Source organism: Rhinatrema bivittatum, chromosome 19, assembly GCF_901001135.1.
Source record: "Rhinatrema bivittatum chromosome 19, aRhiBiv1.1, whole genome shotgun sequence".
Classification (NCBI taxonomy): domain Eukaryota; kingdom Metazoa; phylum Chordata; class Amphibia; order Gymnophiona; family Rhinatrematidae; genus Rhinatrema; species Rhinatrema bivittatum.
In genome coordinates this window covers 1,425,112-1,569,290 of record NC_042633.1, presented here as the reverse complement: position 1 = coordinate 1,569,290, position 144,179 = coordinate 1,425,112, and the positions used below count along the sequence as shown (strand labels likewise).

At 46.6% G+C, this 144,179-nt stretch overlaps 4 protein-coding genes across 8 annotated transcripts in view; all 4 read right to left on the bottom strand.

The window, feature by feature from the left end:
• LOC115081045 (olfactory receptor 5V1-like) overlaps positions 1-549 on the bottom strand; it is a 955-nt gene extending 406 nt beyond the window's left edge. The window contains 2 exon segments of the mRNA XM_029585557.1: positions 1-24; positions 26-549. The exon segment at positions 1-24 is cut by the window's left edge and continues 406 nt beyond it. Of these exon segments, the coding sequence (XP_029441417.1) occupies positions 1-24; positions 26-549 (548 nt within the window).
• A 32,423-nt stretch (positions 550-32,972) lies between these two features.
• Positions 32,973-84,823, bottom strand: LOC115080207 (oocyte zinc finger protein XlCOF6-like). 3 transcript variants are annotated; one of them, XM_029584335.1, is made up of 7 exons: positions 84,449-84,823; positions 83,539-83,665; positions 70,610-70,723; positions 70,339-70,452; positions 69,445-69,594; positions 68,939-69,016; positions 32,973-37,922 (listed from the first exon to the last, which is right to left on the bottom strand). In XM_029584335.1, exons 1-7 carry the CDS (start codon positions 84,470-84,472, stop codon positions 36,238-36,240), a joined length of 2,292 nt encoding a protein of 763 aa, XP_029440195.1. In that variant the 5' UTR covers positions 84,473-84,823; the 3' UTR covers positions 32,973-36,237. The 3 variants fall into 3 exon arrangements, with proteins under 3 accessions (XP_029440195.1, XP_029440196.1, XP_029440197.1); XM_029584336.1 differs by having other exon boundaries at positions 68,939-69,013; XM_029584337.1 differs by lacking the exon at positions 69,445-69,594 and having other exon boundaries at positions 68,939-69,013.
• Positions 84,824-87,670: 2,847 nt separating this feature from the next.
• On the bottom strand, positions 87,671-90,700 carry LOC115080614 (oocyte zinc finger protein XlCOF6-like). Its single transcript, XM_029584892.1, is given in 3 exon segments — positions 87,671-89,799; positions 89,802-90,533; positions 90,536-90,700. Coding segments are annotated over 3 exon segments (1,020 nt in total). The 5' UTR covers positions 90,681-90,700; the 3' UTR covers positions 87,671-89,656.
• LOC115080609 (zinc finger protein 383-like) lies at positions 90,678-134,281 on the bottom strand. Of its 3 annotated transcripts, XM_029584879.1 has the most exons (10): positions 134,066-134,281; positions 133,510-133,636; positions 132,862-132,975; positions 132,587-132,704; positions 116,803-116,884; positions 116,218-116,344; positions 115,234-115,347; positions 114,963-115,076; positions 112,664-112,813; positions 90,678-91,480 (listed from the first exon to the last, which is right to left on the bottom strand). In XM_029584879.1, the coding sequence occupies exons 1-10, from the start codon at positions 134,087-134,089 to the stop codon at positions 90,705-90,707; spliced, it is 1,746 nt and encodes a 581-aa protein (XP_029440739.1). In that variant the 5' UTR covers positions 134,090-134,281; the 3' UTR covers positions 90,678-90,704. The 3 variants fall into 3 exon arrangements, with proteins under 3 accessions (XP_029440739.1, XP_029440740.1, XP_029440741.1); XM_029584880.1 differs by lacking the exon at positions 114,963-115,076; XM_029584881.1 differs by lacking the exon at positions 132,587-132,704 and having other exon boundaries at positions 116,803-116,888.
• Between the last annotated feature and the right edge of the window lie 9,898 nt (positions 134,282-144,179).

The window sequence follows — 144,179 nt, the reverse complement described above, 5'->3', positions numbered from 1 at the left end:
CAAGCCATCCTTAAGAGTGGATTAAAAGTGGTTGATTTTACGGACACCACAGAAGGGCAGGTTGGAGGTCATGAAGGTGTGCAACACTGAGTTCAGGAACCTGCTGACCCATGTACTGGCAGCCAGCTGCCAACAAACCCTCTGGTTCATAATGATCGAGTACCGCAGTGGGTTGCATATGGCGATGTAACGATCATAGGCCATGACTGCCAAAAGGAGACACTCCACTCCACCCAAGGACACAAAGAAATACAGTTGTGCAAGACATCTGCAAAACGAAATGGTGGTTTTCCCTGACAGACCGTTTCCCAGCTTGCTGGGGACCGTCGTGGAAGAGTAGCAAATGTCTACGAGGGATAAGTTGCTAAGGAAGAAATACATGGGCGTGTGGAGGTGAGCATCGGTCCTTACGATGGTAAATATGGTGAGGTTTCCCAGCAGAATCAGGAGATAAATGAGTAGAAAGAAGAAGGAAAGCATGATCTGTCTATCAGGAAACCCAAGCAGAATGAAATCTCTCCCAGCATTGGTCTGGTTGTCTTGTTCCATTTGCTCAGCCTAGGTCACCTGTAAGAAATGGGACAATGAGAAATGAATTCAGTTGCAAAGGATATTTTACTTCTATACAGTACTATTGTAACTCCACCTTTGGGTGGCTGCAAACCTCCAATGGGCTATAAAAAAAAGAATGTATTAGTCTCTTTTACTGTTTCACTCAGGCCTTCTCTTACACACAGTCTCTTTGCTTCTCAGGGCTTAGGAACTTTGTGTGAGGGGAAAGAAATTCTCTTTCAAAGCCCAGAGTGAAAAGAGTGCTAGGGCACTCTTTAACCTGGGGAAGTACACTGAATCTTCCCATGCCAAAAATCCACATGAGAGGCTCTGGTTTAATGTCCAAAAATGACGTCTTTACTGATGCGTAATCAGATGGAATAATTGTACAAATAAAGTCCCCAGCACCACAGCAGTTCTCAGAATACAACCATTTTGCCCCTCAATCTGTGCTGGAATCTGAAAGACACTCACTCTCCAGGGAGTGGAGCTAGCAAGGTTCCCAAGTGGGCTGGGTATCCTTTATTGGAACAGGTAAAACCCCTCCTATTTGGCAAGAAAATGGAAAGAAAATACACAGTCTCTGCACAGAGAGTCCAAATCCTCTCTCCCCAGAGGGGTCCTCAGACATAACTCATTAGAGATATTACTCACCTTTAGATGACCTTTCTCTTTCATTTATCTATTTGTACTTTTCTCGACTCCCGTGATGGAAGTATCCACTTGGAACATTCAGCTCTGGATGTTCCTCTGAAAGTGCAGGAAGAGGGTCAGCTAAACACATCCTCTCAGATCTTTTTACAACAAAAAATACTTTGCCCAAAAACCAATTTTGTAACACCAGAAGACTCTACAGCAGGTCACCACCATTCCTCTGCTTCCTGGGAAGGTCACAGCAGAGTAAGTCTTCCCTATACAGGGGAAGAAGAGGTTTCCTCAAGACGTCTCCCCAATCAAACACGCTGGGGTTTCACAGTCTTCTTACAAAGAAAAATCTTCAAATCCCCCAAACAACCCAGAACAAACCACCCTGCATCTAATGAGTGGGATACAGGAGTGGCGTCCCCGACCTGGCCCAAGGACCTCAGGCAAGATGGAGCCCAAGACCCCAGGTAGGGCAAAAATCCAACAAAGGAAAACTACCTCTACACTTCCTCCAAGCCTTAAAGCTCAACTCCACTGCCCCCAGGGTCTCAGGAGAGAGCTGCTTATAAATCCTCTCGAAGGGGATGGCCAGGAGCTGTGCAGAATGATGCCCCCTATACTGCACTAGCTGAATCAAGGGAGTACCCAGGGCCATGCTGTTAATGAGCCTGGGGGGCCATTACACTAGGGATATTATGGAACATTTTGATAATGGACTTGCTGATGGTCTACAACACTAATGGGTACATATTTTACCCAAGTTGAACAAACTTAGTCAGGAGGTACACACGACAAATAAAGAGCTATGAGGGTACTTTTGTAACATCACGGTAGCGCTGTGCATGTAAGTTGCACCAAATTTCGATGCAAATTTAATGCTAAATTTGCCTTTGGAAATAATGCAAATTAGCACACACAAACACGCCCACACAAGTTAATTTTGCTCTTTGTGCATTCGACTCTCCGTGCATACCCTTTAAAATCAAAATTATGCATGTAAATTCAAAGTCCACCCCAACTCCACCACCCAGAATGTCTCTTTTCTTTGGACACTTAAAAGCATGCATGGAACTGGGCTGCATGCATACTTTTTTTTTATGCATACAAACCCTGGGCAATTTTATATCATACCATATACTTGCACAAGCCCATGTTTTCTGCATGTCCATGGTTTAGAAAATGACCCCTGGGAGGTTTGTATAAAAATGTACATGAGATCACATACTTGCATGAGAACAGAGCCTTGAACTATTTTATAATAGGCATTTAAGTGTATGAAACTGGCTTTGAAAATCAGGCCCTAAATGTATGTTATCTATCTGAGCAGGTTGTGGATTTGCGGCTGTTCATTGCACATATAAAAGGTGCTCTGGGAGGCATTTGGGAGTTGAGAGGCGTTAAGGATTTCCTCACATGAAAGGAATTTCCATAAAGTTATGTGCAAAAAGAGCATGCTACCTATGAACTTTAAGGTGAATTTTTAAAGAGATGCACGGGCAAATAGTGTAATCTCGCAGAAGTGCTATTTCATAAACCTTGCACATACACATGTATGAGTAAAACCTTGCACATACAATTTGCATGAGTAAAAAAGGGTTGGACCAGGGGTGCTCTGGGGCAGAGCTAACACTTCCATGCATAGGTTGCTATTTTATAACCTGTGAAGGCAGCACACATAGAGCTATTACCTGTGCATAATTATAACTCTTTGTTGCTAAATACTGATAGGGTGAGGGGTCTGGGTAAACTGGGTAAAAAGGTGCTGAAGAACCTGAGAACCTAGCAATAAACAGGGCAAACTGGTGGACTAATGAATAAAACTCGTATGTACCTTTATTCCCATAGCAAACCAATATTCAATGTCAATGTGTGCGGGTATCTTTACTTGGGAAATTGCCTTGTTCGGTGCAGGCTTTCAGACATGCAGTTAGGTGTCTTGCTGAAAATGATTCCATGGAAAACATCAGATCAAGGTCAAGATCAAGGTAAGGTGCTTACTCAATTTACGTGTGTATGGATGTCATTTCATCCAAAATGATACACCGTAACAGGCTACATAAAAAAATTGGTAGGTCTTCCATTTGTCTTCCATCGAGCGAGAAGCTAGTTCTGAGCCATCACAAAAACATCAGACAGCTGCACCCTTGAAAGGATCCTTAGATGGCTTCAAAAGCACATGTATCAGAACATCTTGAAAAGATTCTTATATCGGTCCTGGTCACGTGCAATATGATTCATTCTTGCAGCATTTTAGAGTGCATAAAACAAATATGGCACTCCTGGGTGTACCTGGAAACATAGCAATCTACCTATTTCTAAATAAATAATAGGAATATTAGGCAAGGGCAGGTCAATGCTAGACAGAGTCATCTGTCCTACTGGCATGAAGGCTTGTACTGTGCCATTTCAAATCAATTTCAAAGATGATCAGACAACATACTATTGTTCTGCATGTCGTATTGACCTGTGGCACCCAAAACCACGCATCAAATCCATTATGGGCACTGCAATTGTGTTACCGTTGTCAGTGTCCGATGGCATAGATATGAATGAATGGTATATATGGGGCCACCTGCCTTTTGGGGGGTGCACAGAAGTGTGAAGTCTGCAGTACATTTTACCTACAGATTGTCAGGAAGTATTTCTTCACGGAGAGGGTGGTGGACGCCTGGAATGCCCTTCCGGAGGATGTGGTGAAGACCAGAACTGTGAAGGACTTCAAAGGGGCGTGGGATAAACACTGTGGATCCATAAAGTCAAGAGGCCGCCAATGAAGAGTGGGTGACTCGCCAGAATGACGGCTACTGCCTGGAGACAATACCCTTATTCAATAAACATACACATGCTTACTGTGACTCCAACATCGCTCTAAGCTTCAACAGCAAGAGGAAATGTGGAAAAATGGATTTACACTCACAAAGAGGGGAGTAGCTGGCTTGTTACGGCGGTTACTACCCCAAACCAAATAAGCCTGATGCTTCACCTTCAATGCATATACAGCATAGTTCTCTGCTTCCACGGCAGGGGAGAAGAAAAAAGGGTTCGCACTCACAAAGTGGGGAGTAGCTGGCTTGTTACGGCGGTTACTACCCCAAACCAATTGTGTCCGATACTTCACTTTCGATGCATATCCAGCATGGCTCTCTGCTTCAACGGCATGGGAGAAGACTGATACATCACGCATTTCCAGCATAGCTCCCTGCTTCAACAGCAGGGGAGAAGAAAAACAACCAATAAGGACTGTATAACATAGTCTGGGTAAAACAAATAAGCATGGGTATAGCTTGCTTATTGCGGCGGTTACTACCCCTACTACCCCTAACTAATCAAGCTAGATATTTCAATGGTGGGGGTGGAAGGGAAATAGAACCAAGAGCTAAGAGAAACAGATAAATATGAGAGAAAAAAAACGTGTGAAGCTTGCTGGGCAGACTGGATGGGCCGTTTGGTCTTCTTCTGCCGTCATTTCTATGTTTCTATGATTTTATGCCAGTTTTGAAAACTGACCCAGAAAAAGCATGTGCACAGACCTTCACCTGCTATTTGCATGGGTACTTTTTCCAGCGTAATACACGGGCATATTAATATATAAATATATATAATATTACTCCTTCCCAGCTCCTCCCATGGGAACACCATGCCTACTTACATTTAGCATTAGGCAGATAGTGGTGCTATGCATGTAACTTTTACATGCAAATAAGAGAGGCATTTTTCAAAGACCCCCAGTTCCGTGCATAAAACCACTGTTTTATGCTTGGAAATGCCATCTCACATTGTTATTTGTGTCATTCTTTGCTGCTACAGGCTAACACAACTGCCCCTCCAGATATTATCTAGAACAGAATCAAGTCTTGATCCCATAGCTGGCTCTATCTGGCAGACTATGCAGGAGACCTAAGTGGACAGATGTTCAGGCAAGCAGCCACACTAATAGGGGTAGCTATTTAGATTATTGCAACCTGTTTTGGTTACACATGAGAAGGGAGGGATATTGGATGTGAGCTAAGAAAGGGGATGAACTGGTGAAACTGGTCATGGCAAAAACTAACTTTCTTGGATAAGAAGAGAGATCTTACAACCAGTCATGCTCAACAGTTGGCAGATGGGAGGAATATATCCTTGCACTGTGGACTGAAATAAGTGGGCAGACTGGATAACCTGCTTGGTCTTTTTGTGCATCTTGTAGTAATAGAAGAAGAAGGTAGATATTCTTGCTGTTACAGACACATGATATAATTAAAAGGATTAAAAACTCACTGTACCTGAATATAACTCACTCTGAGCGACCAATGATAAGGTATGAGCTGTCTAAATACAATAAAATAAGTAACATAAAAAAATAATAATGACCCCCATGACTGGGATACAGCCACACTGGGCTATAATCTGCTCAGGAAGAATAGGGGAAGACGTAGGAATACAAAGAAAATAGCATTAAAGCAACTGAAATGCCAGGTGGTACAGAAGAGGGAGAAGCCACTGTCATTTATCTTAGAGAGAGGAAATTAACTTCCACGCAGACTGGTATGATCTATAGACCTCCAGCACAGACAGAAGATTTAATTGAAGATGTTCATAAGACTGCAGTGAAGGGGAGGTGTTTCTGGTGGGAGATCTTAATCTGCCAGATGTTGCTTGGAGCCATCCCTACTGCAGAAAGGCACATTAGAAACAGTTAGTACATGCCACGGATTACTTTAGTCTGTTGAACTTTATTATTTATTTATTTAGTTGGTTAATGTATTTATAGTTCACTAAATCCAATTACAAATTGATCAATTGATCAATCCTTCACGCTTACCCGTTATGGTTATTATACTCACGAATGGACTCTGACTCTCCCAGGTTAAAGGACCATTAAGCTTTAACCCGTACGCCCCTATGGTATCACTTCATATTTATTTCCTGCCTTATCTTCTTTCCAGCTTGTTGCAAGCTTCCAAGTTCTCTTCCCTGTTGATTGTAACTTTGACTCATTCCTACCTACTGTTTATCTTTCGTTTACTTGAATAGTTACCCCAGTTTTATTCTTGTTAATTGTAAACCGATCCGATATGGTTATTTACAATAAGGTCGGTATATAAAACTGTTAAATAAATAAATAATAAATCAATGCACATTATAATGCAACACACATAAGCACATCAAAATGTTACATATTTCCCAAAACATTACACAACAAAAATATATCACAAAGCAAACTGATAAACTCACTTAAACAAATTAGATTTAAGATGCTTTCTGAAAATGTTATAATCTTCATACACTCTTAAATTAGGAGGCAAATTATTCCAAAGTACTGGATCAATTTGGGAGAAAGCTCTCGATCTGGTTTACTGTATTGAACACTTGAAGGAGGCCGTATTCTAAGATAATTCTGACCTTTGGAGCATTAACGGCTGTGTTGAAACATAAAGATCAATAAGGTCTGCAAGAGGGAAGTTATCAAGATGCAATGACTTAAAGAGTAAAGTTATCAATTTAAATGAGTCTTTCTTCAGGGAGCCAATGCAAAGAACGTAATCCAGGTGAAATATGGTTGGAATGTTTAGCTCCTGTAATAGCCCTAGCTGCACCACTTTCTGTCAGCTCTAGAACATGAAGAGGTTTCTTAGGTAACCCACTGAAGAGAACATTAAAATCATCTATTTTTGACAGCACTAAGACTTGAACTAGCAAATGAAAATCTGCAGGTGAATGCTTGGCAATTTAAAAAAAGCAGCCCTTACCAAGGATTGGATATAAGGTTTCCTTGCCATCTTGGAATCCAACTGCATTCCCAGGTTTCTGGTCTCAGGCACAATAGGAATGGTTGTATCCCCAAATTTGATTTCCTGGAACTCCATCCCAGGCTTATGACTTATTTGTAGAACTGTAGTCTTCTTAGCATTTAGCACTAATTTGTGCTGAAATAGCCAAGACTGAATAGCTGACATGCAATCTCTAAACTTAAGCTCAGGTAAAGAATTATCTGGCGCAAAAGCCAAAGGCAGCATAAATTGCAGATCATCCGCATCGATCTAGAAAGAAACCCCAAGTGCTCAAAACAGAGCTCCTATTATTTGTAAACAAGCCATTAAGCCCGTCACAACGGGCTACATTACATTTTTGTTTTCGGTCCATTTTCGAAAACAGCACCCTCCTACACTTTTTCTTCTTCATTCCCCCTTCCCCTCAGTCACACACCCCCTTCCCACCCCTCAGTCTTACTCACTCTCTGTCTCCCACTGCCTCCTTCCCCTCACTCTCATCTCCCTCCCCTTCCCTCAGTCACTCCCACCTTTCTCCCCTTCCCTCAGTCACTCCCCACCCTGTCTCAATCCCATCCCCTCTCCCTCAGCCCTCCTCCACTCCCTTTTTCTCTGCTCCACAACTTCTTACCCTTCCACTTACTCACATCCCTGTCTCTCACCTCTCCCTCATTCTCCCTCTCCCCTCACTCTTCCCCACCCCCTCCCTCCCCCCTCTCAGTCCCTCCCTCCCTCCCTCTCACTCAGTCCCTCCCTCCCACTCAGTCCCTCCCTCTCACTCAGTCCCTCCCCCTCCCTCCCACTCAGTCCCTCCCCCTCACTCAGTCCCTCCCCCTCCCTCCCTCTCACTCAGTCCCTCCCCCTCCCTCAGTCCCTCCCTCCCACTCAGTCCCTCCCCCTCACTCAGTCCCTCCCACTCCCTCCCTCCCTCCCTCTCACTCAGTCCATCCCTCCCTCTCTCTCTCTCCTCCCTCCCTCGCTACTGGCTGCCGCTGCTCCTCGTCGTCGTTCGCTGCCGTCGCTGCCGCCGACGCTGCCACCCGACGCCGCCGCCGCCACCCGACGACGCCGCCGCTGCCGCTGCCACCCAATGCCGCCATCGCCGCTACCACCCGACGCTGCCATGTTTTTTTTTTTTTACGCTGGCTAAGACCGACGTCCTTGCCCGCACATGCGCAGTAGAGCTGCGCTCTACTGCGCATTTGCGGGCCGTCGGTCATGGCCCATTTATAAGGTAGACAAGCCGTTAAGCCCGTTAAAACGGGCTACATTACATTTTGTTTTCAGTCCATTTTCTAACACAGCACCCTTCTACACTTTTTCTCCCTCTCTCCCCCTTCCCCTCGTTCACTCCTCCCCTTTCCTCCACTCAGTCTTACTCACCCTCTGTCTCCCACTGCCTTCTTCCCCTCACTCTCACCTCTCTCCCCTTCCCTCAGTCACTCCCCACCCTCTCTCAATCCCATCCCCTCCCCCTCAGCCCTCCTCCACTCCCTTTTTCTCTGCTCCACAACTTCTTACCCTTCCACTTACTCACATCCCTGTCTCTCACCTCTCCCTCATTCTCCCTCTCCCCCTTCCACTTACTCACATCCCTGTCTCTCACCTCTCCCTCATTCTCCCTCTCCCCTACCTCCCTCCCACACTCTCACTCCCACACTCTCACTCAGTCCCTCCCTCACTCTCACTCAGTCCCTCCCTCCCAGTCCCTCACCCTCACTCAGTCCCTCCCTCCCAGTCCCTCCCCCTCTCCCTCTCACTCAGTCCCTCCCTTCCTCCCACTCAGTCCCTCCCTCTCACTCAGTCACTCCCTCCCACTCCCTCTCTCCGTCCCTCCCACTCCCTCCCTCTCTCTCACTCAGTCCATCCCTCCCTCTCTCTCTCTCCTCCCTCCCTCGCTACTGGCCGCCGCCCGCTGCCGCCACCGCTGCCACCCGCCGCTGCCATGTTTTTTTTTTCCTGACGTGTCTAAGACCGACGTGCTCGCCCGCACATGCGCAGTAGAGCTGCTCTCTACTGCGCATTTGCGGCACGTCGGTCAACCTTCATTTATTAGGTTGATAGACATTAAAGAGCACTGATGATAGTGAGGAGTTCTGTGGGAAGAAGGATTTCAATTTATAGTAATCTGTTGATGATAAAGATCATCAACAAAGTAATCTGTTGATGATAAAGAACTAAACCAGGCCAAAGTAATCTGTTGATGATAAAGAACTAAACCAGGCCAACACAACCAATTTAAGGCCAATGGTGCATTATTAATCCATCCACCACTTCCTAGGAGTCTGTACCTTCAAAAAAAAAAGCAGCTGTTATAAAATAAATGAAAAGGGAAGAGGAGAGAATCTAGGAATGGTAAAAAAACAAAAAACAAAGTTTCATTTTTGCTGCAGTAGGGGGTTCTGAATAGGGAAGCAGGTTACGGGACTTCTCTATCGTTGCAAGAAATACAGAAAGCTGTGAGGAAGAGCAGACAAGGTGGGGGTAATGGAGAAGGAAGGAACTTTGGAATATTAGGACAAAAGACATGACAATGTCTCATACACTCATCTACCTGGAATGCTAGAGGGCTAAAATGGAGAGATGACAAAGACAACTCACACAGAGTAGGGGGGGAATGTGATTGCAGTGAGCTCCAAAGAAAAGATAGCAAGGTCAGCAAATAGGCGGCACTCTCAGATTAAGGATAGGCATTCGTTTTCAAATGCAATGAAAAGCACAAGAAAATAAGCTATTTCATTTGAAAATGAAACAGAAAAAGTGAAACAAAAATTCAATTTCATTCCATTTCATTTTGTTTTCAGAAATAGTACATGCTGTTTGCAAACAGTGCATGCTATATGGCTTTAGTACATGCTATTTACATAGAAACATAGAAACATAGAAATGATGGCAGAAGAAGACCAAACGGCCCATCCAGTCTGCCCAGCAAGCTTCACACATTTTTTCTCTCATACTTATCTGTTTCTCTTGGCTCTTAGTTCTATTTCCCTTCCACCCCCACCCTTAATGTAGAGAGCGGTGATGGGGCTGCATCCAAGTGAAATATCTAGCTTGATTAGTTAGGGGTAGTAGGGGTAGTAACCGCCGCAATAAGCAAGCTACACCCATGCTTATTTGTTTTTACCCAGACTATGTTATACAGCCCTTATTGGTTGTTTTTCTTCTCCCCTGCCGTTGAAGCAGGGAGCTATGCTGGATATGCGTGAAGTATCAATTTTTCTTCTCCCCTGCCGTTGAAGCAGAGAGCTATGCTGGATATGCATCGAAAGTGAAGTATCAGGCACATTTGGTTTGGGGTAGTAACCGCCGTAACAAGCCAGCTACTCCCCGCTTTGTGAGTGTGAATCCTTTTTTCTTCTCCCCTGCCGTTGAAGCTATGCTGGATATGCGTGAAGTATCAGTTTTTCTTTTCCCCTGCCATTGAAGCAGAGAGCTATGCTGGAAATTCGTGATGTATCAGTCTTTCTCCCATGCCGTTGAAGCAGAGAGCCATGCTGGATATGCATCGAAAGTGAAGTATCAGGCACATTTGGTTTGGGGTAGTAACCGCCGTAACAAGCCAGCTACTCCCCGCTTTGTGAGTGCGAACCCTTTTTTCTTCTCCCCTGCTGTTGAAGCAGAGAGCTCTGCTGGATGTGTGAAGTAACAGTTTTTCTTCTCCCCAGCCGTTGAAGCAGAGAACTATGCTGGATATGCATTGAAAGTGAAGTATCAGGCTTATTTGGTTTGGGGTAGTAACCGCCGTAACAAGCATTGAAAGTGAAGTATCAGGCTTATTTGGTTTGGGGTAGTAACTGCCGTAACAAGCCAGCTACTCCCGTCTTTGTGAGTGTAAATCCTTTTTTCCACATTTCCTCTTGCTGTTGAAGCTTAGAGTGATGTTGGCGTCACAGTAACCATGTGTATGTTTATTGAATAAGGGTATTGTCTCCAGGCAGTAGCCATCGTTCTGGCGAGTCACCTACGCTTCATTAGCGGCCTCTTGACTTTATGGATCCACAGTGTTTATCCCACGCCCCTTTGAAGTCCTTCACAGTTCTGGTCTTCACCACTTCCTCCGGAAGGGCATTCCAGGCATCCACCACCCTCTCCGTGAAGAAATACTTCCTGACATTGGTTCTGAATCTTCCTCCCTGGAGCTTCAAATCGTGATCCCTGGTTCTGCTGATTTTTTTCTTATAGTAAAGGTTTGACGTTGCCTTTGGATCATTAAAACCTTTCAAGTATCTGAAAGTCTGTATCATATCACCTCTGCTCCTCCTTTCCTCCAGGGTGTACATATTTAGATTCTTCAATCTCTCCTCGTACGTCATCCGATGAAGATCTTTCACCTTCCTGGTCGCCCTTCTCTGTACCGCTTCCATCTTGTCTCTGTCTCTTTGTAGATACGGTCTCCAGAACTGAACACAGTACTCCAGGTGAGGCCTCACCAAGGACCTGTACAAGGGAATAATCACTTCCCTTTTCTTACTCGATATTCCTCTCTCTATGCAGCCCAGCATTCTTCTGGCTTTTGCTATCGCCTTGTCGCATTGTTTCGCAGACTTCATATCATTAGACACTATCACCCCAAGGTCCCTCTCCTGCTCCGTGCACATCAGCCTTTCCCTCCCCATCGAATACAGTTCATTCGGATTTCCACTCCCCATATGCATGACTTTGCACTTCTTGGCATTGAATCTCAGCTGCCATATCTTCGACCACTCTTCCAGTTTCCTTAGATCCCGTCTCATTCTCTCCACTCCTTCCGGCGTGTCCACTCTGTTGCAGATCTTAGTGTCATCCTCAAAAAGACAAACCTTACCTTCTATCCCGTCCGCAATGTCGCTCACAAAGATATTGAACAGGACCGGTCCCAACACCGATCCTTGCGGTACACCACTTAAAACCGCTCTCTCTTCAGAGAAGGTTCCATTTACCATCACACATTGTCTTCTGTCCGTCAACCAATTTGCAATCCAGGTCACCACCTCGGCACTCACTCCTAAGCTTCTCGTTTTATTCAACAGTCTCCTGTGCAGAACCGTATCAAAAGCTTTGCTGAAATCCAAGTATATGATATCGAGCGCTCTTCCTCAATCCAATTCCTTGGTTACCCAGTCAAAAAAGTCAATCAGATTTGTCTGACAGGATCTTCCCCTGGTGAATCCATGTTGCCTCTGGTCCATCAATTCTCCGGACTGTAGATAGTTCACTATTCTCTCTTTCAGCAGTGACTCCATTACTTTTTCCACCACCGAAGTGAGGCTAACCGGTCTGTAGTTGCCAGCCTCCTCCCTGTTCCCACTCTTGTGAAGCGGGACCACCACCGCTCTTCTCCAATCACTCGGCACCACTCCCGTTTCTAGGGATCTATTGAACAGGTCACACAGCGGACCCGCCAGAACATCTCTGAGCTCCCTCAATATCCTTGGATGAATCCCATCAGGCCCCATGGCTTTGTCCACATTCAGGTTCTTTAGCTCTTCCCACACATTTTCTACTGTAAAAGGATTTTCATCTATTCCACTTCCCTCCAGTTTCTTGTTGTGTAGAGATGGTCCTTCTCCAGGGTCTTCTTTAGTGAACACAGAGCTGAAGTATTCGTTTAATATTTCTGCCATTTCTTCGTCTCTCTCCACACATTGATCATTACCACCTTTCAATTTCACTATACCACTTTGGACCTTTCTCTTTTCGCTGATGTATCTGAAAAATGTTTTGTCACCATTTTTTATCTCTTTGGCAATCCTCTCTTCTGCTTGATTTTTTGCCAACTTGATTATTTTCTTCGTCTCCCTCAGTTGATACAAATATTCTTCTTTGTGCTCCTCCCTTTGGGATCCTTTATATTTCTTGAATGCTGTTCTTTTAGCTTTAATTTTGTCAGCCACCTCCTTTGAGAACCAGATAGGTTTCAATTTTCTTTTGCTTTTCTTTACGTTTCTAACATATAGAGCAGTTGCCTTGGTGATTGCTCCTTTTAGATTGGTCCACTGCTGATCCACATCTCTCTCGTTCTCCCATCCTTTAAGTTCTTCCTCCAGGTACTTCCCCATTTCCTCAAAGTCTGTGTTTTTGAACTGTAAAACTCGGGTCTTTGTGGTTCTTTTCCCTATTCTATTAGTGATATTAAACCATACTGTTTGATGATCACTGCTGCTGAGGTGGGCGCCCACCTGGACATCTGAGACATTATCTGCATTAGAGAGCAATAAGTCGAGTATAGCACCTTCTCTCGTGGGTTCCAACACCATTTGTTTGAACAAAGATACTTGCATGGCATCCATTATTGCTCTACTATTTTTAGTTTCTGCAGATGGGATTTTCCAGTCTACATCTGGCATATTAAAGTCACCCACGATCACTACTTCTCCCTTCCTACCTATCTTATGGATATCTTCAATCGGATTTCTGTCCAGCTCTTCCTTTTGGTTTGGAGGCCTGTAAACCACTCCAATATAAATGGACACTCCGTCATCTTTTTTTAGGGCGACCCATAGAGCTTCTTCTTTACCCCAACTTCCTTGTAGCTCAGATGCTTGGATGCTGTTTCTGACATAAAGATCCATGCTGTGAACGATTAGTATTTTGAATTGCCAGAGACTGAGGGTTCCCTTTGCAACGAGGGTTCAGTTGTTGGGCCAAAACAAGTGCTGACGTCATCTCCCACCCAAATCTACAATATCACCTATGTTGACGTTGTAGTTTACACAGTGCCTTTGTAAACTATGGGAAGACAGAGTACAACTATGGGTAGAGTACAACTACCACCAGTTTTATATAGTACTAGAAACATTACTTTTGGCACCTAAGAAAGATTTCAGGAACATGGCCCATATTATGAACATCATGAAAACTATTGAGCATATGAAATATTTAAGCTCCAAACATCTTGTAGGGACGTAAAACCTGGCTGTTCAGGCACAGCATTTGAGGATAGAGGTCAAGCCCTCGTAGGGACATAAAGCCTGGATGGACAGGCACAGCAATAGAGGTCAAGCCCTTGTAGGGACGTAAAACCTGGCTGTTCAGGCACAGCATTCGAGGATAGAGGTCAAGCCCTCGTAGGGACATAAAGCCTGGATGGACAGGCACAGCAATAGAGGTCAGGCCCTTGTAGAGTGGTGGTGAAGGTAGTCGTCCATAAACCACTTCAAATGGTGTTGATCCAGTGGATGACGCTGGATGTGAGTTAATGGCGATTTCTGCCCATGACAACAGTTCGGCCCAGTTATTCTGACGGCAACTCACATAGGCAAGAATTAACTGTTTTAGAGTCCTATTCATCCTCTCAGTTTGGCCATTTGATTGGGAATGATAGGCAGATGTATAATCCAGAGAGATGTCAAATAGCTTGCACAAAGCCTTCCAGAATATTGCCATGAATTGTGATCCTCTATCCGAGACAATGTGCTTTGGTAGGCCATGTAGGCGAAAGATGTGGACTATGAAGAGCTTAGCAAGCTCCAAGGCTGAGGGTAAGCCAGGCAGCACCTCGAAATGAACCATCTTACTGAAACTGTCAACAGTCACCCAGATAGTATTCATTCCTCCAGAAGGTGGCAGATAAACTACAATGTCTGTAGCGATGTGAGTCCATGGCTCCTCTGGAACTGGCAGCGGTTGCAGCAATCCCCAAGGCTAACCAGAAGTAGGCTTATGTTTGGCACAGTTGGAGCATGACACTTCATAGGAGTACATGTCCTCCTTGATAGTAGGCCACCAATAATACTTCTGTAATTTCAGCGGGGTACGGCATTGACCAGGATGGCCAGCCAGCTTGGAATCATGAGCCCAGTTAAGTAGTTTCCTTCTGAGGTTCTTCGGTACAATAGTTTTACCGGCAGGCACAGAGTGGGTAGCCGCCAAGATGTCTTTCTTCGGGTCAATGATATGCTGTGGTTCTTCAGGAGCATCTTCTCTGGTATTCTTGTCTCCAGGACTGTATTTGAGCACAAAGTCAAAGCGATTAAAAAACAAGGACCATCTGGCTTGTTTGTGGTTAAGACATTGCACATGATGGAGATACTCTAGATTCTTATGGTTCGAGAATACGGTAATTTGATGTTGGGCACCTTCGAGCCAAGGCCGCCATTCCTCGAATGCCATCTTAATAGCCAGGAGCTCTTTATCTCTGATCCCATAATTCTTCTCTGCAGGAGAAAAGCGCCACGAGAAAAAGGAGCAGGGATGTAAGGCTTTAGAATCTCCAGTTTGGCTCAACACAGCCCCTACTCCAACATCTGAAGTGTCAACCTCCATGATGAAGGGTTTGTTGGGGTCCGGGTGACGCAGACATGGCTTGGTGGAAAAGGCAGTCTTTAATTTCTCGAACGCGGAAATGGCCTCTGCAGGCCACTTTGAAGCATTGGCCCCTTTCCGTGTCATCGCAGTTAAGGGCACTGTTAAAGAAGAGTAGTTCTTGATAAAGCTTCTATAGTAATTTATGAACCCCAAAAATCATCTCAGGGCCTTCAGACTGGTAGGTTGAGACCAATTCTTGATACTCTCTAATTTTTGGGGATCCATCTGGAAACCTTGTTTCGATACGATGTAGCCAAGAAAAGGCACAGATTCCTTGTGAAACTCACATTTTGACAATTTGGCATAGAGACGGTGTTCTTGAAGTCTCAGTAATACTTGTTTGACATCTGCCAGATGAGTAGACATATCTTGTGAAAAGATCAAGATGTCATCTAGGTAGACAACGACACATTTGTACAGAATGTCCCGCAAGAGTCGTTCATCATGTTCTGAAACACAGCGGGTGCGTTGCACAGGCCGAAAGGCATCACCAAATATTCGAAATGGCCGTCTTGAGTGTTGAAAGCTGTTTTCCACTCATCGCCATCGCGAATGTGAACCAAGTTATAGGCTCCCTTCAGGTCAAGTTTTGAGAATATCTTGGCCCCTTGCAGTCGATCAAACAGCTCCTAGACCAGAGGTAGGGGGTATCGGTCTTTAATCGTGATCTCGTTCAGACCTCTATAATCGATACAAGGACGCAAGGTACCATCCTTCTTCCCCACGAAGGAGAAGCCTGCACCCGCAGGAGACTTAGATGGTCTAATGAACCCCTTTTGCAAATTCTCTTCAATATACTCTGACATGGCTTTATTTTCTACCACTGACAGGGGGTAGACACGTCCTTTAGGAGGTTCAGTATTAGGTTTCAGTCTTATGGCGCAGTCATAAGGTCTATGTGGCAGAAGGATGTCAGCAGTTTCTTTGGAGAACACATCACGAAATGATGCATACTGAGATGGCAGTCCTGGCATCACTGGGGTAGTAGGCATACAGAGAATAGAAGTAACCTCCTTTAGGCATTTGCCATGACATTCTGGGCCCCAACGGGAGAGTTCCAACATGGCCTAATTGAATTGCAGCATATGCAGCTGCAACCAGGGTAACCCCAGAACGATAGGGTGCATGGCCTTCTCCAACACAAAGAAGGAAATATGTTCGGTATGGAGAGCGCCGGTGCGGAGAGATACCAGTTTGGTACAACGGGTAACAGCACCCGGTAAAGGCTCCCCATGTATAGATGATAAGAGTAATAGAGTCTTCGTAGTGGTGAGGGGAATCTTCAAGTGTTCCACTAAACATTGAAGAATAAAATGACCTCCTGCCCCTGAGTCCACCAGGGCAAGAGTCTGAAACTCCAACGGTCCACAGATCAGAGAGACAGGGAGAGAGAGTGGAGGGGAGGGCGTAATGAGGCCTAAGAAGAGTCCTCCCGCAGGACTTAGGCCCATTCATTTCCCGGACATATCGGGCATGTTTGGACTGCATGACCAGCTTATCCACAGTACATGCACAATCCGTTCCTCTTCCGAAGTCTTCTCTCTTTGGATGTCAGGTGTCCGCGACCAAGTTGCATCGGTTCTTCCTTACTGGCAATGGGAGTCAATGGGACCATTCTGAGTGCAGGCTTAGCATGAACTTCCTTCTGAACAGGTTCTTTTCAAGGCTTGAGCTCTAGCACCTTATCACAAAGCCGGTGATACATTCCAGTAGCCAAGGCCACGAGCTCATCCAGCGAGTCAGGTGTTTCACGAGCAGCCAGCTCGTCCTTCAAGCGGGAATCCAAACCTTTGAAGAAGAGAGTTTTCAGGCATCTAGGGTCCCAATGTAGTTCAGTCACAAGAGCCTTGAATTCTATATCAGCCAGAGGTCAGTTGCCTTGCTTCAGGTCCACCAATGTAAAACCAGCAACAGTATACCGGGCAGGATCGTCAAAAACGGATTTAAACAAGTCCATAAATCCATCAATATCCTGAAGATTAGGGTCTTTGCGTTCACACAGCGCAGAAGCCTAAGTCAAAGCCCTTCCATCCAGGTAGGATAGAATATAAGTAGTCTTGGCGTAGGCTGTGGGGAAATGAGTAGGTTGCAATGCAAATTGCATACAACACTGGTTTAAGAAGCCTCTTGTTCTGTGAATCTCTCCAGAAAAATGTACTGGAGCAGCAAGAGGCACAATAGTCTTTATTGTTACTTCAGGTAACTGACCTTCATTGCTGGATATAGAACCTTGATTCTTCTGTGCGTGCAGCTGATGAAACACAGTAGTTAATTTCTCCAATGCGTCTTGTTGTTCAGCAATGCGCAAGGCCAGGCCTGGAATGACCTGCAGGGTGTTGAGCTGAGCCAGATCCATGGAGTTAGCAATCTGTTATGGTTATTGGTGTTTGGGTGGATCCTTGGACACTGTGGCAGCTGACCACGCCCATGGGGGCAGTCCCATGAAGGACCACTGTGTCAGGCTAAACTCTGGACAAACAAACACAGATTTGAATCTTTTATTAAACAGTATTTGGAACCACCAGAGGTGGCAGTAGTGAGTAGTAGTTGTAGAGACCGGCTGGGGGTGACTCTAACAGAACGCTGGAACGCTTTCCACTACAGCACTCTTTAAGCAGTGCTGTAGTGGAAAGAGACTGAGAGATATGAGCACAAAATAGAATTAGCATTCAGAGTCCCAAGTAGAATAGGAGAGCTCCATGACAGGGAGAGCATGCCCTCGAGGATTGAGTACCTGATCCCTTAGAGCAGAGAGACTCGGTAGTGTTGTACTCACTAGCAGTAGCCAAGATTCCACTAGACGAGAGGTCAGGTACCGGAGCAGAGAGCAGGCCCTTGAGGCACGAGTACCTGATTCTGGTGAAGTGGTATTGTAGAGAGAGATGTTTCTTGTACTCACAAATGATGACTGTAGTTAGTTCTTCCAAGTAGAAGGTAGAAGTTGCAGGCAGCGACACAAGGAACATGGGCCCTCGAGGAGCGAGTACCGGTTTCCTGATATCACCTGAAAGAAGCAGAGTGGCCCCCGAGGAGTGGGTACCCTGTTAGTGACCTCAAAGGGTAATAAGAGTTCCAGTAGGGCTGGAGTGGCAGAGTAGCTTAGGAACGGAGAGCGAATCCCATCCGTAGAGTTCCTGTTGCTAACTCGACGAGCTAGCAAATAAAGGAGGAGCTGTGACGTCAGAACAGGGGGACGCCACTGAGGTTCGCGCCAACCTGGAAATAAAGATGATGGCGGCATGCACACGCGCGCCCTAGAGGTACCTTGGAGGAGCATGGCAGGAGGCAGCACCAAAGCCGGTCCAGGAACACTGGAGAGGTCAGCAAACAGATGCCGTGGCGGCCATTAGTCCAAGATGAGTGGGAGGAACTGCAAGTAGAGAGAGATAGGCGGGGCGAAGCTATCGAAGACCGACGGACGCAACAAGTGTTGAATCAAGTAAAAGAGCACCTTTCTCAGGCTGCTAAATGCTCCAAGCAGACTTCGGATGCCCATAGACATCCTGCTCCACTCTTCCGTCCGGGCCAGAAGGTGTGGCTAAGCGCTCGACACATACAACTGAGACTTTCCTCTCATCGCTTGGCTCCTAAATACATTGGTCCATTTCCTGTAATTCAAAGTATAGGAGCTGTGTCGTATCAACTCCAGCTACCTCGTGCCATGGGTATCCATAACACATTTCATGTGTCCTTATTGAAGCTGTTGGTCCTCTCCTGGCCCTCATGTAGAGTTCCCTCTCCTCCACGGGTCTCTACGGAACCTGATTCATCCCTTCAGGTAAGCGAGGACCTCGACGTCAGTCGGCATCGAGGGAGATGGGAGTACCTCCTAATCTGGGAGGGTTATGGGGCCGAGGAGAATTTGTGGGAACCTTCCCACAACATCCTTGATAAGGAACTCCTGAAAACCTTTCATAGGAATCACCCTGACAAGCCACGGCTGCGTAGGGGGAGGCCTAGAAGGGGGGGTACTGTTGCACACCCCATCCATGTCCGACCCACGCACGGGCCTGCTCACCTCTCTGGTTCCACGGCGGGTCCCGGGTCAGCCTCCCTAGCGGCCGCTGTGAGCTTTCCAGGCCTCGGTGTTCCACGACGGCAGTCGCCGGGCCTTCCAATGCACACCAGGCCTCACGTCGGAGTTTGGCGCCTTCTATGGCATTGGTCATGCTCCTACGCGTGGACCGCCCAGCCTCTATTAGGGCCAGGGGCGTGTCTTAGTTCCGCAGCATGCCTTGATTGATTGCCCGATATAAGGAAGTCCCTGCCTGCACTTTCTTGCCTTGGCAATCGGGTTTGTACTGTGCTAGATTGTCACTGCGTTTGAGCCTTGTTCCAGTCTTTTTCCAGTCTCGTTCCAGGATCCTTCTGTCCAGCCTTGTTCCAGCCTTGTTCCTGCATCCTTCCGTTCCAATGTCCTCTTGTTCCTGTGTTTGTCTGTCGTCTCCCCTGGTACTGCCGTCGACTTGCTCCTTGACCCTCCTGCCTGCCTTCTGACCTCGGTTTTGCTCCTTGACCCTCCTGCCTGCTGCCTGCCTTCTGACCTCAGCTTGCTCCTTGATTACTCTGCCTTCTGACATCGGCCTGCCTGTGACCTCGTCTGACTTCCGGAACCTGACCTCTGCTTCGTTGACCACTCCTTGGACTGACTCCTAGATTCTGACCTCTGCCTGATTGACTACATCTCCTGATTCTGGCTCTGTCCCTAGCTTGTCATCGCCTATGCTGTTCTGGTCCTCCTTGCTCCATCTGACTTCTAGTCTCGAACCTGATCGCGCGCCTCTCCTGTCTGTGGTCACCCCTGTCTATCATCTCTCCAGGAGACCCTGCGAGGTCCACCTAAGTCCAAGCGGCCCGGGTCCGTACGGGGTCCTCCCGGGGGACCTCGGGCTTCTAGTGGTGAAGCTCATCCTAGCCTCTGTCTCCTCCAGTGCTCCACCCCCTGGGGGCAGGTGATTCCTGGTCCCTACCAGGGAGCCATTCTCCACTGCTTCAGGACAAGGGTCCACCCCCGAGCGCAATAGCTAGGTTGCACAAACAGTGACCACATTTTCACCAGCTAGATATAGGTATCTTTTCAGCCACATATTCTTGGCAGCTCCAGATGCACTTAAGACTACCGGCTAAGTTTTAGCCGGCGGTCTAATGAACTTGCTGGACTAATTTGAAAATTTAACTATCGTGATCATAAAAATCACGGAGACACACAAAGACTCCGATCTCCAGGTCAAGTGGGAGAAGATTTATTGCAGGTGGCTACTGTGATCTAATGCTACCAAATTTGCATTCCTTATTCGGGCAGCAGCGATAATGACACCCCCAGGGATTCCGAAGAACAGAACCTGCTTATTCCCTTAGCAGAAATGGAAAGGCAGTGTCACTTCTATAATAGTTCTCCCTTCCCGGCAGATGATTTGGAACACCAAAACGCCCAATGTGCCTCCTCTTTCCAAGGGATTTGATCCAAGCCTAGTAATACCCAAACGGGCAGATTTTAAAAGCCTTGCTCGCCGGTGCGCCTATTTTCCATAGGCCGCCGGCGCGCGCAGAGCCCCGGGACGCGCGTAGGTCCCGGGGTTTTTGGAAGGGGGCGTGTCGGGGGCGAGACCCGATGACGCTGCGTTTCGGGGGCGGGGCGTGGCATTTCGGGGGCGGGACCGGGGGCATGGTGCCGGCCCAGGGGCGTGGTCCAGGCCTCCGGACCAGCCCCCGGATCAGAGGACGGCGCGCCAGCAGTCCACTGGCGCGCGTAGATTTATGTCTGCTTCTCGCAGGCGTAAATCTACGGACAAAGGTAAGGGGGGGGGGTTTTAGATAGGGCCGGGGGGGTGGGTTAGGTAGAGGAAGGGAGGGGAAGGTGAGGGGAGGGCGAAAGAGAGTTCCCTCTGAGGCCGCTCCGATTTCGGAGCGGCCTCGAGGGAACGGAGGCAGGCTGCGCGGCTCGGCGCACGCCGGCTGCCCAAAATCGGCAGCCTTGCACGCGCCGATCAAGGATTTTAGAGGATACGCGTGGCTATGCACGTATCTTATAAAATCCAACGTACTTTTGTTTGCGCCTGCTGCGCAAACAAAAGTACGCGATCGCGCTGTTTTTAAAAATCTACACCAAAGAATCTTTACAGTCATCAGTCATTAAGGAAAACAAACAACTTAAGTGACTGCTTACTGCAGTCCCTCTCTTCCCATTGTGTTTTTGTATTTTATTACAATGTGTTGATCGCTTATGCCTAGGCCCTAAGCGGTATACATAGTCACATACATAATAAAACAAGAAATCAAACTTAAGACAGACTCGACAAAAGAAATAATCCTCATTCCCACCTTCTCCCCCCCCCCCCCCCCCCCCCCCGTACCACTGTGCATTAGCTTGCCATTACAGGATCATACTAAAAGAAAGGACTTCATACCACATGCCTTAGTTTGTGGAGGAAGATCAGGTTCTGAACAGTGTGGGTGGAGAACCCCCAGGGGCAGAGCGCCTGTCCTGCACGGCCACAGACTCTTCCAATCTGGAGTAAATAAGCACCAGTGCATCCAGTTACCCATGGGGTAAAAATCAGATTCCCAGAAAGGGTAACAAACACCTCCCCCCCACAGTTTCTTTCTTAGCAATGCTAAAGACAAGCAAAAAAACATTATTTGCGGCAAAGGCAGAAGTCCGGGTAAAATTCACAAAACTACCTGCCTTCCTGCAAATATTCAAATGGGGAAATATTTGCCAAACGGGTGAAAAATGGCAAAATTTGCATTGAATCCTTTTCTCTCCTATCTGCCAACATTCCGGTTGTCACAAATTTCCTAGGACTTGACACCCTTACCTGCTGCCTCTGACATGCCATGTGGATTTGGTGACCTCGGGTAGTTTGTAATGAATTCCTCTCATTTGGGGATCTTGTTATTTCTGCTTTCTGTCTGAATCCACAATGCTTTGCTTCCCCATCGACTTCACTGTACCATATTGGATTTCATGGTCCAACATTCCATTGGTGTCAGGAGGACCCAGGCTTGAACAGGGACCTGGGTTTTTGCACCACTGAGCACTTGCTGCATTTGATTTCTGTGTGTGTGTGTGTGTGTGTGTGTGTGTGTGCGCGCACGTGTGTGTTGGGTGGGGGGCAAAATGGAAGGCAAAAAAATTGATGTGCACCACCCAGGAAAGAGACCTCAGTGTGTAATAAAGTTGTGAACAGAGGGACGCAAAGGTGCCTAAGAAGAAGGATAACTAGGAGAAAAAAGGAGGGGAAAATTCCTCTGTACAGGCCATTGGTAAGACTTTATTTAAAATAATGTCCAATTCTGGATGCCAAAAGGATGTGGACAGGCTGGAGGTGGAACAGAGAAAGACTAACAAAATGGCCAACACCAAAAGTCATATGAGATGAGATATGTCTGTCCTAGAGGAGACAAGAAACAGGGGGATATGATAGAGAATTTCAAATACCTAATAGGTATGAATCATGCATAGGAAGCCATTTTTTTTCAAGGGAAATACTACTCTACATAAGAGCATAAGAAGTTCCATACTGGGTCAGACTGAGGGTCCATCAACCCAGCATCCTGTCTCCAATTCAGGTTACAAGTACCTGGCAAGTACCCAAACATTAAATAGATCCCATGCTACAAATGCCGGCAACAAACGGTAGCTATTCCCTATTGATTAATAGCAGTTTATAGACTTCTCCTCCAGGAACTTATCCAAACCATTTTTAAACCCAGCTACACTAACTGCCTTAACCACATCCTCTGGCAACAAATTCCAGAGCTTAATTGTCGGTTGAGTCTTCTATTTGTTTAAATGTGCTTCTTGCTACCTTCATGGAGTACCCCAGTGTGCCATGTCCAATTTCCGATTACTTAGAAGATCATAAAATACTGCATCCCACCCAATACGGGTTCCGCAAGGCATTAAATACCGAAACTCTTCTCATTTCGCTAACGGATCACATCATCATGGGCCTGGACAAAGGCCAATCCTTTTTACTAATTCTCCTCGACCTGTCTGCGGCCTTTGACACTGTCAACCATTCCATCCTCCTGAACCGTCTGGCAGACATCGGAATATCAGGAATGGCTTTTTCATGGTTCAAATCTTTCCTTAGCAACAGAGGTTACAAAGTCAAAATTAATAGGAAAGAATCCCTCCGCTACGACTCATCACTGGGAGTTCCACAAGGCTCCTCCCTCTCCCCTACCCTTTTCAACATATACCTCCTTCCACTCTGCCAGCTGCTAACTAACCTCAAACTAAAACACTACCTTTACGCAGACGACGTGCAAATACTGATCCCCATCAAAGAATCCATTACTAAAACACTTGAGCACTGGGAAACCTGTCGACGAGAGATTAACCTTCTTCTCTCTAATCTAAACCTGATACTAAACGCAGCTAAAACAGAACTCCTCCTCATCTCCCCGGAAAACATCAATATCACACAAAGCGCACCATCTAATATCTTTGTCACCCAAGCAAGAGACCTTGGAGTTTTAATTGACAACAGGCTGAATTTAAAATCATTCATTAACTGCACCACCAAGGACGGCTTCTACAAATTGCAAGTACTAAAAAGAGTCAAACCACTCCTCCACTTCCAGGACTTCAGAACAGTTCTCCAAGCAGTGATCTTCTCTAAGATAGATTACTGCAACTCTATCTTGCTAGGTATCCCTTCCTCCTACATTAAACCTCTTCAGATGCTCCAAAACTCGGTAGCTAGAATATTAACAAACACCAGAAGAAGAGATCACATTTCTCCTATTCTCAAAAATCTGCACTGGTTATCAATACATTTCAGAATCCTCCATAAGTCCATTACTATCATCCATAAAACCATCCATTCCCAAGCCCCTCTTAGCTTTCAAATCCCGCTCAAATTACACTCCTCATTCAGACCCATCAGAGAAGCCTACAGAGGATTATCATTACATGTCCCCCAATCCAAAGTGACACACCACCTCACCTACAGGGAATGAGCCTTCTCCACGGCAGGACCATCTATCTGGAACGCAATTCCCCCAGACCTCAGACAGGAACCTTGCTTATTAACATTTAGAAAAAGATTTAAGACTTGGCTATTTAGACAAGCCTTTCCCGAACCTCACTGACTCCTCAAATAGACCCAACAGATTGACTGCAACAACCACCAAGTTACATTCCAGTACTATGTAAATAGTTGTCCTTGTTGTTTTTTTGTTCTCATTCCTAAAAACCATTCAAGCCTCTTGTCTTCTCCCAGTTCCTTCTTCCCCTGTTTTATTGTAACTTTTTTTGCTTCTTGTCACTTGTTAAATGTTCTAGGTTATCACCCCCCTTGTTACTTGTAAACCGGCATGATGTGATTCTATCATGAATGCCGGTATAAAAAAGCTTTAAATAAATAAATAAATGTTGTGTCAGACCAAGCAACAAATCTCTATGTCAGATAGGTAAACAAAGGTGAAAGGGAAAAAAAACCCAAAACAATCTGGTTCTCAAAGGAATTGGCTGAAAAAATAAAGGCAAAAAGAACAGCATTCAAGAAGTAAAAAGAGTCCCAAAAAGAGGAACACAGAGAAGAATACCTGGTGAAAGTGAGGGAGACAAAGAAAGAAGTCAGGAAAACAAAAGGTTAAGCAGAAGAAGGGATAGTCAAAAAGGTAACGTGAGGTAACAAAACAATTTTCAGGATATAACAAAGAAAGGATGATGGCTCAAGGTGGTATAGTGAAATTGAAAGGTAACAAGGAGCAACATGTGAAGAAAGATGAATAAATAGCAGAAATATTAAACAAATACTTTGGTGGAAATTGAAGAGGACCTTGGAGAAGAACTGTTGCTGATAGACAAGATCGTAGATTAGGATGGAGTAGATGAAACTCCGTTTACAGAAGAGAATGTATGGGAAGAGCTAGGAAAACTGACATCTTAGTATGGGGCCTGATGAGGTACGTCCCAGGATATTGAGGGAGCTCAGAGATGTGCAGGAGGGTCCGCTGAAAGACCTGTTTAATAGATCTCTGGAAACTCAAGTGGTGCCAAGTGATTGGAGAAGAGCGGTGGTGTCCTGCTTCACAAGAGTTGTAGCAGACAGAAGACTGGAAACTACAGGTTGGTTAGTCTTACATCGGAGGTGGGAAAACTAATGGAGACTGCTGAAGGAAAGGATAGTGAACTACCTTTAATCTTGTGGATTGCTGGATCCAAAGCAGTTTGGATTCATCAGGGAAAGGTCCTGTCAGACAAATCTGATTAATTTTTTTGATTGGGTAGAGAGTTGGATCAAGGAAGAGCACTCAATGTAATCTACTTGGATTTCAGCAAAGCTTTTGATATGGTCCTGCATAGGAGGTTCATGAATAAAATGAGAAGCTTGGGAGTGGGTGCAAAGGTGGTAGCGTGAATCTAGTTGAATGACAGGAGACAGCATCTCTCTGAAGAGAGAACGATATTAAGTAGAGTGCCACAGGGTTCGGTGTTGGGACCGGTTCTGTGAGCAACATTGTGGAAGGGATAGATGGTAAAGTTTGTCTATTTGTGGATGATACTAAGATCTGCAACAGAGTGCACACATCTGAAGAAGTAGAGAAAATGAAAAGTAATTTAAGAAAGCTTAAAGAGTGGTTGACGATTTTGCATCTGGGATTCAATGACAAGAAGTGCAGAATCCTGCATCTGGGGTGCAGTAATCCAAAAGAGCTGTATGTGATGGAAGTTGAAAAACTAATGTTCATGGACAGGGAGAGAGAGCTTGGGGTAATTGTGTCTGGCAATTTGAAGGCGGTGAAGCAATGCATCATGGTGATAGCTAAAGCCAGAAAAAGGAGGTGCTAATGCCATTCTACAGGTTCTTGGTGAGGCTTCACTTGGAGAACTGTGTTCAGTTCTGGAGCCAATACCTCAAAAAGGAGAGGAGCAGGCCCGTAATGGCGGCCGCCACGTGGAAGGAGAGAGGCCACCGGGGCCCGGACCGGGCGGAATCCGGCAACTACTGGAGCGGAGGTAGGCGGGACTGAGCCCTATCAGGAGAGGGGCGATTGGGACCGCAACAGTACCCCCCCTTTACTGCCCCTCTTGAGAGGACCGGGCTTCTCTGGGTGGTCACGGTGGAACTGTTGCAAAAGGGATTTGTCCAGGATGTTACGGCTGGGCTCCCAGGTGTTGTCCTCGTCGCCGCAACCCTCCCAGGCGAGAAGATATTCCCACCTTCGGTTGTAGAAACGAACATCTAGGACTTCACGTACCTGATAAGTGGGATCATCATCGACGGAAGTGGGTGATGGCTCCGGAGGCTTTCGATGGTAGCGGAAAAGAACTACGGGCTTTAGCAGGGATACGTGAAAAACATTGTGAACTCGAAGAGAGGACGGCAATCTCAGCCGATACGAAACCAGGCCCACTCTCTCGGCGATCCAGAATGGCCCACAGAACCTGGGTGCAAATCTCTGTGAGGGAAGGCGGAGATGAATGTTTTTCGTACTGAGCCAAACCTGGTCTCCTGGCTGATAGATGGGAGCCGGGCGTCGGTGGCGATCAGTCATTCGTTTGGCTGCAGATGCTGAGAGGGTCAGCTTGTCTTGGGTTTTCTGCCAAAGGGTCTGCAATTGTTGGGCCATCAACTGGGCAGCCGGGGAGGCACTGGGCATAGCTATGGGAAGCGGAGGTCTCAGCTGTTTTCCGTACACTAGCTGGAAGGGCGAGAGTCCGGTGGCGGCATGTACTTGGTTGTTATAGGCAAATTCGGCCCAAGGCAGAAGTTTAGACCAGTTGTCCTGCCTTTCATTGATGAAGGCTCGCAGGTAGGTTTTCAGAGATCGATTCATCCTTTCGGACTGCCCATTACTTTGAGGGTGGAAAGCAGTAGAGAAGCTGAGCTGCACCTTGAAGCATTTGCAGAGAGCCCTCCAGTAGCGTGTGATGAACTGCGGCCCATGGTCGGAAACTATGTCTTGAGGAAGCCCATGCAGCCGGAATATATGCTGGGTCAAGAGAAGAGCCAGTTCGGGTGCAGAGGGTAACTTAGGCAATGGAACAAAGTGCACCATTTTGGAAAAACGGTCGACGGTGACCCAGATAACCGTCTGACCGCGAGACAGCGGCAGGTCAACCATAAAGTCTGTAGCGAGATGGGTCCAGGGTTCTGTGGGAACCGGCAGAGGCTGTAGAAAACCACACGGAGGTCCAGAACTGGGCTTTTGTTGAGCACAGGTGGGACAAGAGCTTACATAGGTGCGAACATGTTGGACCACCAGTAGTATCGATTGAGGAGTTCCAATGTTCTCTCTCTTCCGGCGTGCCCTCCAGTGAGGGAGTCATGGGCCCAGCGCAGGGACTTTAGACGGTCTCGTCGGGGAACCACGGTCCTATCTTGGGAGAGAACCGTCAGGGCGGATAGACGGACCTTGCTAGGGTCCAGGATGTACTGTGGAGGCTCTCAGTCCTCTTCGGACATGGAGGTCCGCGAGAGAGCATCAGCTCGAAGATTCAAATCACGGTGAACCTAGAAGATGTGGTAGGCCTGATTGACAAACTGAAGTGTAGTAAATCACCTGGACCGGATGGTATACACCCCAGAGTTCTGAAGGAACTAAAAAATGAAATTTCAGACCTATTAGTAAAAATTTGTAACTTATCATTAAAATCATCCATTGTACCTGAAGACTGGAGGATAGCAAATGTAACCCCAATATTTAAAAAGGGCTCCAGGGGCGATCCGGGAAACTACAGACCAGTTAGCCTGACTTCAGTGCCAGGAAAAATAGTGGAAAGTGTTCTAAACATCAAAAATCACAGAACATATAGAGAGACATGGTTTAATGGAACAAAGTCAGCATTTACCCAGGGCCTCACAAATCTGCTTCACTTTTTTGAAGGAGTTAATAAACATGTGGATAAAGGTGAACCGGTAGATATAGTATACTTGGATTTTCAGAAGGCGTTTGACAAAGTTCCTCATGAGAGGCTTCTAGGAAAAGTGAGAAGTCATGGGATAGGTGGCGATGTCCTTTCGTGGATTGCAAACTGGCTAAAAGACAGGAAACAGAGAGTAGGATTAAATGGGCAATTTTCTCAGTGGAAGGGAGTGGACAGTGGAGTGCCTCAGGGATCTGTATTGGGACCCTTACTTTTCAATATATTTATAAATGATCTGGAAAGAAATACGACGAGTGAGATAATCAAGTTTGCAGATGACACAAAATTGTTCAGAGTAGTTAAATCACAAGCAGATTGTGATAAATTGCAGGAAGACCTTGTGAGACTGGAAGATTGGGCATCCAAATGGCATTTTCTTATATTCTTATGTTCTTATTCTTGGTTGCAGGACGGTATTGTAGGGTAAAATCAAAGTGGCTAAAGAACAGGTCCCATCGGGCTTGGCGGGGGTTTAACCGTTGGGCCTGGGACAAAAACTCTAAATTCTTGTGGTCCGTGTACACGGTGGTTGTGTATCTTGCTCCCTCGAGCCATTGCCTCCATTCCTCGAATGCGAGCTTGATCGCTAACAGTTCTTTGTCGCCGATGGAGGAATTCGCCTCGGCAGGGGAAAACTTCCTGGAGAAGTATGAGCAAGGCAATAACTGTCCAGAGGCGGAGTGTTGGCTGAGGACCGCCCCCACGGCCACACTGGAGGCATCGACCTCGACGATGAAGGGTCTTGCCGGGTCTGGATGGTGAAGGCAGGTGTCCACCAGGAATGCCTCCTTCAAGTCAGTGAAGGCTTCGACCGCAGCATCAGACCAGTTCTTGGCGTCAGCTCCCTTGCGGGTCATGGCAGTAAGGGGAGCGAGCCGATGCGAGTATCGTGGAATAAAATGTCTATAAAAATTAGCAAATCCCAGAAATCTTTGGAGAGCCTTGAGGCCCCGGGGTTGAGGCCATTTGGTTATGGCCGAGACTTTTTCGGGGTCCATCCGGAAGCCCGTGGACGAAATGATGTACCCCAGAAAGGGCAAGGAATCGGCTTCAAAGACACACTTTTCTAGCTTGGCATAGAGATAATTGTCCCGGAGAGCCTGCAGAACTTGTGTGACTTGGTGGCGGTGAGTTTCCAAGTCCCTGGAAAAGATAAGCACGTCATCTAGATAGACAATAACGTGAGAGTGCAGCATCTCACGTAAGACCTTGTTCATGAGGTTCTGGAAGACGGCCGGGGCGTTGCAAATTCCAAAGGGCATTACTAAGTACTCGTAATGCCCGTCCCTGGTATTAAAGGCCGTCTTCCATTCGTCTCCTGGACGAATACGGACGAGGTTATAGGCCACTCGGAGGTCTAGCTTCGTGAAGACGCGTGCTCCCTGAAGGCGATCCAAAAGTTCAGGGATCAGAGGAAGCGGGTAACGATCCCGCTTGGTGATGGCGTTCAAGCCTCGATAGTCTATACAGGGACGGAGTGAGCCGTCCTTCTTGGCCACAAAGAAGAAGCCGGCTCCAGCGGGAGAACGAGAGGGGCGAATGAAGCCTTTGGCAAGGTTCTCAGTCACGTACTGAGACATGGCAGCAGTCTCTGGCAAGGACAAAGGATACACCCAGCCACGGGGAGGTGTGGTACCCGATCTATCGGGCAATCAAAAGGCCGGTGCTGAGGGAGAATCTCTGCCATCTCCTTGGAGAAGATGTCGGCGAACGCCTGATATGGCTCAGGCAAGAGGAGAGATGAGCACAGATGCAAGGACTTCGGTGGACATGGAAGCTGTAGACAATGATCAAAACAGAACGGACTCCATTGGGTTAGCTGAAAGGTATCCCATTGAATAACGGGCAAATGCCGTTGTAACCACGGAAGTCCAAGGACCAGAGGGTGCACGGCCCGTTCCAAAACCAGCAGGGAGATTTCTTCCGAATGGAACAGCCCGGTCTGGAGAGTCAAGGGAGCCGTGCAGCAGGTGATGGTTCCAGGGAGCAGCGTACCCCGGATGGAGGAAACACGCAGTGGAGGAACCTTGCGCTGTGTGGGGAGAGACAGCTGGTTCACCAGATCAGCAACAATGAAATTACCCTCGGCACCAGAGTCAATGAAAGCCCGGATCTGGAGTTCCCCACCGGGGTATTTAAGAGTCACTGGTAAAGTGCATTGAGGAGCTGAGCCTGCAAAGCCTAGGAGTAGCTCCTCGGTGTAACCTAGGCACGGTCGTTTCCCGGACGCTCTGGGCAGTTGGCGAGGAAGTGCCCCTTGCCTCTGCAGTAGAGGCAGAGACCCTGCAAGCGGCATCTCTTCCTTTCCTCGGGAGTTAGTGGAGATGTGCCCAGCTGCATGGGCTCTCCAATGTTGGCAGAAGCAGGAGAGCGAAGCGCACGTAGCATTGATTCAAGAAGCCACGGCATGTCTTGATATCCCCGGCATAGCGGGTCGGTGTGGGCAACTGAGTCACCGATGCCGGACTGGGTACTGGAGCAGGAGAAGGAGCTGGAGGCGGATCCGGAGGAGCGGCCTCCAGACGACTGACCAGCTGTTCCACGGTGGCAGCAAGAGTGTCGATACAGTGCTGTTGCTGCTGGAGATGTTGTGCCATCCCCGGGATGGCCTGTAGGCTTGGGGCCTCCGCCGAGTCCATGGCCTTGCAAACTGTTACGGTTTGATGCTGCTGGATAGGATAGTGGACCCTTGGGCCGACCTACCGAGGGAGACAGGGTAGGCTGGGGGGCGGAGACACAGCCTGGCAAGGCTTCACCCGGAGCCAGGGACCCCCCGGGAGGAGCCCGTAGGGACCCAGGCCCTTGGGACTTAGGTGCTGTATAGAATGTCCAGAAAGGCTGAGGCGAGAGAAGGCCAGAACCAGGGCAGGCAGAGAAATAAGAGTTCGAGATACCCGGGAAGGGTTGGGAGCCGGCTGCACTGAGCAGAAGCTTCAGCCCGCTGCCTGCCTCTGACTCCGGTTTGCTTCTGACTCCACTGTATAATAAATATTACAGTACAAGCTAATGTACAGGAAAACCTGCATGCAGGACTTAATAGCTGGTCCAAAATGACTCAAAAACACAATGATAATACAAAAAAAGTGATCTGTATACATAGCAGACGTTCTAAGCCATGAGATACCACAAGATGACAGTGAAAGATATTTAAATTTGTATTGGAAATAATTCTTGTTTTCTTTCATTTATAAACCCTAAAACACTAGTTGCATATTTTCATACAGGTGATGGTTCTAGAGAGTTTGCCACTCTCAGAGGTTTTAAGTACATTTTTAGATTTTACTGTACATGCACTATGTTTTGACTTTTGTTTATAATGATTTTATTGGTTATTGCATCTAGATTTATGATCGCTTGAAAAACATTAACTATCAACAAACCAAAACCCTACAAGGAGTTTTTAAGTGAATTATACTAAGCTCTGAAACGGAGAGGAGTATTGTTTCAGGCGTGGAATCTTGGGCAGAGGTGGACTTGATTCAACCTGCTGGGAGGAGCCCTGCAGGTTCCCACCGTTGGCAGGCAGATTCAGACGAGGCCCAGACCCAACTGGAGCTTCGCCTCCACCAGCTTACGTGCCCCTCGGGTTCAGCCTTCAGGTACCGGGGCCAGCAGCTTCTGCTGGTGGAAAGATCTGTTGGCATTACGGGATCAGAACAGGAGAAGACTTGGCGTATTTGGGGGCAAGCTATGGTCGGAGGCAGGCAGCAATTGAGAATGTCCGGAATCAAGCCAAGGTCAAGCACCGGGTATCTGTCCAATGGGAAGGAGGGACGAATGGGCAGTTCAGGGAGGCAAGGAGCAAGAGAGGAAGCAAGCCACACTGAAGAACCGAAGAGGCAGGATGCTGGGACTAAAGAGACTAAGGGCGCCGAAGGCTGAAGACAACTCAGACTACTTTAGGAAATAGAAGACCTGTTGCTGAGGCACTGGAGCCGTGTCAGAAGAGGCTTCTTATAGGACTCACTGTCGGACGTCATCAGCAAGGACCATGGGAGATTTCCCACCGTGGTCCCTTTAAATATTGAAGATAAGTGTGCGCCTGCGCGTGCCTAATCAAAAGTATAGGCAAGAGTGGTGGCATTTGCTGGGTGTCAGCGGTGATTCATCACGTTTAGGAAAACAGCTGACTAGGGAGAAATCGGTGGCAGTGGCCCACTGCATGTGCTGCCGAGAGTCGGGCCGGAGCTAAGAATGGCAATCTGTGAGAGCAGCCCGCAGACCAATGAGTACAACAGAGAAGAGAGAATGAAAAGTGATTTAAGAAATCTTGAAGAGTGATCAAAGATTTGGTAGCTGGGATTCAATGCCAAAAAGTGCAGTCGTGCATCTAGGGTGCAGCAATCCAAAAGAGCTGTGTGTGATGGGGGGTGAAAGACTAATTCGCATGGACTGGGAGTGGGACTTGTGTGATAGTATCTGATGATCTGAAAATGGTGAGGCAATATGACAAGGCGATAGCTAAAGCCAGGAGGGCTGCACAGAGAGAAGAATAACCAGTAGGAGAAAGGAAATGATGATCCCCTTGTACAGTCTTGGTGAGGCCTCACCTGGAGTACTGTGTTCAGTTCTGGAGCCCGTATCTCAAAGGAGACAGAGACAGGATGGAGGCGGTCCAGAGAAAGGCAGCCAAAATGGTGTGGGGTTGTCTCCAGTTCATATTCTGTCAGGTACTACTGGGTGAGAAAATCTTTAATAAGGAGTTCCCTTAAAATTCACTCTCTCTCCCCTGCACCCCATGACAAATAAGTGTAACACATCATTACTCCTTAGAGATAACGTATTAGGGTGAGAAAGATAATTATTTATTAAGACAGAGCAACTCAGTAAATCAGACAAAGAAAGTGTTCAGCACAAATATATGCTTGTTTATTATATATGAGACAATTTTATTTATTTAAAAGCATTTCTTTCCCACTCCCTCCAATTTTCAGGGGGAGGGGAAGGGAGCGAGTTACAAATAAAACATACATAGTTTAGTCTGAACATAAGTTTATCATTGTTTTTAGATTTTAAGTTAAGATAACTATTAAACTGTAACAGAAAACACAACATAAAATCATGGACTGAGAGAAAAGAAATAAACAAAGGAAAAGGATTGTCAGGATACAGATAAATCTGGGAAGCCTAGAGTAAAAAGATGTTGTTTAAGAGCTTTTTTGGAAATCTTTTGTGTTTGCAAGTGATCTTAAGTCGGGGGAGGAGTGCGTTCCATAAATGCAATTTCTTAAGGAGTCTTATCTCACCTATAGGTTGGATGCTGGGTCCTCAGAGGACTGCTATCTGATGATGCAGAATAGACTTCACAACATATTTATACCTTTTGTTTACAAAAAAGGAATTAGAAAATAAATTCATGTATTTGGAAAACAGTGCACATAACAAAGAATTTAAAAAACAGATGCACAGAGAAAGAGCACATAATGTCCTATTTCTTAGGAGTGTGAAAACAAAGTATAGATAGAGACACATAAAAGTCTACCTGATATCATATATTTATATCTAATGCCTTATAACATCTGTTCTACCTGCTTAGCTAGATTGGAGGTAAATGAGCTATATTTTAATTCACCTAGCATGAAGCATTGGCTTTCAATCAATAAAAAGATCACAGCATTTAGTGGCTAACATAAACCTTGAAATTCCCCTGCTTTCTGGGACATTTGCCAAGTTTCCCAGAGAGATAACATGTTGGGAAGGTAACAGTAAAGCTTTCGGCAGCGTCTCGTTAAGAAATTGCATTATCTGTGTACCAGTCATTTTTATGTGCCCGGGTGCAATACCGAGGACAGAGTAGTCTGATTGCAGTCCTGTTCCCTGAGAACTACCTGATTGCTTTTCTTTATTCTGAGCTGAATTTGCAGGTAGGGCCATTCGCTTTTTAACAGGAAATGAGGGACTTAATTTTGAACGTAGGGACCCCAGGGGTATTGATTGGGGTATATATTAGCTTCCATGTGACAGGATCAGTATTGGAAGACCTATGAGAAGTGGCTGAAGGATCTGTATATGTACAGCCTGGAAGAGAGGAGGTGCAGGGGAGATAGGATACAGACCTGAAATATTTTAAAGATGCATGAACTTCGAACCTCTTCCGTTGGAAAGAAATCAGAACTAGGGAAGATTCAGAACCAAAATCAGGAAATATTTCTTCATGGAGAGGGTGATGGAGGCCTGGAATGCCCTTCTGGAGGAGGTGGTTAAGAGAAAAACAATGAAAGATTTCAAAGGGGCATGGGATTAACACTGAGAATCCCTCAAGGCTAGAGGATGGAAATGAGGAAAAGGCTGCATGGAGTAATGTTCTCAGTGCGGCAGTTACTAGCCTTAACCAATAAGCCTTGATGCTTTTCATACAAATAAAACACAGATCTCCACTTCATCAGCAGGGGAAAAGAGAAATTGGATTCAGACCGCAACCAACAAGGGCCCAGACTTTTACATTCGGGGAACTGATAAGCATGGGGGTAACTTGCACGGAGCAGCAGTTGCTACCCTTAGCAGAAAGCATGGGGATTACTACCCTTAACCAATAAGCCTTGATGCTTTTAACACAACTGCAATAATCACTCTCTGCTTTGATAGTGACGGGGGAGTGTCAGGAAAGAGGAATTGGATCCAGAGACAATCAACATGATCCCTGACTTTTACAGTCTGGGGTACTGATGCACAGACATAAGGGAAAAAATACAGGACAAGTCCATAAGCAAAGCACATCAGGCAGCACTGTCTGAATTTTCAAGAAGGCTCATCACCCCATAAAAATGGTTCTAGCACTATTTTTATGGGTTATCCTAAGGCTTGGGGATAACTCCATGGAGTGGCAGTTGCTACCCTTAAAAGAAACTGGGGGCTAAGCTGCATGGCGCAGCAAATATTACCATAAGAAGCTTGCTGGGCAGACTGGATGGACCATTTGGTCCATTTCTACCGTCATTATTTTGTGACTATGTATATTGTCACATTCAGAGCATTTATATGGTCTCTGTTTCACATGGCTCATTTCATGCTGTTGTATGGGACAGTTTCTCTAAACTAGTTTATTTTGCAATGACCTCGACAGGAATCAACCTAATTCATAGCCAGGTTAAGTTAGAAATGATCTGTATCTCAAATTTATGGCTAATGCCCTTGTTAGCACTTGCATTGTGCCAAAGAGAGCCTCCTTCTGAAGTTCATCATGTGTAATTTTCACAGGTAACATATCAGGGAGTGTTTGGAAATTGCTCTGAATCAGACTAGTATGGATTCTTTTGTGCTTCCTTAGAGCAGATATCTGTCTGCAACATTTACCAAAATCCGAACATTTAAACCTTTTCGCAATGGTTATGGACTCTTGTGTTTTTTGAGGATCTAAGTTAGTTGTTAATTGCTGCTTTAAGAAAAAACTGCCCCATGTTGACTAGTAACTGAAATACAAGGTCATGGCCAGCCCAGAGACAGAGAAGCAGAAGCTGTGCAATAGTGTGGATAAGAATGAGTCTGCGATAAGAAAGTGTCTAAAGTGCCTGAGAAACTACAAGAACAATGAACTACTGAATAAGCATGATATGTAACATTTGAGGGGCACATGAAAGAAAATTACCAGCAAATGGGGGAGGGATGTGCAAGCCTTGTTACCAGTGCTTAAAAGACAAAGACAAATTTAAAACGACGAGTAGATTGGCATGGCTGGGTGAACAGTTAAATTCTGTGATACGTGGCTCCATCCACTCCCATAAGGAAACAAAAACTCTTGATTCTTTATCGTTTCCGCTGTCTTGACTTTGTATGCATGCATGAAATAAACAAATCCTGCCAGCTCTTATAGATCTCTAAGCTACTTAATAAATGTTATGTTTAGAAACTGAAAGTCATCACTGGCTATATCGGGGAAGGAAACCAGGCGGGGTAAGTTTCAAAGTTTTTAACATTATTAAGGTTAAATATTTGAGTGAAAGATTTACCACAGTCAAAACATTTAAATAGTTTCTCAGTGGTATGCATTCTTTTGTGTTTTTTAAGATCACATTTCTGCAAGAAACTTTTATCACATTTGAGAACATTTAAATGGTTTCTCACTTGTATGAACGGTTTTGTGGTATTTAAGATGGGATCTTTGAGCGAAGCATCTCATTCAGAACATGTAAATGGTTTCTCACCTGTATGGACACGTTTATGGTATTTAAGATTGCATCTATGAGCAAAACATTTATCACATTCAGAACATTTAAATGGTTTTTCACCTGTGTGGACGGTTTTGTGGCTTTTAAGATGAGATAGTTGAGCAAAACATTTATCACATTCAGAACATTTAAATGGTTTCTCACATATATGGACTGTTTTGTGGCTTTTAAGATGGGATTTTTTAGCAAAACATTTATCACATTCAGAACATGTAAAAGGTTTCTCACCTGCATGGACACGTTTATGGCATTTAAGATTGCATCTCTGGGCAAAACATTTATCACATTCAGAACATTTAAATGGTTTCTCACATGTATGGACGGTTTTGTGGCTTTTAAGATGGGATCTTTGAGCAAAACATTTATCACATTCAGAACATTTAAATGGTTTCTCGCCTGTATGGACACGTTTATGGTATTTAAGACTGCATCTATGGACAAAACATTTATCACATTCAGAACATGTAAATGGTTTCTCACCTGTATGGACGGGTTTGTGGCTTTTAAGATGGAATTTTCTAGCGAAACATTTATCACATTCAGAACACTTAAATGGTTTCTCACCTGTGTGGACACGTTTATGGTATTTAAGGTTGCATTTATGGGCAAAACATTTATCACATTCAGAACATTTAAATGGTTTCTCGCCTGTATGGACCATTTTGTGGCTTTTAAGATGGGATATTTGAGCAAACCATTTATCACATTCAGAACATTTAAATGGTTTCTCACCTGTATGAACTCTGATGTGGATTTTAAGCTTAGATCGCTGGGTGAAGCATTTATCACATTCAGAACATTTAAATGGTTTCGCACCTGTGTGAATATTTGTGTGTTTTCCTAAACTAAATTTCTGACATAAATCTTTATCACATTCAGACCATATAAATGACTTCTCTCCCTTGTGACTTCTCTGGTGACCTTTAAGCCAGGATCTATATCTGAAACATTTTTCACACTGAGAACACTTAAAAGGTTGGTCTTGTCTGTGAATTTGTTTCTGTTCTCTCAGGTTTGATTTCTCAGTAAACCTCTCCTCACATTCAGGGCACTGAAATGGTCTTTCTCCAGATTGAATTCTTACATGTCCTTCCATCTCAGCTTGGAAGAAAAAGCATTGTTCACACTGAGTGCATTTTAATGGTTTCTTTTTTAGATGATCTTTTCCATGTGCTGTAAGTTTTGTATTCGTAGGGGTCTTTATCTCTTCTTCAGAACCTGTAAATGTTGTTTTTTTCTTTCTGTGATATTGTTGGACAGATGTGTGACTTGTCCTCTCAGGGAACTTGTTCCCACATTCAATAATTTCTTGCTGTTCAACAGATTGTAAGTTTGTGGTGAAGTCTGCTGAAGTGTCAGCACTTTGAAATGGAGTTTCTCCTTCACTGAGTCTCTGAGTTTCTACAAGACTGGGGCAGAGGTTGAAATTTCTCCCTCGTTCAGAACATGCATTTGGTCTCTCTCCTTCCTGGACTTCTTCTTTCACCCTGGGTGATGTTATTCTACTGATTCCTCCTGCATACTCAGCCGAAGGCCCTGGGCTGTCTCTGGAGGGGTCTCTCTCTTTCCATTCCTCCGTCTGCTGCCCATCACACATTCTCTGCCTCTCATTATTATTCCTGAATCCATCTTCTGGTGGATAAAAGCGAGAGTATGATTACTAAATTTACAAAAATGGAGGGACACGTATATAGGGAGATAGCTTCATTTAATCACTGAACGGCATTAGGGTGGCTATGGATCCCTATCTAACTAGATAAACGACGCTTGACCGACGTGCCGCAAATGCGCAGTAGAGAGCAGCTCTACTGCGCATGTGCAGGCGAGCACGTCGGTCTTAGGCAGCGTCAAAAAAAACCAAAAAACATGGCGGCAGTGGTGGTAGCAGCGGCAGCGGGCAGCGTGCGGGCGGTAGCCGAGGCGGTAGCGGGCGGGCCAGCGGCGGCGGTAAAAGCGGGGCGGCGGCGGAACGGCAGCCGGGGGCGGGCGGCCGGCGGTAGCGGGGGAGCGGAGGCGGTAAGCGGCGGTGGTTAGCGGGCGGCAGGGGCGGCGGTAGCGGCCGGCGGTGGTGGGGGCGGCGGCGGTAGCGGCAGCGGGCAGCGGCAGCGGGCCGCGGCAAGCGGTAGCGGCAGCGGCCATGCGAGGGAGGGAGGAGAGAGAGAGAGGGAGGGAGGGACGGACTAAGTGGGAGGGACGAAGAGAGGAGAGTGGGGGGAGTGACTGAGTGAGGAGGGAGGATTGAGTGAGGGGGAGGGAGTGAGGGGGAGGGACTGAGTGAGGGGAGTGAGCGGGACTGGAGGGAGAGGGAGGGAGGGAGTGGGACCTGAGGGGAGGAGTGGATGAGGACTGAGGGAGAGGGAGGGAGGGAGTGGGACTGAGGGAGAGTGAGTGGGACTGAGTGTGAGTGAGAGGGAGAGAGGGGGAGGGAGTGAGTGAGACTGAGTGGGAGGGAGGGACTGAGTGAGAGGAGAGGGAGGCTGGGGAGGAGTGGGTGAGTGGGTGGGAGGGAGGTAGGGGAGAGAGAATGAGGGAGGTAGGGGAGAGAGAATGAGGGGGAGGTGAGAGACAGAGGGATGTAGCCCGTTTTAACGGGCTTAACGGCTTGTCATATATAATAGAGCCTGGTGCTGCTTGTAGACAGGCACAGGTGGGCAACACAGCACATGAACAGAGGGGAACAGACCTCGTCTGACCTCATCCTGCTGATTTTGTGCCTCTCATCCTCACCTCCAGTCTCTGCACTGATTCCCTTCACTCTGATTGCAGTCACTCACCAAAAACTCTGCCATGCCCTGCTGGAGACCTGGGATTCATTCAGGACCCGGGTCCCTGTACCTCAGATCTGTCAGCTTAAAGTAACTGAACTCTAATGACTTACAGCTCGATACAGTAAAGTGGGGCCGCGGTTACCCCGCTCCTAACCCGCTTTCTACTCACTTTCCAGCCGCGTTAGCCCTTCCTGCGATACATTATCCCCTTTAACCCATCCTTACCGCCTCTTTAAATCCCCGGGTAACCCCTTCCGCACGCGGCATGTATATCAGATGTAAACGATCGAATTAGCTATTCCCTCCCATACAGTAACGCGCGCCCCGACTACTGCTATTTTACCCTGCCTTTTTCCCCCTCGTTTAACCTGCTAACTTACCGCCTACCCTTACCCCTGCGTTAGAGGCAGGGGTAATGGTAGACGGCAAACTTTCCCCCAAAAGGAAACCTCTAAAAACCTAAAATCCCCACCTCCCCTCCTCCCGAAGCGACTCGACATTACTTTCTGTTGTTTTCTTACCTTTTGTTGCTTTTCAGCCCCTTCCCTTCTCTGCCGCCCTCCGGAGGGGGCAGCCAGCGGCGAAAGCGGCTCGCAGCGGTCCACCCCACGCAGGTCCCGGTTCTCCTGGCTCGGCAACAGCAACAGCAGTACAACAGCTAGGGCTCCATCTACCCCAATCCTTCCTTTCTTCCTGGCTCGGCCAAATTGTGAAGCGGCTTGCGGCGTTCCTTTCCCCCCCCGCACGCAGGTCCCAGTTCTCCTGGCTCGGCGTGAGCCCACTGTTCTGTGCCCTCTCCGGCACGAGCGGCGCGAAGCGTTCTTTCGTTGGCCGTCACGCGCACCCATCTATGTGCTTTCATTGGCCGGAGTGCCCGTCGATTTGGGCGCTCCGGCCAATGAAAGCACATAGACGGGCGCGCGTGACGCACGCCGTGACGTCACGCGCGCCCATCTATGTGCTTTCATTGGCCGGAGCGCCCAAATCGACGGGCGCTCCGGCCAACGAAAGAACGCTTCGCTCCGCTCGTGCCGGAGAGGGCACAGAACAGTGGGCTCTCACCTCACGTCGAGCCAGGAGAACCGGGACCTGCGTGGGGGGGGAAGGAACGCCGCAAGCCGCCTCACAATTTGGCCGAGCCAGGAAGGAAGGAAGGATTGGGGTGGATGGAGCCCTAGCTGTTGTACTGCTGTTGCCGAGCCAGGAGAACCGGGACCTGCGCGGGGGGGACCGCTGCGAGCCGCTTTCGCCGCCGGCTGCCCCCTCCGGAGGGCGGCAGAGAAGGGAAGGGGCTGAAAACCAACAAAAGGTAAGTTGACACATGTCGAGCCGCTTCGGGAGGAGGGGATTTTCGATTTTTAGGTTTTCCTGGGTTAAAGTTGGGATCCACTTCCTGGTGCCTGTCATTTCAAATGTCATTTGAAATGACAGGTACCAGCGCACCCAGGATACTGTATAGGCGCTGTATTAAGCGCCTATACAGTAAAATGGGTTGCGTGGGCCTAACGCTTCGCCTAACGCTTTGCAGACGCGGCTTGCATTTGCAAGCAATTTAAATAGAGTATCGAGCGGTATGTGATCAGAACAGTGCGTGGGGCAAACGAGGGTGCGCCCGGCACTGCCGCACTCTTTCTAACGCGGCCTTACTGTATCGACCCGTTAGTAATGAATATTTAACTGAGAGCCAGCATTAAAATTCACCTTCTATGTGGAACGTTTGAAATTCTCATAAGCCAAAGACTGAGTGTCAATTCCCATAGAATGACCAAACTAAAAAAGTGAATAAAGATTCAATCACAAATCCTACACAATTTACTGCAGTTTTTAGCGACCATCACAATAGGCTCTACCAGTCAATAGACCTTCATCTGCCTTATATTTATTGTTGAAATAATTTTTATTAATGTTACACATCTAAAGTACAAACATAAGAAATAACTTAGAATTACACGCATCAGGCAAATATTGCTAAACCATACGAAATGATGTACAATTCAAAAATAAACAAAAAAAAAAAAATTAAATAGGTAATATCAGAACCTTATATCTATAGGAGACAAAAAGAGTAGCATTCAATGTACCAAATATAATTATAAAGAAGCAATATAGTCATCCAATGGCTTCCACACTTGAGACCATTTACCTAAACGACCGGAGTTCCTTGCCATGGCTTTTTCATATTTAGAAAATAAACAGACAGTATTCCACCATAATGATTCTGATAAAAACTCACTATGCTTCCAATTCAACATAATATTATGCGGAGCTTAAGAGTGCTCAGAGGCAGCACATGCATGATTTGTCCCCATCGAGTAAAGCTCGGGTTGAGCAGGTCAGGGAGGCGTTGAATACCCACCTACATCAAAGGGCCTCCAAGTCTCTTCGCTACTATAAATACCAATTGTATAAGCAAGGGAATAGGCCTAGCAAAATGATGGCGCACTTGATACGGCCTCGAAATCAGAAGACAATTATTGTTAGGCTTAAGGCTCGTGGGGGGCATTATGTGACTTCTCAGGAGGAGATTGAGAGTAGGTTTCTGGAATACTACAAGGAACTCTATGGGCAAAAAGGTCAAAATGTCGAAACCACAGCTCAGTTTTTTCAGAATATACAGTGGCCCCGTCTGTCCTCCGCACAACAGCATTTGTTAAACCAATCCATTACAGACCAGGAAGTGTATTCGGTAATTCAAGGTTTGAAATTGGGGAAGGCCGCAGGACCAGATGGGCTGGGGGAGGAGTATTATAAGATGCTTACATTCCACTTTTTGACTCCGCTGTCCAAATTTTTTAATGAAGTGGTAAACACTCAGGTTCTGCCGGCGGGGATGACTCAGTCGGTCACTGTGGTTTTGCCCAAAAAAGGCAAAGACTTTGCTGAAGTGGGCTCGTATCGGCCCATTTCCCTGCTCAATGCAGACATAAAGATTTTGGCAGCAGTGCTCGCGGCACGGCTGAATCCCATCTTGCCCAAGTTGATAGGAGAGGATCAGACTGGATTTGTTAAGGGGCGCCAGGGCGTCCGTAATGTACGTCGTCTTATCGCAGCCCTGAGTTATCACCCTACGGAGGAGGCTATGGTTCTGAGTCTCGATGCTGAAAAGGCGTTTGACTCAGTGTCATGGCAATATCTGTTTTGGATGTTGGGTCAATATGGTTTCGACGGGGCCTTTGTTGCGTGGCTCCGGGCTTTATACAGTTCGCCTAGTGCCCGGCTTTTACTAAATGGGGTCCTTACCGAGCCTATTGGGTTAAAATGTGGGGTGAGGCAGGGATGCCCATTGTCCCCTCTTCTTTTTGTTCTAGCAGTTGAACCCTTAGCGCTACGGTTACGGGAGGAGAGGGGTTTTTGGGGGCTCAGTGTGGGTGGTCACCCGGTTAAGACGGCTTTATTTGCCGATGATATACTGCTGTTTGTTGGGCGACCACGCCACAGTGTGCCGGTAATTATTACAATTTTTGACCAATTTAGGGATATCGCGGGGCTCAAAATCAATTATTCCAAATCTGAAGCATTAGCCCTGACACCGGGGCTTCAAAGTGGGTGGCAGACCCCATTCCCTTTTACGTGGGCACCGGGGAAACTGCGGTATTTGGGGGTGTGGGTCCCGCGGGACCTGCGACTTCTGTATGATTTAAACATTGCGGAACGAATAAATGCCATTTTAATGCAGTTAATGGCATGGACCCTCCTCCCACTGAGTTTCTTCGGAAGGTGTGCACTGATTAAAATGATCTTGGTTCCTAAACTCTTATACCTGCTCCACATGCTCCCCTGTTGGATGATGGTGCGGGATGTGCGGCGGTTACATGGGGTTTTTATGGAAGGGAAAACGTGCGAGGATAAAATATACGGTTCTGCAACAGACTCGGGAGGCGGGGGGTATGGTGTGCCTGACTTTCGGCTTTACAATGCTGCTTGTTAGCTGAGGTTTGTGGGGGAATGGCTTACGGGGAAGTATTGTTATTGTGAAGAAGGTTTGCTGTCCAGTATGTCTGCTCCCTGGTTGCCTCTTTCCCTCATTCAGGTGGATGCGAAGAAACTGCAAGCTTTGCAATACCCGAGATATCTGCTGTCTCCATGTATTAAGGCCTGGCGCTGGTTGCGTCAATTGACTGGGTTGAAAGGTCTTTCCTCGCTCTTGACCCCGCTTCTGGGCAACCTGGATTTTCGCCCCGGGCGGGATTGCCGTGGCATTTTTCAGTACTGGGCCTCCAGGGGTGCGGAATACTTATATCACTTGTTTGATGCAGGCACTCATGAGCTCTTGGACTTCCAAACTTTGACCAGAACACATCACCTGTCTCCTAAACATTATTTTGGGTATCTACAGGCGCGCCATTACATTCAGACTTTTCGTTGGTCCCAGGACGACGTGGCTGCAGAATCCCTTTTTGCCACTACAGTATCGGACGCTATTAGTGTGACTAATTCGATTAAGTGCTGGAAACGCTTGTGCATGGATTATAAACGGCTGGATCACCTAACTGTCTTGGCTTCCCGATGGTCATCTGTCTTACACGACCCAGTGACTTCTGAGCAAATGAAACATTGGTTTCAGACCCTGCATAACCAAAATCCGGACCTGGGGCTGCGGGAGTTACAGTATCGTATACTGCATTTGTCCTATTACGACGATGTCAAGAGGTTCCAGATGGGGCTAACTGATACCCCACTCTGTATCAAATGTGGGGGGGAGGAGGGGGGCTTGATCCACAGGCTCCTCCTCTGCCCTACGGTTGCTCCCTTTTGGGCCCGGGTGCTGCAGACTATTTTTCAATGCACTGGACTTCCCGCCCGCTGCGAGGGGCGGGCACTGACTACCCACCCATTGTATGCTGTGAATCCTTGCCCACTTGGCAAAGCTAGGTTTGCAAGGCTGGCGATATTGTTGGCGTGCAGGACTATACTTTCGGTATGGGTGGAACCACAGGGTAAGCCTACTGAAGAGGCCTGGTTTGCCAGGATGACTTTTGAGCTGCAGATGGAGCGTTTGGATTGCATCTCGGGGCACCGTACACGGGACCAGACATATGAAGACTGTTGGCAGGCCTTCTTTCAAGGACTCCCCGGAGGGGCACAAGCTAACTTGCTTATCTCCGGCTATTCTAACGATTGGACTTAATCCATTCCATGGACCTTGGGTCGGGAAAGGGGGGGAGGGGGGGGAACGGGTGGGTGAATGTGTGTATGGGGTTGGGGATGGTGGGGTACGGGGGATAGGTGGGGGGTGTCGTGTAGGGAGCAGAGCAAGCTCTACACGGCGGGCTCTTGCTTAGGTGGGAGGGTGGGTCTAGATACTGTTGATTCGGGGTCTGTGGTGGGGGAAAAATAAGGGTAAAAGACAATATGGGTCACGGGTCAGCGGTCGGTACGTTACTGTTTGTGAAATTGGTTTCCCATGCATGGGAAAACGATGTTATGAGAGTGTTTGTTTATGCCTGTATTTTTTCCCATGTACCTCTGGGGCTGGTGGGGAGCTGTTTTGTTTTTTGTGGTCTGAACGTTGCTCTTGACTCAATAAAAAACTATTTTGAAAAAAAAAATATATATATTATATTGAGCTATAGTTAGGAGAAAATCTACTAATTTGCATTGTGAACGCCGGAGCTGTAAAGACGGGTCAGCACCCTTCAAAATTGTTAAAGGGTACGAAAGGGAGATAGTAGTCGGCAGTATACAGGCAACCGTACGCCAAACTTGACTCCAGAAAGCATGAACCAGGGGACAGTAAAAGAACAGATGGCTGAACGTAGCTTTAGGAGCCGAGCAGGACCAGCAGTCATGAGAGGAAGTTACACCAGCACGGTGTAACTTCCATGGGGTCCAAACTGCTCTGTGAATAATGAAAAATGAAGTCTGAATCAGACTGGCGGATAAGGAAATACGAATGGCTGAGGACCAAATGTATTTCCACATTGCGGACGTAACCTCTGTCCCTAAGTCGGAAGACCAAGTCAGAGTCAGAGGCCTTATACAAGAACGTTGTGAGAGACTTTTAATCAGTTTATATATTCCAGATGCTAAATGGCCTTTGGGACCTTGCAAATAATAAAATTCCAATAAAGGGGACACTTTATCCATAGTAAATTTACTTAACCTACTTGCTTGAAGCAGAGAACGCAATTGCAACCAAGCATAAAATTGGGTAGGTGGGATACCATATCTAGTTCGGAGTTGTTGGAATGTCATAAGCTTCCCAGAGACTAGTAGGGATGATAATAACCATATATTGCATTTCTGGCCAACTGAGCGTCTTCCCCCCTGCCAATAAATTATTATTTCGCCAAAGCGGAGCAAAACCTGAAGTACACCATTTAGAAGATGCATCAGGTATTTGAGAGTCAAATTCTGAAAAGGCTCTATGTAGGGATCTTAATATGGGATCATCAGCAGCATCCGATATAAGACTCATTCCCGGAAAACAAAACAGAGGGTAAGGAGCATTCCGGTGACGTTCAATTGAGACCCATCTAGGCGATTCGATAGAGAGCTGTTCAAAATCAAAAAAATTATAGCCTTGTTGCAATATATAGGCCTGGTGATAAATATAAAAATCAGGAAAGTTAACTCCCCCTTGGAGCTTGGGACACTTAAGCTTAGCGAGTGCAATGCGAGGCGTCTTATTTTTCCACAAAAATGATACTAACATTCTATCAATTTGTTTATAAAACTCCGCAGAGAAAAAAATGGGGAGCATGGACAGGGTATAAAGTATTTTTGGAGCAATAACCATTTTAATCGTGTCTAACCTGCCCCACCATGTTAAATGCAGAGGGGACCAGCGTAATATTAAATCTTGCACAGTTTGTAGGACATGGGTTTCCCCCTGACGTATCGTATCTAGAGGATTAGTAAAAAACTGTATGCCAAGGTATTTCAAACCCTTAGTTACTTTCTGAATAGAAAAATGCGTAAAATCTAATGAGGAAGCAGCATAATTTAGGGGAAGGAGCTCCGTTTTGTGTCAATTAATCTTGTATCCAGAGATAGATGAGTAGGAAGAAATGAGACAGAATAGATGAGGGAGAGAGTTCACAGGATCTTGCAGAAATAAAAGAACATCATCAGCATATGCTGACAGTTTAACTGTTTCACTACCAATACAGACTCCTGAAATTTGATCGGATTGACGAATATCAGAGAGTAATGGTTCCAAAGCCAGGTTAAACAAAAGTGGGGATAGAGGACACCCTTGACGTGTACCTCGAAACAGAGGAAAGGAAGAGGAACGTTGTTGATTAATATACAAAAAGGCAGAGGGATCTGTGTATAGGGAGCGTATCCACACTAGAAAATTGGGTCCAATGCCAAACCATTGAAGGACATGAAATAAAAAGGGCCATTCAACACGGTTGAAGGCTTTTTCCACGTCTAAGGACACTGCCACCATTGGAGATGGGTCAGAATAAGCCTCTTGTTGAATATGTAAGAGTAATCAGGTATTATTATTGATAAGGCGATGCCGTATAAAACCGGATTGGTCAGAATTGATCAATACGTTCATTATACGGGACAGCCGAATAGCTAGAATTTTTGTGAAAATTTTGTAATCCATATTTAATAGTGAGATAGGTCTATAATTAGCGGTACAGGTATCATCTCTGCCTGGCTTTGGAATGACAACAATACATGCCTGTGAAAAGGAAGGAGACATACCCTTAGAAGAAAGAAATGAAGAAAAGTAGGCATGTAATCTAGGAACAAGTAAAGTTTGAAAAGCGGAATAAAAATTGGAGGTAAATCCGTCAGGTCCAGGGGCTTTATTCGGCGCCAGTGAAGCAATAGCTAGCTCAATTTCTTTCAGGGTGATGGGTTCGTCCAGTTGTATCAGTTGTTCCGGGGAAAGAACAGGATGATCAATCGATGAGAGAAAGTCTGTAAAAGACGCAGTCGTCGGGGAGATTTCTGATTGATATAAAGTCGAGTAAAACTTCCGAAACTCTTGCAGGATAGTAGCCTCATCAGTTAAAGGATCATTGGTAGAAGACATGATGGTAACGATGCGTTTTTTGTCTGATTTTTTCGCCAAGTAAGAAGCCAATAAATGGCTAAACGTACTCTGGAACTGAGAAGTAGGTTGTATTGATATCTGGCTTTGATTAAGTTCGCTAGGGAGACTGGAGACGGGCGATGATAGTGTTCCTTCTCGAAGTCGGCAACCTGACGTTGAAGAAGAGACAATTCCTCTTTGCGTGTCTTGTTACGACAAGCCGTGTAGCTAAGAATCTCCCCACGTATGGTAACCTTAAACGCTTCCCATAAGGAAGAAGAAGAAATATCATCGGTGTCATTAAAGTGGAAATATTCGGTAATTTTTTGTTCAATTAGCGGTTTAAAATCAGATTCTTCAAGTAGAGTCGCATTGAAACGCCACTGCTGTTGAGCCATGATGGGTTGCAGCAAGGAACAAGAAATAGTAACTGCTGCATGATCAGAGATTAATATGGGATATATATGTGCAGAGATGATTCGAGAAATCAAGGAGTTAGAGGTCAAGAAAAAATCGATGCGGGAATATGATGAATGCGGTGAAGAATAAAAAGTGTAGTCTTTTTCAGTTGGATTGAGTAAGCGCCAGGGATCAGAAAAACCATAGGTATCATTAAGATATCAAAGCGTTTTAGTAGATTTAGAGATATTGAGACGTGCTGATGACTTCTTATCTAACAATGGGTCCAATACTTGATTAAATCTCTGCCTTATATTTAATCAGTGGTCGCAGTGACAATGCTAACTTTTTATATTTTGATCTAAAAATGCAAATAAGACACATCTACTTATCTCTTTTCTTCTTAAATATCACAAAAAAATCCAGACACAGGCTGTGTTTCAAAGCGGATTCTGCATCGGGGGAAATCACACAGGAAATTTCATAAGCAGTGATCCACGTCCTCATTCCTCCTTACATTCCGATACATTGGCTCTGCCGGCATTTTAAACTCTCGGTGCCAATTTTTAACTTATTGCAAATAGAGGAAGTTACAAAGAGACCACTGCTTAAATATAAGGCAGATGAAGGTCTACAGACTGGCAGAGCCTATTGTGATGGTCGCTAAAAACCACTTGCGGCCCCCATATGACCCATATGGCCCATATATATGACTGGCCAACTTTTTAAAAGTACGCAGAAGACCCTTTGGACTTTTTTATTAACACTGATATTCTGTGACCTTAAGCATTAGTACAAGAAGGATACTAATCCCCTTGATGCGCCACTGGGTGGCGCATCAAGGGTCTCCAGCGCCCGGGGGCTAATGCATTTGTGTGCCTCTCCAGCCCCCCCCCCCCCTTAATCCTTCTTGTACTAATGCTTAAGGTCACAGAATATCAGTGGCATCTCTAGACAGAAGAAATTTTTGGGGGGGAGCCAAAATGATATTTCTTCATCACACCCACCTCTATAGCATGGATCCTGCTTTAAAATTGGTTACAAAAAAAAAAAGTGTAATAAAAAAGTCCAAAGGGTCTTCTGCGTACTTTTAAAAAGCTGGCCAGTTTCACACTATAAAATTATTTGATAGCCCCATTCGTCTAATTCTATACGGCTATGAGAGTGAAGTCTGGAATATATAGGAAGGGACAGAATGTCAATATAAATCCTGCACCTCCAGTTCTGTAACTCTGTGCATCCACTGAAATTCCCCCAAACAATGGAGCTTGGATGTTTCCCTTACAGCTCATCATAGTAAAGGATATTTTCAAATTCTGGTGTCACCTCAGAGTAACAGCAGCACAAACACCTTCCACTGCCAGACACATTGTGAACTAACACAAAACCCCACAAAAAAAGACACTCAAAATCTATACTGCAATCCCATCGTAACATAACAGTAATAACACCAAGGACTCAAACAACAATAACCCTACCTGTGAAAAAGCAAGGGTAAATATTACACTGGGTCCTAGAATACCAATACACTACCTACTGTGGAAACAAAGCAAACCCGATTGCTATAGATCCCTATACAGATACTACATGCTAGCAGAATCTGTCATCATGGTCACACACACAGAGCAGAGACAGACCCTCACCAAATACAGAACACAAAATAAAGTAGCACAAATTAGACAAAAACTGAAATGGAAACCCCAAGAAGCCAGACTCTGTGTATTAACAATAGAAAGATAGAACCACCATTCCTCATAAAATAAATAAAATCAAGAAAAATAAAGCATCATTTATAATAGTAAAACCATAATAAAAGAATATTTTAAAACTACTGAAAAATAGAATTTCTATTAATTAAAATCATATACATTTTTTTACAATTTCCCAAACACCAATAAAATATTTCAAAACAGCACATTTATCAAATAACACCCAATAATTAAAACTAATAAGGATTTTTAAAAGCCCCTGTTGTCCGTACATGGGAGCTCTTGATTTCCAGTCACCCTGATATTGTCGAGGATTAGGAGGTTATCCTCTCTCTCTCACACATACTCACATGTCCATTCTCTCTCACACATACATACACAGTCATGCTCTTATACCCACCATAACCTCTCGCTCTCACAGACACTGACACACTCTCAGGCTGTAAGACACTCTCTCCCCCTCCACACACACACAAACTCTTACTCCCCTGGATTTTCTCATACACACTCATGCTCTCACACTCACTGGCTCCCTCACATACACACAAACACACACACACCCAGGCAAGCTCCCAATCATTCTCACACACAAACACTGACCCCCAGATAGGCTCCCATTCATTTTCACACCACTTCCTCCCCATCCCCCAGGCAGGCACCCATGCATTTACACACATACACATGCACACACTAAAGGCAGACCCCCCTCTCTTTCTTTTGCCAGCAACCTCGGAGCCTCTCTCATTCCTCTGCTGCCACTGTCACTGCTGCCACATGGCTATTGGGGAGGTGCCGATTGCTGCTACTGACACTGAAGCCCATTCTGCTGCCTCCTCTGTGCAGGCCCCGTGGGTTTCCACTTCCTCCATGTTGATCTCGTACATTGTGAGATCCGCATAGAGAACGTGCTACTCTTGCACATTCCCAAAGATTACATGTGCCAATCAGTAAAGAGTAATTTTTTTTTTTTTTTACCTTTACTGTCTGATCTTAGATTTATAATCGGGTGATCACAGGCTTTTTTTTTCCACAGTTCTTTTTTATCTTTTTCCACCTTCCCTTTCTTATTTTTTTGTCAATTCCTTTTATATTGTCTTATTTCTATTTCTTTTCTCCCCATCTTCTTCCCTCAAACACACAGTCAGGTTCTCATTCTCACATGCTTTCTCTCTCTCTCTCACACACACACAGGCTCTCACTGTCACATGCTCTCTCTCATACAATCATTCACACACAGTGTCTCTCACTGGCACATGCTGTCTGAGTCTCACAAACACAGGCTCTCTCTCACTCCCACATGCTGTCTTACTCAAGCACAGGCTGTCTGACTCACACACACAGGTTCTCTCTCACTCCCACATGCTGTCTTACTCAAGCACAGGCTGTCTGACTCACACACACAGGCTCTCTCTCACTCCCACATGCTGTCTTACTTAAGCACAGGCTGTCTGACTCACACACACAGGCTCTCGCTCACTCCCACATGCTGCCTTGCTCAAGCACAGGCTTTCACTGTCACATGCTCTCTTTCATACAATCATTCATTAGGGATGTGAATCGTGTCCTCGATCGTCTTAACGATCGATTTCGGCTGGGAGGGGGAGGGAATCGTATTGTTGCCGTTTGGGGGGGTAAAATATCGTGAAAAATCGTTAAAAATCGTTAAAAATCGAAAAATCGAAAAACCGGCACATTAAAACCCCCTAAAACCCACCCCCGACCCTTTAAATTAAATCCCCCACCCTCCCGAACCCCCCCCCAAATAACTTAAATAACCTGCGGGTCCAGCGGCGGTCCGGAACGGCAGCGGTCCGGAACGGGCTCCTGCTCTGAATCTTGTCGTCTTCAGCCGGCGCCATTTTCCAAAATGGCGCCGAAAAATGGCGGCGGCCATAGACGAAAAAGATTGGACGGCAGGAGGTCCTTCCGGACCCCCGCTGGACTTTTGGCAAGTCTCGTGGGGGTCAGGAGGCCCCCCACAAGCTGGCCAAAAGTTCCTGGAGGTCCAGCGGGGGTCAGGGAGCGATTTCCCGCCGCGAATCGTTTTCGTACGGAAAATGGCGCCGGCAGGAGATCGACTGCAGGAGGTCGTTCAGCGAGGCGCCGGAACCCTCGCTGAACGACCTCCTGCAGTCGATCTCCTGCCGGCGCCATTTTCCGTACGAAAACGATTCGCGGCGGGAAATCGCTCCCTGACCCCCGCTGGACCTCCAGGAACTTTTGGCCAGCTTGTGGGGGGCCTCCTGACCCCCACGAGACTTGCCAAAAGTCCAGCGGGGGTCCGGAAGGACCTCCTGCCGTCCAATCTTTTTCGTCTATGGCCGCCGCCATTTTTCGGCGCCATTTTGGAAAATGGCGCCGGCTGAAGACGACAAGATTCAGAGCAGGAGCCCGTTCCGGACCGCTGCCGTTCCGGACCGCCGCTGGACCCGCAGGTTATTTAAGTTATTTGGGGGGGGGGTTCGGGAGGGTGGGGGATTTAATTTAAAGGGTCGGGGGTGGGTTTTAGGGGGTTTTAGTGTGCCGGCTCACGATTCTAACGATTTATAACGATAAATCGTTAGAATCTGTATTGTATTGTGTTCCATAACGGTTTAAGACGATATTAAAATTATCGGACGATAATTTTAATCGTCCTAAAACGATTCACATCCCTATCATTCATACACACAGTCTCTCACTGGCACATGCTGTCTGACTCACACACACAGGCTCTCTCTCATTCCCACATGCTGCCTTGCTCAAGCACAGGCTCTCACTGTCACATGCTCTCTCTCTCATACAATCATTCATACACAGAGTCTCTCACTGTCACATGCACTCTCTTATACAATCATTCATACACACAGCCTCTCACTGGCACATGCTGTCTGACTCACATACACAGGCTCTCTCTCACTCCCACATGCTGTCTTGCTCAAGCATAGGCTCTCACTGTCACATGCTCTCTCTCTCTCATACAATCATTCACACACACAGTCTCTCACTGGCACATGCTGTCTGACTCACATAAACAGGCTCTCTCACTCCCACATGCTGTCTTGCTCAAACATAGGCTCTCACTGTCACATGCTCTCTCTCTCATACAATCATTCACACACACAGTCTCTCACTGGCACATGCTCTCTCGCAATCATTCATACACACAGTCTCTCACTGGCACATAAGAACATAAGAAATTGCCATGCTGGGTCAGACCAAGGGTCCATCAAGCCCAGCATCCTGTTTCCAACAGAGGCCAAAACCAGGCCACAAGAACCTGGCAATTACCCATGCTGTCTGACTCACACACACAGGCTCTCTCTCACTCCCAAATGCTGTCTTGCTCAAGCACAAGCTCTCACTGTCACATGCTCCCTCTCATACAATCATTCATACACACAGTCTCTCACTGGCACATGTTGTCTCTCACACACACAGGCTCTCACTGTCACATGCTGTCTCTCTCACACACACAGGCTCTCTCTCACTTCCACAAGCTGTCTTGCTCAAGCACAGGCTCTCACTGTCACATGCTCTCTCTCTCATACAATCATTTACTATATAGAATATATAGTAAATCATTTACTCATACAATCTCATACAATCATTTACTATATAGATTTTCTCTAGAAATCACATGATCTTTGGCAGTCTATTATCTTTGGCAGTCTATCATTAAAACCCAGCCTCTAGCCTATATTAGGCACCGCTCATGTTAATTATGTTATTACCCCCATATATCTTAATCCAAGTTAATTCGACCTGTTCATTGTAAGACATTTACTTGTCATTGTTGTTATTGTTTAAAATGTAAACCGAATTGATCAATAATTTTGTTATTGGAAAGTCGGTATAGAAAAATGCTAAATAAATAAATAAATAAATTTACAAACACAGTCTCTCACTGGCACAAGCTGTCTGAGTCTCACACACACAGGCTGTCACTCCTACATGTTGTCTTGCTCAAGCACAGGCTGTCACATGATGTCTCTCATACAATTATTCACACACACAGGCTCTCACTGGCACATGCTGTCTCTCTCACACACACCGAGGCTCTCACATGCTGTCTCTGCAAACATTCAGGTCTTCACTCCCATACACAGTCTCTCAACTCATCTCATACACGCACACATACACACTCTACAGGCCCTCAGCCTCTCTCTCACCTCTGGACCTCCTATTCATGGGTCGCCGCAGGATGGGCTCTGCAGCGGCCCTGATCTTCTTGGGCCGCTTCGACTTGGGATTCGCAGCGGCCCGTAAGCGCTGCTCCTCTTCTGCATGCGGCTGATGCTCCTCCTCCTTCCTGCCCGCGCGGCTCCGGCAACATTTTCTTCCAGGATCGCACGGGCAGGAAGGAGGATGAGCACCTGCAGGCTTGAACGTGACCTTTTTCCTCGGGCCGTGGTGACGTGAGCTCCACCACGGCCCTGCCGATCTGCCTGCTGTGTGTCGCTGTTCAGCCGCCAGTGGGATGAGGTTCACCGGCGGCCGCATGAGCCTCCTTGCACCCGGGGGCATTGGCTCCCCTCGGGATACCACTGCTCGTGGCGCCCCCTAATATTTTGCGCCCTAGGTCCAGGCCTAGTGCTTCCACCAGCCCTGCCAGCACTCCTTCTCGACGAAGAGAGGCCGCCACTACCACCATAACCTTGGTGAAAGTGCGCGGCGCCGTGGCAAGACCCAATGGGAGTGCTCGAAACTGGAAATGTTGGCCCAGGATCTCGAACCGGAAGTACCGCTGATGGTCGAGGCGAATCGGAACGTGCAAGTAGGCCTCCGCCAGGTCGAGCGATGCCAGGAATTCTCTTGAGCAAACCGCTGTTATTATCGCCCTCAGGGTTTCCATATGAAAATGGGGAACCTTGAGAGCCCGGTTTACACGCTTGAGATCCAAAATTGGACGAAAAGAGCCTTCCGTTTTGGGGATGACGAAGTAGATGGAATATTGGCCGGATCCTTGTTCCTCCACCGGGACTGGGACTATGGCCCCCAGTTCCCGCAGTCTGTTCAGGGTCTGATCGACCGCAGGCCTCTTCCGACTTCCGCAGGGGGAGATGAAATGGAGGTCCGGCAGATCTTGAGCAAATTTCTCAGCCAGATGAGCCACCTGGCCGAGACAGCGGCTTGTACTCTCAGAAGATCGTAAAGGGCATCCGCCTCATATGTAATTGCACCTTCTAGCGATCCGCCTGCTCTGCCTCTGCAGACGGGAGGTCCTGGGTGCTGAGTAATTTGCTGAACCCACCTGAGGCTTGCCCACTGCATGAGACTGCTGCAGATTGTCGCCCGCACACCGAGGGACAAAACTTCAAAGGTGCGCTTTAGATAAAATTCCAATTTACGGTCCTGAATGTCCTTCAAAGCCGTAGCCCCCACCACCGGGATGGTGGTGTGCTTGGTAACTGCCGAGACGGAGGAAGGCATCTTAAGCATATTCAAGCAGTCCTCAGGAAGAGGGTGGAGCTTGTCCTTAGCCCTGCCCACTTGGAGTCCCGCCTCCGGGGGCTCCCATTCCCGGAGCAGCATCAGCTTGTGCATGGGATGGAACGGAAATGTACGCGGGGGAGCCCTAAGCCCCGCCAGGACTGGGTCCGCGTTAGGAGGCATCGTGGCTGTGACTGTGTCCTCAGGGGGCAGCTTGAATCCCAGTACCTGCAATATGAAGGGAATGAGCGGTTCCAGTTCCTCCCTTTGAAATATGTGGAGCACCCGTGGATCGTCCCCCCTCCAGGGGGGGGGTGGGAAGCAGAGGATCAGCATCCGGATCCGGATCAGGAACCAGCAGCGGCTGCGGGGGATCCAGAGGTGGCAGGACCCCCGGGACCACCCTAACTCTAATGGAGCCCTGCCCTTCCGGCTCCTTAGGGGGTTGCGGAGGAGAAACCCGGGGGTTCTTAGGCAGGGGAGGGGGGTCCTCCTCCTCCTGCATAAGGAGCACAAACTCTGTGGAAAAATGTGTCTTTGGCTTTCCGGGGGGCTTAAATCCGGTGGAAAAGGCAAAGAATCGGGCTCACCTTCCTCCTGCAGCCCAGTTTCTGCATCAGATTTTTCTTCCAAAACGCCCGCTGTTCCTGCATTTTTTCGGGTCGGGAACGGCCTGGCCACGCGGCGTGCAGCTCGTCCCCGGGTCGCAGTAGTCGGGGGTGCCGAGGAGGGGCACTCCCCACCCAGCAGACGCCCGGAGCAGGCTCCCCACAGGCACTGCAGATGCTGGAACGCGGCATCAGCGTCTGACAAAAAAAGTGCTGCGAGGAGAACAAACCAGCTGAGCTGTGCGAGCTGAGCCAGCCGGTCAGCGGAGGCAGAGACTGAATGCTGCCGGAGCTGCCGGAGCTGTCCACGCTTCTTAAAAGAAGTAAGAAAGGGCTTAACTTAAAAATCTTTCCCCTTTTCTTTAAACACAGCAGTGCAGGGGAAAGTTTATCTCTCACCGGCCCTATGTGGACAGCGAGCCAAGGGGGATTGACTGGACCACCAGTATCACCCCAGAAGGTCACCGGGAATGGAAGCCTAGGCTGAAGATTTCAAGAGGCAAAGCTCCCCTAGGCCCCTAGCAGAGCGAGGAGGCAGGACTGTCTCCCAGAACAAAAACACAGAATCTTTCAAAAGTAAAGGAAAATTAGTTTCTTACCTTATAATTTTCGTTCCTGTAGTACCACGGATCAGTCCAGGACACCTGGGTTGTGACTCCGCACCAGTAGATGGAGACAGAGCAAGACCTGTCGGACTCAGCCATATATGGCAATGTGCCTGCCACAGCCCCTCAGTCTTACGTAATGTCAAAGTAGAAAAGGACAAGTAAACTAACTAGATAACCTATCCTCAACGGGGAGCAATTCAAAAACCCCAACTGGAACAGAATTCCCCAACCGGAGGAGCGAAACAAAATAACCAAATTAGGTAAACAAACCAACGAGCGGACTCTCCGTTACTTCAGAGCAGCAAACACGGGCGGGATCCTGGACTGATCCGTGGTACTACAGGAACGAAAATTATCAGGTAAGAAACTAATTTTCCTTTCCCTGTACGTACCCGGATCAGTCCAGGACACCTGGGATGTACCAGAGCCAACTTACCGAGGGTGGGAAGCAGAGAGTCCCGCTCGGAGAACCCTCTCTCCAAAACCCCCGGAATTAGCAGCCTGAACATCCAACCGGTAATGTCTAGTAAAGGTATGCAAGACTTCCAAGTAGCCGCCCTGCAAATCTCTTGAGGCGACACCTGAGAAGATTCCGCCCACGAAGCAGCATGCGATCATGTCGAGTGAGCCCAGAGACCCACGGAAACAGGCTTTCCCCGCACTACATACGCTGAGCCAATGGCCTCCTTAAGCCAACAGGCGATCGTAGTCCGGGAAGTCGCACCACCTCTCTTCGGACCGGAGAACAGAACAAAGAGGTGATCTGTCACCCTGAAAGGGTTAGTGACCTCCAGGTAGCGGAGGAGGACCCTCCGCACATCCAGCTTCCGTAATTCCTTCACTTTCGGCTCCGACGGCTCCCCAACCGTAAAAGCGGGGAGCTCGATCGACTGATTCAAATGAAACGCCAACACGACTTTTGGCAAAAAGGAGGGGACCGTCCGTAAGGAGACCCCTAAATCCGAGATCCGCAAGAACGGCTCCCTACAAGAGAGCGCCTGCAACTCAGAAACTCGCCGTGCCGAGGCAATCGCGACAAGGAAAACTGTCTTCAACGTAAGGTCCTTGAGAGTTGACCGCTTTATTGGTTCAAAAGGAGACGAGCACAAGGTGGAGAGGACCCAATTGAGATTCCAGGATGGACAAGGATGACGCAATGGAGGACGGAGATGCTTAGCCCCCCTAAGAAAGCGCGAGATGTCCGGGTGTAGTGCCATTGATACCCCCTGCACCTTGCCACGCAGACAACCAAGCGCCGCCACCTGGACCCGAAGGGTACTACACGAGAGACCTTTGGCAAGACCAGCCTGAAGAAAGGTTAGGATATCGGAGACGGAGGCCGAGGTAGGATCCACACTGCGCTCCGCACACCATTCCTCAAAAACTACCCAGACTCGAACATAAGCCAAGGACGTAGACTGCTTCCTGGACCGCAACAACATGGTTACCACCGCATCCGAATAACCTTTTTTCTTCAAACGCTGCCTCTCAAAAGCCATGCCGTGAGACAAAAGTGATCCGCATCCTCCAAACAGACGGGACCTTGACGGAGGAGCCCCGCGAACCCTTGAAGCCGAAGGGGAGAATCCACCGATAACTGAATGAGATCCGCGAACCACGGGCGCCACGGCCACTCCGGTGCCACCATGACCACATTGGACGGGTGCAACTCTATGCGCCGAAGTATCTTGCCTATCATCGGCCAAGGAGGAAACACATACAGCAACACGTCCGCCGGCCAGGGCAGAACCAACGCGTCGACGCCCTCGGCCCCTCTCTCTCGACGTCGGCTGTAAAATCGAGGAGCCTTTGTGTTTTGCCACGTGGCCATCAGGTCCATGTGTGGCGTCCCCCACTTTTCGCAAATGAGGTGAAAAGCGTCCTCCGCCAATTCCCATTCTCCGGGATCCAGGTGATGACAGCTGAGGAAGTCCGCCTGAACATTGTCGACTCCGGCGATGTGAGACGCCGCAATGTTGCTGAGATGTTGCTCTGCCCAGCCCATCAAGAGCTGCGCCTCCTCCGCTACCAGTGGACTTCTTGTCCCACCCTGAAAATTTATGTACGGGGGTCCAGGGAGGAGGGGGGAGACAAGATGGCCACCACCCACTAGACAGGCGAGAACGCCGAAGAAGGGGCTGTCTATTTTCTTTACACATATTACCTGCCAATGCCCCATACGAAGAGAAAAGGGAGGCTGAGGGGGGTGAATGACAGCTTACCCCCTCAGGAGTCCACTCAGCCCCAAATCGACGGTTTTTTCGCCGGAGCGATAGCCTCAACGCCGGTGAGAACGGTCGCTGGGGGAGAGACGCAGGAGCAAGCGTCCTCCCCCCTGACCCCTAACATCTCTCTGAGCCCCGGTTTGCCGAAGCGGCCCACGCCTGCAATTGATATCGTGACGGAGCCTTGCAGAACAGCCGAAGGAGAAACTTCACAGGTGAAGAACCCGGGTGAAGTGAGTACTTCGTTGCGAGAGGGAGAGTTTGCCGGAGCAGGAGGGGAGACAGCGCTCCCGGGAGGAGCTTCAGTGGAGGCTGCTTCAAGCTCGATGGATCCAAAACAACTGGGAGAGATCATCCCCACTCTACAAGGTACTGTGTGGCGTGAGCAAGGCAACATGGAGGAGGGAGGAAATCGTTTGAGGGCATTGTCAGCTGGGATTGGGATTAATCCTGCAACAAATACACTAGATGGGATTTGGACTGCCTTAAAATCTATAGAACAATCTATAGTATATATATAGTATATATAGTAGCAACTCCCTGCTACTAGGTATACCCGCCAACACTATCAAACCACTACAGATGGTTCAGAATTCAGCGGCTAGAATTCTAACTAGCACGAACAAAAAAGATCACATCACCCCAATCCTTCGGAACTTACATTGGCTTCCGATTAAACAAAGGATACTCTATAAGGTACTCACTATCATCCACAAAGCGACAAACAAACTAGCTCCCATCACATTAAGCACTCAACTCCAAACACACACTTCTTCCAGACCAATCAGAAGCGCATACAGAGGAACACTACATGCTCCGCAAATAAAATCATCATTGAGCAAACGAGCGCTATCTTCAGCAGGCCCACACCAGTGGAACATACTTCCCCCAGATCTTAGACTAGAACCCAGTCACCAAGAATTCAAAAAAAGACTGAAGACTTTTCTCTTCCAACAAGCTTTCCCAGACGCTTAATTTACAGAGACGGATAGACTTCCTAATTACTAGGTATCCTTTATTTATGGACACTGTACTAAGTAACTGGACACTGTACTAAGTAACTGGACAACTATCTTTGAGTTCAAAAATTCACTTTATTTCTTATATATATTTAGCATTGTTAATATTTATTTCTACTTTAAACAGTTATACTGCTTATAGTAAATAATATAATTCTTTATTTATTACCAGTTAAACTATTATTTTTTTTTATTTTTCACTATGTTTAATTGTCATCCATTTATACTGTTCCATATGTTCTACGGTTCCATGTAAAGCTCCACTCTCTGTTGAGCAGTTCTTTGTTTTATGTAAACCGGAGTGATTTGTAGTCCCTACAAGAACTTCGGTATATAAAAATTAAAAATAAATAAATAAATAAATAAATAAACAATCTATTAAATCCCTTTCTCAAATAACATTGGATACTAGAGAACAAACAATAACAAATAATAAGTTAATAACGACCTTTAACACAAAGATGGATGGATTTGAAAAAAGAGTGGACTTAATAGAGAAAGTTCAACAAAAATTAATAATATCTGAAAAAACAACGGGTAAAAGACTTGAGGGAATTGAGAATTCATTGAGAGCCCATAATTTGAGGGTATTGAATTTCCCGGTACAACAGTTTACTTCCCCCTTGGATATGTTCAAGATTTATATCCATAAAGTCAAGAGGCTGCCAATGAAGAGTGGGTGACTCGCCAGAATGATGGCTACTGCCTGGAGTCAATACCCTTATTAAATAAACATACACAGGCTTACTGTGACTCCAACATCGCTCTAAGCTTCAACAGCAAGAGGAAATGTGGAAAAAAGGATTCACACTCACAAAGAGGGGAGTAGCTGGCTTGTTACGGCGGTTACTACCCCAAATCAAATAAGCCTGATACTTCACTTTCAATGCATATACAGCAAAGTTCTCTGATTCAACGGCAGGGGAGAAGAAAAAACTGATACTTCACACATCCAGCAGAGCTCTCTGCTTCAACGGCAGGGGAGAAGAAAAGAGGGTTCGCATTCACAAAGCGGGGAGTAGCTGGCTTGTTACGGCGGTTACTACCCCAAACCAAATGTGCCTGATACTTCACTTTCGATGCACATCCAGCATGGCTCTCTGCTTCAACGGCATGGGAGAAGACTTATATGTCACGCATATCCAGCATAGCTCCCTGCTTCAACGGCAGGGGAGAAGAAAAACAACCAATAAGGGCTAATAACATAGTCTGGGTAAAACAAATAAGCATGGGTGCAGCTTGCTTATTGCGGCGGCTACTACCCCTAACGAATCAAGCTAGATATTTCACTTGGATGCAGCTCCATCACTGCTCTCTGCATTGGAGGTGGGGGTGGAAGGGAAGTGGAACCAAGGGCTAGGAGAGACAGATAAGTATGAGAGAAAATATGTGTGAAGCTTGCTGGGCAGACTGGATGGGCCGTTTGGTCTTCTTCTGCCGTCATTTCTATGTTTCTATATGTTTCTATATATGAATCGGGTTTTGAAGATCCCAGAAGCTGCAACACCAGTGATTGTAAAGGCCTATTACCTACAGCAAAAGGACTTAAGACCAGAGCAAGCCACAGTTGGACCCCAAGTGGAGAATTTGGATTTAACAAATTTCTTGGAAACCTCTCTGGATTCAGAGATTAATATAAGGAAGCCTATGCTTATTTCATTTGCTTTTCTTTCCAAGAGAAATTCTATTTTAAAAATGTTTCTTAGAAATAGACAGGCATCCTTTTTTGGGCATCCTATTTGGATGTATCCTGACGTTATAAAAGCAACCCAGATGAGAAGAAAGGAATTTCTTTCTATGAGACCCGAGGTTGTCCAGCTAGGTGCTAGCTTTATATTAAAATATCCAGCAAAATGTTGCATAAGATATAGAAATTTACAATATGTGTATACAGAACCAGACCAGCTCAGAGCCTTCTTACGTGCACCCCCGTAAGAAGCCCCTGTTGCCCCCTCAGCAGAGTAATAAGGCTATAGCACTAGTGGGCAGGGTCTTTTCTTTATAAAATTGATTTTTCCTAATGTGATGCTCTTTTTTGCCTCCCCCCCCCCTTGTTCTTATAATTTAGTTGTTGGATACATTGAAGATAAATGTATTGATTATATTTTCTTTTCTTCTTACATAAGAACATAATAAAATGCCATACTGGGTCAGACCAAGGGTCCATCAAGCCCAGCATCCTGTTTCCAACAGTGGCCAATCCAGGCCATAAGAACCTGGCAAGTACCCAAAAACTAAGTCTATTCCATGTAACCATTGCTAATGGCAGTGGCTATTCTCTAAGTGAACTTAATAGCAGGTAATGGACTTCTCCTCCAAGAACTTATCCAATCCTTTTTTAAACACAGCTATACTAACTGCACGAACCACATTCTCTGGCAACAAATTCCAGAGTTTAATTGTGCGTTGAGTAAAAAAGAACTTTCTCCGATTAGTTTTAAATGTGCCCCATGCTAACTTCATGGAGTGTCCCCTAGTCTTTCTACTATCCGAAAGAGTAAATAACCGATTCACATCTACCCGTTCTAGACCTCTCATGATTTTAAACACCTCTATCATATCCCCCCCCTCAGTCGTCTCTTCTCCAAGCTGAAAAGTCCTAACCTCTTTAGTCTTTCCTCATAGGGGAGTTGTTCCATTCCCCTTATCATTTTGGTAGCCCTTCTCTGTACCTTCTCCATCGCAATTATATCTTTTTTGAGATGCGGCGACCAGAATTGTACACAGTATTCAAGGTGCGGTCTCACCATGGAGCGATACAGAGGCATTATGACATTTTCCGTTTTATTCATCATTCCTTTTCTAATAATTCCCAACATTCTGTTTGCTTTTTTGACTGCCGCAGCACACTGAACCGACGATTTCAATGTGTTATCCACTATGACACCTAGATCTCTTTCTTGGGTTGTAGCACCTAATATGGAACCCAACATCGTGTAATTATAGCATGGGTTATTTTTCCCTATATGCATCACCTTGCACTTATCCACATTAAATTTCATCTGCCATTTGGATGCCCAATTTTCCAGTCTCACAAGGTCTTCCTGCAATTTATCACAATCTGCTTGTGATTTAACTACTCTGAACAATTTTGTGTCATCTGCAAATTTGATTATCTCACTCGTCGTATTTCTTTCCAGATCATTTATAAATATATTGAACAGTAAGGGTCCCAATACAGATCCCTGAGGCACTCCACTGTCCACTCCCTTCCACTGAGAAAATTGCCCATTTAATCCTACTGTTTCCTGTCTTTTAGCCAGTTTGCAATCCACGAAAGGACATTTTTACTTTTCCTAGAAGCCTCTCATGAGGAACTTTGTCAAACACCTTCTGAAAATCCAAGTATACTATATCTACCGGTTCACCTTTATCCACATGTTTATTAACTCCTTCAAAAAAGTGAAGCAGATTTGTGAGGCAAGACTTGCCCTGGGTAAAGCCATGCTGACTTTGTTCCATTAAACCATGTCTTTCTATATGTTCTGTGATTTTGATGTTTAGAACACTTTCCACTATTTTTCCTGGCACTGAAGTCAGGCTAACCGGTCTGTAGTTTCCCGGATCGCCCCTGGAGCCCTTTTTAAATATTGGGGTTACATTTGCTATCCTCCAGTCTTCAGGTACAATGGATGATTTTAATGATAAGTTACAAATTTTTACTAATAGGTCTGAAATTTCATTTTTTAGTTCCTTCAGAACTCTGGGGTGTATACCATCCGGTCCAGGTGATTTACTACTCTTCAGTTTGTCAATCAGGCCTACCACATCTTCTAGGTTCACCGTGATTTGATTCAGTCCATCTGAATCATTACCCATGAAAACCTTCTCCATTACGGGTACCTCCCCAACATCCTCTTCAGTAAACACCGAAGCAAAGAAATCATTTAATCTTTCCGCGATGGCCTTATCTTCTCTAAGTGCCCCTTTAACCCCTCGATCATCTAACGGTCCAACTGACTCCCTCACAGGCTTTCTGCTTCGGATATATTTTAAAAAGTTTTTACTGTGAGTTTTTGCCTCTACAGCCAACTTCTTTTCAAATTCTCTCTTAGCCTGTCTTATCAATGTCTTACATTTAACTTGCCGTTTATGCATTATCCTATTTTCTTCTGTTGGATCCTTCTTCCAATTTTTGAATGAAGATCTTTTGGCTAAAATAGCTTCTTTCACCTCCCCTTTTAACCATGCCGGTAATCGTTTTGCCTTCTTTCCACCTTTCTTAATGTGTGGAATACATCTGGACTGTGCTTCTAGAATGGTATTTTTTAACAATGACCACGCCTCTTGGACATTTTTTACTTTTGTAGCTGCTCCTTTCAGTTTTTTTCTAACAATTTTTCTCATTTTATCAAAGTTTCCCTTTTGAAAGTTTAGCACAAGAGCCTTGGATTTGCACACTGTTCCTTTTCCAGTCATTAAATCAAATTTGATCATATTATGATCACTATTGCCAAGCGGCCCCACCACCGTTACCTCTCTCACCAAGTCCTGTGCTCCACTGAGAATTAGATCTAAAATTGCTCCCTCTCTCGTCGGTTCCTGAACCAATTGCTCCATAAAGCTATCATTTATTCCATCCAGGAACGTTATCTCTCTAGTGTGACCCGATGATACATTTACCCAGTCTATATTGGGGTAATTGAAGTCTCCCATTATTACTGCACTACCAATTTGGTTAGCTTCCCTAATTTCTCTTAGCATTTCACTGTCCATCTCACTATCTTGACCAGGTGGACGGTAGTATACCCCTATCACTGTAGTCTTCCCTGATACACAAGGGATTTCTACCCATAAAGATTCAATTTTGTATTTAGTCTCATGCAGGATGTTTATCCTGTTGGACTCTATGCCATCCCGGACATAAAGCGCCACACCTCCTCCCGACTGCTCCTCTCTGTCATTGCGATATAATTTGTACCCCGGTATAGCACTGTCCCATTGGTTATCCTCTTTCCACCATGTCTCTGAGATGCCAATTAAGTCTATGTCATCATTTACTGCTATACATTCTAATTCTCCCATCTTACTTCTTAGACTTCTGGCATTAGCATACAAACATTTCAAAGTTTGTTTTTTGTTTGTATTTTTATTCTGCTTTTTAATTGATAGGGATAAGTTAGAATTTTTTAGCTCAGGTGAGTTTTTAGTTACAGGCACTTGGACTACTTTTCTAATTATTGGAACCTCACTGTCGGGATGCCCTAATTCTAATGCATCATTAGTATCCTTTAAAGATACATCTCTCCGAACCATGCGCTGCTGAGCGACTGTCGGCTTTCCCCTTTGTTCTAGTTTAAAAGCTGCTCTATCTCCTTTTTAAAGGTTAGCGCCAGCAGTCTGGTTCCACCCTGGTTAAGGTGGAGCCCATCCCTTCGGAAGAGACTCCCCCTTCCCCAAAAGGTTCCCCAGTTCCTAACAAAACTGAATCCCTCTTCCTTGCACCATCGTCTCATCCACGCATTGAGACTCCGGAGCTCTGCCTGCCTCTGGTGACCTGCGCGTGGAACAGGGAGCATTTCAGAGAATGCTACCCTGGAGGTTCTGGATTTAATCTTTCTACCTAAGAGCCTAAATTTGGCTTCCAGAACCTCCCTCCCACATTTTCCTATGTCGTTGGTGCCCACGTGTACCACGACAGCCGGCTCCTCCCCAGCACTGTCTAAAATCCTATCTAGGTGACGCGTGAGGTCCGCCACCTTCGCACCTTCTTGTTATTATTGTACTTTGGACAACAACTTATTTTCTGTACAAGTGTGTTCTTGGGTAAATTCAAAATGAAAATAAAGAATTGAAAAAAAAAAATGTATGTACAGGTAGCATTATCAGACAACGATTTATGTACGGGTAGCATTGTCCGACAACACTCGGACCGCCTTTCCCCGTACCAGCGGCAGAAAGGATTGCAGCGCCAGGCGTACTGCCCTGGTCTCCAGGCGATTGATGGACCACTGAGATTGAGCCAGGGACCACCGGCCCTGCAGTGACCTGCCTAGGCAGACCACTCCCCAACCGGAGAGGCTGGCATCCGTAGTAACCACCGTCCAGTCGGGCACTAGCAGGGACACTCCACAAGTCAGGTGGTCCGCTTCCAGCCACCAGTGAAGACTGGCCCTCACCTGGGCTGTGAGCGGAAGCGGTAGGTGGAACTCTTCTGACACTGGCTTCCAACGGGAAAGCAACGCTGATTGTAATGGACGCAGATGAGCAAAGGCCTAGGGGACCAAAGCTAGCGTTGATGCCATAGAACCCAGAACCATCAGATAATCGCAAACCTGCGGAAGCCGAAGAGACAATAATCGTCGCACCTGACTCTGAAGCTTGCACATCCGCTCCCTGGAAAGAAACACCTTGCCCTGTTTTGTGTCGAACAGGGCTCCCAGGTACTCCAAAGACTGGGTGGGAACCAGATGACTCTTGTTGAGATTGACCACCCATTCCAGGGACTGCAAGAGATGAAGGACTCTGTCGACCGCCTGACGACACCGAATCTCGGACTTGGCCCGAATTAACCAATCGTCCAAGTAGGGGTGTACTAGGAACCCCTCTCTCCGAAGCTGAGCCGCCACCACTACCATCACCTTCGTGAACGTGCGGGGAGCCGTGGCGAGGCCGAAAGGGAGAGCCCTGAACTGATAGTGCCTGCCCAGAATGCAAAACCTGAGGAACCGTTGATAAAACGGCTGAATGCCTATATGGAGGTACGCTTCCGTGAGATCCAAGGAGGCCAGGAATTCGCCGGGATGGACCGAGGCAATCACCGACCGAATCGTCTCCATTTTGAAGTGTGGAATGCGAAGACATCTGTTTACCCCCTTCAGATCCAAAATTGGCCTTGACGTGCCGTCCTTCTTTGGCACGATGAAGTAAATGGAGTAACGGCCCTCGCCTCGCTGACCGGGGGGCACGGGGGATATCGCTCCCAAGCCTTCCAGGCGTTGAAGGGTTTTCCCTTACTGCTGCACACTTTTTTGGACACTTGCAGGGCGACACCAGGAACTTGTCTGCCGGAGTCCGTGCAAAATCTAATGCGTAACCGTGCCTTATCACGCTGAGGACCCACAGGTCCGACGATATTTTGGCCCATTCCTCGGAGAACAACGCCAATCTGGCTCCTACGTTTGGAACGATGGACTGGAGCTGACGCGAGGGATGGACCAACTGCATCTCATTGGGAGGCCTTGGACCCCGTTCCCGCCGGGGTTCCCCCCTGTCTACCGAACCGTTTCCCACGAAAGGACTGCGGCCACGAGGAGGACCGGGAGGAACCCGAACGGTAGGAGGGACCGGAGGACCTCTGAGGGCGAGACCTACTAGGGAAAGAGGACAGAGTTCTAGACCTGTCTTCAGGCAGCTTAAAGGCCCTGTTTTCTCCGAGGGACAACATCAAATCATCTAACTCTTTGCCAAACAATAATTTTCCCTTGAACGGCAGCGCTCCGAGGTGAGCCTTGGACGACCCATCCGCCACCCAATTGCGGAGCCAAAGGAGGCGACGTGCCGTAACGGCCGAAACCATGGATCTGGCTGACATACGAAGGAGGTCGTAGAGGGCATCTGCACTGTACGCTATTGCCGCCTCCAAATGATCTGCCTGCGTGGCCTCCTCCTCCGAGAGATCTGCATTTGCCTGGAGGACCTGGGCCCAGCGCAGGCTAGCCCGCATGGCGAAGTTACTACAGATGGCAGCGCGGACCCCCAACGCCGAAACTTCAAAAATCTTCTTAAGCTGCAACTCTAGCTTTCTATCCTGTATGTCTCTGAGAGCCGTGGCTCCCGTGACCGGAATCGTCTACCGGTTCGTCACCGCCGCGTCCACCTTTGGCAGCCGGAGGAGCTCCAGCGCGTCCTCTGGTAGCGGGTAGAGCTTATCCATGGCCTTGCTCACCTTCAGGCCCAACTCCGGAGTATCCCATTCGCAGAACAAAATATCCGACGCCGAGAAGTGGAATGGGAAGGCCACTGCTGGCCCAGTGAGACCCAATAGCACCGGATCCATGTTGGCTCCCGGCCGAGAAACCACTGGCGGAGCCTCCACCCCTAGCTCCTGGAGGATAGCCAGAATAAGCGGGGACAGCTCATCCCTCCGAAACAGGCAGACCACCTTTGGGTCATCTCCATCGACGGCCGGCGTTCCTTTTCCCGTACCTGGCTGGGAGGGACCCTCTCCTGTCGCCCCATCGGCCCCCCCCCCAGGGGCTCTTCGGATGGATCTGCCTTGTCCGGCGTCCGTGTCCTGAGGGATACCCCGCAACGGACGCTTCTCTCTAGGTGGGGCTGGGGTACTGCGCGAACCATCCCTGGATTTCCTCTTCCAGGATCCGGCTTTGTCGGCTCCCCCCGCGGGAAATGTCTTCCCCGCTCTCCGCCTGCGGCCTTTATATTTAAGGACTTTGCGTAATAACAGCGCAAAGTCCGAAGAAAATGAGGACTCGGAGTCCGAGGATGCCTCGCCCGCTCTGGCCTCCACAGGGGACTCAGCACCCCCCCCCGGGGCGCCCCCCCCCCGAAGGCCGTTGCTGCGGCGAAAGCGCGGGAGGCATGCCGCCATCACCAGCAGCCTCCCGCGCGACTTCCCGGCCTGTCCCTAAAATGGCCGCCACTCTCGCGCTAAGCGGGAAGGGGTCTGAAGGCCTGTCTGCAGCCTTCTCAACGCGCAGCGGCGAGCGCGCCAGCCGGGATCGGCCCCCCCCGACCTGCCCCGGACGGTCCCTCGCCGCCCGAGACACAAGAAGAACAAATTCCCTCGCGCGGCAGACCGACCCCCTCAGCATTCGGAGCGGCCGCGAGGAAGGAATCAAATTTAAATTAAAATCAAATTCAACTTCAAATAAAATTACAACCCCCCGTCAAGCGGCCCCCCCGGCAAAGAAACGGAGAGCCGGCCCTCAAAACAAAAGGGTCCGCTTTATTTATTTTTTTTTTTAAACTTGCCACTGTCCCCGATCCTGAGGCTCCTGCTCCAGCGGGGGTGAGTGAACCGGGCTCCCCCGGCGCTGCTACTGGAACAGCCGGGTCCTCGACCCTAGCAGCGGCCTCAACCAGTAGATGGAGACAGAGCAAGACCTGAATGGTCCCCTCAGAACCTTCCAACCCCCCTGGGTGCCTCCCAGGGGGGTTAGAAGGTTCTGAGGGGACGGACGGACGGAGACCTTCCTTCTTCAGTCTTCCTGAAATTCCTCTTTTTTTTTTTTTTTTTTAAACACTAAAAACGAAAACCAACCGTGACTAACTACCAGGACCCAGGGAAGGCAGAGGCTGTGACTGCACCTGCACCATCTACTGGAGACAGAGTAAGACTGAGAGGCTGTGGCAGGCACATTGCCATATATGGCTGAGTCTGACAGGTCTTGCTCTGTCTCCATCTACTGATGCGGAGTCACAACCCAGGTGTCCTGGACTGATCCGGGTACGTACAGGGAAATTTTTTTTTTTTTTTTAATATAGACAAAAGTTTATCCTTGCTTGATCCAGTAAAGAAAAGAAATAAAATCCACTCGGGGACAAAGATAAGGAGATAAGAAGGGGAACCGCAGGTTCAGCTGCCTGCATCTGCTGGAGACAAACAAATACTGAAGGGCTGTAGGGTAGGCTCTGTCCGGATATAGGATCCCCTTTTAGTTTTGGTCTGTCTCCATCTGCTGGACAGGAGGCTCTACAGGGAACTTAGTATCATCTGCAAACAGACAAAGATACTGAACAGAATCAGCCCCTTAACACTGCTCTCTCTTCAGAGCAGCTTCCATTTACCATCACCCACTGTCTCCTGTCCCTCAACCGGTTTGTAATCCACGTCACCACCTTGGCGCTCACTCCCAAGCTTCTCATTTTGTTCATGAGTCTCCTATGCGGGACCGCATCAAAAGCTTTAAAGTGTTGTGTTAGGAAGGAATATTTTGCTCACCGCTCTTGCTCTCCATCTCCTCCCCGCCCATTCTCAGGATCTCTGCTGCAGGGTCAGGACTGGGACCTCGGCTGCCTGTTAGAGAATGAGATTGTGCCTTCAGCTTTTAAACAGTCTGGGATATAGACCTAAGAAAGGCAAAACCTGAACTGCCAATCGGTTTTCTCAGCATTAAGTGCACTTACGTGGGTAAATGGCTTTTGAAAATTGCTAGGACGGTCTGTTACATTTGAACGCATAACTCCTTTCATAATTCTCCTGCTGGGGTCCCACAATTCCACGAGGATGGAAACCGTTTGCTGTGTAATCCCCCCTCCCTCCCTCCTGCTGATCCCCCTGCCTTCCTCCCTCTTACTGTTCCCAGTGGGGTTTTTCCTGCTGCCACTGTGAGCCCTCCACACAAGAAAGGTCAGAGGCCAGGGACGTGATTTAACTCCTCCCCCTCGCTGTGTCTGGTCCAGAGGAGGCCCCGTGTCTCAGCAATGTTTGGATCGGCCCAGCAGTACCTTTAATCCAAGCTGCATCGCCTGCTTCATGCAGCTCCTCACAGGCGCCTGGGATGCTCAGGTTCCCTGTGTCCTCAGATCTCGGGGGCTCAGTCCCACGTCCTTCTTGCTTAAATCGGATTAAAATGTCAGGGGTGACACTGGGGGAGCCTGTTATGTGAAAAGATGGTTACAATATGTAGAAACGTTACCCCAGAGCCTGTATTATCAGCGCAAGTGAGCTCAGGAATATGCTGTGTTCATAGACACTGCCACCAGTGCAGAGCTAAGAAAGGAGGGTGCTGCTGTGCTGATAATCATCAGAAATCCATTCTAACAGAATCCTGATCATTTTAACACCGAGGTGGGAGACCTCATTCCTCAGGATCTACAAAATAATCTGGTGTGGTTACTGCTATTGCAAAAACATGCTGAACATTTCTACCTCAAAGGGTATTTTTGATAAAGCCAGATGTTTTTTCATCCTGCTGCCAGATTTCAGAAATCTGATTCTACCTGGCTCCTCTGCTTCATTATAATTATATGAGGCAGGGTAAGAGATGTCACTAAAAGGCACCAAAGCCAAGGAGGGCGAGGGAAGGTGGAAAGGAGACTCCTGGAGAAGAGGACAGGATATGAAGATGACGGAGGAATGTGCAGAGGAAACGTGAGAGAATATTTCTTTACTGACAGGGTGGTGGATGCCTGGAGTCCCCTCCTGACAGAGGCAGCAGCAGCATCCAACCAATCAGCAAATTTACACAGACTTAGGACGGACACAGAGGGCGGTGGTAAAGGCAGGTGGGGAGCAACGGGTACAAGAAACGAGGGAGGGGCTTGAGTGTTAGCTCAGTCGTATGGAAATTCAGAGGGAAGACGAGGGGAGAATACAAGACGAGGGGGAATGGTACTTACTTGTTACAGGAGGGTGAATCCCTTCAGTCGTCTCTGATTCAGGAGGATCCAGGAAGGGCAGATCTTCCTCTTGTTTAACGCTCAGTGAGAACACAGACGTTACAATCGGAAGGCCTGGGATGAGAAAACAAACGTGTCTAGGAGGATTCACCCAGGACCTGCTAATATTATATTAGGAAATGGATTTGAAGTCTCCAAATGTTTGATGTTAATGCACCATCTCCTGTGATCTGAAAATGCAGAGCCCTTTAAATCCAGAACATTTACTTACTGATGCTGGGGTCCTTCATGGTTTCTTTCCCCTTTAGCTCCCAGTGCTGAGGGAAATATTTCTCATCTTCCTTCTTAATCTTGAATACAACATCAGGATTAAGAATTGAATAACCTGCCAATAAGAAATAGCAAAAATTGCATTTAAATTATTCTTGTATAGTCCTGGGAGCTTTCATCTGTTTTCTGTTGAGATGGAGCTGTGTGTGTGTGTGTGTGTGAGTGAGAGTATGTGAGAGTGTGTGTATGTGAATGAGTGAGAGTATGTGTGAGTGTATGAGTGAGTGAGAGTGTGTATGTGTGAGTGAGTTAGAGTGTGTGTGTGTGTTTACAGACACTTCCAGGCTGCCCCTTGATTACGATTAAACCTTGGAGGGTTTCTGGTACAGTCATTTCTATTCCTGACCCTCCTAGCTGAAGGCATTGCAGGTGCCAGTGCTCTCTGCCAGCCTGTGCCCTCCTGGAGAGGAGGACTCCCAGCTTCTTATCAGGAGCATCTGAGAAAGAATTATCTTTGTATCCCAGGAACCTGGGTTTTCCTATGTAGAGACCAATGAGCCATGGCAGCAACCTTCTTGCAGTGTGTGTACGGGAGGTAGATGATAGAAAAGGCAAAAGTACGCGCGCGCGTAGATTTATAAAATCTACCCCACATTGTCTATAAATTCCAAATGTTTTGCAGCATTGTTCCAGTCCTATAACTTTTAATACTTTCTCCCTTATTTCTTGTTTTATTTTTTTTTACTGTTTTTCTTCACTTTCCTGTGCAGGGATTCATCCAGGTGGTTTGGTAGCCCTACAAGGACATTATTTTGTATAAGGACATAAAGCATACTGAGCACTTGTTTCAGTGAAAGTGTTTTATCCCACACACACATTATTCAAATTTGTCTGTAATTCTAAATGTTTACTCTAATTATTCCCGAGTGAAGAGAGAATTGCAGCAGTCATTAGATTTCCTTACCCTCTCAAGGGCAGACTAACCTATGGGTCTGAGGTATCCAGGAATTAGTTAAGACTCTTCCACTTCATATAACTGATTGTATTATTTGTACCCCACATCCAAAGGCCATCTCTCACGTCCTAGCTATCACCATACCAGTCCCATTGCACCACATTTTAGGATTGAAAGACAGTAAAGAACATAATGTTACCCTGGATCCATTAGCAGGACAAACATGGGCACAATATTTGGGTAATACCGCACATCCCCCACTTACTGCTGATCTACCTAGAAATGGTTACCTTTGCCTTAGTAATGTCACTTCCCCGAACTCCATTCCTTGCAACTACACTTACATACAGTAAAACATGGATTATTCATAAAGGAATTATTTTACCCAAAACCCCCATCACTGAACTCCTACTAAAATGCAATTGTACGACTATTTCCCGTTCCTTGACTGTTGGTCCACTCTGCCTCACACGTGTATTAACTTTATCCGAAACTGTGAATGTAGGCACAGAAACTCAGTACACTCATATTTTCAATTCCACAATCTTAACACCACCACACTATCAGCAATTATAGGTGTCATTCCATTAGTTTTAGGGATACCTTTTCCAATTTATGATACAAAACAAAGTTGTAGCTTGTGAATTTGAGTGTGTTTTAACAGAGTTATTGATGAATAATCACAGCCATATGTGCAAATGATTGTTATTATCCCTAAGTGGAGTATATGTTAGTTTAGAAGGACAAGGTTGTGTTTCCATTGAATTTGGTCTAATTGGTAGGTAAAACTGTTAAACTGGCTTGCATTTCTAGGTGAGATTGCAGTGATTACTTGTAGTTTGCTTTGATCTTTTGCTTGTGAATGTGAAAGCAGTGTGAATGTGTTTGCTTACCTGTTTATTGTTTTTGTGGCATAAAACAATGACCTCTAGCGTTGACTGTATTCATGGTGGTAGAAGATCTACCACCATGAATACAGTCAACGCTAGAGGTCAAGTATGACACTGAACCTCTATGCTTCCTTTAATGCAGCAGTCTTGGAAAGTGACCTCCTCAGGCGGAGTTATGCTTAACGAAGACGGGTAAGCTCTAGATAGCCAATCATTAGGATGGGCCATTCTGGGCGACCTAAGACAGTGGCATGACCCTGAGTATAATGATTGTCCCCAATCATTGAGAAGAAATAATGGAAATGTAGGCTATTTGTTAATTGCTGTTTAAAAAGGAAAACTACCTCCTGTGTTAACAAATACCTGGAACAAGAAGACCTGAACAGTATGAGAATGCAGAGTAAATGTGAAATTGAGACTGAGTAAGCAAAGCATGTGTGATGTTTGCAAGACACATGAGAGAAATGTACCTATAATATAAGAGAACATGAAAGCCATTTTTTTAACAGTCTAAAAGAGGGTAATGCAAATTTAAAACAATGCTATGTTTACTCCCATAAGGAAACACAATCTCATTCTTTCAGTTTCCACTATTTTGATTTTCATAAGGCTTGCAGGTCGATACAGTAAAGTGTGCTCCGTCGGAGCGCACTGTCAGCCTGCTCTGGACGCGTGTTTTCCCTTACCCCTTATTCAGTAAGGGGAGGAAAACACGCGGCCCACCCGCGGCACCTAATAGCGCCCTCAACATGCAAATGCATGTTGATGGCCCTATTAGGTATGCGCGCGGGATCCAGTAAGTAAAATGTGCAGCCAAGCCGCACATTTTACTCTAAGAAATTAGCGCCGACCCAAAGGTCGGCGCTAATTTCTTCCGGCGCCAGGAAAGTGCACAGAAAAGCAGTAAAAACTGCTTTTCTGTGCACCCTCCGACTTAATATCATAGCGATATTAAGTCGGAGGTCCCCAAAAGTAAAAAAAAAGTAAAAAAAAAAAAAAAAAAAAAAAATATTTGAATTCGGCCCGCGGCTGTCGGGCCGAAAACTGGACGCTCAATTTTGCCGGCGTCCGGTTTCCGAGCCCGTGGCTGTCAGCGGGCTCGAGAACCGACGCCGGCAAAATTGAGCGTCGGCTGTCAAACCCGCTGACAGCCGCCGCTCCAGGCCAAAAGGAGGCGCTAGGGACGTGCTAGTGTCCCTAGCGCCTCCTTTCCCTCGTTTGCACCGCGTCACCTCATTTGAATACTGGATCGCTCGCACCGGCGAAGGGCCGGTGCGTGCGCCGGGAGAGCGGGCGTTCGTCCGCTCTCCCGCGGTTTTACAGTATCGATTCGTTGGTTAGCCCACCGCTAGGACAGGTAATGCCAGGTACAGACCATTTGGTATGAAGAATTAGAAGTGTTAATTCTTCAAGAGGGGAATGATAATATTCTGGATTTAAACAGTTAAATGATGAAATTAATGAAACAGCTTTGCACAAGTGAAAGAATGTGATTTGTCATTATGAGCAAGAAAAACAGTCCTTGCATGACAGGCAGAAGCAGGTTGCATAGAAACCTGTGTAAGAAACTTGCTGACGCTTCAAGGCCTGGCTACTGAGTGGGGAAAGAAGGAATGTACCAAGATAAAGGCATTGTGACATCATTAGTTTTAGTAGACAAGTATATAAGACAATGATGTATCCTGTAATAACTGAGCAGGCTAGGTAATATGTCACCATTAAGACTATTACGCTGCTCCCAAGAAACTTGTTGTATTTACTCTCACTTTCTTGCTTACTACTGATGAAATGCTGACCCTGGACTTGTGAATATGCTGATGCCAGAACCAGTCTGGGCCAGGCACCTGGATCTGAACCCAGTGGGCAACGTGTACAAGTTGCACAAAAAGATCTTACAGTTTCAGCAATTCAAAGTCTAAATTGAGAAAGTGAATAAACAGGAAAATGAGGCTATGTTTCTGAGTACGAAAATAAATCTGTGAAGCCAAGGACGTGCGTGCTAGGAGCTGATAAGGGGAAGAGAAACTAGGCCACAGTGACAGTTGGCATGATAAGGAAAAATGTGACCCTGAGTGTAGGTATGGAGCAATCATGAGCTGATTTAGAGCAATACTCTTTCTAGCTTGCAGTGCATATTATGAAACCTATAAAAATTGATGGAAAGGAGAAGTAACCAAGCAAAGCTGTTTCTTTGACTGACCTGTGTACTTAATTGTGAGTATAGCAATAGATTAATTTTATTAATCAGTTTGATTCTTTGCTTCCTGTATAGGCCACTTGTCGCCTATCCAGTTTTATAACAAGGTATTAATATAGCATGTAACAGATTTCAATTAATAAAATTTTTTTATTTGCATTAAGAAGCTTTTGTAAATTGCAGTTTGTTCAGTGTCATTTTCTCTCACATTACAATAGTTAACTAAGGTTTAAAATCAATATGGCGACCGCGGCAGGACTGTGATCGTTTTAGTAGGCCGTGATAGAGGGTGACACTGAATATAACAGTTTTGTAAGGTATATATTCACGTTCCTGATATCTCTTTTAAAGCCGGAGTGATCAACCGTGCTTGAAGGGAGAAGGAAATCAGGTCCTGTGTGAATAAAGGGTTAACGAGTACTCAGAATTAATGAGAATTTATATTTTTGGTTTAATGGATGATTTATGCTATATATCTCTTTGGGTCGCTATTGCTTGCAATTGCTTATTTTGCCTTGTGCTTGGCTGTTGGATATATTGTACAGTTGGGCGTACGTCGTCTAATCAAGAGGAACAGGAACAAGATTTTGAGGGAGACGCTCAGCTTTAAATTAACAAATATGGAAAATAGTGAGCTTAACGCAATAACCCTGAAAAAGATCCCCCAGCCTACTACCTTATATATTGATAGTGCACAAAACAGTACGGCACTTCAATATGTTATTGCACTATTCCCATTTCAAAGGGAAATGATAAAGAAAGTAAATGACAAATGGGTAAAATATGCAGCTAAGGACTCTTTTCTGTCTTGGCCTTTAGAGGGCTCTTTACAGCCTAGTCGATTGACTCCACTCCTACATTTCCTACAAGATAAGAAACAGAATAAGGCTAGTAGTCTGGAAAAACACTTACATATTTGGAAACTTTTTTCAGTAACATCAGATTTATATTATGCTGAGACAGATATAAAAAAGGGAGTCAAAATAAAACATGAAATAGTGAAAGACCACCCAGAGTTACAAAAGAATGGTCCTCCGGACCAACTTGTTGATCCTCAGGCCCACCCGCCACCATATGTAATGACTTGTCCAATGGTAAAGGCAGGAGAAGAGGATGGTTTTACTTTTCCAACCCCTGCCGGGTATAGGCCCCTATACAGTGAGACACCAAGTGCTCCATTATATCCAAGCCTGGATACACAAAAAGAGAGCATGAACAAACCTGAACAAGGGGTATCGAACAAATTAATAGATGAAAAATCTAAAATGCCAAATCCGATGGGATATGGCTCTTTACGAGAGACTCAACCGTCATCACATACACCTAGCTTTGGTATAGAACATGGACAGGATACCGAAAAGAGGAATGAGTTTGAGATTAAAGGAAGAGTACATTTAACAGCAGTACAGGAAGAAAATGAATTCCGAAAGCAAGTAGAGCAGATAGATAAGATAGACCAGGGTAAAACTCCGGTAAAGGAACCTTTACAAGATGAGGAGGAGAAGAATGTAGCAATAATCACATGGGTGCTTGATTATTTAAAAGGTTACAGTAAAAGTAAATATGGTAGACCTTGGTGGGAGGTTATCACACAAGAGTGTGAAAAACAGCAGTGTCGCATCCCGTGTTCAAATGTTGGGCCTGTGAACACGAAGCAAGTCGATGACTTGATAACGACTCTTTCTGTTCATTGTGCTGACTCTATCCACTATGACTTCATGGTAAAAGGATGTGAAGTCTGGGGTGAATCATTGCTAGAATATGAATCAACTACGCCTTTCACAAGATCAAAAAAACAAAGGCAGAATGCTGGGCAGATAGCTTGTGCATTACAACACAAAGATTCACGAGACAGAGTATTACAACAACCTGTTTTCGTAAGAACAAATGCCCAGAATCAACCGGTAGCTACATATAAGCCATATAGCCCCACTGACATCAGTACCATCATTCAGAAATTGCCGAGTATTCATAAAGGAGCTAGAATGTGGCTAGAAGCTGTAGATACAAATACGGCAGGGACACAACTTGCCATCGGTGATTTTAAAGCATTATGTGCAGCCAGTGGTATAAACTTATCTCAACTGTCCGTAGTTAGTGTATGTCCTGGGTTACTTACCCCTGCTGTGGATGGCAACCCGTTTCAAGGGCGTGATAGAATAAATTTAGCAAAAGCTCTGGATACTTTATACCCAACTACAATTGATTTTACAGCCATAACGGCAGGAAAATGGGATGGTAGTGGTGATTTTTCTGCACATTTGACAAAATGCATGGACACATATAAAGCACAAACTGGGCAGGATGCTGATGTCCAGCCTAACATTCCTGTGTTTTTACATTTATTTTACGCTACTTTACCAGCAAACATGCAGACAAATTTGAATAATGTTGTGGCTTTATCTACAAAGGCATGGCCTGAGGTGAGGGCAACCCTGTTACATTTTGCTTCAGTGCATACAAAAATGTTACAGACTCCATATAAAGAACAGCAGAAAATAGCTAATAAATTAATGACTATGCAAATTGCAGAAATAGAGGAAAAGAAAAAGGTCAGATGCCATGATCAGAGTAATAATTTTCCAAAAGATCCTAATATCTCAGTTGGTATACAGGATTGTTATGTGATGCAAAAACCACCCTCAGATATATACCAGGGAGGATATGGCCCATATATCCCCCGGGGTAGAGGAATGCAAAGGGGTAGAGGTGGCCGTGGTATGACACAGGGTAGAGGGAATAGGCCATCACCAGATAGAAGAGCTCATGTAGAATGTTGGAATTGTCACGCAGTAGGACATTATTCAACTGAATGCAGACGGCCAAAGAACCCTGATTCCTATCATGCACAATCGCCGGCACAAGACCGTTACCAGCCTAGCCAGCCTGGGCCACAGCCCACACAACAATTTCCTGTGTACCAGCCAGAAAGTTACTGACATAAGGCAGGGAATACAGGAATCGTCCAAGGTGATACTGTATTCCTCCAGACATCAGAACCATTTGTTCAATTACTAGTAGGCCCACAACAAGTTCCAATGCAATTTTTAATTGACACAGGGGCTACCTCTTCTGTTATATGTGTTAAACCAATTGCTGTCAGAGAATCACGTGAAACCAATACTACTATAGGTTTTGATGGTAAGCCTAGTGAGAAACATCTAACTGAATTAACACCTGTGACAATTAAGACTACACAGGGCAAAAGGGAGGCATCCGTAAAATTTTTAATTGCCGAACATTGCCCAGTTAATCTCTTAGGTCGGGATTTACTCACTCAATTTGGATTGACACTAACTTTTAAAATTCCCGATTCTAAGAGCATTCTCTCATTGGTTGCTCTAACGAGTAAAGAAGAGAATGATGAGATTCCTGACGAGTGGAATTGGGATAAATTGCCATCAGAATTATGGAGTACAGAAGAAGCCCCCTATGGAAAGGCTAGGACAGCTCCCGCTTATCGGATTAAAATAAAACCATATGAGCAAGGTCCATATGTGAATCCTTATCCAATTAATAAAAAATTGACAGTCCCTACGATGCGTCAGATTGCGAGACTATTAGAAAATGGTATTATAGAAGAATCTGAATCACCCTATAACACTCCTCTGTTCCCTGTACCAAAAGGAGAAAATGATGTGAGAATAGTTCATGATTTACGTGCCTTAAATGAAATGGTAATCCCACAATATCCAGTATGTGCAAATCCATTGACGCTTTTGCAAACTCAGCCAATACATAAGTTCAACTCAGTTATTGATTTGTCTAATGCATTTTTTGCTATCCCCTTACATATGGCTTCTCGTGATTTGACATCATTTGTATTTGGTAACAAAGCGTATCGGTGGACGAGACTTCCACAAGGTTTTACGGATAGCCCTACTGTATTCTCAAAACAATTGAACAAGGATTTGGAGAGGTTTAGGAGTAAATTACCCAAATCTGTGTCCTTATTTACATATGTCGATGATATCCTGCTTTCCACAGACAATAAGCTTGACTGTTGGGAATGGACCTTTAAATTATTACAAGTATTAAGTGAAGCTGGATATAAGTGTAATCGACAGAAATGCGTTTTAGCGAAAACGCAAGTGAACTTTTTAGGTCAAGTGATATCTTCCAAAGCTAGACACATTACTAAAGATTTATTGTTAGAATTGCAGAAGCAAGAACTTCCTCAGACATTAAAACAACTTCGTGGATTGCTGGGAACCTTTAATTACTGTCGCCAATGGATCCCAGGCTACTCAGCTCGAATTTCTCCTTTATTACGGCATTTACACGTACCTGCGGGTACTATTTCCAACACACAAATTGCCTTAACTAAGGAGGATGAATTGTCCATACATGACATATTACAGACTTTGTTACGAACTGAACCCCTGAGTACTGTAGACCCTCAACTAAAAGTGCATATATGGGTACGAGATTTGGGTAACACGTGGGCCGCTCTCGTAAATCAAGATGATACCCCAAACCAAGCAGTGGCATTTCTATCCGGCTCTTATAGCCCGGTGGAAATGGCACTGCCTGAAATTCCAAAATTACTGACAGCCATTGTTGCTGCAATTGGAAAATGGAGAGCGATCATGCCATATTGCACATTAGTATTACACTGTGATCATTCCATACATCATATGCTAACCACCAGTAAAGCAGCATTAACCGCCACCAGATATGGTAAATATCAGATAGAATTAAATGGAAAAGATATAGAAACTAAACCCCTTACAAAAGCCCAAAATAAATTGTTAGATTGGTTTTTCCCTAATATAGAACAACCTCAAGTAGAACGGAAAGATATCCCTGAACTATTGTTAATCCGATTCAGTCCTCTTGAAAAAGGATTGATTTGGTTCACTGACGGAGCACAGAAAGGCCAACAATCTGCATTTGCGGCACTAAATGTTACACCTGAGTTAGAAATTATTACGAAAATACAATATCAGACAGAAAAAGGTGTGACTGCTCAGGAAGCTGAATTGTTAGCGGTAATAGCTGCTTTAAAATCGACAGGGCTAAAAGAGCACTGTACTATATATACTGACAGTTCATATGTGGTTAGCTCCTTACAATATCATTTACTTAAGTGGAAAAGGAGAGGAATGATTACAGCCACAGGTCAACCTTTACAACATATTAAAGATTGGAGACAAATATTGAAATTATTGTCCAAAAGGGAAGGCATAGGTACTGAGACTGCAATCGTATGGACACCTGCACATACAGAGCACACAGACTTTGAGGCAAAAGGAAATGATTTAGCAGATAAAGCAGCCTCTGAGGTGCTGTCCGTAAATCTAATGATTATGCAGACTCGCTTTAGCTCAGAATTGACTCACACTCCTTATCCAATGAGTAATATTATATTTCATGAACAACCAAGCGGTGAGGAATTAGAAAAGTGGAAATCATTGGGATGTTACCAACGAGGAAAAACATGGTTACATCCTAATGGTAAACTTTGTGTCACAACTTCAGAAATTTTAAGATACTTTACTGCCTGGCATAGCACCTTGCATTTGTCTGCTACAGCGTTACTAGCAGGAGTACAGACTAACCATTGGAACCAGAATTTGTACGCTCTGGCTGTGCAGATAATTCATAACTGTCTAGTTTGTTCCACTCATATAGCTCGCCGAGGACCTGCTGTGAGCCCTGGTAGCCTACCTATTCCTCAGGGGCCAGGTTTGGAGTGGCATATTGACTACACTGATATGATTGAACCAGTTAAAGGAAAACGGTATGTATTGGTATGGGTGGATGGCTTTTCACATTGGATTGAGGCGTTTCCGTGTACTAAAGAAACAGCCCATGTAGTTATCGATACCTTTATCCGCAATATACTACCTTCCCATGGCTGTCCCATTAGACTTGTGTCAGATAATGGCACACATTTTAACAATCAAATAATGCGAGAATTACAGGATATTTGCAATATAATCCATCGTAGAGTGTCAGTTTACAAGCCTACATCAAATGGCTTAGTAGAACGTTATAATGGAATCTTAAAAACAAAATTGAGAGTACTACTAGTAGCTCTAAATAAAACCAAAACAACGAAATTATATACCTGGCTGGATATATTACCATTGGCTTTAATGAATATACGAAATACCCCAGGTATACGTCATGAAATCACTCCTTTCCAATTGCAGACTGGGAGAATTATGAACCCCATACATGCAAAAGCCACTGATACTCCAAGTGAATACTGGAGTAAAATTCAACCGATAGTAGCGATGGCTACTGATTTAGTCCAATCCAACTCGAGATTAGCGCCAAAATTGACCCTATCTTCTGTGTTCTCAATAGGTGATCAAGTTTTGCGGAAGAATCACACGCATAAAACTTGGAAAGATCCAATTTACATCGGACCATTCACCATTACAGGACTAAGCCATACTGCTGCTAAACTGTCTGAACATTCCACCTGGGTACATTTGTCGGATATTCGTACCTATCGTCCCATCATCTGAGAACATGAATAACCGACTTCCTAGTGTAATTCTTGCCTGCGTTTTGCTGTGGTGGTGGAGTACTCCCAGAATCTCCTCTACCTTGGACAATGAATCATTGGATGAGAGGTTTAAACATAATTTGTGGTTGCGTTTAGCAAACATTACACATGTTACTTCCTTTTGCCTAATGATTAGTTCAGACTTACATACTATGTTGGGCTCATGCCTCATTCCGGTTTGTAAGGATCCGAACGATATTCACAATGATACCCAATTACCGACTATTGGGGAAAAATGGACTTATGAATCATCCATAAATTGGGGAAAAGTTACAAAGCATCTGCCGTCAGATGCTTTGGAACTTTATACTCCATATGTTGCAAATCTGGAAAACAACACTTGTGCACATATTGTGAACTGTAAAGACCAATGCCGTAAGTTGCCAAAAGGGCAATGGCCCTGTAACAACCCCACAAACATCAGCTATAATTGGGCCCATATAATTTTACCGTTGGGATGGTTTTTTACTTGTGGAACCACAACATTTAATTATATTCCAGCTAATGTCAGTGATTGCACCTGTTGCCTAAGTAGATTAGTACCTATCTTGCCAAGCAAACCCAGCAAGATGAAACAAGTATACAAATCTCGTAGGAATCGAGATTTGACTTCCCTCACACCTTCGTGTGACGGAAATGTGTCATTATTAAATAGACATGAGACTATGGCTTTAGCAATTACTTTAGTTGGTGTACCCGCCATGGCAATGCATGCTGATAACCAAGTGACAAAATTAGCTTGTAATTTAGCTAAATCTATAAATGCCACTTCGCACGCTATTGCATTATTAAATCAAGAGCAGACTGCTCTCCGTAATGCTATTTTAAATAACCGAGGCGCTATTGATTTTCTACTGCTGCAACACCGTTTTGGTTGTGAAGTCATGCCAGACATGTGCTGCTTTAACCTCACGGACAATTCATTAGCCATTGACCAACAAATACAGAAGTTAAAAACTTATGCTGCAAGTATACACATTGATACAGGATCAAATATATGGGATAGTTTGTGGTCAATATTCCCAGTAGGGTGGATAAGGAGCATGTGTCAATATGCAATTATAATTATTGTAATCCTTATAGCTGTATGTTGCTTTATGCAATGTATTCCAAATTTAATCCACACCTTTCAAAGATGCATAACTCACAGGATAACCACCAATATTACCCATCACGATTCTCATTATGCTGTCATGACCCCAGGACATACTGAAACCAATTATGCTGTAATGGTACCTGCTGTTATTGAAACTAATTATGATAATGTAATAGTAGAAACAGTAATAGAGTAGTAGATGCTTCAAGATTGTTCCATGCATATCAGTCTATGTCACATACTGATAGAAGAACAGAGGGAAATTGGAAAGTGAGTGTAGGTAAGTGGGAAGTAGAAAGAGGATGTGAAGAGGTTTGCAGATACCGAAGAACGGCTCAACATAGTCTCATTAATGAAGGAGGTGAGACAGGGTCAAGTCCTGTCTCAAGGGAGGGTTGATGAAATGCTGACCCTGGACTTGTGAATATGCTGATGCCAGAACCAGTCTGGGCCAGGCACCTGGATCTGAACCCAGTGGGCAACGTGTACAAGTTGCACAAAAAGATCTTACAGTTTCAGCAATTCAAAGTCTAAATTGAGAAAGTGAATAAACAGGAAAATGAGGCTATGTTTCTGAGTACGAAAATAAATCTGTGAAGCCAAGGACGTGCGTGCTAGGAGCTGATAAGGGGAAGAGAAACTAGGCCACAGTGACAGTTGGCATGATAAGGAAAAATGTGACCCTGAGTGTAGGTATGGAGCAATCATGAGCTGATTTAGAGCAATACTCTTTCTAGCTTGCAGTGCATATTATGAAACCTATAAAAATTGATGGAAAGGAGAAGTAACCAAGCAAAGCTGTTTCTTTGACTGACCTGTGTACTTAATTGTGAGTATAGCAATAGATTAATTTTATTAATCAGTTTGATTCTTTGCTTCCTGTATAGGCCACTTGTCGCCTATCCAGTTTTATAACAAGGTATTAATATAGCATGTAACAGATTTCAATTAATAAAATTTTTTTATTTGCATTAAGAAGCTTTTGTAAATTGCAGTTTGTTCAGTGTCATTTTCTCTCACATTACAATAGTTAACTAAGGTTTAAAATCACTAGTAATAAAGATTATTTTAAAGAGAAAAAGTAGTTGTTAATTACTCAAGAAGGGCCTTCTCTGAACTCTCTGTGAGCGTGGAGTACACAGATAATGATTTTTCAGTTGAACTCTCTGCGTGCTTAAAGCATTCAGATAAAGATTTGAACTCCATGTAAAAGCAGGTAATGATACTCTTGAACTCCTGGAGCATGGCAGCCCTCCAGTAATGAACACTTACCCCGTGACATGAGGACGCCGTGAATCTCCTTGATGACCTTCTTGTACAGCTCCTTCTGCCATTCTCCCAGAATGTCCCACTCCACTTCCCAGAAATAAGCAGCGACGTCCCTGAATGCGACCGATGCCTGGAACAGCAAACAGGACACCCTCAGCCCTTCTCCCTGCAGCTTCATTATAATGTGCGGGCAATAAACTGTGTTCTCTGGCCTCTGTCAGTGAGATCAGCTCCCTGATAGATCACAGCATGGAGAGAGCTCAGTTCTATTAAATCTCCAGTAATTTTTATAGCTTGAGATCACTGGTGCAGCTGATTCAGCAGTGAGAGGAAGTGTCTGTCTGTGCAAGTGGGAGGGAGAGTGGCAGGTGGGTTGGTGTCTGAAGGCAGGAATGTGGTGACTGCTGAGTCAGGCCTGGGGAGTGAGGACAGAGAATGTGGATATCTGAGAGTATGCGTGAGTTTATGTGTGTGTGACAGAGTCTGTGCGTGTTTGTGATGGTGTCTACATGTGTGTGAGACAGAGCATGTGTTTGAGTGAGTATATGTGCATGCATGAGAGCGTGTATTGGTGTGGGTGTCCGCATGCTTGTGTGTATGAGAGTTATACTGTATTCATGTCTGTGTGTGTGAGTTATAATGGGTGGGAGCAAGGGACCTCAGATTGCCCCTTATCTGATGCACCACCTCACCTCCCAGATACTTGTGACCTAAAGCAGTGGCATCTTCCAATCCAGACCTGGGGACACAGAGAGAGTCTGCACCCTCCAACTGATCTCGGGGTGAGCAGAGCTCAAACCTTCCCGGGGCTGTAAAGATCTCTGTCCTGTGCTGGGAGGAGGGGAGGCTGGAAGAGCTGCACAGGGAAAAGGTTTCCTTTAAATGCACAAGAGGACAGAGAAGGATTTCTTACCGGATCAGACACCAGGGCACACATTGCCCTCCTCTTTTCCCTCTCAGTCCTGCAGGTGCTGGGAGGGATTCAGGCTGTTCCTGCTCAGAGGGGGTAGGGCTGATTCCTGGGGGCTCAGATAAAGCCCCTGCTCTCCCCCTCTGCAGATCTGGGGCTTGCAGGGATTTCCGGTCCTGGGGAGGCAGAAAGTTTCTACTTTCACGCTCTTTCCTGCTCTCCGCAGCCCTGCAGACAGTAGGAAAATGCACAAAAATAAATATCAATAATGCTAATTAAAAAGACAATATAAAGTGACCCCTTTTAATTGGAGTACTACTTTATATTAGCAGAATGGGAAAGCAGCAGCTGGAGCATGCGTGGAGCTACCCGGCAGAGGCCATGCTGCTTCCCCAGTGCATGCTGGGAGTATCCCACCTCCTTAAGGTGGATCTGTGCAGATAGGAGAGAGCTGCAGGGTGAGACAGGAGGGGACGGATTCGGGCTCTGCATCTATCAGAGGACGGTGCTTCTCTCTCTCTCCGGGACGTTTATATTGCATGTATGGTGCGGTTGAATTAGCGCACGTTTGTAACTTGCGAGCAACAGCAGCGCCACCCACGTGTCAAGGCTGCTTTTTCTGCTGAAGAAGCGCGACTCGCGCCCCAGCTCCCTCCCCTAATCTGCCCATCCGGTCCAGAGAGAGGGAGGGCGTTTTTTTTGTGGGGAGGTGGAGTTGTTTTTAACTGGTGGCTGCCTGGGAGCAGAGGAATGAGAGCGAGAGAGGGAGGGCGTTTTTTTGTTTTTTTTTGGGGGGGGGGGGGGTTGTTTTTAACTGGTGGCTGCCTGGGAGCAGAGGAATGAGAGAGAGGGAGGGGTTGTTTGTTTTTTTTAACTGATTGTTAGCTAGGAGGGGAACGGCTTGCATTTTTACAATGAGGTCAATATTCAAAACTAAATTTTAAATGAATAACTTGGAGTTAGATGGATAATGTAAATTGGCTGCATAACTTGTGAGTTGTCCATCTAAATGGCTTTGAATGCTGCCCTCAATATCTTTGGCTAGCTAACTTCGTGAAATAACGTGGGCTAGCTGTAGGGCTGACCCCCGGTCATCAGCCCTGCCGCTGGTCCGTGCAATTAAAGGAAGGACGTTAGTCTCAGGAAAACAAAAAAGGTTGAGAAGCACAGTTCCAGCACCCGGCGTTCCTGGGTTTTTGTTTGGTTTTTTTCTACAACTGGATTGGGTTTGACTCCTGGCTTGGACACTGTTTTCCTTTGCTCTGTCTTTGAATTTATATTTCTCAAGTTTTAAAAGTAATATCCAAGATACCTCTCCTTAAGAACCAGCATTGACAACTCGACAGATAACAGTAAATCATGAACCAAAATACAATCTATATCTTGATGCATAACCCAGGCCACTAAACATGAAGGGGATCCAATTCACAATCCTGGTCAAAAATTCACCGTGCAAAAAGAAAAAAAAAACATATCACCTTGGGGTGATAGTGTCTAATGATATGAAGTCTGCGAAACAATGCGACAAGGCGATAGCAAAAGCCAGAAGAATGCTGGGCTGCATAGAGAGAGGAATATCGAGTAAGAAAAGGGAAGTGATTATTCCCTTGTACAGGTCCTTGGTGAGGCCTCACCTGGAGTACTGTGTTCAGTTCTGGAGACCGTATCTACAAAAAGACAAAGACAAGATGGAAGCGGTACAGAGAAGGGCGACCAGGAAGGTGGAGGATCTTCATCGCATGACGTACGAGGAGAGATTGAAGAATCTAAATATGTACACCCTGGAGGAAAGGAGGAGCAGAGGTGATATGATACAGACTTTCAGATACTTGAAAGGTTTTAATGATCCAAAGACAACGACAAACCTTTTCCGTAGGAAAAAAATCAGCAGAACCAGGGGTCACGATTTGAAGCTCCAGGGAGGAAGATTCAGAACCAATGTCAGGAAGTATTTCTTCACGGAGAGGGTGGTGGATGCCTGGAATACCCTTCCGGAGGATGTGGTGAAGACCAGAACTGTGAAGGACTTCAAAGGGGCGTGGGATAAACACTGTGGATCCATAAAGTCAAGAGGCCGCCAATGAAGAGTGGGTGACTCGCCAGAATGATAGCTACTGCCTGGAGACAATACCCTTATTCAATAAACATACACATGCTTACTGTGACTCCAACATCGCTCTAAGCTTCAACAGCAAGAGGAAATGTGGAAAAAAGGATTTACACTCACAAAGAGGGGAGTAGCTGGCTTGTTACGGCGGTTACTACCCCAAACCAAATAAGCCTGATACTTCACTTTCGATGCATATCCAGCATGGCTCTCTGCTTCAACGGCAGGGGAGAAGACTGATACATCACGCATTTCCAGCATAGCTTCAACGGCAGGGGAGAAGAAAAAAGGATTCGCACTCACAAAGCAGGGAGTAGCTGGCTTGTTACGGCGGTTACTACCCCAAACCAAATGTGCCTGATACTTCACTTTCGATGCATATCCAGCATGGCTCTCTGCTTCAACGGCATGGGAGAAGACTGATACATCACGCATTTCCAGCATAGCTCCCTGCTTCAACAGCAGGGGAGAAGAAAAACAGCCAATAAGGACTGTATAACATAGTCTGGGTAAAACAAATAAGCATGGGTGTAGCTTGCTTATTGCGGCGGTTATTACCCCTACTACCCCTAACTAATCAAGCTAGATATTTCACTTGGATGCAGCTCCATCACTGCTCTCTACATTAATGGTGGGGGTGGAAGGGAAATAGAACCAAGAGCTAAGAGAAACAGATAAGTATGAGAGAAAAAATGTGTGAAGCTTGCTGGGCAGACTGGATGGGCCGTTTGGTCTTCTTCTGCCGTCATTTCTATGTTTCTATGTAATAAAAAGGAAAAAGCGAGACAGGCAGGTCCTGTGACCTGATATTTAAGAGAACCAAAATAGCACAATTCTGTCCCACTCAAGTGGACAGCTAAAACAGGACTGGGGGAGCGAGCGGCTGAAGGGGCTTATTACTCAGAAAGTTCATCCCTTGGGGAGTTTCCTAAGCAAACGCTCTGCTATTTAATGACACATCTACAGGGGAAATTCAGTCAGAGCAGCACTCCCAATTCTAACTACTCTGAATGCAAGAAATGGCTTCCTGGCCTTCTGGGTGGCTTTAGCCATGTCTGGAAATACTTGTAACTTCTACGAAAGAAAACACTACATCTTTACCATGGAAGGAGGGCTTATTTATTTATTTTATTTTAAGATTCTCATATACCGCAAGCTACAATCTCACACAATGCGGTTCCCAAGATACATTGCACATCAAAAAAATGAGACTTTAGAAAACCAAGACAAATACATGAAATTCTCATGCAGCAAAAAAAATCCAAGTCTACCTGAGGTCAGAGTCGAGTCAATGTCTTTGTTTCGGCATGGTTCAGAAGCAATCGTGTTGAATGCTAATTCCAGACCCTAGCACTGATCAGCCTGGCTGCATGGACTAGATTTAGTCTTTTGGGGAAAACACTAGCATCTCCCAGTGACCCCTCCAATAAAGATTTTCTCAACGATCTCAAACTTCCAATCAACAGCTTGAGTTTGGTCCTCATCACAATGCCATGTACTCCTGCCCATTTCCTTACTATAAAGGCTGCAGGGCCATCGTCATTATCTGAGCCCCCATCAGCAGGAAACAGCTATCATCCCTGGACCCGGTCAGCCAATGAACTCACCCTTGGGACCAGCATCGCCGATGATGCTATCCAAGCAGAAACTGCCTGCATTCCCGTTTGCATTGGTAGACCAATGTTGACCGGAGCCCTCTGCATCATGAACAGAGCAGAAGACTCCTGCATGAAGTTGCCTCCTCTTTGCTGTGTGACCCAGCTGACTTCTAAAGTCCCTGTACCTGTCACTGAAATCCCTGTGTCTCTGACCAGCATGTGGACATCATTACAGTGCTTCAATCGCTGTCAGTGTAGTAATAAAACAGACTCACTTCTAAAACTGTTGCAAAGGTCAGAGAACTGATCCTAAAAAATTGGGTTAGTTAGCTGGTAGGATTCGTGAATTAACAAATCTGTGCAAGTTTATGATTGATTCAGCTGTTGCCATAATTATAAACTGTAAACTAACCCATCTTCATTACTAAACCAATTGCTTTGCGCTTGATAAAATACCTTAATAAAGAGATTACTGATTCCAATCCCTAAATAAAAATTACTCTACGAACTTGAAATTTTCTGACTTACAACTCTGCCTTTCCCAAGTGTTTCCTTCTTAGCTGGGCTGATCCTGTATGGAGATTTTTCTCTTGTTTTCCAAATTCTGGCTCTCTTTCCCCTCATGTGCTGGTGGATTCTCACTCACTCCTATTTGTTGGAGCTCTTGTCCAAGTTAAAGAATGGAGACTAATGGTGCCTGTCAGTTTTGGGCTATCCGGGTCTGTTGATGCAGTTCCATAAGTTTGGAGGCCTATGGAGATGGCTCTGCAGGTGTTATCCTTTTCTATAAGGCCCACGTTGCCTTCAGTGCAATGTCCAATTTCAGCATGCACTGATTCTTATAGGGGCATGGAGCAGTTTTCTTATTCTTACATTCAATTTTTCCAGATATTAAGAGTGCAGAGATTATAAACTGATTATTATATTCACTTGGATGCAGCTCCATCACTGCTCTCTACATTAAAGGTGGGGATGGAAGGGAAATAGAACCAAGAGCTAAGAGAAACAGATAAGTATGAGAGAAAATATGTGTGAAGCTTGCTGGGCAGACTGGATGGGCCATTTGGTCTTCTTCTGCCGTCATTTCTATGTTTCTATTAGCTTGCTTCTTATTCCATGAGGATAAAGCACTCTTCAATATCAGTTTCAATCTCCTGCAGTACTCTTGGTCGATCTTGACTGTAAGTGATTTGTGCCAGATTGTTGCATCTTCCATTTCTCCTAGATACATTATATACACTCCCTGCTCAAATTCCTTTATATTGCAGTCCTGAGTCATTCCGTGCATTCATTTCATGCATTATTATTTAAACTTAACTCATAACCACTTATAACACTCAAAGCATTTGAATGGCTTCACTCATATGCAAATCATTTCATGTCTTTGCAGCTGACTTTTCCAAATCGAAACATTTATCACACTCATATCATGTAAATGGTTTCTCTATGGATCAGTGTGTCCAATTGGGTTTCTTTTGCACGTATTGTGACAGAAATGAACATCATTCATAAGGCAGCGTGTGTCCTTTCATGTGCTCTTAAGCCAGATTTCAGATGAAAACATTTATCACATTCAAAACATTTAAATGGTTTCTCTCCAGTATGAAGCCGTTCGTGTGTACTTAGGTCAGATTTGTGCCGGAAACATCACATTCTGAACATCTAAATGGTTTCTCTCCAGTGTGGATCCGTTCATGAATTCTTAAATTAGATTTACTTTTGAGGCTTTTGCCACATTCAGAACATTTAAATGGTTTCTCTTCAGTATGGCTCCTCTCGTGTCTACTTAGGGCATGCTTGAGACGGAAGCATTTATTGCATTCAGGGCATTTAAAAGGTTTCTCTCCTGTGTGGATTTTTTCGTGTTTTCTTAGGTCAGATTTAACACGAAACCTTTTATCACATTCAGAACATTTAAATGGTTTTTCTCCTGTGTGGTTTCTTTCATGTATTCTTAGGTCAGATTTGCAATAGAAATATCTATCACATTCAAAACATTTAAAAGGTTTTCGTCCTGAGTGGATTTTTTCATGTATTCTTAGTACACATTTGAGATGGAAACTTTTATCACACTGAGAACATTTAAATGGTTTCTCACCTTTGTGGATTCGTTCATGCACTCTTAGTTTAGCATTATATGTAAAGCATGTATCACACTGTGAACATTTAAATGGTTTCTCTCCTGTATGTGTCATTTCGTGTATTCGCAGCTCGAACTTTTCACAGAAACATTTATTGCATTCAAAACATTTAAATGGTCTCTCTGCTCTGTGGATTTTTTCATGTCTTTTAAGGTAAGATTTTTGACAGAAGCTTTTACCACATTCACTGCATTTAAATGGTTTCTCTTCCATATGGGTCATTTCATGCATTTGCAATTTAATTTGACACTAAAGCATTCATCACATTCTGAACACTGAAATGGCTTCTCTCCAGTGTGGATTCTTTCATGTATTGTTAAGTGATATTTACGCGTGAAGCTTTTATCACATTCAGAACATTTAAATGGCTTCTCTCCTGTGTGGTTCATTTCATGCAAGCGCAAGCTACGTTTCTAACTGAAACATTTATCACATTCGGTACATTTAAATGGTTTATGTCCTTTCTGACATTTCTCAGGAATTATAGACCGCGATCTGTTTATAAAGTTTTTGTCAATTTCAGTACACTTAAAAGCTTGATCTCGTCTGTGAATTTTTTTATGTTCTGTCAAATTTGATTTTCTATTAAATCTTTTTTCACATTCAGGGCACTGAAATGGTCTTTCTCCTGAGTGAATTCTTACATGCCTTTCCAGCTCAGCCCTGAATAAAAAGCATTTTTCACAATGAGTACATTTTAATGGTTTCTTTTTTATATGAATTTTTCTATGTACTGTAAGTTTTGCTTTCTTAAGGGTTTTTTTCTCTCCTTCAGTACCTGTAAATGTTTTCTTCCCTCTATGATATTGTTGTATATATGTGTTATTTGACCTCTCAGTGAACTTGTTCCCACATTCAATCATTTCTTGCTGCTCAACAGACTGTGAGTTTATAGTGAAGTCTTTCCAAGTATCAGCACTTTGAAATGGTCTCTCTCCTTCATGGAATCTCTGAGTTTGCACAAGATTTGGGCAGTGGTTGGAATTTCTCCTTCGTTCAGGACATGTGTATGGGCTCTCTCCTTTCTGGACTTCTTCTTTCACCCTGGGTGATGTTACTATACTGATACTTCCTTCACAGTCAGCTAGAGGATCTGGGCTGTCTCTGGACGGATCTCTCTCTTTCCATTCCTCTTTCTGCAGTCCATCACACATTCTCTGCCTCTCATTATTATTCATGAATCCATCATCTGTTGATTAAAAATGAGATCATTAAGGTTACAGCTATGGAGTAGGCCAGATACAGGTAAATATCTCCATATCATTATGGACATCCAAAGGACACAATCTCCGACATTTCTTTTCATCCATACCCCTATACAAGGAAAGTAACACAATAGACTGGTTCAAATGAAAATCTGAATCCACCTTTGGCAAGAAGGAAGATACTATTCTAATGTGTACCTTGTCCAGGATAATCACCAAAAATGGATCTTATTTATTTTATTTATTTAACAGTTTTTTATACCGACCTTCATAGTAAATAACCATATCGGATCGGTTTACATTTAACAAGGGTATAACTGGAGTAACAATTCAAGTAAATGAAAGATAACAATAGGTAGGAATAGGTCAAAGTTACAATCAACAGGGAAAGAGAACTTGGAAGCTTGCAACAAGCTGGAAAGAAGATAAGGCAGGAAATAAATATAAAGTGTTACCATAGAGCGTACGGGTTAAAAGCTTAAAAGGTGCTTTAACCTGGAAGTGTCAGAGTCCATTGTTCGTGAGTATAAATGCCAGACCGGGTTAGAGTGAAGGACAACTAGTAATTGTCTGGTGGATCGGCGAAGGCTTGGTGAAAGAGCCAGGTTTTAAGTCTTTTTCTGAATGTTAAAAGGCATGGCTCCAATCTGAGATTTGATGGGATGCTATTCCAGATAAATGGGCCTGCTATCGAAAAAGCTCTGTCTTTGGTCGTAGAGAGGCGTGAGGCTTTAGTGGGGGGATATTTCAGAGTGCCTTTGTGAATATCTCTAGTTGGTCTGTTAGAGGAGTGGAGTTTGAATGGGATTTCCAGGTCGAGTTGAAGTTGATGATGGATGGTTTTGTGAATTAAGGTGATTGATTTGTATAGAATTCTGAAATTCACTGGTAACCAATGTAGGTTCCTGAGGATGGGTGAGATGTGTTCGCCGCGGCTGGTACTGGTCAGCAATCTCGCTGCCGCATTTTGTATCATCTGCAGTGGTTTGGTAGTGGATTTGGGGAGGCCTAGGAAAAGAGCACTACATTTTGGCGAACAGAAGCGCTTGGAGGACTGTCCTGAAGTCATGGAAGAATAAGAGTGGTTTAAGTCATTTTAGAACCTGTAGTCTGTAGAAGCAGTCTTTGGAGGTTGTATTGACCATTTTCTTTAGGTTTAGTCGATTGTCTAGAATTACCCCAAGGTCTCTAACCTGCTTACAGGTAATGAGAGAATTGTGTGGTGATGGTGGGGAGATATTGTTTTCATTTGAGGAGATGTGGAGAAGCTCTGTCTTAGAGGCGTTGAGTACCAAGTTTAAGCTGTTGAGTAGATTAGTGATGGATAAAAGGCAGTTATTCCAATGGGTGAGCACTTTTGAGATTGATTCTGTTATGGGGATTAGAATCTGCATGTCGTCTGCGTACAGATAATGAATTAGGTTGAGATCTGTTAACAGTTGGCAGAGGGGGAGGAGGTATATGTTAAAGAGGGTTGGAGATAAGGAGGATCCTTGTGGTACACCAAGAGTTGATTTTGTTAGGGGTGACTCTTTATTGTTGATTTTGACTTTAAATGTCCTATTGCTGAGGAAGGACTTGAACCAGTTGTGGGCAGATCCGGAGATGCCGATATCTGCTAGGCGATCCAGCAGGATGGTATGGTTGACGGTGTCAAATGCCGCCGAGATGTCTAACAGGACTAATAAAAAGGAGTGTCCTTTGTCTAACCCCATAATAATATGGTCTGTAAGTGAAATGAGGAGGGTTTCCGTGTTGCGTGATTTGCGGAAACCATATTGCGAAGGGTATAGGATCTTGTGGTCTTCTACGTATTCAGAAAGCTGGGTGTTTACCAGTTTCTCCGTTAGTTTGGCAATGAATGGGAGGTTAGAGATGGGTCTGAAATTAGCTAGTACATTAGGGTCTAAGTTGTGTTTCTTGAGGAGGGGCTTGAGTGAGGCAGTTTTTAGACTGTCTGGGTAGCTTCCTTGAGTTAGAAGGCTGTTTATGATACTGGTCAGAGGTCCTGAGATCGCGTTTGGGATGAGAAGCAGGAGTCTCGATGGGATGTTGACGAGTTATTATCATCATTATTATTATTATTATTGTCTATGTAATATTTAAGTTGTATTATTTATATTTATATTTATATGTTATATGTTACTCTTATGTTAAGAAACGCTGTTTAATGTAACGCCTATATTGCGACAGTTATTGTTCTATGTAAACCGACCTGATTTGATACTTGTATTGAGAATGTCGGTATATAAAAATCCGAAATAAATAAATAAATAAATATTATCAGCCGGATGGCTAGATGGTTTCTGACTTTTTAGAAGGGATTCAATCTCTTTAGTGGAGATTGATTCGAAACTGTCAAATTTGGGTCTAGTAAGAGAATTGGGATTCTCGCCTAACTTGAGAGGTGTTGTATTTGGAGGAAGGAGGGCGAGGGTATTTAAGATCTTCTGTTGAAAGAATGAAGCGAGCTCATTAGCCTTGGAAAGAGCTTGTTCGTCTGGAATAGGTGGGGGGGTAGATTTAGTGATTTGTGTTACGTAAGCGAATAGGGCCTGGGCATCATACTGGAAATGGTGTATTTTGTTTGCATAGTATTCCTTTTTTTTCTGTAGAATGGCGGTCCTGTAGTGATGTAATAATCCCTTGTATGTTGAAAGGGTAGATGTGTTAGGGGTTTTGCGCCATCTATTTTCTTTATGGCGTAAGTCCTGTTTCATCTGTTTAAGTTCAGTGCTGAACCAGGGTTGATTTCCCTTTTTTGTTGGGTTGATTGATTTGGAGACTATTGGGCACCATTTGTTTGCGACTGCTTCTGTAATCTTTTGCCAGGAGGATAGGGCTGAGTCAGGGTTAGCTAGGTCTAAGTTAGAGAGTTCTTTGGAGAGCTGATCGCTGAGTATATCAGATGGACGTGCTTTCCTGAATTGAATGGTAGAAAGGTGTGGAGAGGTGTGTGTCTGTTTGAGTGTGGAGAAGGAAGATTCTATCAGGAAATGATCTGACCAAGGGATTGGGGTACAGGTGGGTTCTATTGTGCAAGTGAAATTAGAATTGATGAATATTAGATCCAGAGTGTGTCCAGCTTTATGTGTGGGGCTGTTGATGGTCTGAGTGAATCCCATAGCGCCGAGGGTGGTGAGGAGGGCTTCGCAGTTCGCAGAGCGAGGTGTTGCGTTTGTATGGAGGTTGAAATCCCCCATAATCATTGTTGGAAGGTCTGAGTTAATATATTTCACAATGGATGGATTCTATGAGAGGTGAGGGGTCCATTTCTAGAACTCCCGGGGGAGCGTAGACTAACAGAATTTGTAGATGTTTTGACTTGACTAGACCCAATTCCAATTTGGACTCTGTCTTGATTGAATGTGCGGTCAGTCTGAGTTCTTTCTTGGTGGCTAGAAGAAGTCCGCCTCCTCTTTTTTTGAGTCTATGGAAGGTGAAGATGTCATATGTCTGGATAGGTAGTTGGTTGGTTAAGGCAATGTCCGAGTTTTTTAACCAGGTTTCTGTGATGGCACAGATGTCTGGGTTGGAATCCAAGAGGTAATCATTGAGAATATGTGTCTTCTTAGTTAAGGATTGCGCATTGAAGAGGGTTACTGAGAGTAGCGTGAGGCCTAGAAGTTGGTTCAATGGTGATGTCATGATAGGGATAATTCTTTTTTGTATGACGTTGGTGGAGTTAGTTGAAGGGGTTCTCCTTTGGTTGTGGATGATTGGGATGTTGTAAGTGTGCATGATGAGTTGAATTCTGGAGGAGGTTTAGTCTGAGATGCACTTGATTGGGTCTGGAGGCAAGGATTGTCTGATGCTGGTAGAATGCTGAGTGCTGAGTGCTGGGCGGTTGTTGTCTGATGCTGGTTGAAAGTTGGGTGCTGGGAGGTTGTTGTCTGATGCTGGTTGAATGCTGAGTGCTGGGCGGTTGTTGTCTGATGCTAGTTGAAAGTTGGGTGCTGGGAGGTTGTTGTCTGATGCTGGTTGAATGCTGAGTGCTGGGGGGTTCTTGTCTGATGCTGGTTGAGTGCTGAGTGCGGTAGTACACTTTCTCTGGATGATCTGCAGTGTAGGAGCAGGAAGTAGGGTTGTAATGGGACCTGTGACAGGTTACAGCCGCTCCCAGTTGGAGGGAGAGACTGAAAACGCAATGAAGTGGGGTGGGGAGGTTGACCGGCTTGAGAACCGGAAGGGCTGAGCAGTTTCAGAATTCAAGATAAGGGCTGTCCTGCGGGGCTACACTAAGGGGCACACAAAGGGGCAGGCCCCTTTGTCGCGCTCCTTCGGCATGCGATGCTCGGCGCACGGCGCCTGGCTGGATACAGATTTAAAGCCCCTCAAGGGCTGGCTCATATTGGAGGAGCTGGATCGGTGGGCGGGGCTCCCATTTTCAGCGCGGCGCGGTTTTTTTCTTTTAGGTTAAAGAAGAAGAGGCTGTGCTTACAAGTTTCCGCCGCGTTTGTCGTCGCCGAGGTCTCCCCGGGTGGGGAGAGAGAAGCCCTGGCCTTCCCCCGGCGGGGCTCGGCGCCGACAGCGCAGGCCTTCCCCGATCGCAGCTCTGAAGAAGAGGAAATGGCGCCGGCTGGATACAGATTTAAAGCCCCTCAAGGGCTGGCTCCTATTGGAGGAGCTGGATCGGTGGGCGGGGCTCCCGTTTTCGGCACGGCGCGGTTTTTTTCTTTTAGGTTAAAGAAGAAGAGGCTGTGCTTACAAGTTTCCGCCGCGTTTGTCGTCGCCGAGGTCTCCCCGGGTGGGGAGAGAGAATCCCTGGCCTTCCCCCGGCGGGGCTCGGCGCCGACAGCGCAGGTCTTCCCCGATCGCAGCTCTGAAGAAGAGGAAACAGGAAAGAGCCTGCTGTCCCGAAATTCGCCTCACTGAGCATAGTGTAACCAGGAATCACAAAGAGAGCTGTCGAAAAGCATGAAAGGTGGACCAGCCAAGAAAGTCAACATCAAATTAAGATCCCAGAGGGGCACTGGAAAACGTTAAGGGTGGTTGAATGTGTTTGACTCCTCCCAAGAATCGAGACACATTCAGATGCGAAGAAAGAGGAGCACCTTGAACACATCCTCAATAACACGCCAAGGCTGCCACTTGCACCTTCAACACCAAACCCTTAACCAAACTTTCCTGAAGAAAGTCCAAGATTAAGGAGATCAGCGCCTCCGACCTCAGCTCCAATCTTCAAAAACTCTCCAGACTCAAAAGTATGCCAATGACATCGAATATTTTCAAATTCGCAACAAGGTGCTTACCATCGCCAAGGAAAAGCCTCGCTTTAAGAGTCGAGACCTCTCAAGGGCCAAACCATAAGATAGAATTGATCCAGATCTCGTGTAGAATGGGTCCCTGACACATCGGCAACCACCAGGGTCTGCCTACTAACAGACACTGGAGATCAGTGTACCCTGACCTTTGAGGCCAATCCAGGGCCATTAGTGGAACCAAACCCAGTTCCCTGTACGTACCAGGATCAGTCCAGATTGCTGGGTTATGCCTCCCTTCCAGCAGATGGAGTCAGAGAGAACTGAAAAAGAGCGCCACCTATATACCCTGGTGCGCCACCTGCGATCCCCCAGTATTTCTCTGACTCCAGCAGATGAGGGAGCATAATCTGCGGTCCTGATCCTCTCCAAATTGGGAAGGGTTCCTGTCAGGTTTGATTTAAAAAAAAAAAATCCTCTGACTAGATCAACTCTGAGATAATAGTTATAGAACTTTGAGAGCCTTAGCAGGCGAGGCAGGGCATTGCCCTATATCCTTTTCCCGGACTACCTTGTCACACTGCCCGGTGATTCAGAGGGGGAGGATTAATCGGTGGGCCGGTCACTCTCCCCCTCAGCTCCAGAGATGTTAAATTCTTCGGAGAGTTTTTGGCAGAAGGGTTTTATTCCCTCTGAAGGCTCCAATAGTTCTGAATGTCAATAAAAGAGTTTTGTTAAAGTTTTGAAAAAAAAAAAAAGAGCATTACCTTTTGTTTACTAGTAAAGCAGTCAATCAGGATGTGTTTAAAAAAAAAAAAAATTCGGACTTCTTGCCCCGTGCCTGCTTGTCTCACCTGGGCCTCCGGAAGGGGTGGCTGGCCGCCCGAACCCGTTTCACGCGTTTTCTGTCATGCCTCGGGGCACTCTTTGTACCGTGTGTGGGGAGCCGGGGTACTGCCTCTCTCACGAGGGCCTCTGCTCCCGGTGCATTCCCGGGGGGCGAGTGGCCTTCGCGACAGGCGGTTTCCGGCAGGGGAGCAGCCCTTCCGCGGCAAAAAGCTACCAGAACTGCTTCTCTCCCTCACAGGCTCCGGCCAGGCTCGCTCCCGATCTCGGGGGCGGCGGCCATCTTGACCTCCTCCGCACCGGCGGCAGCCATCTTAGATCCTACCAATAGTGATGCAGAATCAATGGGGGAGGGAGAGGAGCTTCCCCCCTTGTCCCCACCGGCGCTCAGCCCCCACAGACCCTGCGATTTTTTACAAAATTATGGTTTTTCTCCAGTGGACCCAGCAGGAGGTCCCTTGAAAAGACCTCACCCGTTTTCATCGCAATTTGTTTTATTGCTCCATAAAGCCTATATGGAAGCTGAAGCTGACTGGGAGCAGGGGTCCCCTGTCCCATCTTAGCGTTTTAAGAATTCCGCAGGCCAGGAAGGCCTGGGATCAGGGGTGTCTAACAAGGTCCCGGCTACGGGGCTTTCAAATCAGGGCCCAGCTACAGATACCATTCCTCAGATCCCCCATGCTCAGGACTCCCAGACAGACATGGGGGATGCGGTGGGAACTGCGGATCCCATTGAGGGGGATGACCCGCAGATACTCAGATTATTTCACAAAGAGGAGCTGAACCCATTGATCGCACAGGTCCTTCAAGAACTGGAGATCCCAGTTCCACAGTCTTTAGCGGATCCTTCACCAGGGCCTCAGTGCTCTCCGGGCTCCGCCGCAGACATTTCCTTTTCATCCAAAACTTTTTCAGATTGTATCTCGAGAGTGGGATACTCCGGAGGCTACCTTGCGGGTTAGTCGGGCTATGGAAAAGCTTTACCTGCTTCCTCTTGATTCCTTGGAGCTCCTTAAGGTCCACAAGGTGGATTCTGCGGTCACGGCTATTGCCAAACATACAACCATTCCGGTCACGGGTGGCACAGCACTCAAGGACCTACAGGATCAAAAGCTGGAGGTCCTGCTCAAGCGGATTTTTGAAGTTTCAGCCTTGGGAGTGAGAGCAGCGGTTTGCAGCAGCATGATGCAGAGGGCTACCCTCCGCTGGATACAACAGCTGCTACGGCTCAGGAGCTGCCTCCGGAGGAGGCTGAGCAGGCGAATCGTATGGAATCCATGATAGCGTATACTGCGGATGCTTTGTATGATCTTCTCCGCACCTCGGCCCGCTCCATGGCTTCGGCTGTTTCAGCAAGGCAACTCCTCTGGCTGAGGAACTGAGCGGCAGATTCCTCATCCAAGGCACAGCTAGGTTCCTTTCCTTTTCGAGGTAAGCTTTTATTTGGAGACGAGTTGGAACAACTTGTTCGCTCTTTGGGGAGAACAAGGTTTTCAAGCTACCGGAGGACAAGCCCAGATCATTCCAATCCACAGGCGCCTTTCGAGGTCAGTTCCGTGGGCAGCACCGCTTTCGTGCAGGAAGGGGTACTGCGTCATACGCTTCATGACCTACACCCACAAGATCGCAAGCATGGACACATTCCTTTCGTGGCAGAAGACCTCCACGAGCTGGCGCGTCCCATACCTTCTCCAATAATAAGGTGTCACAATGAAGGGACGCTGGCCCAGTCCTCGGTTCCGAAGGTCGGGGGCGACTCTTTCACTTTCGAGAGGAATGGGCCAAGATTACCTCCGACCAGTGGGTTCTCGGCATTATAAATCACGGCTACGCTTTGGATTTTGCACGGCCTCTTCGAGACCTGTTTCTTATTTCGCCCAGCGGATCCCTGTCGAAGCAGCAAGTGATTTTGCAAACGCTACTGCGCTTATGGGCCCTAGGAGCCATTGTTCTGGTCCCCGCAGCCGACGGGGGACAGGTCGCTACTCCATTTACTTTATCATTCCCAAGAAGGAGGGCACATTTCGCCCGATATTGGATTTGAAACAAGTCAACAGAGCGTTAAGGATCCCACACTTCTGCATGGATACATTGAGATCCATCATTGCGGCCGACCACAAAGGCGAATATTTAGCTTCTTTAGATCTAACAGAGGCTTATCTCCACATAGGGATCCAGGAGTTTCATCAGCGGTTCCTACGCTTCATGATCATGGGGTCTCATTACCAGTTTTGTGCTCTGCCATTCGGTCTAGCGACGGCTCCCAGGGTCTTCACCAAGGTAATGGTAGTAGTAGCAGCGAGCCTTCGGAGGGAAGGCATCTTGGTACACCCGAACTTGGATGACTGGCTCATCCAAGTCAAATCACGGATATTCTGCAAGCTGGCAGTACGTTCAGTTTTGCACCGTCTGACTGGCTCATCCAAGTCAAATCACGGATATTCTGCAAGCTGGCAGTACGTTCAGTTTTGCACCGTCTGAGTTCCCTCGGCTGGGTAGTCAACCATTCCAAGAGCAAACTGATTCCATCCCAGAGGTTGGAGTTCTGGGAGCCAGATTCAACACCGGATTGGGCAAGGTTTTCCTACCACAGGTGAGGATGGAGCGTTTAATGTCGCACGTTCGCCGTCTGTTGGCCCTTCCCTCACCGGTGGTGTGGGATTACTTACAGGTTCTTGGATATATGGCATCCACACTGGAGTTGGTCCCTTGGGCCTTTGCTCATATGCGTCCTTTGCAGGCAGCACTACTTTCTCGTTGGGATCCCAAATCGGAGGAGTTCCAGTTACCTTTGCCGCTTCTCGAGCCGGCCAGGTCCAGTCTGAGTTGGTGGTTGGTACCGGATCACTTGCTCCAGGGTGTGGATTTGGAGCCCCCTTGCTGGATCATTGTGACGACGGATGCCAGCCTGACGGGGTGGGGAGCAGTCTGTCAGTTTCAGTCCGCTCAGGGTCTTTGGTCCCTGCCTCAGACCAAGTGGTCCATCAATCGCTTGGAGACCAGAGCCATTCGCCTTGCGTTGCGCCACTTCCTCCCTCTGATTCAACACAAGGCTGTTCGGATCCTGTCCGACAATGCGACAACGGTGGCTTATATCAATCGACAAGGGGGCACCAGAAGTTGCCTGGTGGCATCAGAAGCGAGCAGATTGATGGATTGGGCGGAGCAACCCCTGTCTCACATAGCAGCATCCCACATAGCCGGGGTCGACAATATTCAGGTGGACTTTCTCAGCCGCCAGTAGCTAGATCCCGGAGAATGGGAACTGTCACACGAAGCACTACGGCTCATCATCCGACGGTGGGGAACACCGAGGTTGGACCTGATGACAACTTGCTTGAATGTGAAGGCAGATTGCTTCTTCAGTCGCAGAAGAGAGCACGGGTCGGAAGGAGTAGATGCCCTCGTTCTTCCTTGGCCCGCGCACGCTCTCCTTTACGTGTTTCCACCCTGGCCACTGATGGGAAAGATATTGCTTCGGATCAAATCCCACAGGGGGCACGTCATAATAAAAACAGGAGGCACGTCATAATAAAAACTTTTTAAAATATATCCAAAGCAAGAAACCTGTGAGGGAGTCGGTTGGACCATTAGATGACAGAGGGGTTAAAGGGGCTCTTAGGGAAGATAAGGCCATTGCAGAAAGAATAAATGAATTCTTTGCCTCCGTGTTTACTAATGAGGATTTTGGGGAGATACCAGTTCCGGAGATGGATTTCAGGGGTGATGAATCAGACAAACTGAACAAAATCACTGTGAACCTGGAAGATGTAGTAGGCCAGATTGACAAACTAAAGAGTAGCAAATCACCTGGACTGGATGGTATGCATCCTAGGGTACTGAAGGAACTCAAAAATGAAATTTCTGATCTATTAGTTAAAATTTACAACCTATCATTAAAATCATCCATTGTACCTGAAGACTGGAGGGTGGCCAATGTAAACCCAATATTTAAAAAAGGCTCCAGGGGCGATCCGGGTAACTATAGATCAGTGAGCCTGACTTCAGTGCCGGGAAAAATAGTGGAAACTATTCTCAAGATCAAAATCATAGAGCATATAGAAAGACATGATTTAATGGGACACAGTCAACATGGATTTACCCAAGGTTAATAAACATGTGGATAAAGGTGAACCGGTAGATGTAGTGTATTTGGATTTTCAGAAGGCGTTTGACAAAGTCCCTCATGAGAGGCTTCTACGAAAACTAAAAAGTCATGAGATAGGAGGCGATGTCCTTTCATGGATTACAAACTGGTTAAAAGACAGGAAACAGAGAGTAGGATTAAATGGTCAATTTTCTCAGTTGAAAAGGGTAAACAGTGGCGTGCCTCAGGGATTAGGGATGTGAATCGTTTTTCAACGATTAAAATTATCGTCCGATAATGTTTATATCGTCTTAAATCGTTATAGAACACGATACAATAGAAATTCTAACGATTTATCGTTAAAAATCGTTAAATCGTGTTAGTGCGCACTAACTCGAGTTAGTGCGCACTAACTCCCCGTTAGTGCGCACTAACTCGATTTAGTGCGCACTAACTGAAAATGATACAAATAAACACTTTCCAGGTCACTGAAGGTCAGTTAGGAATGAATATGTGTTCCTATTGGCTGGCTGCCCTCTTATCTATTGATGTTACCAAGGTTACCACTGAGGTGATGGTTGGGGGGATGGGAAATGGAACTGGAAACTAACGAACACCAACAGAAAATGAAACAAAGTGTTCACACTTCCCAGGTCAGTAAAGGTCACTTAGGAATGAATATGTATGTATGTATTCCTATTGGCTGGCTGTGCTCTTATCTATTGATGTTACCAATATGGTTGGGGGGATGTGAAATGGAAACAGTTGGAAGCTTGACAAAAAAGTAATGTAATGATCAGCACTCACGTGACTAGAACTTGTTTGTTTATTATTTTTGTTAGCAGGCACCTGAAATGCTAGTGCATGTTGAATTTGCCAATCACTGTGCATTTTAGAAAGGTGGTCCTGGCTGGAACTGTACACAGTTCAAATATATGTAATTGATTGTTGGTAAGTGTATTTTTTAAGTAGCCACACTGGCACCAGTATGTTTACTTTTCCTCCTACTTAACTCACTAGCTCAGCTTTGTAAGAAGGGCTTCTCTGCTTGTGTGTTGTTTTTGTTTGGTGTGAGGAGAGCAGAAACATCAGATCTTTATTCAATCTACTACAGTCATCTCTTACAGTGCCCTATCCCTATTAATACCAGGAGTGTTGTGATCTTCCTGCACACAGTGCCCTAACCCTGATACCAGTCTGAGACAGCTCCCTCCCTGCATTACTAGTGAGAGGCTGGCTTCACAGACAGGGGGGAGCTGCCTGACCCTCACTCCTGACTTCCCCCATGTCCCAGCTAGTGAATGGTGTGTGGGTGAGGGGGGGGGGGAGGATGGTGAAGTCTGAGACAGCTCCCTCCCTGCATTACTAGTGAGAGGCTGGCTTCACAGACAGGGGGGAGCTGCCTGACCCTCACTCCTGACTTCCCCCATGTCCCAGCTAGTGAATGGTGTGTGGGTGAGGGGGGGGGAGGATGGTGAAGTCTGAGACAGCTCCCTCCCTGCATTACTAGTGAGAGGCTGGCTTCACAGACAGGGGGGAGCTGCCTGACCCTCACTCCTGACTTCCCCCATGTCCCAGCTAGTGAATGGTGTGTGGGTGAGGGGGGGGGGGGAGGATGGTGAAGTCTGAGACAGCTCCCTCCCTGCATTACTAGTGAGAGGCTGGCTTCACAGACAGGGGGGAGCTGCCTGTCCCTCACTCCTGACTTCCCCCATGTCCCAGCTAGTGAATGGTGTGTGGGTGAGGGGGGGGGTGGATGGTGAAGTCTGAGACAGCTCCCTCCCTGCATTACTAGTGAGAGGCTGGCTTCACAGACAGGGGGGAGCTGCCTGACCCTCACTCCTGACTTCCCCCATGTCCCAGCTAGTGAATGGTGTGTGGGTAAGGGGGGGGGGGAGGATGGTGAAGTCTGAGACAGCTCCCTCCCTGCATTACTAGTGAGAGGCTGGCTTCACAGACAGGGGGGAGCTGCCTGACCCTCACTCCTCCGGGGTATTGTGATCTTCCTGCACACAGTGCCCTATCCCTGATACCAGGGGTGTTGTGATCTTCCTGCATGCAGTGCCCTATCCCTATTAATACCAGGAGTGTTGTGATCTTCCTGCATGCAGTGCCCTATCCCTATTAATACCAGGAGTGTTGTGATCTTCCTGCATGCAGTGCCCTATCCCTGATATCGGGATGTGTGCAAGAAGATCACAACACCCCCGGTATCAGGAATAGGGCACTGTGTGCAGGAAGATCACAACACCCCCAGTATCAGGAATAGGGCACTGTGTGCAGGAAGATCACAACACCCCTGGTATTAGGGATAGGGCACTGTGTGCAGGAAGATCACAACACTCCTGGTATTAATAGGGATAGGGCACTGTGTGCAGGAAGATCACAATACCCCTGGTATCAGGGTTAGGGCACAAGTTCTAGTCACATTGACTGATCACATTACTTGTTTTGTCAAGCTACCAACTGTTTCCATTTCCCATCCCCCATATACTGTCAGTAGGAAACTTGGTAACATGAATAAATAAGAGGGCAGCCAATAGGAATACATATTCATTCCTAAACTGACCTTAACTGACCTGAAAAGTGTCAAATTGTATCATTTTCAGTTAGTGCACACTAACTCCCAGTTAGTGCGCACTAACTCCCGTTAGTGCGCACTAACTCGAGTTAGTGCGCACTAATCGGAAAAAACGATTTTTAACGATTTTTTAACTAAAAAATCGTGCCTAAGACGATTTTCTTGCCCTGCCACACGATTTCTATCGTTAAGACGATATGGAAAACGATTCACATCCCTATCAGGGATCTGTACTTGGACCGGTGCTTTTCAATATATATATAAATGATCTGGAAAGGAATACGACGAGTGAGGTTATCAAATTTGCGGATGATACAAAATTATTCAGAGTAGTTAAATCACAAGCAGACTGTCATACATTACAGGAGGACCTTGCAAGACTGGAAGATTGGGCATCCAAATGGCAGATGAAATTTAATGTGGACAAGTGCAAGGTGTTGCATATAGGGAAAAATAACCCTTGCTGTAGTTACACGATGTTAGGTTCCATATTAGGAGCTACCACCCAGGAAAAAGATCTAGGCATCATAGTGAATAATACTTTAAAATCGTTGGCTCAGTGTGCTGCAGCAGTCAAAAAAGCAAATAGAATGTTAAGAATTATTAGGAAGGGAATGGTTAATAGAACGGAAAATGTCATAATGCCTCTGTATCGCTCCATGGTGAGACCGCACCTTGAATACTGTGTACAATTCTGGTCGCCGCATCTCAAAAAAGATATAGTTGCGATGGAGAAGGTACAGAAAAGGGCAACCAAAATGATAAAGGGGATGGAACAGCTCCCCTATGAGGAAAGGCTGAAGAGTTTAGGGCTGTTCAGCTTGGAGAAGAGACGGCTGAGGGGGGATATGATAGAGGTCTTTAAGATCATGAGAGGTCTTGAACAAGTAGATGTGACTCGGTTATTTACACTTTCGAATAATAGAAGGACTAGGGCGCATTCCATGAAGTTAGCAAGTAGCCCATTTAAGACTAATCGGAGAAAATTCTTTTTCACTCAACGCACAATAAAGCTGTGGAATTTGTTGCCAGAGGATGTGGTTAGTGCAGTTAGTGTAGCTGGGTTCAAAAAAGGTTTGGATAAGTTCTTGGAGGAGAAGTCCATTAATGGCTATTAATCAATTTTACTTAGGGAATAGCCACTGCTATTAATTGCATCAGTAGCATGGGTTCTTCTTAGTGTTTGGGTAATTGCCCAGTTCTTGTGGCCTGGTTTTGGCCTCTGTTGGAAACAGGATGCTGGGCTTGATGGACCCTTGGTCTGACCCAGCATGGCAATTTCTTATGTTCTTATGTCATTCTAGTGGCACCAGAGTGGCCAAGGAGGCCGTGGTTTGCAAATCTGATCAACGTGGCGGTCGACGGTCCCTTACGCCTCGGTCACCTGCCTCACCTGCTTCGGCAGGGCCCAGTATTTTTCGACCAGGCAGATCGCTTCTGTCTAGCGGCTTGGCTTTTGAGAGGCGGCAGTTGAAAAAGAAGGGTTACTCAGATGCGGTTATTACTACCCTCCTCCACGCTCATAAACCATTCATCTCAGTTGCTTACATGCGAATGTGGAAGGTATTTGACTCTTGGTACTAGGGGATGAGGTTGTCCCCGCGCCGGGCTACGGTGTCTCATATCTTGGCTTTTTTACAGGAGGGTCTGAAAGGTTTGTCGTATAGTTCCCTCCGAGTGCAGATAGCAGCCTTGGGATGTTACCGTGGCAAAATTGATGGTACCTCCATCGCCTTACATCCAGATGTAGCCAGATTTCTGAAGGGAGTCAAACACGGCCGCCAGTGTGTTCTATTGTCCGTCTTGGAGGCTGAATTTGGTTCTTCGTGGGTTGTGTTCTTCCCCCTTCGAGCCGTTAAAAAGAGCTATGCTCAAGGATTTAACGCTCAAGATGGTGTTTCTAGTGGCTATCTGTTCTGCTAGAAGAATTTCTGAACTTCAAGCGTTGTCCTGTAGAGAGCCTTTCTTGCGCATTTCTGACTCGGGAGTGTCTCTTCGCACCGTTCCTTCCTTTTTGCCAAAGGTAGTTTTGGCTTTTCATGTCAACCAGTCCGTTGAGTTGCCGGCATTCTCCGCAGAGGATAGGGATGCTTCTCAGGATAAGGAGCTTAAGTGGTTGGATGTTCGAAGAGTCCTGTTGCACTACTTGGAAGTTACCAATCCCTTTAGACTGTCCGACCATCTCTTTGTCTTGTGGAGTGGTCCCAAGAAAGGGAATAAGGCTTCTAAGACTACTATCGCCCGCTGGTTGAAGGACACTATTGCTTCAACTTACATTTGTCATGGGCGTGCCATTCCGGAGGGTCTTAAGGCCCTTAAGGTCTCTGCGTTCCCAAGCGGCAGCATGGGCAGAGAGTGAATGTGTTTCTCCTCAAGAGATTTGCAGGGCGGCTACTTGGAAAACTTTGCACACGTTTGCCAAGCATTACCGATTGGATGTTCGGGATCCGAAGATCGACTCGTTTGGCAGCAGTGTGCTTCGAGCGGGACTCTCCAGATCCCACCCCCTTTAGGGCAGCTTGGGTACATCCCAACAGTCTGGACTGATCCTGGTACGTACAGGGAAAGGAAAATTAATTCTTACCTGATAATTTTCGTTCCTGTAGTACCAAGGATCAGTCCAGACGCCCGCCCAAAGGAGTAGGAGTCCCGCTTGTCTGTTCTCTGTTTCTGATGTTTGTTTTCATTGCAGGTTTCGAAGTTTCTTGCGCAGCTGTTAGATAGTTTTGTTGGGCACTTCCGATGGGAGTCCAGAAGTTTCTGGTATACAAAATTGTTGTTTGACTTGATCTTACTATACATTTCTCATTCTGCTTTGATATCGATTATAATGAGGGATCGCAGGTGGCACACCAGGGTATATAGGTGGCGCTCTTTTTCAGTTCTCTCTGACTCCATCTGCTGGAAGGGAGGCATAACTCAGCAGTCTGGACTGATCCTTGGTACTTCAGGAACGAAAATTATCAGGTAAGAACTAATTTTCCTATGTTGCACATCGACCACAGAGGGAACACAGAGCAACTTCTCCCACAGCCAAGTCTGCACTAGCACATCAATTCTGAACGCTTGAGATTCCTGCGTGTAACTGTAAAAATGATGCACCTTCGCATTTCCACAGCTCACCATCAGATCCAACTCCCCATTGAGAGGTGAGGAGTTCAAAGGCCTCATTTGCCAGACCCATTCTCCTGGATCCAAAGCATGACAGCTGAGATAGTCCATCTGCACATTGTTTCCCCCCATGATATGCGTCTAGAACTGTCCACCAAGTTATTCAAACAAAAACTCAAGACATGGTTATTCACTCAAGCTTACACATGATTCCAGTCTCCTCCTCCATAGTTTCCATCTGCCACTTCTCTCATTCTTTATCTTGCCTCTCTCACCCTCTCTTCTCTTCACCTTATAACACTAGAGGTTCACATAGGTATCCACTATCCCGGGATATCTTTGTCACCCAGCCCTAATGATGCCCTCTTGTTTCACACTTATCGCCTCCCCTAACATGTAACGCCTGTTACAGCCTCTCTCTCCCAACTTTTTACTCTCTCTCCTACCATCCCACTCCCCCTACCTTCCCCGTCATACTAATGTACTTCCACCAATGTTAATTTTAAGCTATTTATATGTAATATCCTAAATTGGTATATCTATTATTGACCCTTTGCCACGCATATTTAATTTACTTAAGCCTTGTTTGCCTCCCCCTCATTATTAAGTTGTTCATTGTATTAATTTTAATTTTACTTTTACATTATTGTTTTATATATAATTCTTTGGAGTATAGTTTTTTAACTCTTACTATCTTGTTCTTTGTATAAAGTTAAGGCGTTCCATGTATAAAGCTAAGGCGTTCTATTTATAACGCTAAGGTGTATGTTAATATGTTCTCTGTACACCGACGTGATATCTTGATAAACGGCGGTATATAAAAACAAATAAATAAATAAATAAATAAATAAATATGCAAGGCCGACAGTGACTGCTCTGCCCATAGTAGTGGCATGTCTATTTCCAATGAGACCTGTTGACGCTGAGCTCTCCCCTTGATGATTTATATAGGTTACTGCCGTAGCACTGTCTGACATCATGTGCCATTAACACCTGACATCGGTCACCCCAACCCTGAAGACTCGCATCTGTCATGACCACTATCCAATCAGGAATCTCCAAATCCATTCCTTGGCTGAGATGATCTCTCTGCATCCATCAGAGCAACTTCTGTTTTACTTCTAGCGGCAGGGCCAGACGAACTCCGTACTCCTGGGATTGAGGTTTCCACCAGGCTAGTAACAATCTTAGAAGAGGATGCATGTGCCCTCGGAACTACCTCCAACATTGCTGCCATTGACCCAAACAGCCGAGGGTGTCCTATACCATCGGCCAGAATGCCACTCTCAGGTCTCATATCTGCCCCTACAGCTCATGAATATGCTGTTCCAGGAGTAAAACCTTGCCTTGCGCAGTATCAAACTGTACCCCCAAATACTCCAGAGGTTCTGAGAGGGCTGCAATATGCTCTTTGCCAGATTTCCCAGCCACACCAACTCCAGAAGCAACTGAATGACCCTGCGAGACATTGTCTGACTCTCTGTTGCAGACTTGGCCCTGATCAACCAGTCATCCAGGTATGGATGGACTAACATGCCTTGTTTGCAAAGTGCTGCTGCTATCCCCATCATGACCTCAGAAAAGGTTCTGGGTGCCGTAGCCAACCCAAACGACAACGCCTGAAACTGGTAATGGTGGCCTAATACTGCAAACTGAAAATACTGTTGATGTTTCTTGCAAATGGGTATATGCAGCTAGGCCTCTGTCAGCCTGAGTGAAGCTAGGCACCACCATAATTAGTGACCACAAGATTTCCATTTGGAAACCGGTGGAAATGAATCCTCCCTTTTGGGAACCACAAAATAAATGGAATAGCACCCCATACCCTCCACAGCATTCAAAGCGACCAGCTGCTGCAAGGTGGCCGGTACGACTGCTCTCTATGGAACCACATGGGGAAACCATAAAGGCATCTGCTCCAAGGTATAGCCGTCTCTGACCACCTCCAGCACCCACTGATCGGAAGTGATCTGGGTCCACCTCTGATAATAAAGCAATAGGCGTCTATCTATCTCTGGTACTGGATGGGGGATTCCCAAAACTTCACTGGGAAGAACCGGACGCATCTTTACCCAACTTCTCTGACCGAAAGGATCTCTGACTCCCTGACCCTCTGAAGGGACAAAAATGATGAGAGCTGCAAAGGCAACTTCTGGAGGAGGAGGAGCAAGGGGTCAACGTCTTATCTTCTGGCAACCGTGGAATCTTGGAATCGCCCCACCAATTCACCACTGTCTGTAACTCATCCCTGAAGAGAAGGCAACTTTGTCAAGTTAGGCTTAGAAATGGTATCAGCTGACCAGTTATGCAACCAGAGAAGACGCCATGCTGCTATGACCTAAGTCACCCCACGAGCCACCGTACATGCCAGGTCGTAGCCCGCATCTGCTAAGGTGGCAGCCCTGGGCTTTATAATAAAACATTTTTATTAATTTTTCTAATAATAAGGCCCACTCTCTCCCAGCACTTCCTAGGTGAACTGCAAGCTGGTCGTGGCCTCCATGCAGCAGCAAGCAGAGTCTTTCGATCCTGTGCATCCTTCTGGAACCCTCCCCCTTCCATCAGAATGGTGCATCCACTTTTAGAAATAGGCAGCCATATTCAATCAGCTCCTGCACCGTAGAACGGCAGGCCTTCCGCAAGGTGACCGGGCGCAAATTCTTCTGCATTTTAGCTGGATCTGGAGCAACTTCCTCACAGCCCAGCGTCTAAGCTATCAGTCCAGACAGCTCATCCCTATGAAATAGCTGCAGCACGTTTCTATCTGGTTCCATGTCTGGAGGAATCTCCCCGACATCTGCCTCCGACGCCTCCCAGGAATCCTCCGAGATACCCTGCTCTTCCTCCACTCAGTCCTCTTGTTTCTTCTGGGGAGGAGGGAGTGGCTGGATGCTTTCTGCCCCTCAGGGAGGGCGACATCAGGCGAGAAGGCTTCCCTGGTCGCAGCACCTCCTGCTGTTCACAAAAGGACTGCAGCCCTTTGAAAAGTTCTAACCATGAAAGGGCCAAACGATCCATGCCCAGCATCAGTGGAGCGGGCAATGACCCCACTCCCTCAGCCACCAGTGAAACTGGCCATAGTGGAGGAAGGGCGAGCTCCTCTCCCTCCAGATGGAGAGGTCCGCAGATTCCATCCCCCTCCCAGGAGGCCACCCCAACCCAGTCATCCATCAAGGACTGGGAAAAATCTCCCTGGGGCACCTCTCTCTGTGTCTCCACACACCTCTGGCACAGACTGAGGGAGCGTTTCAGTTGCCCTGCCCTCATGTGGCAGGCAATACAAATCAGGAGCTGCTTCCCGTGCTGACTGCCCGGCGCCATCTTGGGCATCTGTCGCACTTGGTCCTGCCTGCTGCCGGCCTAATGGCGGTCATCTGCTTCCCGCCGTGCGGTTAAGAACTGTGCTGATGCTGCAATCCTCTGCCAATGCTGCCATCTTCCTGCCGTTGCCAGCCCTGCAATCTCTGCCAGCCCCTTTTCAGCAAGTGCGATTCTAGCCAAGTGGGAACAAGGATGGCCCTACAGAACAAAACTTTTACATCTGACCACAGCATGACCAGCACACCTCCCCCCCCCCCGCTGGCCCAATAACCGCAAGGTCCAACCAGTGGAAGAGGAAAAGACAGACAGTCGCTCAGAAAAGGACCGCACCTGGAAGCAATCCACTGCCTGTGGATTGCTTCCAGGTGCGGTCCTTCACTGTGAGGTGAGGGCTGCTAGCCTTCACCTCACAGTGGATCAACTGAGGGAGGGAGCCCTGCCATCACCTCAGGAGTTTCCAACAACCTGCCCCAATCCTGGCAGGCCTACGTCCGCCATCTGCTGGAGATAAGTATGCACGTCCGCCATCTGCTGGAGACGGAGAGTACTGGCAGGCTGAGAGTACTGGCAGGCTGTCACTCACATATAGCCTTGCACAGGCTATATGTGAGTGACATCAGCGAATCAGTGATCTCTGTCTCCATCTGCTGGTTGGAGTGCATAACCCACTTGTGTGGACTGGCTTGCCTGAATGCAAAGGGAACAGCACATGAACAGCACATGACCTCCTCCTGCTGGTTCTGTGCAACTCATCCTCATCTCCAGTCTCTGCAATGGCTCCCTTCTTTTTGATTACAGTCACTCTCCAAAAACCCTGGAAATCCCTGAACCTCAGACCCCGTCCGCTTAAAGCAACTGAATTCCCATGATGTAGGGCCTGATGTCACAAAAACGTGTGCAGCAATGTGCTTCGAATTGCATCATGCACTCCCTTCACTCGCGCGCAAAGAAAAACAGGTTAACCAGCAATGTGGTAAACAAGACACAAAACGTGGCGGCGTAATGAAAGTGCACACGACGGGAGGAAGTGTGTTCAAAACGCGCCAAATCCCGCGTGCTCACTTCTTGCATAGACAAGAATTAGCAGCGAAAAATCCCTTGAAAGCCAGCAGTAAAAGATTCACCTTCTACATGGGAAGTCAAAACTACTCCGCAGCCAGTAAGTTTAGCATGCGAGAAGTTATCGCTGTCAGTCTCCTCCTCCCCTCCCTCCGGCTGGTCGCCGACAGGAGGCTCTTCCATTTTCAGGATTGCTATAGCAGGGTGAGGAATGTGATCTCGGCTGCCTGTTAAGAAAAAAAAAACAGGAAAATCTCTTCTGCTTTTAAATAGTCTGAGGGACTGACTTGGCTAAAAGCATGACGGCAGGAATTCTGCGAGCTCTGAGAATGTAAGCCTCCTGGTGGAAGGAGCTAACGATAGGGAACACACACACAGCTTCCCACAATCTCATCCTAATGGAAACCGCAGCAGAACCTGCCTGTTTGCTGCCTCCATCCTGCTTCTACTCATGTGATCCCTTCTGCTGCTCCCAGAGGGGGATACTCTACCCCCCTTCCTCCAGCCTCTTCCAGAAAGTCCATCCTGCCTGCCTCTCTCGGCTGCCGGCGCTGCCTGGCTCACAAGCTGTGGCACTGAGAGAGGTCAGGGCTAGAGAGGGATGGGAGGATGAAAAGGGAGAGACAGCAGGGGCTGATGAAGGGAGAGAGAGAGAGAGGGCAGAAAAGGGAGAAAACGAAGGCGAGGAAGCAAGGAGAGAGACGTAAAGGAGGGCAGGAGGTGCCTATGGAAAGAGACAGGCCGCAGTGAAATGATAGAGGGAGGATGAGAGAGAGGGAGAAGAAAAGAAAGAGAGACCTGAAAACAAAAGAGAAAAGCAGAAGGAATGGAAAGAGAGCAAACAAATTCTCCACACAAGAAAGGTCAGAGGCCAGGGACGTGATTTAATGCCTCCTCCTCACTGTGTCTGGTCCAGAGGAGGCCTCATGTCTCAGCAATGTTTGGATCGGCCCAGCAGTACCTTTAATCCAAGCTGCATCGCCTGCTTCATGCAGTTCCTCACAGGTGCCTGGGATGCTCAGGTTCCCTTTGTCCTCAGATCTCGGGGGCTCAGTCCCACGTCCTTCTTGCTTAAATCGGATTAAAATGTCAGGGGTGACACTGGGGGAGCCTGTTATGGGAAAAGACAAGTACAATGAGGTTCATATTTAAAGTGTTTTTTCAGGGTAACTTTCTCCTGCTCAATATCTGGAATAAGCGATCATAAACATATTAAAAGAGAAATAGTGACTGGGTTGGGCGGGGGGGGGGGGGGGGTGTCATGGGTGAAATGGAGAGAGAAGTTGAAGCTGAAAAGCCAAGAGGGTCTCAATGACCTGCAGATGGACTGGCCAAACTGGGAGACTAATTGATAAAACTGGTAATTTCACTTCCACGTGTAAAAGTCGTCTTACAGTCGTCTAGGTGTCATAGTGGATAACACATTGAAATCGCCAGTTCAGTGTGCTGCAGCAGTCAAAAAAGCAAACAGAATGTTGGGAATTATTAGAAAGGGAATGGTGAATAAAACGGAAAATGTCATAATGCCTCTGTATCGCTCCATGGTGAGACCGCACCTTGAATACTGTGTACAATTCTGGTCGCCGCATCTCAAAAAAGATATAATTGCGATGGAGAAGGTACAGAGAAGGGCTACCAAAATGATAAGGGGAATGGAACAACTGCCCTATGAGGAAAGACTAAAGAGGTTAGGACTTTTCAGCTTGGAGAAGAGACGGCTGAGGGGGGATATGATAGAGATGTTTAAAATCATGAGAGGTCTAGAACGGGTAGATGTGAATCGGTTATTTACTCTTTCGGATAGTAGAAAGACTAGGGGGCACTTCATGAAGTTAGCATGGGGCACATTTAAAACTAATCGGAGAAAGTTCTTTTTCACTCAACGCACAATTAAACTCTGGAATTTGTTGCCAGAGGATGTGGTTAGTGCAGTTAGTGTAGCTGTGTTTAAAAAAGGATTGGATAAGTTCTTGGAGGAGAAGTCCATTACCTGCTATTAAGTTCACTTAGAGAATAGCCACTGCCATTAGCAATGGTTACATGGAATAGACTTAGTTTTTGGGTACTTGCCAGGTTCTTGTGGCCTGGATTGGCCACTGTTGGAAACAGGATGCTGGGCTTGATGGACCCTTGGTCTGACCCAGTATGGCATTTTCTTATGTTCTTATGTTCTTATGTACAGGGGGTAAATTAATCTAATTTATGCATGCTGAGTCTACTCGCAGATCATTTTAAAATTAGACAAACAAATACGCTGGCACGCCAGTTGCGCACACTTATCTGGCTAAGTTCCGAATTGTCAAACTTATCTGTACAAGTTCCAATTTTCCGGCTTAGTAACAGCAAAGCTGCTATTTAGCCAAATAAGTCTTAAAAACGCTACTTATCCAGCTGAAGCAGAATAAGTCTAAAAAAAAGTGCTCCTTCTCTGGCTGTCTGATGTAGCCAGCCTGTTACACCTTCTGCGAGCCCCCACTGCAACCGGCTGTTCCCTTCCGGTCAGCATCAAGCAGCCGCCCATCGGTCTCATGGTCCCAAGTCTTGGGAGATTGAGAGACCAGCGCGGGAGTTCAGGTAATGCGTGTCTGAAACCCAAAGACCCATGCAGTGCAGACCAGTGCAAACCAGCCTGCTCCAGTAGCTAAATGGGAGCTCTGACTGCAAAGGGCTGCAAAACTGCCAACCCGGCAACCAGGATTTGTCAAGGTCTGCACTAAAGTGCATTAATGTGTAGGGCACACCTGCAAATGCATGTTCCCTTTAAAAGGAATTTAGCATGTTAGTCCCTGTCAGTCCTTGTTAACTTTAATGCAGATTTAAAGTCAAATAACTAAAATGGTAATGAGCTGTGCCACATGCAAAATCTTTAATCTCAAACTGTGTTACTATACATTGTACAACACACCGTGATTTAGATTCACCTAAGGATGCACAAAGTTAACAATCTCCTCCCCTAGGTGCAGTGTTCTGCTAAGCTTCTATGGCTAATTGAAGCCGCACTGCCGTCACTGGTTGTGTTCTCCTGCCCTCCAACAGTGCAGAGGCCCCTCCACCCTCACCATCCTTGGCAACAACCCCTGTGAAGAGGGACAGTCTCCTCCTTTCCTGGGATCCCACCAGGCAATTTACCCCATCCAAAGCAGGGAAACAGACACTGGAGGTAAGAGAGAGGGGGCCGGCCTCTTACCCTCCCGGTGCTGAATTCCTAACTGGCACCGCCTGACCTTAGTACAGACGCCCGGGAGGAATCTGATACTTGCCTGTTACAGGAGGGTGAATCCCTTCAGGCGTCTCTGATTCAGGAGGATCCAGGAAGGACAGATCTTCCTCTTGTTTAACGCTCAGTGAGAACACAGACGTTACAATAGGAAGGCCTGGGATGAGAAAACAAACGAGTCTAGGAGGAGTCACCCAGGACCTGCTAATATTATATTAGGAAATGGATTGGAAGTCTCCAAATGTTTGATGTTAATGCCCCATCTCCTGTGATCTGAAAATGCAGAGCACTTTAAATCCAGAACATTTACTTACTGATGCTGGGGTCATTCATGGTTTCTTTCCCCTCCAACTCCCAGTGCTGAGGGAAATATTTCTCATCTTCCTTCTTAATCTTGAATACAACATCAGGACTAAGAATTGAATAACCTGTCAATAAGAAATAGCAAAAATTACATTTGAAATTTGTTCTTGGGAGAACCTCTGGACTTCCCTCTATTTCCTGTTCTGATAGAGCAGGGTGAGTGTATGAGAGAGACAAAGCTTGCTTAGAAGAGACAGCTGCAGGCTGTCATTAGATTAAGAATCAACCTTCTGGGATTTCTGGGATCAGATTTAAGATGTTGGCGCTCAGAGGCAGAGCACCATGGTGAAGCTCTTCTGGCACATAGTCCTAAAGCAAGCAGATCACACTCCTCTTTGGCCTGGATATTTGACGCCTTTACACTTTGGCATCCTAGCTAGCTGCCTCTGCCTAAATCCAGGTTTGGGTACGATCGTTTCTGTTCCTGACCCTCCAAGCTGGAGGCATTGCAGGTGCCAGTGCTCTCTGCCAGCCTGTGCCCTCCTGGAGAGGAGGACTCCCAGCTTCTTATCAGGAGCATCTGAGAAGGAAAACCCAGGTCCTGGGATATAAAGATAACTCTCTCCAGAGGCCAGTGAGAGGCAGAAAGGGGATATGTGACCTGTGACATCTGGGTACCGCCTGGAGGAGTTACACATCGTACTGTATAGTTATCTAGTACAGAGCTAACATATCAGACCTTTCCAAAGAAGTTGTGATTCTCCTGTACAGCTCAGAGCAGCATCTCGTGCCGGGCCTGCAGCAGAGGTGTCTCTCACTGGGCCCTGGGGAGCCACAGCAGCTCCTGTTGGACTTGGCATGAGATCAGAAGCCAGACTGTATATTATATGTGCCCAAGGGACCTGGCACCTAGGATTATTCCAGCCCTGATAAAGTGGCAGCAGCCATCCTGCAGTGTGTGTATGGGTGAGAGATGATAGAAAAGGCAGACTTACCCCGGGACAGGAGGACGCCGTGAATCTCCTTGATGACCTTCTTGTTCAGCTCCTTCTGCCATTCTCCCAGAATGTCCCACTCCACTTCCCAGAAATAAGCAGCGATGTCCCTGAACGTGACCGATGCCTGGAACAGCAAACAGGACACCCTCAGCCCCTCTCCCTCCAGCTTCATTATAATGTGCGGGCAATAAACTGTGTTCTCTGGCCTCTGTCAGTGAGATCAGCTGCCCAGTTACATTATACCCTAAAGAGAGCTCTGTTCTCTGAGATCGATAATATTTTGTAGAGATCTTCTGATCCTCAAAGATGCCTAACGTGCCTACATTTACAGGAGTCAAAACCTTTCCTAAGTATGTGCAGCTTAATCAAGAGGCTTATTTAGGGGCCTGTAGTCAGACGCTTTATTTAGCCACTTTAAATGGCTGAATATAGGGGCCTGAAATCAGGTGCAGAGCTCTCTCTGAATATCCTGCTTGTTGTAACCATCTCTACCCTTAATGAGCTCCCCCAATGTAAAACCTGACGCGTTAGTCCGAGAGGAGCTGCACGAAGCGTTTTATTACAAAGGAATATTTTGCTCACCGCTCCTCCCTCCATCCGCTCGCTGACCTGAGGCTCTTCCGTTTTCAGCGTCTCTGCTGTGGGGTCAGGCCTGTGACCTCGGCTGCCTGTTACAAACATGGGAAATAAATACACGAATAAAGCAGCAGGAACCAGGCATTAATAACGAACGAAAAGCAGAACACGCATGAAACTCTGAAACTAGACAAATAACTATCTGGAAAATTCAAAACAAAAAATTCTGGTAAACGGAGCAGAAATAGAACAGAAAGAGGCGTAAATGCGCAGTAACATTTGAATCTAGAACGGAGATGTTTGCAGAGCTATAGAAGCAGGTTTGTTCTAGAGTTGCCACAATTGGCATCCGGCACAGCTTCTGAAGTCCCGGTGAGCTCTGATCACGTAATCTTGGATCCGGCGGGACCCCAGGCCACGTATTCTGCGCATCTTGCAGTCTGGATGGTAAAGCAAGCTAACCGGGGCATGGATTCCTGTCACCAGATGTTCATTTTACAAATAAGGTGTTGTGCTCCGCGGCCGTGGCACCCCACGACCGCGTTCCCCTACCTGCCTCTCAGCACCATGAAAGCCCCGGGGGAGGGCTCTGACTCGGGCCCGTGCTGCCCGCTGCAGGGGAAGCCGTCCTCCTTCCCTCAGCGGCGTCTCTCCTCCACCGGGGAGATCAAGATGGCCGCCGCCATGAGATCCAAGATGGCCGCCGTCAACTCATTTGCATTTAAAGGGACCTGGTCCCTTTAACTAGACTCACCTGTTTCCAATGATCCAGAGCAGAGGAAGTATATAGGGAGGCTTCCTCTGCTCATTCCTTGACATGGCAACGTCTCCTGTGAGCTTTGTCCAGTCTGCTTGCTTCTGTGAGTTCTTCGAGCTTGGCTTCTGCTTTGTCTTCCTGGTTCCTGACTTCGGATTGGCTTACGGTGATTCTCTGGTTCCTGACTTCGGATTGGCTTACGGTGATTCTCTGGTTCCTGACTTTGGATTGCCAAGCGGTGATTCTCTGGTGCACGACTTCGGACTGGTGAGCGACGACCCTCTGGCACTCGACCTAGGACTCCCTCAAGACTCCGTCTCCAAGGGCCCACCTAAGTCCCAGCGGCCCGGGTCCCTACGGGCTCCTCCTGGGGGGACCGCAGGCTTCCAGGGTGAAGCTCCAGTTGGCCTTTGCACCATTGCTCTGACCTCCATAGGTCCACCTAAGTCCCAGCAGTCGGGTCCCTACGGGCTCCTCCCGGGGGGACCGCAGACCACCAGTGGTGAAGAACACAGCGCCTCATCTCGTCTTTTCATTGCCTCTGTATTCGCCTCAGCTTCCAGTGCCAAGGGTCAGCTGGTCCCGCCTCCTGTTCTGCCTCGCCACCCGACAAGAGAGCCTACGGACCCTCCGAAAGATACACCACCCTCTTGTCGGCCAAGGGTCCACAAGCCCGAGCATAACAGATTGCCAAGTCCATGGACCCGGCCGATGCATCTGCCCGCCAGGCCATTCCGGGAATGGCCCAGCGCCTGAAGGAGCAACAACAGACCCTCGATGCCCTGGTCTCTGCAGTACAGGGCCTGACCCAGCGCCTTGAGGCATTAGGGCCCATGAACCCCACGCTGCCGTCTCCGCCTGGGGCTCAAGGAGGCCGCCCTACTCAGCCGCACACTGTCCAGGTTTCCGGGGGTGACCTGGGACAAGGAATTCCCACTCAACTCCCAGCACCCTCTCGATACGCCGGAGATGCAAAGCTGTGTCGAGGTTTCCTCAGCCAGTGCCAGGTTCATTTTTCCTTGCTCCCCGCGCAATTTCCCAATGACTTGGTCAAAACCAGCTGCATTATGTCCCTGCTCGACGGTAGGCCTCTGATCTGGGCCTCACATCTGTGGGAGAGAAAGGACCCCATCTTTGAAAGCTTGAGCCAGTTCCTGTCTGCCTTCCGGCAGCTGTTTGATGAACCTGTCCGCAAATCCACTGCGGTCTCTGAGTTACTCCGATTGCGCCAAGGTACTCGGACTGTGGCCGAATACGCAATGGAGTTCCGTACCCTGGCCGCAGAGCTGAATTGGAGAGACGACTGCCTCCACGGGATCTTTCTGGAAGGACTAGCCTCACGCCTTCAGAACGAGCTAGCGGCGAAAGAACCTCCGGAAGACCTCGACGGCCTGGTAGAATTGGCCAACCGAGTAGATCGCCGGATGAGGCTTCGCCTCCCAGTAGTCAAGGGGACGAGGAGATCCTCACTGCCTTCCAAGAATGCTTCTGAAGTTCCTGGAACGTCCGCCGAGGAACCCATGGAGTTGGGTCGCGGAAGAGTCTCCCCACAGGAACGCCGCAGGCGGATAAGGGAAGGACTCTGTTTTTACTGCGGAGCAGCGGGCCATCAGATAGCAGTATGCCCGACTCGGCCGGGAAATGCCTAGGACCAAAAGGAGGTCTCATCCTGGGCCGTGCTTCTCCAGTACCTCCACTAACGCTACCAGTTGCGTTAACCTTCGCTGGCGGCGAGTTCCACACTTTGGCCTTGGTGGACTCCGGCGCCGGGGGTAACTTCATCATGAAGAGTCTAGCGGAGCATTTGGAGTTACCACAAGCTCGCCTTCCAGCGCCCTTGGTCATCTCCTCCATTCAAGGGAAACCTCTCCCAGAACGTGTGACTCACACCACAGTTCCGGTCCCACTGAGGGTTGGAATCCTCCACCAGGAGCGCATGCCATGTATGTTCTGGAGTACTCCATACACCCAATCGTCTTGGGCCTTCCCTGGCTGCAGGAGCACGAGCCTCAGTTCAACTGGAAAACTCTGCAGTTGTCTCGCTGGGGGCCGAAGTGCCACGGCCACTGCCTCCAAACCGTGGTTCCCGTCCCCTGTCCCGTGGCTTCCACCAGCCTTCCGGGCCTGCCGGCCCCGTATGCCTCGTTTGCAGATGTGTTCTCAAAAAAGAAGGCCGAGGTACTTCCACCCCATCGTCCCTTCGACTGCGCCATCAATCTCCTCCCTGGTACTGAGCCTCCTCGGGGCCGCACCTACGCCCTCTCGCCTGCTGAGACACAGGCCATGAATGAGTACATCAGAGAGAACCTGGAAAAGGGCTTCATTCGGAAGTCGAAGTCACCCGCAGGGGCGGGGTTCTTCTTCGTCGGGAAGAAGGACGGGACACTTCGCCCATGTATTGACTACCGGGGCTTGAATGCCATAACGGTCAAGGACCGTTACCCTCTGCCTCTCATCTCTGAACTCTTTGACCGATTACAGGGAGCGAGGATCTTTTCTAAGCTAGACCTCAGAGGGGCGTACAACCTCATTCGAATCAAGGAGGGGGACGAATGGAAGACGGCCTTCAATACCCGAGACGGCCACTATGAGTATTTGGTGATGCCGTTCGGGCTTTGTAATGCCCCTGCCGTATTTCAGAATACCATGAACGAGATCCTCCGTGACCTCTTGTACCAGTGCGTGGTCGTATACTTAGACGACATCTTGATATTCTCCAAGGACTTAGCGGCTCATCGCCAACACGTCGTCCAAGTGTTACAACGCCTCAGGGAGAATAAATTATATGCGAAGCTCGAAAAGTGCCAGTTTGAGCAAGAGTCTCTCCCCTTCCTGGGATATATAGTCTCCAGTCAGGGATTCCGTATGGATCCACTAAAGCTAAAAGCCATTCGGGAATGGCCACAGCCGTCTGGACTAAAGGCACTTCAAAGATTTCTGGGCTTCGCCAATTATTACCGCTCTTTCATTCCCCACTACGCCTCAGTTGTCGCTCCTATGACGGCCCTGACCCGAAAGGGCGCAGACCCCAAAAATTGGCCTCCAAGAGCGGAAACCGCCTTTTGTCGCCTCAAGGAGGCATTCATGCAACAACCTTGCCTCAGGCACCCGGACCCGCAGCGGCCATTTTTTTGTCGAGGTGGACGCATCCTCGGAGGGAGTGGGGGCCGTACTGAATCAGGCCTCCGACGGCCATAAGCTACGGCCGTGTGCCTTTCTCTCCCATCAGTTCTCGCCAGCAGAGCGGAATTACGCCATTGGCGATAAGGAGCTCCTGGCCATCAAGGTGGCCTTAGAAGAGTGGCGCCCATGGCTGGAAGGGGCTCAACACCAGTTCACAGTCTTCACAGACCACAAGAATCTGGAATACTTGCATCGCGCTCAGCGTCTCAACCCACGACAAGCCCGTTGGGCCCTGTTCTTTACCCGTTTCAATTTTGTCCTCAGGTACAGACCGGCTGGGAAGAACGTTAAGGCTGACACCCTGTCACGGGTGTTTGAGTCTACGGAAGAATCCGAGGAGCCGCAGTTTATAATTGAGCCATCCCGTATCCTGTTGTCGGCCACCACAACCATCCCACCCGGGAAGACACTAGTTCCGCCATGTTGGCGGAAACAAGCCTTGGCCTGGGCTCACGACTCACGTTGTTCCGGCCACCCCGGACAATCCCGGACATTACAGACCTTGCGACGATATTACTGGTGGCCGTGGATGAATACAGACGTCCGGGCGTACGTGGAGTCCTGCCAATCGTGTGCCCGCCACAAGAGGATCCCTGGTGCAGTTCCAGGCCTACTCCAACCCTTACCGGCACCCTCAGAACCCTGGACCCATGTGGCAACTGATTTCGTGGTGGACCTGCCGCGATCCAGCGGCAACACCGTGATCTGGGTGGTCGTCGACCGTTTTAGTAAAATGGCGCATTTCGTGCCATTGCCAGAATTGCCATCCGTGCCACAGCTGGCCCAGCTGTTCATCCAGCATATCTTTCGGCTACACGGCCTACCCCAAAGTATTCTGTCGGATCGAGGCCCTCAATTCACAGCCAAGTTCTGGAGGGCTCTCTGTCAAAAGTTCGACGTCACCCTGGATTATACGTCGGGCTATCACCCTCAGACCAATGGACTCGCGGAGCGAACCAACCAGACGTTGAAGCAGTTCCTCCGCATCTACGTCAATGAAAAACAAGATGACTGGGCTAGCTTGTTACCTTGGGCTGAATTCGCTCTTAACTCCCATCTCTCCGCAGCTACGGGATCCTCTCCGTTCCAAATTGTGTATGGAAAACAGCCACGACCGCCTCTGCCCGTGCCCATCACAGTGCCATCTCCGCTGGCCCAGCTCTCGGCGGAAGAGCTATATCGCCTGTGGGTATCCACACAACGCGCCCTGATCAAGACCGGTCAGGCGGCTAAGAGATATGCTGACCAACGGAGAAGACCTTATCCGCCTTTTAAACCGGGCCAAAAGGTTTGGCTAAGTACACAATTCATCCGGTTGAAGCTGCCATCATCGCGACTAGCCCTGCGATTCATCGGACCGTTTCCCATTATCCGACAGGTGGGTTCTGTCTCTTACCAACTCCGTCTTCCTCCGTCTCTCAAGATACACAACACGTTCCACGTCTCCCTCCTAAAACCTCTGCTATTGTCATGGCCCTCCAGCACGCCTCCTACTCCCCAACCTGTCGCCTCCGAAGATGACCTCACCTATCAGGTCCGGGAGGTACTAGATGTGAGGAAGCATCGAAAGAAGTGGGAGTACCTGTTAGCGTGGGAAGGCTTCGGCCCCTGTACATAATATTCTGTACTTAGGGCCAGGGACACAAGAACACTTAGACTCAGTAAAAGGTATAAAGTAAATTTTATTTGGCATTATAAGTGTTCTTGGGAGATGCTGGATACTGGGTGCCCTTTGTCTTTCAAAACGACCAGCATCTCCTTGAATACAGGAAGTGACCCTTCTTTTATAGTTAAACATACAGTACTGTCGAAGTTTCTAGAATTACGTGACTGCCCAAAGACTCATTTACAGAGTCACATCATGCTGTTATCATGACAACCTATCCCTGAACTGCCCTGACAAGTTTTCCCAGATGTAGCTCATTTGCCCCCACTCTCCAGATAATCCTTTTGTCCTGTTAATGATCTTGTCCAGTGAGGTTTCAACAGGATAGTGCCTGAAGCTCCCGCCCTTGGTTTCTTCTGTGTGACCCATTGAATAGGCCTCCCTTGTTGGTGCCAGTATGTCTACCTGCTCAGAGACATTTTGCAAGTCATGCTCAAGTCACTCAGAGTTCATTCAGCTCTGACAGGCCACAGAACAGCAGAGGCGTCTGGGTATTTTCCTTCTCAATATTGGTTGTCTGATCAGGCATATTCTTCATTTCCCTCTTGTGGCACCTTCAATGGTAAAGGTGGCACACCCAAGTACCAGAGGTGAAGACAGAACAGTGAGAAGTGACTATGGCAAATGGGCTAAATATGTAAACTAACAACTAACCTTGTGTATGTGTTATCCCTCTAGATTCCCCCTTAAAGTAAATGAGACTCATAGGCAGACATGTACTCATGAATTGACAAAGAATAATCAGCATAACTAATTTTCACTAGGTAGCCATTAGCTCTATAATTGAGCTATACAGATACCTGCGTTATAAAAAAGACCTACTTCATAATAGCACGACCACCTATGTTATTTTTTCAGAGTCAAATAATTACATAATAGTGGTATAACATGTAAAGATAAGAACAAAGAGAGATCCGTATGAAAGTATTATGTTTCTCATATAATACTAGGTATACTGGGCAAGTCTTTTCAATGAATACTGTTATTGTGAACAACTACCCAGGATAATATTCATTAAAATGGCAAGCAGGGATATAATCAATGCACATTACCAGAAAAGTGAAGGAAACAGAAGGACTCATACTGTGTAGTGCATACATAATGTGGGACAAGTTATAAAAGTGTTGCAAAGCATAAGACATATTCTGGTCATAGGCTGCAGTGATGGAAGATCCAAATCATCGAAAGCAGAGGCATATGCATGGTAGGCAAAGGCATATCAAAAGTCCAAAACATCATGCTAGTTCTGTAGGGTATTGATGGTGCTATGCAGTATTATGACAACAACCTGTTGCAGTGAAAGCAATCACTGTATGGACAGTCCTAATTCAATTGTGGCAGTCACCTGTCCAAGAGATGATACAGCTGTGGATGGGAAGGCTTCTAAACCAGTTTCGATCAAGGGGTATAAGTTGTTAAGGTAGATAAGGGCTAGTAATACTGCTTCGTCTTCAGGTACTTCTAGGGAAGTGGGGCTAATACCCTTCTTAGATGATGGTAAGTCTAAGTGTAATTGGGGATAATCATAAAAACAAGTGAAAGCTGACTCTGTGAGAAAGTCTTTAGCATATTATGTGATCTAAAACAAAATAATGTACTTTGCAGGATTGATAAACCATCAGTGTGAGTCTTTGCACAGGGAAAGGAAGGAATGTAATAAAAATAAAAACAGAAATAAGGAAAATGATATCTTCCCCTTTGGAATCCTAAATGGAAACAAACTAGCTTATAAACAGAATATTTTAAGTCACAGATAGGGTTTATAGTGAAGAGGCCAAGATAAGAAGAAAAGAACTATGAGCAATTAATATGCCGAAAGATATAGTAATAGAATTTTGCAGATCCCTATGACAGTAGGGGTGTGCATTCGTTTTGAACTTATAGGTAAAACGCAACTTTTTTTTTTTTTTTAACTTAAAAAAGTGATGAGGCGAAAACGATCGGATTTCCAACTTATTCAACATAGCTATGTTGAATACGTTGGAAATCGCGATTGTTGATCCTAAATAAAAATGTAAACCCCTCACCCTCCTTAATCCCCCCCCCCAAGACTTACCAAAACTCCCTGGTGGTCTAGCGGGGAGTCAGGACGCCATTTCTGAACTCCTTTGCGAGGAGCACGTGACGTCGGCGTCACGTCGGAGTGACGCGGACGTCACGTGATTCCCCGCGGGTTCGCTCCGGGACCCTCGTTGGACCCAAAAGGAACTTTTGGCCAGCTTGGGGGGGGGGTCAGGAGGCCCCCCCAAGCTGGCGGTCCCGGAGCGAGCCCGCGGGGAATCACGTGATGTCGGCGTCACGTCGGAGTGACGCGGACATCACGTGATTCCCCGCGGGTTCGCTCCTGGACCCTCGTTGGACCCAAAAGGAACTTTTGGCCAGCTTGGGGGGGGGGTCAGGAGGCCCCCCCAAGCTGGCCAAAAGTTCCTTTTGGGTCACTCCGCGTCACTCCGACGTGACGCCGACGTCACGTGCTCCTCGCAAAGGAGTACAGAAATGGCGTCCTGACTCCCCGCTAGACCACCAGGGAGTTTTGGTAAGTCTTGGGGGGGGGAGGGGGGGGATTAAGGAGGGTGAGGGGTTTAAATTTTTATTTAGGGAATCGGTGCACGTATGGACATAGACTCAACTTATGGAATTCTCCATATGTCCATATTGACCGAAATTGACCCCCCCTTTCGACTTATGGACTTATGAACATAAACCTTTGGTCTGCACATCCCTATATGACAGTGCTCCTCATATGTAAGGTATGTATTTGTTTCAAGGAGAACATCACAGGCTACACTAGTAAGAAATATTTGTGAAAGAGAGTGAAACAGTCATTAGGTAAAATCTAATAGATAATGTTATAGGAAAAAGATATTCAAAAAGGGTTCAGCGACGAAATTAGAATAAAAAATAGAATATTGAGATATTAAAGATCAGCAAAGAGATTACCATCAGTACAAGCTGCAAAACAAAAGAATAGGAATAACTTATAACTTATGCTGGTGTGGAAGAGAAATATATATAGATATTCCTCTTGAACCATGAATTATCATATTTGAATCACACTGAGACACATCACCTTCTATGTAATCAAAGCAGCTTCCATAGATAAAGATAAAAGATGAAGAAAAACCTAGTACATATTCATTTAGCTAATTCAGCCTAAAAATACACATAAGTATTAGAAATTCTAAGACTGGAAAATACTACTAAACTTGGAACATACAAACTACCAAAAATAGCATCACTTCAGATGATATCATTAACTTGAACACCTAAGTACTGGCAGAGAATGAAAGAACCTAGATTCTGCATAAAATCACTCCCACAGAACAAAGAGAAAAGCAATGAGCAGGTATAAATTGTAAGCATTTCAGTCCATATAGTATATAATAACTTCTGTGGCCAAGGATAATTTCTGCAGTCAGTGCGTATATAGTTCTTAGTAGGATTCAGTGCTGATGGCCGAGCCGAATGCCTTAGCTCATTAGATGAGATGCATGTGTATGGATTTAAACCTAAATAAAAGTACAACAAATCCGATTAAGTAGTAAGAAAATACTATTATGTCACGTACTCCCTATATTTAATGTGCAAAATAATCCCCACATTATTTCAAAACATCATGCAATGGTCCAAACCACAAACATAAATACTCAGACATTACATTAAAACATATATTTCACAAAACTGACTACATAATGCATGCTTTCATTCATTCCACCTTCAACACATAACAGACCACATGACATACGTTTGAGCTCAAAATTAAAAATAAAAAGTATTTTAAAAATATAAAAGAATTGGATCGATCCACAAAAGAAAACAAAAAATCAGGATTAAAATTAAAATAGATCTATTAAAACATTGAAAAGGAATCAAACTGGAAAAAAACTGTAACCTTCATCTCCCATGGAATGGAGACAGATGTAGTTTGTGCCGTGATACCCTGAAAAGAAATCTAACATATGACAATGAATATAATGATTAAAATTAAATTTAAAAATGACATTACAGTTTCCTTAAAAGTCAAACTTCTGTTATACCTTAATTCAGCAAAAAGCAGTCATAAAGATACTTTCCTTTCTATTGTTCCACCTCTAGGAGGCGCTGTCCCCTGTGATAAGAGCTACTTCCATTTACAAATCTAAAACCCTTTTTTTTTTTTTTTCTTCTGTGCTATAAACTCCTAACTCACTTAAAGGATAGACTTTGTTATACTCAAGAGCAATTCATTCCCTACTGTGCCCAACCCTGAGCACTCATTCATATGCATTAGCCAGAACCTGCAATTATATATGAGGGATCTCCCTGTTTTATTGTGTTGTTAAGCTATTTCTCCCTTCATCTAAAAGTTAGCATCTAGTGAGGTATAAGCAAAACTGAGAAATATCTATCATCATTAGAATATAACATAAGGTCTTTCATTAACAAAAACTCAGCCTGGATAGTAGGCATAAGAGATCTTTTCTCCCTTTTTTTTTTTCCTTTTTCTTATGTCAGTTTAATTAAATACCTTATATCTTTAGTCCCTCTTCTATCACCTGACTCTAACACTTTACAATATCAAACAAAAACCTCAAAACTCTTACATCAGCAGAACTGTACAATTCATTTTAAAAGTGACTCACTCCCAGGTTTTGTTTTTTTTTCCTCAAACACATTCCTAAGGGAGGGTCACCTCCTCTCCCGCCAAACAATTGTTACACTTCAATGAATAGGTTAGTTAAGTGATAAAGCACTTTACATACCCTTATCCAGCATAAAAATAAAGCTCAATCCCCTCTTTAACATCACATCACCCCTCATCCCTAATATTCACTTCCCCATACTTTCAACAACACAAATTTCTGTTTTCACACTAAACAGATCAATTCATTTTAAATGGAGTTGCTCTCTTTTTGTATATATTTTTTTTCCTTTCTGTCTCTCTGCCTATGCACCTGACCACTAGTAATTTATGCCATGGGAATTTTAAACAAGAAAAAGACAATACATCCCTTTCCAATGATAAATCACATCTAATTATGAATGGCTTTAAATAAACACAGTTTCATGCTTTCTTTCTTACCAAATGAAAATCTGGAATTTCTCAAAAACGAAACACACCTCACATTGTTCTAAAATCTCTTCACAATAAACTCTCATTAATAACCCATTTCTAAAAACTTAGATGCAAATATGAGCATCCCTACATTAATGGTGGGAAATAGAACCAAAAAGCTAAGAGAAACAGATAAGTATAAGAAAAAATATGTGTGAAACTAGCTGAGCAAACTGGATGGGCTGCTTGTTCTCCTTCTGCCATCATTGCTATGTTTCTATGTTTACAGTAAACCACTCCGCCCTGTACTATCTTGAGAGGGAGGGGGAGAAGAAAAACAGCATAGAACTGAAAGATTCCTTTCTCTGTTTAATTAACTGCAGCAATTGAGTCAAATGCCCCTATATACAACACTGCCAGCAGTTTACAAATGTCCAGATTTAAGTTTAACTACAATCACTAAACTTTTTTACACAGAAACAACCAAACTTTGGTAAACAATCCACCAACTAGAAACTCCTTATCATACTAATTATAACTTTCAAACTTACCCAATTTAACTTCAACCTTTTCATAATTCCCTCTTCCTCCTTTTGAAGCTACTGTGCTGGAGTGAAAAATCACTCCCGTACCCTCACAGGTGTAACTTGAAACTGCTGCAGACCCAAGCCATGCGGTCTGAGGACAAAAGACCATAGACCAACTAGTGCTGGCTACCCCTCTGTTTGTTTTTTGTCAACTGTACACTCTGAAAAGAGCATAACTTAGTTTGGATTTTAATCAAATCAGCAGCTCCTTTACCTGTCTCCCTAACATATATATTAAGGAACATTTTGCAAAATTATTCTGATCCTCCGCCTTTCTCTCCTGTTCTGTTTTTAAAACAGAAACCCTAACACACAATATTTGATAGAAAATCTAACACACAATTTATACACTGTACATGTGCACACACAAACACGCAAATAATAGAAAATATATATACATATAATAACAAAATTTTATACTCACCTTCTTTTAGAAAATTAATATTTTTACATACGTACGTACAGAACTGGAACCAGAAACGCCGAACCGCCAGCAGCAGGGCAAAAACTTCGTTAAGCCTCTTCTCTGAGCTCAAATATCTTCCGGGTACTACCTCCAGCCCACTCAAGTGCCCACTTAAGTACTGGGAAACTTCCTTCGGACGTAAAGCCAATTAAATGTCTGAGAACGTAGTATACAATTTTGTCCACCAAAATCCACACACTACAGCTAAAGAACTATAGCCGCAACTATAGGTCCCATCTGGGTCGCCAAAAATGTACATAATATTCTGTACTTAGGGCCAGGGACACAAGAACACTTAGACTCAGTAAAAGGTATAAAGTAAATTTTATTTGCCATTATGATTGTTCTTGGGAGATGCTGGATACTGGGTGCCCTTTGTCTTTCAAAACGACCAGCATCTCCTTGAATACAGGAAGTGACCCTTCTTTTATAGTTAAACATACAGTACTGTCGAAGTTTCTAGAATTACGTGACTGCCCAAAGACTCATTTACAGAGTCACATCATGCTGTTATCATGACAACCTATCCCTGAACTGCCCTGACAGGTTTTCCCAGATGTAGCTCATTTGCCCCCACTCTCCAGATAATCCTTTTGTCCTGTTAATGATCTTGTCCAGTGAGGTTTCAACAGGATAGTGCCTGAAGCTCCTGCCGTTGGTTTCTTCTGTGTGACCCATTGAATAGGCCTCCCTTGTTGGTGCCAGTATGTCTACCTGCTCAGAGACATTTTGCAAGTCATGCTCAAGTCACTCAGAGTTCATTCAGCTCTGACAGGCCACAGAACAGCAGAGGCATCTGGGTATTTTCCTTCTCAATATTGGTTGTCTGATCAGGCCTCTGCCCGTGCCCATCACAGTGCCATCTCCGCTGGCCCAGCTCTCGGCGGAAGAGCTACATCGCCTGTGGGTATCCACACAACGCGCCCTGATCAAGGCCGGTCAGGCGGCTAAGAGATATGCTGACCAACGGAGAAGACCTTATCTGCCTTTTAAACCGGGCCAAAAGGTTTGGCTAAGTACACAATTCATCCGGTTGAAGCTGCCATCATCGCGACTAGCCCCGCGATTCATCGGACCGTTTCCCATTATCCGACAGGTGGGTTCTGTCTCTTACCAACTCCGTCTTCCTCCGTCTCTCAAGATACACAACACGTTCCACGTCTCCCTCCTAAAACCTCTGGTATTGTCATGGCCCTCCATCACGCCTCCTACTCCCCAACCTGTCGCCTCCGAAGATGACCTCACCTATCAGGTCCGGGAGGTACTAGATGTGAGGAAGCATCGAAAGAAGTGGGAGTACCTGTTAGCGTGGGAAGGCTTCGGCCCCGAGGAGAACTCCTGGGAGCCCCTGGCTAACATCCTGGATCGGAGTCTATTGGATCAGTTCCACCGAGACCACCCGTCCAAACCCAGGCCTCCAGGGAGACGCCCTAAAGAGGGGGGTACTGTTGTGCTCCGCAGCCGTGGTGCCCCACGACCGCGTCCCCCTACCTGCCTCTCAGCACCATGAAAGCCCCGGGGGAGGGCTCCGACTCGGGCCCGTGCTGCCCGCTGCAGGGGAAGCCGTCCTCCTTCCCTCAGCGGCGTCTCTCCTCCACTGGGGAGATCAAGATGGCCGCCGCCATGAGATCCAAGATGGCCGCCGTCAACTCATTTGCATTTAAAGGGACCTGGTCCCTTTAACTAGACTCACCTGTTTCCAATGATCCAGAGCAGAGGAAGTATATAGGGAAGCTTCCTCTGCTCATTCCTTGACTTGGCAACGTCTCCTGTGAGCTTTGTCCAGTCTGCTTGCTTCGGTGAGTTCTTCGAGCTTGGCTTCTGCTTTGTCTTCCTGGTTCCTGACTTCGGATTGGCTTACGGTGATTCTCTGGTTCCTGACTTCGGATTGGCTTACGGTGATTCTCTGGTTCCTGACTTTGGATTGGCAAGCGGTGATTCTCTGGTGCATGACTTCGGACTGGTGAGCGACGACCCTCTGGCACTCGACCTAGGACTCCCTCAAGACTCTGTCTCCAAGGGCCCACCTAAGTCCCAGCGGCCCGGGTCCCTACGGGCTCCTCCTGGGGGGACCGCGGGCTTCCAGGGCGAAGCTCCAGTTGGCCTTTGCACCGTTGCTCTGACCTCCATAGGTCCACCTAAGTCCCAGCGGTCGGGTCCCTACGGGCTCCTCCCGGGGGGACCGCAGACCACCAGTGGTGAAGAACACAGCGCCTCATCTCGTCTTTTCATCGCCTCTGTATTCGCCTCAGCCTCCAGTGCCAAGGGTCAGCTGGTCCCGCCTCCTGTTCTGCCTCGCCACCCGACAAGAGAGCCTACGGACCCTCCGAAAGGTACACCACCCTCTTGTCAGCCAAGGGTCCACAAGCCCGAGCATAACATAAGGGCGCAGGTTAGGAATTCATTCTTCACTGTGCGGAGCAGCTCCTTACCACGCTGTTAATGTGGGGTCACATTCCTAATTCTGAGGCCAGGGTTACATTGTCTCTTGGCCGAAACCGTCAAGTTGTCTGGGTATTCACTGATATTCTGTTTTGTTTCATTCAATGAGAGAGAGAGAGAGAGCTCCAAGTCAGTTTAACACATAAAGATAGACCATGATGGCAGACACAGACCATATTGGACTATCCAGTCTGCCCAGCCTTATCTCCTGCTCAGCTAAAAGGCCCCTTCCTCTCCCTCAGAGATCCCCTCGGCTCCTCCTAGGCTTTCTTGAACTCAAGCTATGGTGCACATCTAAGCCTCTACTAATCTTCTGCACCGTAACCTGAGCGAGAGTCTGACTGACAAGAGTCCAGAACGTGCTCGCCGTCCATAAACCTTCCTCGCTGCAGCGCGCTCGAGTCATTTCTCCACAAAAGGGACGGTTGCAGCGGGTCCACGGGTAGCGACCTCTTTGGCTTTTAAAAAGCTCTTGGACGCAGCGACTCAAGAAGGGCGACATTTAGCTCAAAGTGAGAGGATGGGAATCTTGTGAGCTCTGAAAATGTAAGAATCCCGGAGGAAGAAGCTGAGGGCCTTCTGTAGCTATGAAAAGGATCCAAGACAGGGAACCCGCACAGTACCAGGACAGTATGAATTAGGGATGTGCATTCGTTTCATTCGTTTCATACATTTCCCATTACATCTCAATTAGATGTGCATTCGTTTCATATGTTTCATACGTTTCATATTACATGCTTGTATAGGAAACGGATGAAACAAATGCACATCCCTAGTACGAATTGCTCCTCCTTCCAACCTCTCTCCCTCCTTCCCTCCCGCTGCCGGCGCTGCCCGGCTCAGGGGAAATGAAAGCACAAGCTGCTGCCTGGGAGGGAGAGGGTTGGCATCTAGGAGCAGCACTGGGAAAGTGAGGGATTGAAGGAAGGACGTGAAAGGGAGGAGAGACAGCAGGAGCTGAGGGAAGGGACGGAGAGACGCTGGGAATGAGGGACAAAGAAGGAGAGACTTGAGAAGAGTGAAAGGCTGGAGAGGGATGAAAAGGATGACAGACGGGCCACGGTGAACTGGTGGGGGAAGAATGAGAAAAGGAATGAAAGGAAAAACCCCATTCGGACCCTACGAGCTCCTGCCAAAAACACAGGCAAACGGTGTCAGAGTCCTCACAACTCCGGACGGCAGTGAAAGAGCTCCCGCTCTCCGCCCAGTGGTTTACGAAGACGAACCTAAACGCAGTGGTGCGTGCCACGGTGCCCGCACAGCTGGATCACTGCACGGATCTACACAGGGGTCTCGGGATCATGTGAACGTCCGCTGCAAGGCTGAGAGAGGCCGCCCAACCGATTCATGCAGGGTCCCGCACAAACGACACGGGCTGGCAGGTCCCAACTCAGAAGCCTGGCGCTGACCTTCAAGGAGACAGCGGTAAAATGCAGGGGCCCCCTCCAGCCCTGTCACCCACATCGACAATGCAGGATTGCGAGCCTTGCGTGACCGGCCCCTAGCCTAGGTCCCCCACCCCAAGCAGCCATCCCCATCCCCTGTAGGGAAACAGATAGCGAGAGAGAGGGGGCCGGCCTCTTACCCTCCCGGTGCTGAATTCCTAACTGGCACCGCCTGACCTTAGTACAGACACCCGGGAGGAATCGGATACCTGCCTGTTACAGGAGGGTGAATCCCTTCAGTCGTCTCTGATTCAGGAGGATCCAGGAAGGGCAGATCTTCCTCTTGTTTAACGCTCAGTGAGAACACAGACGTTACAATCGGAAGGCCTGGGATGAGAAAACAAACGAGTCTAGGAGGAGTCACCCAGGTCCTGCTAATATTATATTAGGAAATGGATTTGAAGTCTCCAAATGTTTGATGTTAATGCCCCATCTCTTGTGATCTGAAAATGCAAAGCCCTTTAAATCCAGAACATTTACTTACTGATGCTGGGGTCCTTCATGGTTTCTTTCCCCTCCAGCTCCCAGTGCTGAGGGAAATATTTCTCATCTTCCTTCTTAATCTTGAATACAACATCGGGATTAAGAATTGAATGACCTGCCAGTAAAGATAGCAAAATGACTTTTTCATTTCATCTGTTCCCTGTTATTTTTTAATGATATTTTTGTTCATCTGATCTGAGTTAGAATCAGGGCAATCCACAACCTGAACAATTTTGGCTACGGTGAGGCCAATGGATAACTTGGGCCGGCTGAGCTCTGCCGGACACGTTGTCAGGGATAACGTCCCACTGGACATCCCTGAATAAAATAATAGGGTAATGTCCGAGTATTGACAGCTTGTCCCCAGATAACTTTCAAGCTTCCCCGACAACCAGAGGGGGAAAAGCAGCAAACGAAGCAAAGCCCCCCCTGGATGCTCCTTGTGACCTCAGCCAAGCCACTCCACCCTCCCCATTGCCTCAGGGACAAACTCAGGGGGGGGGGGTGTCATTTACCGAGGCTCTCCTCCCACTCTGTGCCGAGGATTAAGTCCTTGGAGTGCGTGAATGTAACTTACCCTGAGCTACCACTGAAAAGGCACAAGCGAAATCTAAAATAATAAAAAATATGATAGAAAAGGCAGACTTACCCCGGGACAGGAGGACGCCGTGAATCTCCTTGATGACCTTCTTGTACAGCTCCTTCTGCCATTCTCCCAGAATGTCCCACTCCACTTCCCAGAAATAAGCAGCGACGTCCCTGAACGTGACCGATGCCTGGAACAGCAAACAGGACCCCCTCAGCCCCTCTCCCTCCAGCTTCATTATAATGTGCGGGCAATAAACTGTGTTCTCTGGCCTCTGTCAGTGAGATCAGCTCCCTGACATGGAGAGAGCTCAGCTCTATTAAATCTCCAGTAATTTGCAGAGCTTGCTTGGTTTCCAGAGAAACCCTGGAGATCTCAGGTGCAGCTATCTGTGCATCAGTGCATGTCAGAGTACCCACGGTGTGCATGGGAGAGTCTGCGTGCCCTCCCCACATCCCCCACCCTGCCAATCTCTGCTGATCTCGGGGTGAGCAGAGCTCAAACCTCCCCGGGGCTGTAAAGATCTCTGTCCTGTGCTGGGAGGAGGGAAGGCTGGAAGAGCTGCACAGGGAAAAGGTTTCCTTTTAAATGCACAAGAGGACAGAGAAGGATTTCTTACCGGATCAGACACCAGGGCACACATTGCCCTCCTCTTTTCCCTCTCAGTCCTGCAGGTGCTGGGAGGGATTCAGGCTGTTCCTACTCAGAGGGGGCAGGGCTGATTCCTGGGGGCTCAGATAAAGCCCCTGCTCTCCCCCTCTGCAGATCTGGGGCTTGCAGGGATTTCCGGCCCTGGGGAGGCAGAAAGTTCTGATTTTATTCTCTTTTCTGCAGTAGTAGGAGCATGCACAGAGGTCAAGCTGGGGGGGGGGGGGGACGACTGGAGGAGGAGGAGGAAGAGGAGAATCCCCGCTCCTTAAGGTGGATCTCTAGAGATAGCAGAGAGCTGCTGGGCAAGGCAAGAGTGACCCAAAAAAGAATGGAGGATAAAACAGAAAATATATTGCCTGCCCATCAGTTGCATTGCATGCAGAACCATAAAAGGTGCAGAGGAGGGCAACAGAAATGATAAAGGGGATGGAACAGCTCTCCTATGGTGAGAGACTACGCAGGTTAGGGCTCCTCAGCTTGGAAAAGAGGGGGCTGAGAGGGGACGCCACAGACAATGGTAAAGTCACGAGAGGGGTGGAAGGGGTTAATTACCATTTCAATAATACTGAAAGAAGGGGCCCCTAACAACCGGCAGATTGAAAACGGATCACTGGGTGCACGATCCAGCTGTGGAATCTGTTGCCAGAGGACGTGGTCAGGGCGAGGAGCACAGCGTGGTTTAAAGGATTAGTTCCTAGAGGAAAGGTCCATAATGCCTCTTGTGCATCATTAGCCAGGCAGACTGCAGAAAGGAGTAACAGAAATGATGGGATCTGCCGGGAACTCGTGACCCGGGTTGGCCACGGTCAGAGGCAGGATGCCGGGCTCGATGGACCTTTGGTCTGACCCAGCGCGGCACTTCTTATGTTCTTAAATCAGAGAACAGATTTACTCCTGCTACATCTATGACAGGGTCATCAACCCGGTCCTGGCGACCCCCTAGCCAATTCTGTTTTCAGACATGAAGATGAATGAAATAAATTTGCATATACTGGGCCTCCAATGCATGCAAATCTCTCTCATGAGCATTCACTGTGGATATCGTAAAGCTGAGGGGGAGCTGCCAGGGCTGTTCTCCCCATTCCCTGCCAAAGTTCATGGAGCTAGGATAAGGAGATCTCACTGCCCAAAACAAAAAGGCCTAAATATTCAAAAGCTAATGAAAATGGGGAAGGCCAGGCAGAGCACACCATTTTGCTGACCACTGGACCATGAATTCCTTCGCTGATCCAATGGACACTGCAAGGTAGGGATGTGAATCGTTTTTTGACGATTTAAAATATCGTCCGATATATTTTAAATCGTCAAAAACCGTTAGGGCCACGATACAATACCAATTCCCCCGATTTATCGTCAAAAAATTGTAAATCGGGGGAAGGGGAGGGCAGGAAAACCGGCGCACTAAAACCCCCTAAAACCCACCCCCGACCCTTTAAATTAAATCCCCCACCCTCCCGAACCCCCCCCCCCCAAATGCCTTAAATTACCCTGGGGTCCAGCGGCGGTCCGTAGCTAAATCGGGGGAAGGGGGAGGGCAGGAAAACCGGCACACTAAAACCCCCTAAAACCCACCCCCGACCCTTTAAATTAAATCCCCCCCCCCCCCGAAACCCCCCCCCCCCCAATGCCTTAAATTACCCTGGGTAGAGCGGCGGTCCGAAACGGCCTCCTGCTATTGAATCGTGTTGTCTTCAGCCGGCGCCATTTTGCAAAATGGCCGCCGCAAAATGGCGGCGGCCATAGACCAACACGATTCGACTGCAGGAGGTCATTCCAGACCCCCGCTGGACTTTTGGCAAGTCTTGTGGGGGTCAGGAGGCCCCCCCCCAAGCTGGCCAAAAGTTCCTGGGGGTCCAGCGGGGGTCTGGGAGCGATTTCCTGCCGCGAATCGTTTTCCGTACGGAAAATGGCGCCGGCAGGAGATCGACTGCAGGAGGTCGTTCAGCGGGGGTCCCGAACCCTCGCTGAACGACCTCCTGCAGTCGATCTCCTGCCGGCGCCATTTTCCGTACGGAAAACGATTCGCAGCAGGAAATCGCTCCCAGACCCCCGCTGGACCCCCAGGAACTTTTGGCCAGCTTGGGGGGGCCTCCTGACCCCCACAAGACTTGCCAAAAGTCCAGCGGGGGTCTGGAACGACCTCCTGCAGTCGAATCGTGTTGGTCTATGGCCGCCGCCATTTTGTGGTGGCCATTTTGCAAAATGGCGCCGGCTGAAGACAACACGATTCAATAGCAGGAGGCCGTTTCGGACCGCCGCCGTTCCGGACCGCCGCTGGATCCCCAGGTAATTTAAAGCATTTGGGGGGGGGTTCGGGAGGGTGGGGGATTTAATTTAAAGGGTCGGGGTGGGTTTTAGGGGGTTTTAGTGTGCCGGCTCACGATTTTAACAATTTTCACGATACTTTACCCACCCAAACGGCAACAATACGATTCCCTCCCCCTCCCAGACGAAATCGATCGTTAAGACGATCGAGGACACGATTCACATCTCTACTGCAAGGTAGGGCTCTGCCCATAGCTGTAAACATATCTAGTGCCTTGACTAGGATCTGACCCTTGACCAGTTCTTTCCTCCTTGTCCAATTAATGGTATGCTTTACCGTGGCCTGGAGGAAACTGAGCAGGCAGCCCCAGTGGCCCCTCTCTGGGTCTGCTGGGTGTCGGAAATGGTGCTTCTCAGGGTAGGCATGGCCCACAGAACGTCAGCACCGGAAGCTTGTCCCAGGCAACAACACCAAGTAAAGTCCCAGGGACGGTTAACTGGGCCCCCACCCACGAGGCCCATAGCAGAGTTCCTTGGCCAGGATTGAAAGTTTGGCCTGAGGAAACGAGCACCCCGTTAACCCAAACTAGACAGCAGAACACGGACAAATCAGAGAGGGGAAAGGAGAAGGAGGCGGGGGGGGGGGGGGGGGGGAGCTGATCGTGGCTTTTTCAGGGTCCCAATGTCTTCAAAAAGAAGTAAAAACTATGCGTTATATTTCAGCTAACCAACAGTTTAGAAATGCGGCGGGAGATGGCAAACTGTAACTCCCCCGATATCTTTGGTTCTCTCGCCCAGGCTCAGGTAGCAAAAGGAGAAGCTATGGCAGCAGCAAATGCGACAGACGAGAACGAGAGAGAGGAGAGTGAAAATGAGCGGAAATCCCTCCCGCATGCCACGTTACCTATCATCCGCTCATTATTCTAGGTTTCCACGCATGGTGTGTCAGCTGCACCCATCTCCAGTAGCTGACATCGGCTGGAAGTTGGCACCGATCGTCTCAGGATTTGGCTAACTCTTTTTAGTGCCCTCGAAGTGCGCAGAAGCTCCCAGAAGTAAACCAGCTCTTCCAGCGACTTCCCTAGCCTTTTGCCTCTGCCCGGTTGACTGCTCATGCAATACAGTTAGAATAACCGGTAACATTTCTGCTTAGTCCGAGCCCTTGTCACTAGCAGAAGGAAGCTCTCCTCCCCCCTCCTTCACCAAGGAAGAGTGTGGGATCCTCAGAGGCAGAATGATGACCTCGGGTTACCCCCTTGGGAGGGTGGTGGAGCCCAGATCAGTCTGGCCTGGTGGCTGTCGGCCCACAGTTTATCCAAGGGAATGGAGCTGGAGATTCCAAGTTCTTAGCTTCCTTGTTTAATGTAATGCCTTATTAGCGCAGGTTTTTTTTTTTTTTGTTTAATGTAAACCGAATTGATTTGTAACTTGTTACAAGAATATCGGTATATAAGAGCCCCTAAATAAAAAAATAAATTCCGGATAGGAAAGTAATGGCAGAAGGGCACATGACACGAGAGAGTTGGAGTCCTCTGGAAACGCCGAGGCCCCCCATCGATCGTTTGGAGACAAGGGCAAGCCGAGGAGCCTCGGTGGAGTTTTTCTTCTCTTTTTTTTTTTTTTTAATTTATAATTTTTATTGATTTTCACACTGCATTAACAACACAATAATACGAAAAAAGAAAATATTCATATCAATATAATAATTTGTATAATCATAATCATTCGGAAATTAACATCCTTGTTTAAGAATCATATTTCTTGTAGAAACAAAACATTTCTATGATTATATATCCATTTATAAGGTAATGGGGAGATCCATAATTCTTAATTCTAGGCAAGCAAGAAATTATAAATAATAAGGGAAAAAAAAAAGGAGGTAGGTCAGTATATACCTCTATAACCCGTGGGAAGTTCAGGTAGCATTATTTAATAGGGATGTGAATCGTTTTAGGACGATTAAAATTATCGTCCGATAATTTTAATATCGTCTTAAACCGTTATGGAACACAATACAATAGAGATTCTAACGATTTATCGTTATAAATCGTTAGAATCGTGAGCCGGCACACTAAAACCCCCTAAAACCCACCCCCGACCCTTTAAATTAAATCCCCCACCCTCCCGAACCCCCCCAAATGAGTTAAATAACCTGCGGGTCCAGCGGCGGTCTGGATCGGCAGCGGTCTGGAACGGGCTCCTGCTCCTCAATCTTGTTGTCTTCAGCCGGCGCCATTTTCCAAAATGGCGGCGAAAAATGGCGGCGGCCATAGACGAACACGATTGGACGGCAGGAGGTCCTTCCGGACCCCCGCTGGACTTTTGGCAAGTCTCGTGGGGGTCAGGAGGCCCCCCACAAGCTGGCCAAAAGTTCCTGGAGGTCCAGCGGGGGTCAGGGAGCGATTTCCCGCCGCGAATCGTTTTCGTACGGAAAATGGCGCCGGCAGGAGATCGACTGCAGGAGGTCGTTCAGCGAGGGTTCCGGCGCCTCGCTGAACGACCTCCTGCAGTCGATCTCCTGCCGGCGCCATTTTCCGTACGAAAACGATTCGCGGCGGGAAATCACTCCCTGACCCCCGCTGGACCTCCAGGAACTTTTGGCCAGCTTGTGGGGGGCCTCCTGACCCCCACGAGACTTGCCAAAAGTCCAGCGGGGGTCCGGAAGGACCTCCTGCCGTCCAATCGTGTTCGTCTATGGCCGCCGCCATTTTTCGCCGCCATTTTGGAAAATGGCGCCGGCTGAAGACAACAAGATTGAGGAGCAGGAGCCCGTTCCGGACCGCTGCCGTTCCGGACCGCCGCTGGACCCGCAGGTTATTTAAGTCATTTGGGGGGGGTTCGGGAGGGTGGGGGATTTAATTTAAAGGGTCGGGGGTGGGTTTTAGGGGGTTTTAATGTGCCGGTTTTGCGATTTTTAGATTTTTAGATTTTTCACGATTTTTCACGATATTTTACCCCCCCAAACGGCAACAATACGATTCCCTCCCCCTCCCAGCCGAAATCGATCGTTAAGACGATCGAGGACACGATTCACATCCCTATTATTTAAGGCAATTCGGGAATCAAGAAAATTACGTAAATCTTGCGGGTCAAAGTACACATATCTTTGGGAGTTAATTTTTAATACACATTTACTAGGATAGCGAACAACCATATATGCACCCAGGTTTTTAACTTCCTGGGCCATACGAAGAAATTTTTTTCTACGAATTTGCGTATCCCTGGATAAGTCAGGATAGATCCAAACTTTCTCGCCTAGATAGGTTTTATCCCTATTTCTCAAGAATAACCTCAAAATAGTGTCTCTATCTGAGGAAAAAACAAATCTAATACAAAGAGTTCCCCGAAACTCAATTTGTTCTTCCATTGACTGTTCCAGGAAACCTGTTAGATTTCCCAAATCTTGCGATTGTATCTCCATATCCTGTTGTTTTCCTGCCTTCTTCCCAATGTTTACATAAAAAATCTTTTCAATAGGTGGTATACCTTCCATAGGTAATTGCAGATTTTCCTGTAAATATTTTTTAAGTTGTTCCAGAGGCGAAATCAACTTTACACAAGGAAAGTTTAATATTCTCAGGTTTTTATACCTGGCCTGGTTCTCCATATTTTCAATTTTCCTTGTAAGAACATAAGAACATAAGAAAATGCCATACTGGGTCAGACCAAGGGTCCATCAAGCCCAGCATCCTGTTTCCAACAGTGGCCAATCCAGGCCATATGAACCTGGCAAGTACCCAAAAACTAAGTCTATTCCATGTAACCATTGCTAATGGCAGTGGCTATTCTCTAAGTGAACTTAATAGCAGGTAATGGACTTCTCCTCCAAGAACTTATCCAATCCTTTTTTAAACACAGCTATACTTACTGCACGAACCACATTCTCTGGCAACAAATTCCAGAGTTTAATTGTGCGTTGAGTAAAAAAGAACTTTCTCCGATTAGTTTTAAATGTGCCCCATGCTAACTTCATGGAGTGTCCCCTAGTCTTTCTACTATCCGAAAGAGTAAATAACCGATTCACATCTACCCATTCTAGACCTCTCATGATTTTAAACACCTCTATCATATCCCCCCTCAGTCGTCTCTTCTCCAAGCTGAAAAGTCCTAACCTCTTTAGTCTTTCCTCATAGGGGAGTTGTTCCATTCCCCTTATCATTTTGGTAGCCCTTCTCTGTACCTTCTCCATCGCAATTATATCTTTTTTGAGATGCGGCGACCAGAATTGTACACAGTATTCAAGGTGCGGTCTCACCATGGAGCGATACAGAGGCATTATGACATTTTCCGTTTTATTCATCATTCCTTTTCTAATAATTCCCAACATTCTGTTTGCTTTTTTGACTGCCGCAGCACACTGAACCGACGATTTCAATGTGTTATCCACTATGACACCTAGATCTCTTTCTTGGGTTGTAGCACCTAATATGGAACCCAACATCGTGTAATTATAGCATGGGTTATTTTTCCCTATATGCATCACCTTGCACTTATCCACATTAAATTTCATCTGCCATTTGGATGCCCAATTTTCCAGTCTCACAAGGTCTTCCTGCAATTTATCACAATCTGCTTGTGATTTAACTACTCTGAACAATTTTGTGTCATCTGCAAATTTGATTATCTCACTCGTCGTATTTCTTTCCAGATCATTTATAAATATATTGAACAGTAAGGGTCCCAATACAGATCCCTGAGGCACTCCACTGTCCACTCCCTTCCACTGAGAAAATTGCCCATTTAATCCTACTCTCTGTTTCCTGTCTTTTAGCCAGTTTGCAATCCACGAAAGGACATCGCCACCTATCCCATGACTTTTTACTTTTCCTAGAAGCCTCTCATGAGGAACTTTGTCAAATGCCTTCTGAAAATCCAAGTATACTATATCTACCGGTTCACCTTATCAGATTTTATTAATCCAGACTGGACTTCCTTTATTTGATCCATTTGTTCTTGTACATTTTCAATTTTTTCTATATGTTGATTAACAACAGGGTCCAATCTTTGTATTTGCAACTGCGTAGATGAAATCATAGATGACATATTCACTATTTGGGTTTTTAGTTCTAATAACACTGTCCAGACATTCTCCAGGGTGATATTTTGCCCTTGATCCGAGAAAGTAGGTAGAATAATGCTTACCGGAGCTTCTCGGCGGCGTTCATGCCTATCTTCCAAGGCCGCCGCCATTTCTTCCAGCTTCTCCGGCATTGATGTTTGCGGTGCAGCTTTAAGATCTTTTCCTCCAACCTCACTCGGCCGCAATTGCCGAGGGTTCGCTGCTATCGCTGCTTCCGGACCTATCTCCACATTTGTATCCCTCTTTTCCACTCCGTGGGGGCCAGGTGCCGCACACACTTCGGACTGGGCATTCTGACCCGGAAGGAGGGATTGTATGCAGGTCGGAGGCTGGGGAGCCACGGGAGCTCCGGGGCTTAGCGTGGTATTCAAGTCCAAAGCCGCTGAAACCTGCTCCAGTCCAGCGACTATCGCGGACACCTCACCCGGAGAACGACTGACCGGCGAGAAGAAGCCCTCTATCACAGATTGAGGTAGGGCTGAAATCGGGGTTGTCGGAGCCTCCCCTCGAAGTCTCCCTTTTTTTTTTGTGTGAGGCATTTTTCTTAAGAAATAGTTTCAACTCTGGGAGCTCTGGGAGCTCTTCCTCACGCTGCCTCCTAGCTGGACGCCATTTTGGATCTCCCCCTTTCTTCTCTTAACCAGGAGAAGAGCGACGAACGTTCGGTCAGACAGCGCAACCGCGGGTGGCAAGGCGGAACCAAGAGCCAAGACCTGTCCTTACAGGCGACTCTTCAGTGTCACACATCGCAGGGGTGGATTTCCTCTTGGATCCCCGCCATGATTAGAACCAAGTGAGGAGAACTGCAAATGGATTTCGTGGCAGCCAAGAACAGAGGGCCCAAGGGCCTGGATGCTCTCTCGCAATCATGACTTCGACATTGTCTCGAGTACGTGCTTCCATCGTGGCCAATAATAGACAGCCAACTTGGGAAGAGTGGCTCTCGTGGCCCCAGAATGGCCCAGATGACCTTGGTTTGCGGACTTGATAAGCCTCAGCATAGAGGTCCGATTTGTTGGGGCAGGTGGGACTGCTTTTGTGGCTTGGCCCTTGAGAGGAGGAGGTTGAGAGTCAAAGGTTATGAGGAGGATGAGGAGGTGTGTGGAGGATATTTGAGGCTTGGTGTCTGGAGAGGACGGTTGAGCCGGTTTGGCACCCTTACCAATGATCCTCTCCTTTTTACAGACAGGCTTACGAAGGGTTCGGCTTTGAATTCCTTAAGAGTTCAGGTGGCAGCACTCTCTTGTCATAGGGGGGAAGGTGCCACTGCAATCCTTAGCTTTTCACCTGGAAGAGTAAAGCATTTGTGACCACCTGGTCAGCAGAGGAGAAGCTTACATTTAAACTCAGATTCAGTGAAGGAGAAAGATCATTTAAAAGTGCAGATACCTGGGAAAACTTCACCACAAACTCAGTGAATGTGGAATCAAGTTCACTCATTTTTAAAAAGTGGTGAAAAAGGTGGGTATGTGTGGCTGAGTGGTAGGTTATACGTCACAGAATACACAACACACATAATTACAAGTATAGAAGCTTTATGTACACAAAATACTTTATTATTTATTTATTTATTTATTTATTTATTTAAATACTTTTGATATACCGATGCTCAAGACGAAGGTCTTATCATACTGGTTTACAGTGTAACCAGGGGTAACCAAATTAAACAGAAGATAAATAGAAGATAAACAGAAGAAGACTTTCCTCACAATTCCCAACGTGATGTATTTTGGACATCCGGGACAACGCATTGGTCACTTCATTAACCACTGATAATGTCCAGAAAGCTTTTCCCTACTCCATGGGTCACTTCACTAACCACTGGTAATGTCCAAAAAGCTTTTCCTCCGAGCTGTTGGTTCTCTGATTTCAAACAGTTAGTCTCATATTGCTCTTTTTAAGTTAATTCTACTGACCTTTGTCCTACTTTCTTTCTCTGGGCCACTCCCCATGTGCTGGCTAAGACCCCAACTGTCCCTTATCTTATCAGCAGCAAACAGGTGGGTGTGGCCCAGAGGCAGAAGTCCTGTTCTGTTCAGATATCTGCAGTTAGCCTTTCTGAGTAACTGCTCTCCAATATATCTGATCTCAGGACTTGTTCTGTTAGAAAACAGTTTTTTGTTACAAGCAGGCTAAGAAAAATGGCATCTGTATTCTCAGAATTTATAGGCCTTATAGTAAATAATTACCCTGATAATATCATTCATTTTCTCTGCTTCATTCCTGTCTGTCATGGCACAATACTCTCCCGCAGGCTAACTTCCTCCTTAAAATAATTTCCCACACTCATTCTGAAGGAGTCTGAACGCTTCAACCTGACAAAGGACTTCATGTACCAGAATTCCCTGCTTCATGACGGGTTTACTTACAGTCTGCAATACAGCTGTAATTAGGACATTGAGGAACTCTCTGTCAGCACATTGCACATTTTCATTTTTTTGGCTTCGCTGTTCTTATTCTCTGATAAGCTTTCACTGCTGTAACCTAGATTAGAACAATGGATGTATTATGTGATGGGCTGTATTACTGCAGACTCGCGAATTCCTTTCCAGAACTGCAAGTCCCAGCAGCCTCTCCTGCAGAACATGGGAGAAGTTTCACGAAAGTTCCAGGGTGTCTAGGGAGGGGGTCAGTAGCCCCTTCAGCCGGAATATGCTCGCTCAGCAGTGCTTAGAACGCATGTGTAAAAGATAAGAACTGTAAAGTGCATAAGAGTCTGCTCCTGAAGGGGAGGGGC

Bases quoted from the DNA above. Each gene is read 5' to 3' on its own strand.
- LOC115080207 (XM_029584335.1), bottom strand. From the start codon at position 84,472: ATGTGTGCCCTGGTGTCTGATCCG. The intron at 83,666-84,448 runs GTAAGAAATCCT...TTGCTGTTCCAG, and splicing joins GTGCCCTGGTGTCTGATCCG to GCATCGGTCGCATTCAGGGA. The intron at 37,923-68,938 runs GTGAGCAAAATA...TTTATCCACCAG, and splicing joins GGAGATGGAGAGCAAGAGCG to AAGATGGATTCAGGAATAAT.
- LOC115080609 (XM_029584879.1), bottom strand. From the start codon at position 134,089: ATGTGTGCCCTGGTGTCTGATCCG. The intron at 133,637-134,065 runs GTAAGAAATCCT...TTGCTGTTCCAG, and splicing joins GTGCCCTGGTGTCTGATCCG to GCATCGGTCACGTTCAGGGA. The intron at 132,976-133,509 runs GTAAGTCTGCCT...CTTTACTGGCAG, and splicing joins CGGCGTCCTCCTGTCCCGGG to GTCATTCAATTCTTAATCCC.